Source organism: Equus asinus, chromosome 12 (assembly GCF_041296235.1).
Source record: "Equus asinus isolate D_3611 breed Donkey chromosome 12, EquAss-T2T_v2, whole genome shotgun sequence".
Lineage (NCBI taxonomy): Eukaryota > Metazoa > Chordata > Mammalia > Perissodactyla > Equidae > Equus > Equus asinus.
The window spans coordinates 41,477,002-41,595,400 of record NC_091801.1 but is presented as its reverse complement, the minus strand read 5'-3'; the positions used below and the strand labels follow the sequence as shown (position 1 = coordinate 41,595,400).

The 118,399-nt window shown below is 44.4% G+C and overlaps 1 protein-coding gene and 2 pseudogenes across 1 annotated transcript; 1 reads left to right on the top strand and 2 right to left on the bottom strand.

Annotated features, from left to right (window-relative positions):
- The first annotated feature begins 20,389 nt into the window (after positions 1-20,389).
- Positions 20,390-23,146, top strand: LOC123284094 (ral guanine nucleotide dissociation stimulator-like). Its single transcript, XM_070480931.1, has 6 exons — positions 20,390-20,609; positions 21,028-21,102; positions 21,667-21,699; positions 22,065-22,186; positions 22,393-22,496; positions 22,821-23,146. The coding sequence occupies exons 1-6, from the start codon at positions 20,568-20,570 to the stop codon at positions 22,976-22,978; spliced, it is 534 nt and encodes a 177-aa protein (XP_070337032.1). The 5' UTR covers positions 20,390-20,567; the 3' UTR covers positions 22,979-23,146.
- Positions 23,147-42,796: 19,650 nt separating this feature from the next.
- On the bottom strand, positions 42,797-51,397 carry LOC139039803 (large ribosomal subunit protein uL15m-like; annotated as a pseudogene).
- A 5,831-nt stretch (positions 51,398-57,228) lies between these two features.
- Positions 57,229-107,727, bottom strand: LOC123290022 (ligand-dependent nuclear receptor corepressor-like protein; annotated as a pseudogene).
- Between the last annotated feature and the right edge of the window lie 10,672 nt (positions 107,728-118,399).

Here is a 118,399-nt window from a genome sequence, read left to right as displayed (position 1 = left end):
GATTTCAGTTGCCCTATGTAGAGGCCAAGGGAGGCGAGATCTGAGGGAGCGCCCAGCCAACAGTCACACGGAAACTCAGACTCTCAGTCCCAATGACTCCTGACACCACCCGTGTGAGTGACTTGGGAGCAAATCCTCCCCTAGTCTAGCCTCAGTTGAGACTGAAGGTCCTGCTTCACGGAGACCTGGAGGCAGAGGCTCCCAGCTAAGCCGTGCCCAATGCCTAGACCACGGAAACCGGGAGAAGTTCAATATTCGTACTTCAGAGGTGCAACTTTTGGGAGCAGTGTTGTGAGAGAGAAACCCAAATGCACGCAGACTCCCGGGTTCCCTGATCTGGCCCTATTAACCGCCGCCCCTGCCGCAGCTCCTGTTGCTTCTCAGGCTCCCTCCAGCCGCCTGGGCAGCTTTCTGACCTCCTCTGCTCACGCTCACTTCTGCCCCAGAGTCTCTGCACCAACAGCGCCTTTCCCCCTGACTCCCTGTTCCCGGACCTACGCAGGCGTGGCTCAGTCTTGTCCTTCTGGTCACAGCCTAGGTCACTTCAGTGAGGCCTTTCAGAATCTCCCAGGCACAGTCTCTGCCACCACACATCTCACATCTGGAAGCGTCTTCAATTGTTTCCTCCTTCTTGCTCCCATTTGGATAAAGCGAGCCCAGGACAAGGGGCTGTCTGCTTTGGCTGAAGGAGACGTAATTCCTTCTGGTTACCCCGGGCACACGGCTGTCTCCTCCAGGCTGAGTTTTTCCCACCACCAGTCCATCGGGAAGGCACACTAGCCTTCCCTCTCTCCCGTGGGGCTGGTGTCCCAGGAACACGGTGAGCCGTCCTCTCTCCCTGTCATGCAGCACCAGCCCCTCACCCCACAGCCAGAGAACTAGCACCCAGTCTGAGACTCCACCACATCCTGAATTCAGTTACTGCTGAGACCCTCCCATCCATTTGGGGATTCCCTGGTACCTCCTGAGGGCGTCTTTCCCTGAGACCCCACTCCCAGCCTGCCCTGGCTTATTCCAGTAACAATGGCCTTTCCTCAGAGCCCTCCCAGTCTGGAGAAGAAATGTGTTGAAAGGTTCTCTGTGTTAATTTTCAGGGCCAGGGGAAATTGGTAGAAGTAATTTGGGTGTTTCTGTGCAATAGTTCCCAGGAAGAAGATTCAGCCCTAAAAAGAAATGAACTTCTGACACATGGTACAACATGGATGAACCTCGCAAACCTTACGCTCAGTGAAATAAACGCAACCCAGAAAGACACCTATGATACGGTTCCCCTTACATGACGTGCCGAGCACAGGCAAATTCATCGAGATGGAAGGAAGAATAGAAGTTCACGGGGGCTGGAGCTGAGGGTCATGGGGAGGCAGTGTTTAATGGGGACAGAGTTTCTGTTTGAGATGATGAAAAGAAGTCTTGGAAATGAACACGGTGATGGTTGCACAGTATTGTGAATGCATTTGATGCCACTGAATTGTCCACGGAAAAATGGTTCAAATGGCCAAGTCTAGGTTATGCATACTTTGCCACAATCAAAAGGCACTTAAAACTGCAGCGGGGGCTCAAGATGCAGGTTCTGGGGCCCTCAAGTCAGCATATGGGCCAGGTAGGTGTCCAGGGTCTGAGATCTTGGACCCTGGTGAGGCTCTGGAGTGGTCCTGATTGATGCTAGTTTACAAGTTCAAAGTAACAGGATTGGAGCAATTTCACCGATTGGGGGATAAGAAAGGAAACAACTGCATTCAGTCCCATCCAACGTGGAAGAGACCTTTTTCTTAATGGGAAGCAAATGTCAGTCCTTCAAGGAAGTCACTTCTCAACGTCTCTACCCCTCCCCAACCCCACCCGCTACTCCCAGAAAGACGCCGCAGTGCAGAGCTCGGGTACCGTGGTTGTGGCCTCATCCGTGAGTCATGTTTGGGGTCAGATCCCCTGTTTTCCTTCCCCAGCCATGTGACCCTGGGCATGTCACTCAACATGACTGAGCCTCCATTTCTTCAACCATAAAATGGGGAGAATCATCCTGGTAGGGAAATTATGAAGGTCACAAGACTTTCTCAGAGGAGGTAGCACATGGCAGAGGCATTATGCTGAGAGCCGCGCCCCACAGGTCACACGTTTTCTGATTCTGTTGATACGACCTTCTCAAAACAACAGCGTTATAAAGATGGAGAACAGACGAGTGAAGGCCAGGGGCTGGCCGGGCAGATGTGACTATGAAAGAGCAGCACGAGGGAGGGCCTGTGGGGATGGGACAGTTCTGTGTGTGGATTGCGGTGGTGGTGGCGCAAATCTGCCTGTGTCATAAAATGGCATAGAACCGCGCGCGCACACACGCACACACACACACACCCCAGTGAGCTCATGTCAAACTAGCGACCTCAGAAGTCTGCGGTCTGTGGGTTTAACACTGTCGATTCATGTCCTGGTCGTGACGCTGTACTAGAGTCCCGCAAGATGTTAACCCCCGGCAGAAGCTGGTGGAAGGGTCCAAGGCACTCTGTACTATTTTTGTTGCAACTTCATGTGCTTTCATATTTATTCAAAGGGAAAAGTTAACAGTGAAAGACACAACAGGACACAGCCTGGCATGTAGTAAGTGGCAAACAACACGGTTCTCGGTGACAATTCTTTGCGATTGTAATTGCACGTTCATTTCCAGTCTCTCTCGATACACAGTGACCTTGGTGAGGGACGGACACACCTCACTAACGTCGTCTGCCCTCTGCCCAGCACAGAGCACGCGCCCACTCAATATTTGTCCACTAAATCCCCCGTGGTCCCTGCGCCAGGTGTTCTTACGTCCATGTTCACTGACCCTCCACGACAACCTTAGGCAGTGTTATTCTTGGTGCTTGGCAGGTGAGGAAACTGAGGCACAGACGGGAAAGTAAATTGTTCCAGGTCAACACACTGGACCGACGAGGAGGTGCCATGCCCTGCTCTGGAGGAGAGCAGAGGCTGTCCATGGCAGCTCCAGGGTCCCTCACGGCGGCTCCTCTCTGCGACTGCCAGGTCCTAACTTTGAGGCCAAATAGCTTGACTTCCTAGAGGGAGCTGGAGAGAGAAGTCACCTACCTGTGGCGCTGGGGGGGTCGGTGGCACCAGTGGGTTCTGTGGGAGGAGCATGGAGGTCACAGCAGCTGAGCAGAAATGGTCTGGAGTGAGACCGGGGACTCCGAGGGGGGCATGGAGGCCACCGCGTGCATCTTTCCTATCCAGCCTGAGCCACTGATTGCGGGTCCTCTGGCTTCTTCTCCCGTGGGTGCCCTGGGATGAGGAGATCAGTCGCTCTCCCTAAGGGGCCTGCAGCACACGGTCATCAGAGCCCTGAGGACTCACCGCGGGGAGTGAGGGCTGAGGTCCGATGTGTAACCTGCTGTGAGAAAAGGAGACAGAATTGGCATGCAAGAGGGGCACGAATGTCCAAAATACAGCCCGAGGACCACCAGCCCCACCCACAACTGACACTTCCAGTCTACACGCTTCCACATTATGATTTAGGAGCAACTATCTCTTATTCCTAAAAGGCTGACAAATCAAAGATCCAGTCCCTGTTTTCATGAGTTTGCAATTTATGTGTGAGATCAATGCACTAACCTTGCTCGAACATGGGTTTGCAAATTGTGCTCTTCAGGTTCCAGAGGTATTTAGAGGTGCTGGCAGGGAGAGAGAGGAATAGCCAGACTCTTGAATGCCCATTGGCTTCAGAGGGATACTCTCTTTCATCTGACTGGAGAAAGGCTTCTGTGCCTCAGGCAAGGGGACGAATCACAGCCCCAGAGTGCAGAGCTGCAAAGGGAAGAGAAGGATTCACAAAGTGCAGGGCCTTGGGGTCCCTGAGCCTTGAGGGACGTTGCTCAGCTGGAAGACTAGACACACAGGATGGCTCCTGAGGAACACTGGAGAGTGCACATCCTCCTGGGGCCCATCCTTAGCTTCAGTATGGGGTTACTAAATAGATGCTCCCCAACGACGTAGAGGCTGTCGCTGTCCAGGATGAAGGAGCCCAGCTGAGTGCCCCCACAGGTCTCATGTCTCAGCTTCCGTGACAGCCCCTCTTTTTCCAGCTTAAGGCCCACAGTGTCAGGATGGTGAGTGAGGACAGTATCATCTCCGCCGGCTGTTGCAGTTTTCTCAGGCCTGGAGCTGGAGGGACACAGGCATGGGGAGGTGGGGACTCCAGGCAGGGGCGTTGAAACGCCTCCCTGAGGGAGGGGACAGAGACAGCAGGAAGACTCATGGGCAGCTTGGAACAGCCTTGGTGCTGGGGGAGGGTTGTAAGTGAATGGGACAGCCAAGGTCCCTGAACACAGAGGACGTAGCACCTCCAAATGTTGATGTCGGTGCTCAACTCTGAAAGGACGTTCATGATACGGCAACGCACACCCTAACAACAAAGCATGCGGCAGCGAGCGGAGGCAGGACTCTGGGCACAGGACCAGGTGAAGCAAGGCAACATCAAGTTGCTTAAATTGCAGCTCTGCCACTCACTTTCTGCATGCCTCTGGGTAAGTCTCCCAACCCCTCTGGCTCCTTTTCTTCATCTGTCCAGTGAGGTGAGAGTTCAGACCTCACAGCACTTAGCACTAGTAACTGTTCGATGAAAAGCGGCCATTTTCCTTAGGTATTAATAGGGCCCGCATTCTTGGTGTCAATGGACCTGGCAGGGAGAGAGATTGAGCCTTTTGAAGGCAACACTTAGGGCAAGCAGCCGTCCTGGGATGGAGGCGGCGATTGGGCTGTGTGGGATCTCAGAGCCAGAAACATCTCAGGGCCAGTGGAAAGGGAAGACACGCTGCATCACGGCTGCAGGACAATGGCGAGGACCTTTGGAGCTGGGTCATTTCATCCTCAGACAAACGGGTTCATGACTGGGAGGTTCACACGAGGGCTGAGGCCACCCAAGTGCTCATGCGGGGGTTCCCACGTGCTGGGGTCCTTCTCACAGTTGGGTGTAAGAAAGGGTGCGAGTCCTTTACCGCTTATTGTCTACATGTCGGGACCTTTGCTAAGCACTTTTCATTTCCATCCTCACACAAATTCCTCTCCCCAGTGAGAAGCAGAGTCTACTTCCCCATCTCTTGAATCTGGGCTCGGCCACATGACAGGCCTTGGCTAATGGATGTTAGTGAATGTGACGGAAGCAGAGGCTTGGGAAGCACGTGTACACTAGGGCTTGCCATTTCTTGCTGCTCCTGGAACTCGGAGCAGCTCAATGAGCCCAAGGTGCCCACTGGGGGATGAGAGAATGTGCGGGAGACCCGAGGTCCGCCAGCCAGCGGCCGACCGCAGGCACATCAGTGAGCCTCAGCTGAGATCAGCTGAGCCAGCCCCGGCAGGAGAACTTCCCAGCAGCATTCAGAACAAATCACCATCCAGCAGAATGTGGGCTAAATTTGTTCTGCAGAAAAGCAAACTGAGCCCTTCCGATTGACCGATGAGGTGGCCGAGGCACAGAGATGTTTAGCAACTGGTCAGGGACACACAGTCTTGAAGCAGGGAACTAGGATCGGAACACAGGCCTGTCAGACCCCCCAAAAACCATGTGACCACTGTGCTCTACTGCTCAGGAATCCATCTGGGGGCGCACAGACATAACTTGGTCTGTAGCACATGTCACATATTTAACACTCTGCTGGAACTAGGCATGTTACACAAATGGTTGAGCTGGTCAGGACGGAGCGGTGAGGAAGTGGAGAGTGTGCATCATGTCTACAGCATGTAGAAAATGTGCAGGGTCTTGACTCACGAAACAAAGAATTCCTGAAGGCGGAATTCAAATTTCAGGACTCCAGTTTATATCCCATGACTCCAGACTCACATGGCAGGATTAAGGGATGGGGAGGCCCAGCCTGGGTCAGGACACAAGCATGAAAAAGACTCATAGACTTGACTTTTTTCTTCTTTTTTTTGAGGAAGATTAACCCTGAGCTAACATGCACTGCCAATCCTCCTTGTGTGCTGAGGAAGATTTGCCCTGAGCTAACATCTGTGCTGATCTTCCTCTATTTTATACGTGGGATGCCTGCCAAAGCGTGGCTTGAGAAGTGGTACATAGGTCCACGCCTGGGAGCTGAGTGGGCCAGTTCACCGGAACCACAGACCGCTGAAGCAGAGTGTGCACACTTAACTGCTACGCCACCGGGCCAGCCCCCATGGACTCAATTTTAAAAATGAATCTTCAGAGCTGGGGTACGACAGGTTCCACGGCATCAATCAAGCCTCTATATCAGGTTCCTGGAAACTCAGGGGCTCTCAGATCCACATTGGGGCCAGATGAGGAGACAGGGCTAGAATCAAAGTCATGACTAAGATCCAGAAAGATTTTCTGTCTGTTCAAATAGAACCCACAAATGTGGACACGTACAGACATTGCTACATTCATGCATTCATTCCAGCAAGCAGCATAAAGCGAGTGTCAACTAGGTACTCGGCGCCAAGGTGACAAATGCCTAAAGACTGAATACAGCAAATGATAGTAAATTCCATGAAAGAAATACTCAGGGTGATATGGGAAGAGAAAACCTGAGGGCCAGGTGTGTATTCAGAAGTGCTACTTCATAGAAGGTGGTCTGGCAAGGTCTTTCAGAGCAGCTGATGGTTGAGCTGAGATTTGAACGGCAATGAGGTGCCAGGCATAGCTGCTCTGCAGGAAGAGGTAGGATAAAGGCCTGATAGAGGCTAGGACATTAGTAGAACAGACAAGTGTCTGAAGTGGTTAACGACAGAAAGAAACCGAGAGAAAAGATGAAATGAGACAGCTATGAGGAACAAAGATTGGGAATGTGGAGGTCCTCACACACAGGAGAGACAAGACTGAAATTCTTTTGCTAAACGTTGTTTTCTTTCCTCCTCTTCTTCTTCTCCCCAGTGCCTCCCAGTACATAGCTGTCTATTCTAGTTGCAGATCGTTCTAGTTGCACTATGTGAGACACGGCCTCAGCGTGGCCTGATGAATGGTGCCAGGTCCGCACCCAGGATCCAAACGGGTGAAACCCTGGGCCACTAAAGCAAACCACATAAACTCAGCCACTTGGCCACGGGCCCGGCCCCCTAGACTGAAACTCTAGCCCAACGCTCAGCAGCCCTGCTATCTCTTCCCTCCAGGGCAAGGGCACCTGCTGAAACGACAAGTGTTAAGCAACCCCAAAAGGACTACTAAGGACAGAGGCATCTCATGAGGAAACAGTGCACAGCTACTGAGCCTCTCCCCACTCTTCTCAGGACAAGAGCATGTTCATCAATCTTTTAGAAGCATTATCTATTGTTTCAACGTGGGAACCCCCGCATGAGCACTTGGGTGGCCTCAGCCCTCGTGTGAACCTCCCAGTCATGAACCCGTTTGTCTGAGGATGAAATGACCCAGCTCCAAAGGTCCTCGCCATTGTCCTGCAGCCGTGATGCAGCATGTCTTCCCTTTCCACTGGCCCTGAGATGTTTCTGGCTCTGAGATCCCACACAGCCCAATCGCCGCCTCCATCCCAGGACGGCTGCTTGCCCTAAGTGTTGCCTTCAAAAGGCTCAGTCTCTCTCCCTGCCAGGTCCATTGACACCAAGAATGTGGGCCCTATTAATACCTAAGGAAAATGGCCGCTTTTCATCGAACAGTTACTAGTGCTAAGTGCTGTGAGGTCTGAACTCTCACCTCACTGGACAGATGAAGAAAAGGAGCCAGAGGGGTTGGGAGACTTACCCAGAGGCATGCAGAAAGTGAGTGGCAGAGCTGCAATTTAAGCAACTTGATGTTGCCTTGCTTCACCTGGTCCTGTGCCCAGAGTCCTGCCTCCGCTCGCTGCCGCATGCTTTGTTGTTAGGGTGTGCGTTGCCGTATCATGAACGTCCTTTCAGAGTTGAGCACCGACATCAACATTTGGAGGTGCTACGTCCTCTGTGTTCAGGGACCTTGGCTGTCCTATTCACTTACAACCCTCCCCCAGCACCAAGGCTGTTCCAAGCTGCCCATGAGTCTTCCTGCTGTCTCTGTCCCCTCCCTCAGGGAGGCGTTTCAGCGCCCCTGCCTGGAGTCCCCACCTCCCCATGCCTGTGTCCCTCCAGCTCCAGGCCTGAGAAAACTGCAACAGCCGGCGGAGATGATACTGTCCTCACTCACCATCCTGACACTGTGGGCCTTAAGCTGGAAAAAGAGGGGCTGTCACGGAAGCTGAGACATGAGACCTGTGGGGGCACTCAGCTGGGCTCCTTCATCCTGGACAGCGACAGCCTCTACGTCGATGGGGAGCATCTATTTAGTAACCCCATACTGAAGCTAAGGATGGGCCCCAGGAGGATGTGCACTCTCCAGTGTTCCTCAGGAGCCATCCTGTGTGTCTAGTCTTCCAGCTGAGCAACGTCCCTCAAGGCTCAGGGACCCCAAGGCCCTGCACTTTGTGAATCCTTCTCTTCCCTTTGCAGCTCTGCACTCTGGGGCTGTGATTCGTCCCCTTGCCTGAGGCACAGAAGCCTTTCTCCAGTCAGATGAAAGAGAGTATCCCTCTGAAGCCAATGGGCATTCAAGAGTCTGGCTATTCCTCTCTCTCCCTGCCAGCACCTCTAAATACCTCTGGAACCTGAAGAGCACAATTTGCAAACCCATGTTCGAGCAAGGTTAGTGCATTGATCTCACACATAAATTGCAAACTCATGAAAACAGGGACTGGATCTTTGATTTGTCAGCCTTTTAGGAATAAGAGATAGTTGCTCCTAAATCATAATGTGGAAGCGTGTAGACTGGAAGTGTCAGTTGTGGGTGGGGCTGGTGGTCCTCGGGCTGTATTTTGGACATTCGTGCCCCTCTTGCATGCCAATTCTGTCTCCTTTTCTCACAGCAGGTTACACATCGGACCTCAGCCCTCACTCCCCGCGGTGAGTCCTCAGGGCTCTGATGACCGTGTGCTGCAGGCCCCTTAGGGAGAGCGACTGATCTCCTCATCCCAGGGCACCCACGGGAGAAGAAGCCAGAGGACCCGCAATCAGTGGCTCAGGCTGGATAGGAAAGATGCACGCGGTGGCCTCCATGCCCCCCTCGGAGTCCCCGGTCTCACTCCAGACCATTTCTCCTCAGCTGCTGTGACCTCCATGCTCCTCCCACAGAACCCACTGGTGCCACCGACCCCCCCAGCGCCACAGGTAGGTGACTTCTCTCTCCAGCTCCCTCTAGGAAGTCAAGCTATTTGGCCTCAAAGTTAGGACCTGGCAGTCGCAGAGAGGAGCCGCCGTGAGGGACCCTGGAGCTGCCATGGACAGCCTCTGCTCTCCTCCAGAGCAGGGCATGGCACCTCCTCGTCGGTCCAGTGTGTTGACCTGGAACAATTTACTTTCCCTGTCTGTGCCTCAGTTTCCTCACCTGCCAAGCACGAAGAATAACACTGCCTAAGGTTGTCGTGGAGGGTCAGTGAACACGGACGTAAGAACACCTGGCGCAGGAACCACGGGGGATTTAGTGGACAAATATTGAGTGGGCGCGTGCTCTGTGCTGGGCAGAGGGCAGACGACGTTAGTGAGGTGCGTCCGTCCCTCACCAAGGTCACTGTGTATCGAGAGAGACTGGAAATGAACGTGCAATTACAATCGCAAAGAATTGTCACCGAGAACCGTGTTGTTTGCCACTTACTACATGCCAGGCTGTGTCCTGTTGTGTCTTTCACTGTTAACTTTTCCCTTTGAATAAATATGAAAGCACATGAAGTTGCAACAAAAATAGTACAGAGTGCCTTGGACCCTTCCACCAGCTTCTGCCGGGGGTTAACATCTTGCGGGACTCTAGTACAGCGTCACGACCAGGACATGAATTGACAGTGTTAAACCCACAGACCGCAGACTTCTGAGGTCGCTAGTTTGACATGAGCTCACTGGGGTGTGTGTGTGTGTGCGTGTGTGTGTGCCCGCGCGGTTCTATGCCATTTTATGACACAGGCAGATTTGCGCCACCACCACCGCAATCCACACACAGAACTGTCCCATCCCCACAGGCCCTCCCTCGTGCTGCTCTTTCATAGTCACATCTGCCCGGCCAGCCCCTGGCCTTCACTCGTCTGTTCTCCATCTTTATAATGCTGTTGTTTTGAGAAGGTCGTATCAACAGAATCAGAAAACGTGTGACCTGTGGGGCGCGGCTCTCAGCATAATGCCTCTGCCATGTGCTACCTCCTCTGAGAAAGTCTTGTGACCTTCATAATTTCCCTACCAGGATGATTCTCCCCATTTTATGGTTGAAGAAATGGAGGCTCAGTCATGTTGAGTGACATGCCCAGGGTCACATGGCTGGGGAAGGAAAACAGGGGATCTGACCCCAAACATGACTCACGGATGAGGCCACAACCACGGTACCCGAGCTCTGCACTGCGGCGTCTTTCTGGGAGTAGCGGGTGGGGTTGGGGAGGGGTAGAGACGTTGAGAAGTGACTTCCTTGAAGGACTGACATTTGCTTCCCATTAAGAAAAAGGTCTCTTCCACGTTGGATGGGACTGAATGCAGTTGTTTCCTTTCTTATCCCCCAATCGGTGAAATTGCTCCAATCCTGTTACTTTGAACTTGTAAACTAGCATCAATCAGGACCACTCCAGAGCCTCACCAGGGTCCAAGATCTCAGACCCTGGACACCTACCTGGCCCATATGCTGACTTGAGGGCCCCAGAACCTGCATCTTGACCCCCCGCTGCATTTTTAAGTGCCTTTTGATTGTGGCAAAGTATGCATAACCTAGACTTGGCCATTTGAACCATTTTTCCGTGGACAATTCAGTGGCATCAAATGCATTCACAATACTGTGCAACCATCACCGTGTTCATTTCCAAGACTTCTTTTCATCATCTCAAACAGAAACTCTGTCCCCATTAAACACTGCCTCCCCATGACCCTCAGCTCCAGCCCCCGTGAACTTCTATTCTTCCTTCCATCTCGATGAATTTGCCTGTGCTCGGCACGTCATGTAAGGGGAACCGTATCATAGGTGTCTTTCTGGGTTGCGTTTATTTCACTGAGCGTAAGGTTTGCCAGGTTCATCCATGTTGTACCATGTGTCAGAAGTTCATTTCTTTTTAGGGCTGAATCTTCTTCCTGGGAACTATTGCACAGAAACACCCAAATTACTTCTACCAATTTCCCCTGGCCCTGAAAATTAACACAGAGAACCTTTCAACACATTTCTTTTCCAGACTGGGAGGGCTCTGAGGAAAGGCCACTGTTACTGGAATAAGCAAGGGCAGGCTGGGAGTGGGGTCTCAGGGAAAGACGCCCTCAGGAGGTACCAGGGAATCCCCAAATGGATGGGAGGGTCTCAGCAGTAACTGAATTCAGGATGTGGTGGAGTCTCAGACTGGGTGCTAGTTCTCTGGCTGTGGGGTGAGGGGCTGGTGCTGCATGACAGGGAGAGAGGACGGCTCACCGTGTTCCTGGGACACCAGCCCCACGGGAGAGAGGGAAGGCTAGTGTGCCTTCCCGATGGACTGGTGGTGGGAAAAACTCAGCCTGGAGGAGACAGCCGTGTGCCCGGGGTAACCAGAAGGAATTACGTCTCCTTCAGCCAAAGCAGACAGCCCCTCGTCCTGGGCTCGCTTTATCCAAATGGGAGCAAGAAGGAGGAAACAATTGAAGACGCTTCCAGATGTGAGATGTGTGGTGGCAGAGACTGTGCCTGGGAGATTCTGAAAGGCCTCACTGAAGTGACCTAGGCTGTGACCAGAAGGACAAGACTGAGCCACGCCTGCGTAGGTCCGGGAACAGGGAGTCAGGGGGAAAGGCGCTGTTGGTGCAGAGACTCTGGGGCAGAAGTGAGCGTGAGCAGAGGAGGTCAGAAAGCTGCCCAGGCGGCTGGAGGGAGCCTGAGAAGCAACAGGAGCTGCGGCAGGGGCGGCGGTTAATGGGGCCAGATCAGGGAACCCGGGAGTCTGCGTGCATTTGGGTTTCTCTCTCACAACACTGCTCCCAAAAGTTGCACCTCTGAAGTACGAATATTGAACTTCTCCCGGTTTCCGTGCATTTTCTAGGTTTCTAGGCATTGGGCACGGCTTAGCTGGGAGCCTCTGCCTCCAGGTCTCCGTGAAGCAGGACCTTCAGTCTCAACTGAGGCTAGACTAGGGGAGGATTTGCTCCCAAGTCACTCACACGGGTGGTGTCAGGAGTCATTGGGACTGAGAGTCTGAGTTTCCGTGTGACTGTTGGCTGGGCGCTCCCTCAGATCTCGCCTCCCTTGGCCTCTACATAGGGCAACTGAAATCATCGCCACTTGCTATCTCATTTCCAGAAATGTGACAGAGAGAGAGCGCAAGAGATGGAAACAGAGGGGGAGATAAAGGGAGGGAACTCAGGAAAGCAAGCAAGAGGGAAGTGACAGAGTTTTGGTAATTAAAACTTGGATGTGACATTCCATCAGCTGGGCTGTATTCTATTGCTCAGAAACCAGTTACTCGGGATGTAGTGGTTCCACAAGGATGTGCACAGCAGGAGGGAGGGAGCGCTGGGAGCCTTGGTGGAGGCTGCCCACCACATAGGCCGACAATGAGGCGCTTGGGTCTGGTTCTAAGGCCAACAGGAGACTGGGAAAGGTTGAATGCTAGTGAATGACAATATCTGAATTTCCTCGAACTTCCAACCCTTGAAGGTGCAGACCTGACAATGAGCCCCCAAGGGGCAGTGACTTTTCCCAAATCACACGGCTGGCATCCAGGCCTGTTTGGAGAGGTATTCCCGACTGCATCCACCCCTTCTTGTAATTCTTCCACCTCTAAGTTCGGGGACCAGACCCAGGTGGCACCACCTCCCAGATATGGGAGGCGTTATCACATGTCCACCCGAAGACGTCCCTGGGAATGTGTTTCTAGCGCCATCCCATCGTGCAGGTTGGGAGACTGGGGAGGCCCTGAGAGGCACAGTGGCTTTTCCAGGACACAGAACTGCTAGGAAAAAGGCGATCCGAACTGGGCGCTCTCTCTTCAAAGCTGGGGCGCTGGTTCCCATCCCAAGGAGCTGTGGGGAGGGCTGTGATGGAACTTTCTGTACAGCTCGGGAGATGACACGGGCAAGGAGGGTGAGCGGTCAACAGCCCCGAGGGGGCTTTGGGTGGGTCTGATGGAGGGAAGGGCCCCCCATCCTGGAACCTTGGAGACATGACCTCACTTCCTTGGCGACCGACCCCAACAGAGCTTAGAACTCTGGTCACCAGGCAGCCATTTTGTACACATAGCCCATTTGACCAGAGACACTCGACACAGGAGGATGTGTTCATGTATCCCCTCTTTGCGAGGCTCTGGCGCACAGAAAGCCAACAATGACAGTCTTTTCCATCGCTGTCGACATTGGCTGAGACCGCACCTCCAAGACCTCAGGCCATTCGGAAGAAGGAACCCTCAGGTAACACAAGGCAGCCCAGGGCGGGCCACTCCGGGTCAGGCCACAAGTGTGATCCCACCCTCCCACGCGGGCAGCCCCACACCCCTTGACCCTTATTGTGTGTGTGTGTTGGCGGGCATGGAGTGACGGAAGGCAGGGATGAGCGTGGAGCTACCCTGGACGGGAGCAGACGGTTAGGGCTTGGAAGCCTGGCGGTATGTCGTGTTCATATCCCAGGTGGTGGCTGGCAGGATGGAAGGTGAGTGCTGGGAGTCAAGCTGCCCTACCCGTAGGTGAATCCCAAGCCCGTGAGGTGTCATCTCATTCGCTCCCTGTCTGGAGGTCTATGCGGATGCCCCTCTGTCTGTGCTCGGTGTGCGGGAGAGTTTTCCCCCTGTGGGCAAGTGCAGGCAGGCCCCTGCTACCTGCCGCCGCGGCCACCGGACGCTGTCTTTGCAGAGCTCCACCCAGGAGATGGTCCAGGAGCTGGCGCATGGGTCCTACGGCTCCATCTCCCTGGACAGGGGGCAAGTGCAGCAGACCACCGACCTTGCCCGGGGCTGGACTGAGGGGAGAGTGAGTGACACCCGGGGCCCTGAGATCACCGGGGTGTGTCCACAATCCAGAGTCAAATCTGGAGCCCTCCCCTGGACCCGCCCAGGGCTTTCCCACTGGAGTGTCCCAAGGGCCCAGTCCCAAAGGAATCTGGACTTCCACGCCTCCTCACCAGCTACCTAGGAGGGTGGGAAGTCGCTCTTTCCTAACCCTAGGCGGAGTAGACAAAACACTGATGTTTGCGCTTCACACTCGGCCAGGGGCATCTTTGAAATTTGCCATTTTCTGAATCTGAAACCTCTGTAACGAGGGTCTCAAACCTCCCTTTCGTGTCAAAGAAAGAAAAACCAGCGTCCTTTCTTGTAGTCAGCCAGATCCTCACAGCGTCTCTGTCTCCCGACTGGGGAGGGCTGAGGTTCCCACCAGACATTTCCCTTCATGTCAGGAGCACATGAAGCCTCAGGTGGGGGAGCGGGGGAGTCCTGCAGCCCTGGCTTAGGGCGGTTCTCAGTTCCGACCCACAGGACCCTGAGCAGCCACTTGGCAGCCCGAAGCTTCCATCCTCTCATCTCTAGAATGGGGATGTTTGTGTTGGATTCGCTGGTCAGTGCTCTTAATGCACGCTTTGGTGCGGGGCGGTCTGTCCTTGCCAAGCCAGCCAAGTGTCCTGAGGAACTCATCGTATAATCCTTCCCCCGCGCAAACTCAGATTGGACTTTTCAAGCCTGGAAACCGGTTGGCTGTGGGCAATCCTGTCCCTCCTCTGCACACATCCCTGAGGGGCTCACAGTTCCTGGGGGACCTCCAGACCTTGACTTCCTGGAGGTTCACGCTGGTGCTGGTGACTCTGTGTCCTTCCTCATCTCACCCAGCGCGGAGAGTCACTCGGGCAGCGGAATGAGGCCTGCAGGATGCGGGCCCTCCAGGCAGGCCTGCTGGAGAGGCTGCCACCGTCCATAGGACCAGCCTTGGCGCCTCGAAACGTGGCCAACGTCACCACCATCATGTTCGACTGCGCGGCTGTCCTCACCTCCCACGGGGTCCTGGACCACCTACTTGCTACGTGAGTGCCCAGCCCCTCCTCAGCACAGTGGTGACTCTGCCCACTGCCAGCTGTGTGTCTTGGAAACGGCCCTCCATCTCTCTGAGCTTCGATTGCTCCTCTGCAAAGTGGAGTGGGACAGGATAAACTTCATCGGGTTCTGGTGGGCACGAATGGGATGAGCCACGGCAGGTGCTTCCCTGGGGCCTGGCTCTACAGAAGGGGCTGAGAGACGTGCCGTGGTTGTTCCTGGTTATTCTTTCCCTGTCCCCGATGAAGAGCAGTCTGCTCCCCCATCGCTGGGATGGGGCCTTTCTGAGTTTGCAAAGGCACACGGAAAGCACTCTGGCAGGGAGTGTGGGATTCCATCCAGCTGGTCGTGGGGATGGTCCTTGGAGTAGCCAAGGAGGGGTCTCCGGGGCCGCAGAGGGGCCCCAGGCCCACTCAGCTACCGGGGATGCTTCTGGTTGGAGTTCATTCGAGAACACTGTATATTAAGCACCTGTGACATGCAGGAGCTTTAGAGACACTTGGCACAACGCAGTGAATGAAGCAGACACAGCCCCTGGACCCCCGCAGCAGCCTGAGACTCACATAGTCACACACCATATCATCCACAGATCCTGTCCCCCGCCTGTCCCAGGGGATGCCCTCCTATGCTCCTTTACGACTGGAGGCCTCTTCCCACGTTCTCATGCATGATGGACCCCAGCGCCAACTAAAGACCTGAGTGTTCTTTGAGTGCCAGACGAGGGCCTCCCGTCTCCACAGAACAGGGCTGGGGGAGAACAAGAGGACAGAGGACTGTGGCTGGGGCGGGCCCGGCACAACTCTGATCTCACTCATCTTTTGATTCCTCTGGGAGGGCTGAGGTCTGATGGCTTCTACTGCAAGGGGATAGGAGTGAGAGAGAGCTGTGGGTGGGGTCCCAGAGCCCCTGGGAACCAGAGGGGAGGCTGGCTTGAGCTGTTCCCTAGCGACCCATCCCCACCACAGTCCCGTCTCCCTCCGCTTCCCCTTCTCCATATCCACCCCTTCTGACCACCACCAGCAGGCCCAGAAGAGAAGGGGTGTTAGCGAGCCGCTCACACATCGGCCTCAGTCCTCAGTCCACTTGCACAAGGGCGTGGAGGGCTGGGCTGGACTGTGTCCAGCCTCTTTGCGAGAAGAGTGGCAGTGGGAAGAAGAGACTCACACAAACCCCGTGTTCCACCTGCTGGATGAGCAGGCCTGCCACTGCCAGGATGGCCACACAGGAGTCAGCGCCGGGGTGGGATTCCCCCCTGGTGGAAAGGGGCAGGCACAGGGCCCAGACCCAAAGCAGGGTGCCTTGGGAGGACAGTGTGGAAGTGACGGCCAGGCCTCTGGCTCTGTGGCCCAACTGCTTCCGCCCAGTACCGCGTCTTCTATGGTGGGCACCTGGCTGGACCCAATGCAGGATTTCTGGGAGCCCACGCCCTTTCCCTCTTTCAGGATGCGGCTGGCCTCTCTGCGTGTCATCTGGCCTGGGTCGCACCTGGGAGGCCCTGCCTACCTTCCCCAGGTCCAGCTGCAACATCTGGGGCCCAGGAGGGCAGAGCTGGAAGGTGAGGGGACAGCAGTCTGGGAAGACTGTCTGCGGTGGGGTTCACAGGCGGGGGTTCCCTTCAAGACAGCGGAGTCTCTCCTGTCTTGTAAAGTCGGGTACGTAGGTGAAACTTTCTCTTTCTCCTGCTGCAGCACCAGTTCCAGAGCTCCTGCCGGCTCTAGAGCCAGAGCAAGGGCCAGCCCCGGGGCCAGAGGCAGCTCCAGCTGTAGTTCCACCGTCCGCGCCGGAGCTGGAGGCAGCCTCACCACCAGCAGCCTCACCTCCAGCAGCCTCACCTCCATCGGCCTCTCCAGGGCCGGAGCGAGCGCCATCAGCTTCAGCCCCAGTGCCAGCTTCCGAGCTGGAGCAAGATGCGCCATTGACTTTTGGACGATCTCTGCCTCCAGCTGCCGAAGTCACCGCAGAAGCGAGCGCCGAGCTGAGAGAGGAGAGGCCTAAGCTGCTGGACTTCCCTCCGAAGCTGGTGGCCGAGCAGCTGACCCGGATGGATGCGGTGAGCAGCGGGGCTCTTGGGCTAGGTGGGGCCCGCCTTGCTGGGCCATCAGCTGCCCCAGACCTCCTGTTCCCTCAGCCGCAATCCAACGATGTGGGTGCAAGTCACAGCTCCCCCACTTACCCACCGGGTGACCTGGGCCACCTTCTGGCCCCCAAGTCCTTGCTGTCCCCACATGGACAGTAGAGAGCACACCAAGGGCGGGCACCTGCTGGGCAGAGTGGCTGTGCAGATGGATGAGGTCGAACAGAGAGGAAGCGGGGCAGAGAACAGCCCTCTGGTGGGGGAGGGAAGCTCACTGGAGTGCTGCCAAGTCCTGGGTCACTCACCCATCGGCCCAGGAGGCCTCAACAGCCTCCGTACTTATTAGACACCTAGTGCGTCCTTACCTACATGGAAGACAGGCAAACAAAGCCCATGGTTGTTGCTGCCTCGGGGGAACATGCATCTGAAAGGGGAGTGGGACCAGGGGGTGATGAGAACGGGTGGAAGATGCCCCTTGAGATGGGCAGGTGTGAGCCGTGTTCTGGTGCTTGGGGGAAGCAAGACTGGGCTGCGAGCCAATGGGACTTCTCTTCCCCGCCCCTATTGGGTCCTCGGTCATCCTGCGCTGGGCGGCCTCAGCGGACACAGACAAAACCCAGAGACTCCCAGAAGCTTCAGGCCACCTCCTCAGGTTCCTGAGCTGCAGCTGACCAGTGCCTCCTGCCTGGGGCTGCGGGGGCCTGCAGACTCTGAGCTCGGGTGTGGCAGGGTCAGGTGACAGTCCCCATCCTCCCCAGGAGCTGTTCAAGAAGGTGGAGCCCCGCCACTGCCTGGGTTTTGTGTGGTCCCAGCGGCCCAATGGGAGCCAGGAGTACCTGGCTCCCACCGTTCGGGCGACTATCAACCAGTTTCTTCACGTGTCCGGCTGCGTCATCACGACGTGCCTTGGGGACGTCAGCATGACGGCCCAGGACAGGGCCAGAGTCGTCGAGCTGTGGATTCAGGTGGCCAAGGTCAGTAGTGGCAGGGCCCAGGGAGCCCCTCCCTGGAGTCAGGGGGACTGCCCCTTCTCCTCTCGCAGCTTTCAGCCTTGAAGTCGGTGGTCTGGGCCTCGGCAAAGTCCTAGGCCCCTTGCTGCCAAGGGCCTGCTGACCTTGAGTGCTGGTCCCAGTGGTGGGAAGCTCCCTTCCCGCCCTGGGTTGAGCTAAAATCTTCCTGCCCGCGAGCGTTACTCATCAGCTCCCAGGTGTGCCCTCCCTCGCTTCCCCGGGCATCTGCCTCATCCAGGACAGCAGAAGCCCATGAGGGGACACAAGCCAGAGGAAGCAGGGCTCCAGCCCGCCGTCGCAGCTCATTCCCTTCCCTTCCTCAGGAGTGCCGAGTCCTTGGCAATTATGCGTCCCTGCGTGCCATCGTGTCTGCTCTGCAGAGCCCCTCCATCAGCCGTCTGCAAAAGACATGGGGACGAGTTGCCAGGTGGGTAGGCCGTGCTCCATCCAAGCACCACCAGGGCGGACCAGACATCCCCCGTACGACTGCCATGGACCCCTCATTCAGCTAGGACCATCCGGGAGGCAGCGGACCCTAGGGATGGGGACTGGCCTCCTTTCTCGGGTCTCTGAGACTCTCTGAGACCCTAGGCAGTGGTTCTGCTTCAGGAGTCAGGTTCCCCCCTTGTCACATCCTGGAGTGAGCCACACTGGAGATTTCCAAGGGTGTACTTCGCAGCAACGGAGCCCTCATCGGCAACCAACACTGTTAGAAACAATGTGCTCAGTCGGAGTGGGAATGGAGGCCCCAGGTGACCGCAGGAGAGCCTCCACCCGAGTCCCACGGTGACCTCAGAGCTCCGAAGAACCCAGGGAAAACCCTCGTCCAGGCCCCAGGCCCTTGGAACCTTCCGGGTTCTCAACAAAAGGCATTTCGCCTTCAACCGCCCCGGGTTTTCTTTCCTCCTTTCCTCTCCCCTCAGGAAGAGCTCTCGAAAGTTGAAGAGGTTCATCAAAGACCAGTGGGTGAGCAGGAGGCAGCTGGTGAAGGTAAGACGGAGGCTGCACATCTGGAAGGAGGGGGAGCGAGAGGGGAGGGGACCCGGCAGGATGAGCTTTGGTTCTCCTGTCACGTGAAGTTGGTCAGGAAAAGATGGACAGGAAGAGGGATGTGCTAGCTCCATGGGCAGGTGGGGGCAGCTTGGGACAGGAGGCCAGGGGCATGGGATAGAATGGTGCGGGCTGGACTGTTCCAGGAGGCTGAGGACCTGGCAGAAGGTGCCGGTGTCTGGCTTCCATGCTGCTCCATCAGCTGCCCTGCATCTTCCTCCTGGCCACTGGCTGGAGCGAGTGGGCGGGCTTCCTTTCTTCCGAAGTCAGCCCAGTCTGTGCTCAGGAAGCCAGGGCCCCACTGCTCCTTCTGTCTTCACTGTGCCTCGCAAGAAGGGCACCCTGCCTGCCTGAGGGATGGGCACTGCCGGATCCCACGGGCCGGGGGCACTCAGGGGCTTCCCAGCCTTGGGACGGACACTGGACCTGGGACAGATCTGTGTCCCCTCGGTGACTCCCCACTCTGGCCCCTAAAGTGGGCGCTGCAGACAGTCCCAGTGGGATGCTCACCCAGGTCCTTGTTGGCGATGACATGTGCCCCGGAGGGCAAGGGCAAGTGCCCAGGGAACTGATGGCTTCTTCAGGGATCCTTCCTGCCCAGACGTCAGAAGTTTCCTCGTAAAACAGAAGGGAAATGCCACCCCGCAGTGCCCTGGTCGCCCCCTCCCCTGCTAGTCAGACGTGGCATTCGGGGTCCCCATCCTGAGCGGATGAAGAAAGAATTCTGTGCAGGGGAACTCCCTGAGGGGATCCTAGGGAGCTGAGGGCTTTAGCAAGGCCTTGGCCTCGGCCTGGGATCAGAGACTCCTGGGGGTTGGGGCTGGCAGAAGCCACTTGACCAGGCCTCCTGAGACACCTCATCTCCCTCCATCCATGGCTCGGCCCAGCTGGGGGCCCGAACACAGCCTGAGAGTCCCGAGGACAGCACTGTGGTCAGCGGCTGGGCAGAGGGTGGTGTGAAGGCAGAGGAGACAGGGCCTGTGGCTGGGAGGGGGAGCAGCCTCTCCTCTGGGGCCCCCTGAGCAAGTCCCTGCCCCTGTGTGGGCCTTGGTCTCCTCATCTGGGAGCCAGAGGGAGATGAGCCGTGGTGCAGGCCTCACAGTGGGTGACGAGGCTCAAGGGTGGGGAGGAATGTGGGGAGCTTGGACCTGGCTCCAAAGGCAGGCTTGAGCGGAGAGCAGTGATGACGGTCAGATGACGCTTGGGCCTCAGGAGACTGTGGGAGGCAGACAGAGTTCGTCAAACCTTCCAGATGAGGTAACAGGTTCAGGGAGGCCTGGGCGGGCCCAAGGTCACACAGGAGTGAGTGTTGGAGCTGGGATGGCTCTGGAATCAGAGCACCCTGGAGGTGGGAGCCGCAGGGGCACCAGGTGACTGGGGCCACATGTCCAGGGTCCCCGATCTGGGAGGGGTCTGGGAGGACACTTGGAGGGGAGCATCGGCTCACTGGCCCTGTCAACACCCTGGCAGGAGGCGACCTCTATGTTGACCAGCCTGGAGTCGGGCCCCATAGGTGCCCAGAAGGTAAGGGTGCCTGTGGAGGAGGGGCCCAGGAGTCGCAGGAGAGGGGACTCCCCTTCCTAGCCGGAGGTCTCTACCAGCAGAGAGGGAGCCTTTCTCCTCCAGCCCTGCTCCTGGTGCCACAGACCTGAAATGCCTGCATTGGAAGTGACCAGGAGGAGGCCTGGAACGGATGGGCGCACAACGGATTTGGGACAGGGAGGGGCGGGGACCACGTACCCTGGGTTTTGCCAGAGCCGGCTGCTGGGAGGTGCCTGCAGGAGTTTGGGGTTCCTGGAGGAGAGAAGAGGAGGAAACTGGGGGGAAGCCGCCTAGGTGGGTAGCTTGGGCTGGGCAGGAGGCTGGGGTGAGGAGTGGAGGAGAGGTCTTTGACGGCTCCTGAGAGCGGGATCTCATCACCGTCTCCACCCCGCTGGCACAGGGGCTCATCCCCTTCCTTGGCACATTCCTCAATTACCTGCTGCTGCTGGACACCAACATGGAGGATTACCTGGAGGTGAGTGAGCCTGGAGGTGGGGCTGGGGATCAGGATTCGGAGATTTGGGAGGAGAGACTTGCACTGAGGCCTGAGCTCACAACCCTTGGCAGAGTCCTCTGGTGAGGGCCTCACAGCCACCCCGGGAGCTGGGTGTCATGCCCATCTTAGTGATGAGTGAATATAGGATCCAGCTGAGCCGCCAGTCCAGGCTGCCTGACTGCGGAGCTGCTGGAGGGTGTGTCTGAGCTGGACTCAGCCTCTCCCTCAGGCCCCGCCCCTGCAGGGAGTGAAGCCAGGCCCCTCCAAGGCAGGAAGCACACGAGTGGCTGAGCATCCCTTCCTGCCTGAGGCCTCAGTCTGTCTGTCTGTCAGAGAGGGCTGTCTTAGAATGTCCCTGAGCCATAGCCCCGTGGCCTCCTTGCTCTGGAGCTCAGAGTCTTGCCCGGGACCCATTCCTGTTTCTGGTAGCGCCTGCTCCCTGGTCGACCCTGCTGGTAGTACAACCTGAGAAAGGGTGGAGACGGGGGCTAGCTATGGGCTAAGGGGGCTGTTGCTCATGGACTTTGGCTCTCTGCCTTCCAGGGAAATGAGATCAATTACGAGAAAAGGAGTGAGGTGAGCAGCTGTGGCCTCCCCGTGCGGAGGGTGGGGCTGTGGCAATCAGAGACTCCTCCGGGGAAGACCTTCTCTGGCCCGATGCCTTGGGCCTTGCTTTTCTTGGGAGAGTTCGGCACCCAGAGCTGGGAAAGCCGTCCCACTGGTGCGTGGGGGAAGGGGCTGGCACCAAGGACACCTTCCTGCAGGAGGAGCTATTTCAAGCCAAGTGTGAGAACGAGCAAGTCCTGCACGGAATTGGAGGGAAGGAGGGTTCCCATGTGGGCCAAGACCCCAGACCAGCTCCTTGACCCTCTTCTCACCTGTCTGAGTCCCCAGCACGGTCCCCCACCCAGGCCCCGTCTGCATCATGCCCTTTCTCCCAGGAATTCAAAGTCACCCAGCAGATCTTCCTGCTCCAGGAGGCAGTCCATCTTTACCACATTGAGGCTGAGGAGCGATTTGGGGCCTGGTTCGAGGCCATGGAGCCCCTCAGCGAGGATGAGAGGTGAGGCGGGGCAGGAGTTGGTGAGGGCAAGGCGGACTCTCTCTGATGGCCAGCTCCAGGGAGCCCGTGCCCGTGGCTTCCGGGTCAGTCCCGGGGCTTGTCGCATGGTCACCCGTGGGGCCCTGGGACTCCAACTGCTGGCCGTCTCTGGGAGGGTCACCTGAGGTGTGGCTCCCGGTAGCTGAAAAGTCCACTCTGTCCTTTAGCTACAGCCTGTCCTGCCACCTGGAGCCCCCACAGGAGAGGGCCGGCAAGATGCGCCGGTTTTTCCTGCCCAGGAAGAACCGCGCATCTCTCAGCTCAGGGCTCGGTGAGTGTCCAGACAGGCAGGGACTGAAGCCAGGGGCTCCGGAAAGCTTCGGGCTAAGCACGGGCCTAGGGAGATGGACAGCCGGCACGGGGATCCCAGCTCCACTGCTGCCCAGGCCTGTGAGGGACAATTCCCTTGACCTTTGTGGGACTCAGCTTCCTCTTCTGTGAAATGGGTGAAGCGAAATGCCAGCTCCCATGTCAGGGACAATGGGGTAGTGTTGACTGAACACTCAGGACAAGGTTTGGAGCAGAATGCAGTGGGGCTGAGGTGTTGGGCTGGGATACTGGTGTGACCCCCCAGTCATCAGTGTCTTCTCTTCAGTCACCAGACCCCCGACGCAGAACCCAGCAACAGTGGCAGATCCCGGTCCTTCCAACAGCTCGAGTGCAGCCTGCTCTTCAGCGGCGGGGACACAGCTGGGAAACACGCGGGGCCCCAGGCCGGCTCCTCCCATGCTGATGGGGAGAAGAACATTCTAAGCCTTTTCCTGGGACCCCTGGAGCCCAAGAGGGAGGGGACGACCCCACCCCACAGGCCTGGCATCTCCACCCCAGCGCCTGTTTACCACTTGGGAAGGGGCCGTATTTCTTTCGTGTTAATAGTTAGTGCTAGTTTTGAATTTGATGTTAAAATCCTGTTTCTGTTCCAGCCTGCGAGTCACGGTCTGGTTCTTTCCCCTCCTGTGCTCGTGTCAAGGAGACACAGACTCTCGCGTTCCTCCTGGAATGAAGAAATCTTGCAGGGTCTCGGCTTATTGTATGTGAGAGAAGGGAGAAGGGCCAGGCCCCTCCCTGGATACTGAAGGACACCTCCGCGCCCCCCCTTACTCAGAGGACGGGTTCATTTCAGTGTGGTTCACGTGGGCCAGGAGCAGAGACAGCACCCAGAACTCCTGGCATTTAGAGGGTGGAGGTACTTTCACAGGCAGAGCAACAACCACTGGAATGCGGGTGTCTTTCAAATGGCACAGGCCAGCACCACGACCTGCCCCAGGACAGTGGCTGCTTTTCCACCCCTTTGGAGGAGAGGCCATGTTTTCGGCTTCTCTTGTGGAGGTTCCTCTTCACCAGATGTTAGGAACTTGTCGTTTTCTAATCAGGCTCTGGACAGCAGCAGCTCTAAGTGCAGAGAACGATGTAAAAGCTCAAAACGTGCATGTGGAGGGTCAAGGCCGGAGAAGGTCATGTGCAGATGGACTAAGGGCAGGCAGGACCCTCCCTACCCCGGCCCCTCTGGGGGCTCCATGTTCACCCTTCACCTGGATTGGAATCCTCTGGGATCCCGGTCCACGGCTCTGAATTCCTTTCCCTGCAAGTTTGGTATCCAGGGGGACAGATCTGTGATGCCGCTTTGAAGGCTACATCTGGGCATCCTTCCCGACGCATCACTGCTCCTTGTCCACCAGGATTCCCTGCCTCCGTGCACTTCCTTCTACAATTCTTGGAAGGGCAGAAATTCCCTCGAATGCCTCGGCCTCTCTGTCCCGTACCTCGTGGCCACTCCTCCCTGGCAGGGTCTGACGGATCACGGGTGGAGTCTGCTTTGCAAACATTAGATACCCTAATCCTGGCCAAAGAATGACCTATACTCTCCCTCGCTGCCCAGGGTGACATCTGGGCCCCTGTGGTTCTGAGGTGTGTGGTCTCAGGCAATCACCTGTTCACACACTCAGGCATGTTGTTTCTGACTCATCCTAACGGGGCAGGAGGACCTGAGCCCCTCGGTCCATGCAGCCCCTCGGAGGGCTGTGTTCTCTTGCCCAGCCTTATGCTCCGTTTATGGTGTGGGTGTGAATGTTTCCCGTTGGAAGCTTTCAGAGATGAGTCGTGAGAGGAGGGTGGTTGAGGGGTCCAGCAGGGAACGCAAGCAAACGGATGACGGGTAAACACAGCCTGACAAAATTAAAACACTTAAATGGTTCCAGTCTGGTGGTGAGCAGACACTGCTCCGAGCTCACTCCAAGAACCCACCCGGTGACCAGGAGCTAGAGGGTTACCACCTGGCACTTTGAACGCCCCCCCCCCCCCCGCCCCACCCCGGGAAAGCCCCTGTAAGACTAGGACCACAGGAAGTGCTTGGCCCTTCTGAGTTCTCCCCTCCTTTCTGATGGCTGCAAGTGTCACCCAGACACACAGCAGCGTGAACCCTGCCAGGGAGGCCTCCTCAGTACGGCCAGCAGCTGAGGAGGAATGCTGGTTCCCAGCAGCCCAGGCCCTTCTTGGTATGGCACAGCCATCCAGGAAGGTGACTTTCTAAATGGAAGCCGGAGCCGGCTGTACCTTCCCGCCACAGAGAAAGAGAAGTGCCAAGTCCCAAGGCTAGTCCAGGCCCAGGAGGAAGACACCGTGTCCAAGGGGTTTCCCTCACAGGGCCGTGAGGCTCCTGAGAGCCGACCCTTTGGTTGCAGCGCTTTGTTTGTCATGAGCCTACCAGACGGCAGAGGACAATAACTCGTTGCCTCTTTGGGCTTCCAATGGCCAAAAATGAACTGATCGCCAACAAAAAGAGGCCCACATGTGCAGCACCTGTATCTCATCAGTCTTTATGTTACTTTGATATAAATTTTAGAGAGACAGCTATATATATATGTTCACTCACACACAAATATATCATGCACTCTAACTTATTCCAAACAGAATCAAGAAATAATACTCATACTCCTCAAATGCACGCTTTTGCAGCTGGTTCCCTCTCGGTAGCTGGTATTTATAAGCACCTTCTTCCAGGACCCATTTCATCTTCCCTTCGCCCTCCACAAACCCCGCGGCTGGTCATGGTGCTCTGCCTGGTTAGGGGACCATAACCTGCCTTCCTGAAGGGTCCGGGTCATGGCAGTCCTACCTGGATTGGATTCTGCTCATTCCCTGGGGACTTCAAGCCCAGGACGTGCTAGCCCACAAAACGCCGTCAGGAATCTCCTGAAGTCCACACGTGGGCTTCCTCCTCTCCAGGCTGAGGAGCAGAGGGAAGCCCGAGTCCCAGAGGAACACGAGGGCTCCACACAGTGTCTGCTTTGCATGTCAAGATGGAGAAAACTCAGGGGAAACTCTGAGGGAGAAGCCAGGCAGTCCGTTGTCATCATTCTCTGCACTGAATCCACCCAGACGGTTCCAGCAGAGGCTCCACAACAAGCAGCCCCAAGCATCCAGGCGGGAGGCCGGTTGCGCTGTCCTGCCTGGGCTTGCCCAGTACATGCATGGTCTACATATTTTGCAAATGACCACAGCTGAAGATGCCCAAGGGCTAAGATTCACCCTGAGCTAACATCCATTGCCAATCTTCCTCGGTTTTTTTTCTTTTTTCCCCTTGAGGAAGACTAGCCTTGGGCTAAGATCTGTGCCCATCTTCCTCTATTTAACATGTGGGATGTCTGCCACAGCATGGCCCGATAAGCGGTGTGAATGTCCACAACCGTGACCCGAACGTGCCAGTGCCGGGCCTCCAAAGTGGAGTGGGCCAGTTTAAGCCCTGAGCCACCCTAGGTCATTTTTTAACACATCACTCTCAGAAACTGATAAATCTGTCACGTGAAGGTAAGCAATTCTAAAGAGGATTTCCATAATACTGCAAGCTCCATCCCTCCAATAGACAATCAAGTCCTAACAAGCAGCGGTTTATTGTCACGTTGCTGATACCGGAAAAGGTCTCTGTTGACAGCACGATCCCCCAAAGGCCTTGTCCATTTCTGTGAATCCAATTTCCAGCACATAGAGATCTAAAGATTGAGGCGAATGTGGTATTTCCTCCTTGCAACTCTGAATTAACATGCAATAAAGAGCAGAAAAATGGAGACCTGGAAGCAGACCTCTTATTTGAGAACAGAGATAGACCAGCGCTTTTGAAATGATCTTTGGAATCTACTGGAGTATTACACAGAAGGAATGATCCATTCCGACTAGGTAGGTTTTACTGTGTCGCTGTGAGGGTGACAACGGAATCATCCCGCGAATCGGTAACTCTCTGTGACTTTCAAGCGCAGATACATAATATACTTCGGAAAGGAAAATGCGAGAGCACCGTGAAACGGAAAGCCCTCCTTGCTCTACTCAGCTGAAATCCAGTCTCTCCTCCACAAGAAATCCCTGTCTATGCTTCCTATGTCCCACAGAGGAGTTTAATAAAAGAAAAGGATTGGTATGTCTTGAAGTTGCAAGAGCTCAAGCAAGAAAACGTGGGACCCTTCAAGGAGACGTCAGTGAAGTGCCGGGCTCCATCACAGGGGCACCAGCGTCTCCTCTCTTTCCTGGTGCTGTCAGCACATCCTTCTTGGGCGCTCACTTTCTCTGCCTCGCTGCTGAGCCTGTCCACAATTGCTCTCTCCCGCCCTCTTCCCTGTCCCCTCCTGTTTGCTCAGATCTTCCACAGTCACCAGCAATTGTTGGCTGTGGAGCTGTGGGATGCCCAGACCAGTTCCCAGAATCATCTCTGCCAAATCTGAGGAAGGGCAGGGGTGTGTGTGGGACTGGACGGGGCACCCCATGCGAGCGCACCCCGCAGGAATTCACCTCTGCTGCAAGGTGCAATTTTGCAAGGCTACGGCAAGTTCCAAAGGGCTTGCCACTTCTCTCCTGCCAGCAGACCTGTTGGGGCTGGTGCCACGTGCTCTCCCAGTGACCCCTCACTGCTGGGTGGGATGGCATTCTAGTAAGTGGCCTTCTGAATATGTAACTGCGCATCCTCAAAGAGATGGGAATTCTTAATCCGGGCTTTGGTTTGGGTTGATTCCCACGATCACGCAGCTTCCTCTGCGAAGACTTGACCATCATCACTTCTTTTCCTCTCATCCTGTAAAAGTAATCATGAAACTGGACCCAAATGAGAAATGAAGCATGGCTTCTTAGGACAATTATCTCAGTTTCCCTGCACTTCCACCCTTCCTCTCTCCCTCTGGAGCTCTTCTGACCTGTGTCCCAGGACATCGTCAAGCAGATTTGGGTCAAGGACAGAAAGCTCAAGGTCAAAACTCAGGACTGCTCCAGATCAGTTTTCCTCCCCCATCTCGTAACACCCCCTCCTTGTTTCAGTGTGATTTTATTCTCTTTTATTGCTCTTGCCATTCTCCTCTGTGCAAGTCCTGGCACTCTCTCTGAGGACACGTGATCCCCCAGCTTACTATAGATCCCCATTCCCATCCTTTCTGTGTTTTCTGACTATTCCTTTGGTTAACCCATTGGCCAGTTGTTGCTCTTAGACTCTTTAGGGTTTAAATCAACTGTGACATTATCAACTACCCCACTCTTAGCGACTCACTCCCAGGTCCCGACATTTACATAACCCAAACGATCATGTTCACAACTAAATAAGTTAGAGTCCAGCCCCATGGCTGAGTGGTTAAAGTTGTGTGTGCTCTGCTTCAGGGGCCTGAGGTTTGCGGGTTCAGATCCCAGGTGCAGACCTACTCCACTCATCGGCCACGCTGTGGAGGCATCCCACGGACAAAGGAGAGGAAGACTGGCACAGATGTTAGCTCAGGGTAATCTTCCTCCTAAATAAAGAAATAAACCCTTCAGAAAATGTATTCATCCACCACAAATTCCTGATTTCCAATATGTCTTCAAACATTCATACAGAAGATACCTGTTCCTTCCGATCGGAAGTGATGCCAGATCACCATGTCCTCACTTTAATTTCCTCGTGGACCTGTCAGTCCTACATTCCACGGACTGTGATCTCAATAATTTCCTTGAAATAATCAAAAATTCCTTACCACTCGTCTTATTTGTGTTGTAAAACTGGAAACCCGGGAGATCCTGATTATCTGCTTTGCCATTCTACTGCTAGTCTTATGATAACTGCTGAAGAAAAAGCACACAACACGATATTTTGTCATCACCATAAAGACAAAATCATCTGCATCAACTGGGAAGCATCCATAATGCCTGGACATTTTTTTTCTTTTTTCATCTCTCGGGTCAATAGCAAAAACACCAAGGCACTCAGTTAACAAATGGGCAAAGGAGTAGAATAGCCATTTTTCCAAAGAAGACACACAAATGGCCAACAGCCACATGAAAAGGTGCTCAGCATCACTAATCTTTAGGGAAATGCAAATCAAAACCACAAGGAGATATCACTTGACACCGGTTAGGGCGGCTATTATCAAAAAAAGTAGAGGTGACAAATGTTGGTGAGGTTGTGGAGGCAAGGGAAGCCTTGCAACTGCTGATGGGAATGTAAACTAATACTGTAATGATGGAAAATAGTCTGGAGGTTCCTCTAAAAATTAAACCTAGCGTATAATGTAGCAATCTCACGGTATTGTGTTTTGTCCTTAAAATTTCTAACAGAGTATATATTCTGTTAAGTGTTCTTAAAACAAAATAATGATAATAGTAAAGGGGGTGGGAGAAAACTTTGGTAGATGATGGATATGTTTATGGCCTCGATGGTGGTGATGGTCTCATGGGTGGACACTTATGTTCAAATTCATCAAGTTGTATACGGAAAAGTATGACATCATTACTGATTCTTCTGCACCTTAAAACACAACATGTCCTCACCCAGAAAATGAATATTGACTACGTCTGGGGACAGACGTTAGTTAGACTTATCGTGGTGATTATTTCACGATACATGCAAATCATTATATTGTACAAATGAAACTAATATAAAGTATATGTCAATTATGCCTCAATTAACAAGCGCACACATCATACAAGACTATTTGAACATTGTAAACAAGTTCAGTGAATCCCTGAAACTATCCTATCCCCAAATGTCACAGGAAGCAAGGAGGATGAAGTAAGATGGAAAGATGTTGTGCAAAGCTGCATGCAAATTAAAATCCTTTAAGTTGCGTTCAGCTGCTGTCACTGCCAACCAAGACAAGCATGGACGGTCCTTGGTGAGTCAGCTTCCGGTCAGCTCTTCCCCAAGGCCCGGCAGTCATGCGCCCCTCCCCTAGTGGGTCACTCTGCTCTGTCCTCCAAAGTGGCCAGCAGGAAACCCTGGTAAGATTCTGGATGACAGCCGCTTTCTATCCTAGATACTCACGTTTTAACAGACACTCGAGATGAAATGTCCAGACTTAAAAGCCTAAGTGTCTATTTGTGTAGTGTAGGGTAGAAGGGAAACCATAGGAGGTCTTTGCAGCATCTCTCAACTCATAATGCAAACATAGCCCTGTCTTCAGAAGGACCGTCCTTGGTCTTTGGTGCAGAGTAGGGCATGTCGCAGGTGGCATGAAGGACAGGTTGTAGCAGCACTATCCTCACTCCAACAGAACTATCTCACTGGACATGACCCCGTGGGTCTCCAAAATAAGTTACTGAACATCAAGAAAAAAACTTTCTTGAGAGGGGCAATTTTACCGATCAAGGGAAAACTTCTGAATTTTCGCATCTTATAACAAATAAATGATATGTCCTCTTCTATCCTAATGAGGTAGCATGGGTACTTCCATAATAAATACTTTTCATTTTCAGTTCAAACATGCTCAGCTGCTTTCAAAAACCAAAAAACCAAAACAGAAACCCAGGCATGTAAAATTAAGTGTTTTAACTTGATAAAGTACTAACACAGCAGTGGCTTCTAAGGGAAGAGCTTTCAAACGAAATGATCATTTTTGGTAATGACCGTAGAAGATGGTGCTATCGCTGTGAAAGGATGGAACCAATCCAGAACGAGCCAGCTTTTGATTAATGACAACGGAATTGAATCAGATGCCAGAAATACTCACTTGGAAATCAAAGTCCCATCATCATCCCTGGAAGCATTTCTGGAACTTTCCCTTTGGACACAAATTTTTGTCTTCCAAAGGAGCAGACATAATACAGAGCAAATAGCAGACAGAGGAAGATGAGTCCCAGTTTGCCAGGCACCAAAAGGGAATTAGTGGCCCTGAGTCACATCTCTAGGAGCCCCACTGGGTGAGGGCTTTCACCAGGACCACACATGTCCACTCAGCAAGGGGAGTCCTCAGGGATGTTCACCTTACTCCCCAGCCCATCGAAACTGAAACAAGACAACCCAGAGAGAGAGAGAGAGAGAGAGAGCACATGTTAAATTCAATGAGTTGGGGGGCCAGCCCCACGGCCACGTGGCGGAGTTCCCGTGCCCCGCTTCAGCAGCCCAGGGTTGGGATCCTGGGCAGGGACATGGCACGGCTCATCAGGCCATGCTGAGAGGGCATCCCACATGGCACAACCAGAAGGTCCTACAACTAGGATACACAACTATGAACTGGGGAGGGGAGGTTGGGGAGAAGAAGAAGGGGAAGAAGAAGAAAAAGATTGGCAACAGATGTTGGTTCAGGCGCCAATCTGGAAAAGAAACAAAAAAAATCAAATGAATTGCTCACGTAGGGCACGCAAAGCGTCTAACTGTGAGGTGCAACAATGGAAAAACAAACTTACTGGCCTCCTGGCAGGAACCTTGTTCTTTAATGAGCACAGGCCTCGTGCTTCACTGTCTCATCCCCTGGGAGGATGCTGTTTGGTGCGATAGAGGATGAACTTTCCCTGCAGAGGTAAACATGCATTTGTTCTTATAAAATCAGGATTCTGCTCTCTACTTTCATATCTCAGTTGTCAAATATCCACTGTGATTATAATCATTTTACTATTATTTGAGACAATTTCAAAGGTTACACAATATGCAATGAAAAGAATGTCCTAATTTGTTCCACAGTGGCCTGAAGGGAAAGTCACCAGACAACAGGCGGGGAGGGAAGGCTTACTTCAGCAGCAGTTTGAACAAAGGGATCTCGGAGGACCTGACGTTTTGAACTGAAACGGAGTATAGAGTAGGAATACGTGTGTGGATCCTGGGGCGGAGATGAAGGGTGACTGCTCAGTGTGCTGGCAGCAGCAGTGCTTGTTCTGTCAGGTGGTTCTGAGAGTTTGCGTTAAACATCACTCCCTGGATGTCAACTGTAGTCATCAGACGAGATCGGAGACCGAGAGGTGAAGGGGTGTCTAGTTGGCGAGGGGGAGTTAACAGCTTCCGTTGGAAATATGTTTGCTTAAGGTGCCTATAACATACACCTGTAGCATTATAGCTCAGAAATAAGATCTGGACGGGGTTTTTAGACATCGTCATCATAGAGATAACAGTGGAAGGCATTGAAGCAATAGAAGAAATGCACAAGAGTACTGAGACAACGTAGGGTCAATGGAGAGAATAGCGCTCACATTGAGTCCTGAGCTTTCGCAATAGTGCTGTGTGAGAAGGACCCTGTGAAGGACACCAGGGAGTGTGAGCTGGTTCACAGGCAGTCAGCAGCCTGAGATGTCGAGAAACCGAGGACAGGGAATCATTCCAAAATAAAATCGTGGCCCAGTTCTGCGTTTGTTCCAAGTATTAGAAAGATGCAGAAACACTCTTTGCATTTAATTATGGGGAGATAGCTGTGATATTATCAAGATTGATTAATACACAGACCATTGGTGATTCAGTAAGTCTGAAGTGTGGGGGAGTGAGGAGATGGTAATTCCATGAACACTGATCCTTCAGGTTCATTGTGAAGGGGAAGGAAGACGTGGGGCGAGAACTAGAGAGAAATGGGTTCAGGAGAGGCTGTTGTTTCAATAATGAAGAGATTGAATGAGTGAAAGGAATTCGATGGGGGAGGGGAGGGGAGGTTGCTAGCAGAGAACATGACGTTTGGAATCAATAATAAAACTTCTCTAGAGAAGAGGAAGAAGGGAGACAATTAGGCTAAACCAAGGATCAAGATGTTATTTTCAATGGAATCAGGAGAGGAGTCATTGATGGTTAAGAATGGTGGGATATTTGTAGACTTTGTGGCAGTGAGCTCAAGTATTTCTTGTAATGATCTAACTCATCAACATAGTAGGAGATGATCCCATTGGTGGAAAGTGAGAGGAAAGGCAAGAACTTTTTAGATTCGAAAGGCTCGGTGAAGGTCTGAAATATTTATGAAGCACGGAAGGACGCGTCAATTATCAAGGCACCGTAGGATGTCTCATCATTTTGAAAGCCACTGGGAGATTTGTGACGCCACAATTAGACCTGGTCAGTGCTTTAATCACGTGCTGCGGCAGATGCAGCCACGAGAAGGGCGATCCAGTTTTTGGAGTCAGCTGGGATCATCAGATGCGGTAAAAGGTTGGAGGGCCGTGAGCACGTTTGTTCCTGGTGCATATGTGCTGACATGAGTAAGTGGAGGTGAAACATCCGTAAAACAGAGGAGAGCAGAGGGCTGATATTTGGGAATTTGGGTCAATGCACTGAAAGTTCCCCTGAATTAGGAGCAGCTTAACATGGGGAGTAACTGTGGGAACTTGCTGAAAGGAGAAGAGTCATGGTGAGAGGGAAGAGTGTCTGATCGTTCATCTGAGGGGACACCCAGGTACAACTTGGGTCTGGGACCTACTCCCTCAAGACTAGCACGTTTCGAAGTTTGAGATTCAGAGACAACAGAGGTAGGTTTACACTCTAGCTCTTCATTTTGTAGCATGGAATTTTGGGGTATCACTAAAGCTTTCTGAGCGCAGGTCACCTCACTTGTCAAAGGGGTAACACCTCCGGAAACCTCAGGGAAATATTATATGAGCCAATACGTGTATTTCCCACTCACTGGGTTTCAATTCGTACTACCAGACATGGTTTCTCTATTCAGGAGCTCGGGATCTAAAGGTTGTACCCCACCCCTGTTCCTGACACACTGCATTATTCGTCCATGCCGTATTTAGAATTATTAACGTTGATGCGGGTAGTACTTTGGAGGTGACACATGCTTTAATACACATAAATTGTGAGAAGAAGGTATAATCCTGGTGATGTTAATTACAAAGACAGATCTCCAGACACCATTTCACTAAGATATGTGAATATTACTGAACGCAAACACAGGTTCATTACCTGTTACACTGAAAGGCCCAAAACTGGAAATGCCAGGCTTGTGGCAAGGAAAGAGGTTTATTATCAAAAGGCAAGCAGACTAGGAGATGGGAGATAGAACTCATATCCACCTCCTCAAAGGGAAGAAGATAAGGGTTTTTATCTGGGGTTTTAGACAGAGGAGGCAGCTTGTGCTGGGCTTTTAGGCAGGGGAGGGGGAGCATGTTGCCTTGCTGGTTGGTTCCTTCCCGTCAGCCTGCACTTGGCCTTGAAGGCTGAGATTTTTTTTCCTTTGACTCTCCGGACTTTTCTGGTTAGTTTTCATCTTCAGCCTGCATTTGGCCTTGTGAGGCTGAATCTTGATGTCTGGACCTTTACTTCCTGGGAAAGACAACTCACTCGCTCACATACTAGGGAGGGACAGAAAGATCTGGTTAGTTTTGAACAACAGTTGATTATGCTGAGTATGCACAGTTGCAGTTAGCAAAGATTATCTCAAAGGTTTTTTCTCTACTTCTAGTCCAGGAAAGATTTTTTAACCTCTTCATCCTCAGTTTCAGGAAGAAGTCAACTAAATTACTCCCCAAATTAAATTCCTGCACTCTGCATTTGCTGAGCCTATCTGCCCTGTTGGGATCGTGGCACACACCAGTAGACTTCTGACGTGTGTCCTCCTGCTTCTTTCCTGTGTGAGGGCTCTTTAGTCCCTGATATGCACAATGAGAGTCAGTGAACCTTCTCACACGATGTGAGTCCTTGACATGTTTCACCCACCATTAGGAGATCCCAAAGTGGCCTGGCCACATGTCCAAGGCCATGGAGGGCAAGTCAGGGTCAATGTCCTCATGTTGCCTGAATCCCACCTGGAGGAGAGCCAAGATAGTTGGGGATGGGTGTGTCAGGGAGCAGGGGGCAGGGTACGGCAGGGAGGGTGGGGGCTAGAGAGGGCTGGGGCGGGTGCTGGAGAAGAAACGTGTGTGCACCTAACCAAGAATTAATGCCTCAGAAATTCCAGAGCGGTGTCCTTGTAGAGACAAGAATTCCCAAGTGATAATTGTGAGGGTTTCCTAGGATTTGGTGTTAATCCCAGGCATTAAATATTAATTAAATAATACTTCCAAATGGGAGGTCTAATTCAAGTTTAAAAGGCTCTGAATATCATCTTACCTACAAGTGGGGCTATTACTGTCTTCCTTATGAGCAGCAGTGTCCAAGCCTTCTTACCCCTAGCCCTGGGAGAGGAGAAGGCTGTCCTGTTTGTCTCAGGTCACCTGCAGGTGCATGGGTTGGGCAGGGTCACTGGCAGGTGTATGTCTGGGGGGGGATTCATGACTGCTGGTTCTAGCAATGTTATTAAAGCCTGGATTCTCATGGCATGTTTCTCTTTCTTTGCTTTATCTGCTTGGTTTTCAGACTGTCCCTGGATGAGGACACAGAGGGAGACAGGTGGGGCTGAGCTCCTGACACCGACACACAGGTGAGTAGGTACTTGTTCACACTCCTGAGCTGGTCCGTCTTTGCCAGCTGGGCAGATTTCTCCTCTTGGCCTTGATCTTCTAAATGCACCAGGAAATATTAGTGCCCTGTCCTCACATGGCAGATCAGGGAGTCAAGAAACTAGCCCCTTCCCAACATTTTCACTAATTGATTCATTTATTCCCTTCTCCATTCAGGATGCTCTTGCAGAGAGGAAGTGTGGGAGATGGTGGCTTTGTCCTCCGTCCCTTGGTCTCGGTGTGGGGAGGATTCTCTCTCTAACTGTGCACGGGAGGCAATGGGCTCAGGCCTGCGGTGGACACAGGCCACAGACATGAGTGAGAGCAGAAGCACATGAGGACCCAGATGTTTCACCAGGTGAGTTCAAGCAACCCAGGCTGACAGGCGCTGGGGTGGAAGGTGTGCAGCATGGGGCTGGGAGCACGGAGAGGGCTGGACCAGAGGGAGCAACGAGGAATCGTTTCTTTACTTTCTCCACTTTCAAACACATTAAAGTTTTCATAAAACTTTGAAAGATTCCAAAAAAGGATGAAATTCTCTTAGCAATCCCTTACCACGCTTGTTCACAACCACCCAGTTTCCCTCTGTTGTTAACCCGTGTTCAAGTTTGAACGCTGAGTGCGCTGTCTGCAGAGTATTATTTCCTCCTTTTGACTGTGTGTTGAGGAGAAGGAGCGGAGCAGACGGAATCGAATATCAGGTGCTGGTCAGCAAAACGGCAGCCTAGAGAGCGCCCATGCCGACAGGCAGAAAGGAACTCAGGCTCCCAGTCCAAACTGAATCCCAACCATAGTCATGTGAGCAACATTGGAGCAAATCCCACCACAGCGGAGCCTCAGCTGAGGCCAAAGCCCCAACTCCATAGAGACCTTGAGGCAGACACCCAGCTAAGCCGTGCCTGGAGTCCAGGCCCACAGCAATTGTGAGCTATTAGATATGGTGCTTTCTAAGAGCTAAGTTTTCGAGTAATGTTGCCAGAGAGGAGCAGATAGCCAACACAGTCCACCAGGCCCCAGGCCCTGGCCCTACCATCCATCCCATCTGCTGTTCGCTCTTCCCAGGCTCCCTCCAGCCACACTGGCCACCTTTCTAGCCTCCTCTGATCAAACTCACTTCTGCCTGTGAGTCTCTGCCCAGTGGTGCCTCCTCCCCGCCACGCTACTCCCAGACTTGGGCAGGGTTGGCTCCCTCTTCTCTTCCTGGCCCCAGGAGATGTCACCTCAGTGAGGCCTTTCAGACTCTCCCACCCAGTGACTGCCCAGCCCTCCCTCACACACTCTTCATTTTCGGGTTAGCACTTGTTCTTTTCTTTCACATGTCCCTGCTTTTGTGCATTTGTCCTTCTCTCCTCCAGACTCTGAGCCCCCTCACAAGGGACCACTTGGTCATTTTCAGGCCTGGACTTGGGCCCCCCAGGGCCCCTGCTCAGGTGAGTGTCAGGGCATCGCTGCTGGTGAACAGATGGGAAGGTCTCGAGCCCCTCCTTCCTGACTCTGACCAGCTCATTCCCTAGAGACCATCACAGACAATAAGAGGCTCGTGTGGTTTCTGAGGCAGCGGCGTGGTCAGAATCTAAAATGTTTTGACTACAAATTACTTCTGGGTACCTGCATTAATTTCCTAGGGTCACTGTAACAAGTTGCCACAAACTTGGTGCCTAAAAAAACCATAAACGTCCTCTCCTCCAGCTCTGGAGGCAAGATTCTCAGATCCAGTTGTCGGCAGGGCCGCGTTCCCTGCAGAGACTGCGGGGAGCATCCACTTCACGCCCCTGTGGCTTCTGGTGGCTGAAGCTTCCTCAGCTGGTGGCCACATCCCTCCAATGTGTCTCTGTCCTCACGTCGCCCCCTCTTCTATGTCTGTCTTCTCTTGTGTGTGTCTTATAAGAACAGCTTTCACTGGAGTGAGGGCCCACCTGGATCCTACAGGATGATCTCATCTCAAATCCGTAATTTAACTACAACTGCAAAGGCCCTTTTTCCAAATAAGGTAACAGTCACCAATTTCAGGGGTTAGGATGTGGACATATCTTTTGGGGACCACCGTGCAGCCCACTACAGTATTTGAATAATGTCTATGAAGTTTAGGGCTCATTTTATTACATTTCCCATATTTCCCTAATTCTTAGCTGTTTTTCCTCTTATTGCTTTCATTAATAAAAACAAAAACAAAGAATGCATCCCTCTATGTCAGGCATCTGTTGTCACAATAACGAGCATAATAAACCCACTTCAAAACATAACTTGGGTAGAACAAAAAACCTGTTACTGACCATTTCTGCACAGTCTCGGGGGTAGCTGGCTGCTTGCGCTGGTCTCGGACGGGCTCTGCCGAGCTCTGTTGGGCTCACTCAGGTGTCCGCATTCAGCTGGCTTGTCAGCTGGGTGCTGGCTGGTCTGGAATGTCCTCTAGGGGGAGTGAGGCATCGCTCCTCCACATGGTTCCTGACCCCCCAACAGGCTACACAGACGTGTTCTCATGATCACGACAGAGGGGAAAAAACTCCACAGGCACACACAGCTTCTGAAGGCCTAGGGTCAGAACTGGCACACTGGCACATTTGCCCACTCTGTTGACCAAAGCAGCTCACAAGTCTAGGCCTGTTTCGAAGGGCTGAGTTGGCAGACGCTGCAAGTCACATGGCGAAGGGCACAGAAACCGAGGGATGTGAAATATTGGAGCCTCCGTGCCACCCGTCCACAGCAACTTCCTACACCCAACCAGGAATCTGCCACTTCTAACAGGGTTCATTGAAACTCTTCCAAATGCCGTTTCAGTTAAGATAGAGGATTCAAACTTTATTAGCTTTTTAAATACATATTTTGCATCTCATTTGTGAATGGGTTTCTCCTCTAATTCAGCAAAAATATGTTTTAGTTTTCAAAACCTTGCTGTACTCACCTTACAAGGCTTGAACAGCTGTATAATGAGCATCTTATTACATTTAAATGATAAAGAAAAACTCAAGTTGCTCTGTAGTCAACATATTCCACATAATAGCCAAATTCCCAAAGAAAATGTAAACTATTGTAAAATATTGAAATAGTCAACAGCATGAGGAACTGTGGTAGAAGCCTTTACTCCAATGAAAAAAAGGACATGAGCTGCACCTGACGTATTTTGTGACACTGTTGTGTCACAACGGTGCAGGATGAATCAGCACAGTGGAGAGTGGTCATCTTGCTACATCTGTTCTAAATAACAATACAGATGTGACTGCAAACCTCAAAAATCAGTGCCATTCAGCCAAATTTAGTCATAGCCTAAGTCAGCTTTGTCGTTCTCAAGCCTTCTGATACGAGAGAATGTGGGATGTAGGGAAAGTTGAGAGTTGGAGACAGGAGTCAATTACATTTAAAACTATTTCAACATTACAAAAAAATCTCTGACCAGGTGAACAAACTGCTGGATTTTATCCCAAGGCCCTTAAGGAGTGCAAGCAAGTGTAGGGACCCTGATGGCTGAGCTTCATTAGCTTGATGGAAAATGCTTAAGATCATAGCTTTTATGGATTAATCTAGGATCAGAGTGGCAGCCGCTAAAGGGAATATTTCCAAATTTGCTTGAAGCAGAGGACCATCTCTGGACCTCACTGTCACATAGCTGCAACTGGCTGAAGGATCAATAATACAGATGATGATCCCTGGGAGTAAAGACCACACCCTCCCCCAGGCTTTCATATGATTCCTGAAACAGGGTTTTATCTTCTTTCTCTCTTACTTTCGTGATATTTTAACAATTTTAATAACTGTAATTCATGTCTAAAGCTAGTTATGATTAGTCTCCTCCCAAGATATACAAGATGATGCATATAGTTTATAGGTATTCACTTTGGTTCTTTTCCAAATCTGCCTGGTCCTTACTGAAAGAGTTTTTCTTTTTCTTATTTTCAATTCCTTCTTTTATCTGTTTAATCACTTACACATATTTTATAGTTTATTGATTTGTTTAGTGCTAGCTGTTGCTGCAAAAACGCAATCAGTCTCTGTGCCACATATTCCTTGCAAACAGAAATCAGATCAACAGGTATTTGGGGCTGAGTGGTCTTCCTTGTGCCTATTTGAGTATACATCTTGGATCCTCCTCCTCCAAACCCATACTGTTCTCTCCATTCTGCAAGGTTGAGAATGGAGGATTGTATTTTGGAAGTTTACATCAAGTAGGCCTGAAAGTGACACATTCCGTAGGCCAGAACTTGGTCATACGGCCATAGCCAACCATAAGGGAAACTTGGAAATGTAATGACTCCATCTCTGAATCCGAGAGGAAGATGAAACACACTGAGAGAACAGCTAGCCAGTCTACACCACATAGTCTCCGCCCAATAATTCGATTCTGCTCTTCTTGACAGATTAATGATGCGATTTGTTTCTGTCTGCGGCTGACATCATGATAGCTTGCTTCCTCTTGTATTTTGTTATTTTAGATTGAAAGTTTCCATTTGGTGCGACTTTATCTCAGAAATCCTGTGTCGTCTGAGTTCCCAGACCTCATAAGTAAAGCAATACAAATATTAGCACAAAAATCCATGTGAATGGAAGCATGTGGTCATAAAATGTTAGGGGGAACATTTTTTTTCTACCCTTTCCACAGCCAGAACTGAAGCAGACAATATCTCTTTTCATTTCCTATTGAAGGTGGGCATTTTCTTTTGGTCCACATTTACACGGAGAGCAATCAGCACTGGATGCTCATTGAGCTTGTTCTTTGCAAGTCCAGGCTTCATGCTCAAATCTGTTTCTCAAATTCCCACATCCTATGTGACCATTAGCACTCAAGCCCTTTGATCACCACTATCAACAGTTGCCACAAGCACGGCTGAAGCATCGGTGCTCCCTTTCAGCCCTAGTGTAGAACTTACACGTTGTCTTGTGGACGACTATCAGCCAAGCCTTCGGTCACCACTATACAGACGTGCCTCCTGGCACAGCGGCTGTGTCAGCTCTCACTTTCCACTCCAGCTGTCCATTCACTCTTTGTTTTTGGAGCCGAGGTGTTACACTTTCAATCATGAGCATTTCAGTATACCTTTACAATGATGTTTGCAATATTCTAAGTGCTTTTGTCATGAGAGAATTTTCAAAGTCCCCTCTCTTCTATATTCCTGAAACAGAGTTTTATCTTCTCTCTCTGACTTTTGTGATATTTCAACAATTTTAATAACCGTAATTCATTTAAGAATGTCGAAAGTGAGTTATGATTAGTCTCCTCCCAAGATATACAAGATGCTTATTATCTGTTACTTCCAGTTACTCCACTGCCTCCTGTCTTACACAATTTTCTTTTCCATAATTTTTTATATCTCCAGAACTTGGGTAAACCTTAATTGGACTTACCCATGTATCTAACAGATTCTTCGATCCCCATTGGATCTAGTATCCTATTCCCTCCTAGTGTGGAGACTTCCCTCCTCCTAAATGACACCCTTTGTAAGTTCTTTTATGAATGTCTATAAGTGGTAGACACCTCCTGCCTCGTGGTTTCTCTAGAAAATGTCTATTTCATGCCTACTCTTAATGGTAGTTTACCTGGGGTTGGAATTCTAGAATGATAGTTAATTTTTCTGAGCACCATGAATATATAATATTATCTTTCGACATTTTATTGATGTCAACTTTAACGTCAAGCTTACTGTTTTTTGTAGTTATCCTGTCTTTTTTCCCCGGGCTGCTTGTAAGATCTGACTCTGAAATTTCCTTTAGAATATTTCTAGGTATAGATTTATTGTTATTTATCCTTTTGGGGGGTAATTATACTTCTGGGATCTAACGATTTAAGATAAGTCTGGAATATTTTCAATCATTTTCACATCATATATTGCCTCTTTCCTTTCCTCAAAGACATTCCATTAGATATGTTAGACCATATAGTTTTATCCCACAAGCTCATTAAACCTTACATATTTGTTTTTCACTCTAATCTGCATTCCCTTTAGTCCTTTCTTCTGGTTAACTATCTTCAGTTGTATCTAAACTGTTATTTTACCCGTGTAAGGTGTTTTAAATTTTAATAAAACTTTTGTTTATAAAATTCTACTTTTTTATACCTACCCCTTCGTGGTATCTTATTTTTCAGATTTTAAGATTGTGTCTTAATCATTGAAAATATGCTTTTTGCAATTTATAACACTTTTATAAATTCTTAGCATTCTAAACCTACTTTCAGTTGATATTAATTACATTCAATCATGTTAGGTTTTTTCATAATGGGCCTTATAACTTGGCATCTTTAGCTCATAATTTGTCATGCTTTATCTATGGAAATACTGTGCAGCTTGTCAGAGTACAGAACCAAGAAACCAGAAGTCAAAGCCAAGCACCATGGGGAAAGCAAAACAAAAGCAAGAAAAAAACCCTCCAGAGAGTAGGGCTGAGCCTACATCAGAGAACTGCCAGCATGCAGCTGGGTGTACCTCAGAATTGCTGTAGATACACAGCATATGTATCCGACACTGTATCACTGTTACAGAACAATTTTTTTTTTTTTTGCCATCTTTTTAAGTGGGTATATCAGTAGCAGTTATCCAATGCCTGTATCCCCATAGATGTGTATGTTTGGAAGAGGGGTGTGGCTAGAGGGGGCAGAAAACTTACCTCTTTGCTTCACAGGTCTTCATATCAAGGGTAACTGTATCTGAAGAACTTAATCTGGCCTGGATCTGATTTAGATTATGAGATCCTGGGCCTTGAACCGGACCCAAATGCTGTAATGAAATAAAATTTTTGAGGGGTCTTGGGAGAAGGTAAGTATGTTTTGCAAGTGAGAGGAATTTAAATAATTTGTAGCCCAAATGCAGACTGTGGTGTTTTTAAAATATGTCCATAAATCCTTTAACACTCTTCTCATTGAGGGCAGTTTCCGTGTCCCCTTCCTTCAAATCTCAGCTGATATAAGTAACTCACTTTTAACAAATAGAATATAGCAGATGTGATGCTGCAGGACTCCTGAAGCTATGTCATAAAAGGCAATGTTGATTCTGACTTGTTTGCAAAGACACTTGCTTTTGGAACCTTGGGGCCACCATGCAGTGGAAATCCCAAGTCACGTGGAGAGGCCAAATGCTGGTGCTCCTGTGAACCCTCACTGAGGACCCAGACTACAGCCAAAATCAACTCACAGACATGTGAAGACTCCTCTGATTGATTCCAGCCACCAGCCACGGAGTCACCCTGACCTGTCAAGTCTTCACGAGCCTGTGCCCCAGACACCGTGCAACATGTAGAACCTTCCTCCTATGCTTTTCCTGAATTCTAAACCCACAGAACCCATAAGTATATGGAAAGGTGGTTTTCAGCCAGTAGTTTTGTAAGAATTTGTTAGCTAACAATAGAAACCCCAATATAGGATTTGTAAATTTATATTTATACTAGAAGCTAAAACTTCATAATGCTTTATCTTGAAACTGTTGTGTAGCCTGGGTGTAGAGTTTCTCTTGCTACGGAAATGCAATTAATTTAGAATATACTTTCATATTTATTTTTCGGCTAGACTTTTCCTAGGTACAGTTGTGGTGGAAACTGAAGCCACACCAACTGGATGGCACACATTTAGTGACAAATTCTTAGAGGAATCCCAGCTGGAGTCCAAGAAAAAAACAAAGACTTGTCTGTCAACTCCCTGTGTTTGTGGGTTTATATTTCAGCCAAGTTTTTCATTGAGGGTTAGTTTTACTGTAGGGGTTTCATTGTGAAACACGGATCCTTCAGGGTCCCAGTACAGAGTTCCTCTTCCTGTAGGGATAGTAAAACCCAATCCTCTAGGTTGTAGAGAAGCTCCCCACCCATCCTCACATACCCATCAACTTAGGGAAGCGGTACACCAGCCTCAGCGCTGGATGCTCATTGAGCTTGTTCTGAACTCCTTCTTCTTTGTGGAAAACGAGGCATTGTGCTTTCCTTTATATGACCTCAATTTTGCAGGTACAAGAATGCTTGATATAATTTGTCTTGCATATCCAGGCGTTTACAGTGGAAGGTTTTTCAGATTAGCTACTCATGCACAGTGCCATGCCTTATTTTATTTTTTGTTATGAACAAAAAATGGTGCCTTTAGAAAACATAGATAAGCATGTGGAAAAGATACAAAATTTTCATAAACCAGACGTCTATATATTACATTTTAAAGAGTTTGATCGATAGATTTTCAATCTTTTTTACTATGTATTTGTTCAAATAATGATAAATATTTTTATTTTACCAAAATTAAGTAATATCAGACACAGTGCCTTCTAACTCTTTTTACTTAAAGATACTTCATGGCTATATTGTCCATGTTATTAAACACAACATTTATTAAATACTCATAACTTTTATTGCCTCTATTTTGTACTATTGGATTACTTCAAATATTTTCTGTTAGTCTTCTAATATTGGATGGTTATGTTTCAAATATTTCAAAATTAAAAGCAGATTTGTGATGATTATCTAAATATTTTCTGATGTGTGGTCTATGTTTTGGCTTATGGTACCTGCTTGATTTCTCTCCAAGGGGAGGTGGTTTTGTATTTTAATTAGGCATGCATCTTCGTTATGCACATCAATTTATATAGAACTATTTTAACCCACCACCGAACTTGATTGTCACGGTAGATGTGCTGCTTTAGTCAACTGGAAACAGAGTAGCTAAATCCCAGATACTCTGGAGTTGGACTGTCCAACACAGTAGCCATTAGCCACATTTGGCTATTGAACACTTGAAATGCAGATAGTCTGAATTGAGATATGCTGTAAAAGCCGGATTTTGAAAACTTAGTACAAAAAAAGAAGATCAAATATCTCATTACTAAGTGTACACTACGTACATATTGAAATGACAATACTTGGAAATATTGGCTTAACTAAAACAAATCATTAAAATTAATTTCACCCGTTTAGTCTTACTTTTATTTTTAGTGCTTAGGGGACTGCTGAAGGGCCAGATGGTGAATGGGAAGTTCCTTTTGATGGCGAAAGTACACAACTTTATTCCAAGTGGAGACAAAGGTTGGAGTTACAAGCTGAACAGGTGAAATCCAGTCACATTCGTCTCTCCATCTGACGTTGGGAATGGATCCACAGAATGGAGATGATGGTTTCACCCAAGTATTTTCGCAATTAGGAGCTCCCTTATGAAATAAATGCATATCTAGCCAGGAAAATAGTCCATTTTTATTCTGGTCTCACGGATATGTACAGGAGAAGAAATTAATAGTAAAATGATGTGTTCATACATTGTTGTAGACTTTCAAAATACGTTTTTAAAACAACAATTTAATGAAACACATTTATAGCACTTTTTCCATTCTTGAAACTTCCAAAAGTGACTTTTTTCAGATTGAAAACAAAAATGAATTTGCCTCAACTTTTGTTATATTGTTACTAATGAGATCAGAGTGAAAATTATGTCTTAGAAACATAATATCTTAAACATAATAATGATAATCTTGAACATAATAAAGATAATATTAAACAGTTGTCTTAAATTTACCAAATAAATAGTTGTGCTATTATAAGATAATACTATTCCTATTGTTTCTCTCTTTCAGGATCATATATGTAACTTCAAAATTAAATCATCCCCTTTAATTTTCTCTTTTCCACGGCCCAATATTTTCTCACAGGACACAATGTGTTATCATCATCTACCCTAAGTCTATCCTATTGCATTAGTAAGAAAAACCAACTTAACAGCAGCAGCAACGGATCGACGAGTATCTAAAAGCTACGGTGCCTGGCAGCACATTGTGAAACCCTCTGTCATGTGCATTATGGGTACATCAGCCCTTTATGTTCTCACAGAAACATCTTTATATCTACAAGTTTTTGCTGCAACTATCTACTTTTGTTTTCTAGCGTAGTACCATTCAAACTGCAATACCTGTTTTCATTCCATTTTCCAGAATGCCTAGGTACAGTTTTTGAAAGCACATTTTAAAAAATGTACATTGAAAACTTCTATTATGATCTTTTTTTGGAGTAGTGCACCTTTTCTCAAGTATTTTTAATTATTTTATATTTATAAAAATATATTTTGTAAATATCAAGTACCCTATAAAATATATGTATATTATGTTATTTAAATAGAACCTAGAATACTTGACATTCAACAAATATATACTGAATGAATAACTTTTTTGATGACTTTGGCAGTCCTTAGTGGTTGGCTAATCAATTTCCATCCCCAAGGATGTTCTGCCTCTCCCATCTACCAACTGTAGAGGCAGGCATAGTTAAGTCTCAGTGCGTCAGCCTCACTGCCCTTAGAGGGAATCAAATGACACAGCTATGGATAATAAGATGTATATGAAAGTCTGCAAGGGGTGGGCATGAGAAAACTTTTGCTTCCTATGAACAGGGCAGCTATAGCTTGAACCATTCTCCCCGCTGCTTCCTGCCCTTTAAGGTTATTCTTACTGAAGCCATGGTGATCATCTTAGGGTCTTGGGGAGAGGCCCTGAGAATTGCAGATACAGAAACTGCAAGATTATTGAACTGCTGTGGCTATTACCATCACTACCAATTCTTCTTAGGTGATAAAAAATAAGAAAAAAACTCTAATTTGTTTAAGCCATTGCTAGGCAGAGTTTCCTTGATAATGACTATGATAATAAATAAGACAATGACCAAGATGAAAGTATTATTGAGAGCCAGGTTGTAGACATCACTCAAACACAGTGACCGCACCAATTCTTTGTTTTATCGCATTGCCTCCTTTTCCAGTCCTCTTTTCCAACTCTGCTTTCTTGGAAGGGAATTCACGAGCTGTAATACTTGAGGACATTCTCCTCTGTAGGTTTCAGGATTTTCTTATCTGCCATATTCACCACCCGTCCAGGAGCAAGACCAAAGAAAATCTGCCTTGGGTCCTTTCGAGTAGTAAGCACTTTGAAGAGTTCATCTTTAGTAACGTCAGGTAAAATATAACCATACTTCTGGGCGAGTTCAAGTCTTGCTTCAGGAAATTTGGCCGGATCCGCCAGGTCACCACGATTCTTTGCATCAGTATAATACGGCACCAGTGCTTCAGGTGGAAGCATTCGTTTTGGAATGGGTTGTCCACGCAGAAAGAATGGAACAGGTTTGCAGAGAATTTCTAAAACAATTTTTAATTTAAAAAAAGAGAAATGCAAATGTTGACTATTTTATTTACATGATGATTTTCTTTTAATAATGGTATTTTATAATCATTAATTTTTAAATATGACCAAGATGAGAACTTAATTCCAAGAACTTTTTTAATTAAATAAGCTTGTTTTAAGTAAACAAATGGAAATGCTTAATTTTCAAAAGTTTGTATCTTGAAAGTCAGAGTTACTCCTGGGTTACCAACCATTAGTGAGTTTCTAGACATAGGTAACATTGTATTTAAGCCCTGTGTTCAAAACAAAAACAAAAACAAAACCTTTTTATGACCTACTGGCTGAGGTCTATCAGAGGACAGAGCCCCACCAGCCACAGCACTAATAAGAAATCCTGAAACAGAAAACAGAGGTGTCGAAAGGGCAAGTCAAAGAGCCATGAGGACTTTACAATCCTCACATGCAGCCAGCATGAGACAAAGAGGGAGAGAAGAAAATGACCGCAGAGCAAGCTTACCCAGACTTCTGGGATCACAGAAGGCTGTAGTAACGACACCACCACTCTCTTCGATTGCAGCAATGGCTCGTTCCGAAGCCAACTGTACTTTCGCCTTAAAGGTATCAGCACCCTGTAACACGTCAAAATAGTCTGTGAGTAGCTAGCTTGGCTACAAGTAAATTAACTATGGCAAGCTTCCTTTTTACACTGTGTTTTCTCCTCCAAAATGCCCACAATGTAACAGCAATTCCTACTTCAAAGACTTCTGCTTCGAGGTCCTATCAAATAACATCAAATTCTTTTACATTTTCTAGGCCCCCTTCTTTTACCAATTTTCCTTCCCTGTGAGCAGAGATGACTATATTTTCACTTGATGTATTTCGTAGACACCAATATAAGCACCCATTCCCAGTACTTCGGTAATAGTTGGCTGTTTAACCCTCCTAACAACCCTATGACAGAATTATTGCTAAACCAACTTCACAGATGGGGAAACTGAAGCACAGAAAGGTTAAATAACTTGCCCAAAATCACAAAGCTAGGATTCTAACCCAGACAGTCCAGCCACAGTATGTGTTCTTAACCACAACATTACGCTGTAGGATACAGATCATGACTTATCTTCCTATCCATCAATAAGCAAGAGGCCAAGAGAAGGTTAAAGAGGGGGACGAGTGGGCTAGAATCAGCGAAAGAATAAAATATCTGAGCTTTGGAGGGGTCACCCCCTCTAGGAAAAAAGGGAGCAAAGGACAACAGAAATTCACTTTGCATTCGTTATTGACTTTATTACAGCCTCTAAACTGACAGAAAATAAGTTTACCTTTCCCTACCATGGTCAACACTGAAAAATGTAGTCCTGAACTTTTTTAAGTTCTACTTTTGATCACTTTAGTTAGGATGTGCTATATTTTAATTTCAAAACAGATTCTGACAAAAATAAAAAGATGGCATCATTACCATTCTTTATGTAGTGATAAGAATTTTTTCCTATTTTGGTGTGGTTGAAACAAGCTGGCTCCCAATCAAGTTCCTTTTATTAATTATGAACCTTTAATATATTTAAAAAATATTCCATCAATTCTAAGATACACTTTTTCCATCTATGATACCGACCTGCATTTTAATAATTATGGTACGTTTGACTCAATAAAGTAAGGTCTTGCCATATTATTTGTGATTTTTCTTTTTTCTGCTGAGGAAGATTCACCCTGAGCTAACATCTGTTGCCAGTCTTTCTCTATTTTGTCTGCGGGTTGCTGCCAGAGCATGGCCGTCGACGAGTGGTGTGGGTCTGTACCCAGGAACTGAACCCAGGCCACAGAAGGGGAGGGCGCCAAACTTAACCACTAGGCCACAGGGCCAGCCCCTATAATTTGTGCTTTTTTAATTACTATTCCATAGATTGCTTGACCACTCCCCATCCTTGGACATTGGGGTTAGTTTCAGTATTTTAAGTATTATAAAAGCATTTTTAGGAATGTCTTTCTATCAGTTAGGTTTATTTTGTTTTTCCTTGAAAACATATCTTTCCAAATTGGTAATTTTATGCTGAAGGATCAGAAAGTCTTATTATCCACTATTTACTACAAATCTGAAATCAATTTACAGAGCTGTAAACGATGTGGAACTGTACTTACACAACCACTGCCCTGGTGTCGTTTTCAGGATTAGTTTTGTTAGTTTAATAGACACATACCTGTGAGTTGCTGGGATGCGCAGTTTAACAGCTGAAGAGGTCACGGATTTTTCCATGTCAATTTACATGTGCATTCCCTTATACACCCAGAGTAGGATACTGAGACTTAATCGCATATTTGGTAATCTATCTTCAAATCATCTTATTTGAAAATCCTTTATCCATAAGGTTTACTTTTTCAAAGGAATCTAAAAGGTTTTTCCGTAAACATATGCCTCCCTCTAGTGGACACTAAGTTACTCACACAGTTACATTACTGACAACAAGAAGGAGGAGTAGTTAATTAACAACACGTTTATTTGCTTATGAAATTCCTGGCCAACTTCTATAAATAGAAAAGTCCTTTACTGCGATTAGAATTGGATTTGATCCCTTTCCTCCATAAATACTGAGTTATTATCATGAGCCAATATTTCCAATATTGCAAACATAGGAATGAATCACAGTACCTGCTCTCAAAGAACTTACATCACACTGAGGAAGACAATGAAAAATAAATGCATTACTTAGTAATAAATATCAGGTGTTCATATATTCAAAGAAAAAAATACTTCGGGCAGAGTAATGCAGACAGAGTACGACTATGGGGGAAGCGGGTGGGGGCTGAGTGTTCCTTTATAAAAGAAAATCAAAAAAGACCTTTCTGATATTATCAGATCTGAACAGAGAACCAAAGGGAGGGAGGGAACAAGCTGAACGGACACACGGGAGAAGAGCATTCCCGGACCATGGGAACAGAGGCCCCTCAACGTCATCATGCTGGCTTTCTAAAACCACAACTGAGTATAAACACAATCACCACTATGTAATGGTTATAACAATTCAAAAGGGATAAAAACAAAGGAGGCAGAGTATAGATTATATGAAAATCAGAAATAGCCTCCTATCTAACTCCAAAAATACTAATCCAGACTTACCTCCTCTACCAGCTGGACACCATAATCCCTTTTATATGGCTGGATGGTCACACCTCTCCCATTGACAAGCTGGGTTAAGTCAATAGGCTGAGTAGGATCAACTCGACCCAAATCAATAAGATACTGCAGCCTGTTGAGACTCAAAGGCTGATACTGGCGTCTGAAGCTACAAAACAAGAGAGTAACAGTTGGAAAACTCAACTCTCTTCCTCTAAGTTCTCCAAATCAACTTAAAAGTTTTGTTCTCTATTTTCCTCCAACAATTTAGATGGTAACAAAATAAGACCCTCCTGACTACAACAGAAACGTTATACTGCTTGATTTTTGGTAATGAAACAAAACCAGTATTTCCTTTATTTTGCTAAAAATAATTTGCCTCTTAAGCATTTTACTTCACTCATTTACACAAATCAACAAACAAATTTGGGGAAAATTTAACCCACTATCTGAATTATGCATTAATGGAACTCAAAGTAACCATGGTAGTTGTCATTTATTGGGTAATCACAATGAGCCAGGTTTTTATATATATTATTGCTAAGCCTCTAAACAACCAGGAGAGCAGGCATCATTATCTCCATTTTGCAGGCTCAATGTCTGGGCTTTTTTCCCTACTATTCCAAACTAATGGCACGACTAAAGATACTTCAGAGGAACAGGGGCAAAAGTTTGCTTCAAAGTGACTATCAATTTCTACCAAGCTATTTTTTAGGTGATTCTCAGCGAAAAACAGGGCTTTCTACTTTAAAAAGCAGAACAACCTACCTATGTCCTTCATTAAACCCGTATTTTGGGATTCGTATGTAAAATGGAGTCTGGCCTCCCTCAAAGCCCAGTCAGGGCCGGGTTCCTCTCTGTCGTTCTCCTTTATCTGTCGCCTCTGCCACATCTTCTACCTCTTCTCCGCCCCCTCGGTCGTCTTTCCTAAAGGAAAGAACAAAGTTTTATGATCTACAGATGCCTTTTTATAAACTGTATCTCATCTTTTCGCTGTATATTTTTTGTTACACTATTTATTCATCCAACCAACCAGTACTAGCTAACACTACCTTGTGCCAAGCACTGTCCTAGCTGCTCTAGCGTCCAAACACTCTAAATCAGCATCTTTGCCTCTGAAGATGTACCTAATTCTTGCAACCAAAGTGCAAGCTGTGTTTCAAAGGCAAACTTCCAAGGATGGGATGGGGATAAGGATTCTACAACAGGCTGGAACGGAAAAAAACCTAGAGTTAAACATCCACAACAAACAAAGCTTACATGATAGTTCAGAAATTTTATTTTGGAATTGTAAATATGTCATTGCTACCCATATATTATTTTATTTAAAGATTAATTTTTAATAAAGAAAACATTTTTCTTAATTTACTTCCTGTCACTTCACGAAGGCAACGGACTGATTTTCAAAATTACAGTACGTCACCTAACAGCTTTTCTGGCTGTATTTAGTGATTTGAAGAGACATCTAACGGAATAAATCAATTCAACTCTTTCCCATGAAGCTATACTGGAAAAGTCCTTCATTTTAATTCCAATTTTGAACGGGACAATCATTTTGCAGTGCGACTTCGCTCCTACGCCCTAGCATAATTATGCTTTTAAGTATAAACCGTATTACGAGTTGAGACCACGCGAGAAGATTTTCCTCTGCAGTTAAGGAGAACTGGGACTCAGAAACCCTACCTCCATCCCAACACCCTCTGGAATAAGCAGTCCCCGGAAAGCGCGGGCAGTGCAGGGCCGCTTCCATCGCCCCGTGCGCCAGCGCTTGCCCGCAACGCTACCAGCCACTTACCAGTTTCCTGAAGCCCGGATTCGGCTTTAAGTTGGCCAGGCTAACCCGGGGCAGGGTCCGGAGCAGGTCCCGAGCCCTGGACCCACGTGGTCTGGGACGCTGCTTTACGGCTGCGGCCCCGCCCCTGTCGCAATGCCGCGAGCGCGCCAGCGCCCTGGACTCCGGCAGCGGCTTCGGAAGCTTTAGAAGATTGACATGTCGGTGTTGCTCTGCCTTTTTTTTTTTTTGGTAAATTCGCTGCGGATGTCTTCATGGTTTGAGAGATCGTGGCTTGAGCCCGGGCTTGAACGTCCGGTGTTCTCTTCCGCCACAGCAAACGCGCACTGCAAACGCTGCAGTCTGCGATCCTCAAGAGGCAGTGTCTTCTCTGACCGCGCTGTGGAGAATGAGATAACCTGAGCGCAGAATTACTAATTTTGAATTTGGCTAATTAAACACAGTGAGATTAAACAATACTCAGAGTCCAGCTAGTAAAATGCCTGGCTAATACTAACCTGTGTAATGAAATTCAACCTACGCACTCCCATCAGTGTGCTTCTACGTGTACTGCATTGACCCACCGAGTCGCTGAGATAACGAACTTCACTGAGCTGCTCGTGATGACAGGTGCCATAGGAGCGCTTGGCATGTGTCATCGCTGTGTTGTCAGCCTTATTCGATCAATCGCTTGTGGAGGTAGATGCTACTACCTTTTACGGACCGGGACGGTAAGGGTTGGCAAGGTCGGGTAGCTTAACCAAGGTCTCACAACAAGCGGCAGAGCCAGGACTCACACTTACACTGCCTCCTAGTAGAACAGTAGTGTTTCCTAGGATATAAAATTGAATATCTGTAGCATAGAATACATAACATTATTTTCAAGCTAAAAAATAGCTTCCCTATTTTTGTCTTAAGTGAATGTGGTATAGAAGACAAGGTTCCTTTCTTTTTCTTTCTCTTACTCTTTTTATATTTCACTTGTCTCGCTGGGGAGTTGTTCTTTCTGGTTCCTCTTAGTGATCACAAATAGTGAAGGAGAGAAATTTTTGGAGGGGAGCTACTTCTATGTTTAATTAAACCCTTTTCAACTTATTTTAAAACAAGTATAAAATACTACAGAAAGAAAAATTTGCATTCATGCTTTATTTAAGCAATATTTATGAGCAAGACACTGAAACTTGTTACTGAAAAATATACGTGGATGAAGTCAAACAAGATCTTGCTCCCACGTTGTTTGAAATCTAGTAGGACAGACTTTCCCAAATGGAGTATTTTATAAAAGTTAAAAAAAAGAAGTACGTGTCTTGTGGACCTAATAATGCAAATTCAAGAAAAATACAGATATATGAGTTCTATAAAACAATGTGAAGATAAAGTCCAGACTCTATTTAGAAGTACAAAATACTGAAAAAAAAAAAGCTAGTTCCTGCCTTTAAGAGGTTTTACTTCAATATATTTCATAATCTTTTCTTTAGAATTTTCATACTTCTGAGAGGAAAATTACAAAATATGTTGCAAAACGTGCCCTAATCTACAGAAATATATACAATTTTTTTCTCTACCTAGAAAATCGTTTGCATTACGTAATGAACTTTCGGATGAGTGTTAACACCAATAATGTTTCTCATGGAAAAAATGTGTATTGAATAGATGAGATACAGGAAATAAAAAACAATGTGCTGCATTTCTTGCAAGTAGATGCTCTTTGTTGTGTAGGTTATATAATGTTATTGGTGAACATCCGTTAATAATAGTGGAAATAATTGTTTGTAGTTAATTGTAGGCCGTTTGTTTATCCCATATCCAACATGTTGATGAAGCATATAAAACTGTCAAAATAATTTAATGAGTTTCATCTGTGTTTTAAGAATGTAGGTTAAGGTGTGTGGTGAATAAGTCATCAACCCTTACCTGAAGCCTATAGTTTTACAGCATCATTATCATTGCATGATAATACTTATTAAGCACCCACCTGCTGGGGGTGTTGTGCTACACTCTGTTTAAATGATGTTAATGAGACCTTGCCATAAGAAAACATCTCAACGAGAGATTTAAAGTCCATCCTAATTCCAGTCCCAGTTGATAGTGACTACTGAATCATTATGTAAAAAGAATAAAACAAGCCCTGTAAAGATGGTGTAATTTGAAGTTCCTTGGGAAGGCCTCTTTCTCACACACTCCCAAATAATTTTCCCCTACCTATCCCAGTGCCTTAACAGTCTGCCAACAGAGATGAATTCTTTTGAGCTCATTATTTAGAGTTAAAATTCTCAAGGTGGGTAGAGAATGAGAGAGGGGGATGAAAATAAAAGGGGATAAATTTATCACATGAGGTACTTGGTATGAACCATAATACTAATACACCGTGAAGTGAAGCATCTGATCAATTTAACCCTCTGTTTCTGAGATTAAAAAACAAAAACATGCATATAAAACTCTCCCATCTAATCTCCCTAAATGAGATCACACATTAAATAATATTTGGCAGGGATGGGAACAGGAGGAGGAAGGGAATTTCAGTTATTAGATTATTACTGATCTTTACCATGAGCCAAAACCAAATCATTTTTATTTTTTATTTATTTATTTATTTTTTAAATTTAAGTGCAAAAGCATTGAAGAGCTTTACTACAAATTACAACCTAGAAACACGTTAACTGAACAATTAAAATTCATACAATCAGATTTAGATATATAACAACACAAAGTAGGAAGAGAATTACAGTACATTTACAACACAAGACAGATACATGAATTCATTAGAAAATACTGTAATAAATAATTCATGAATTATAGAGCAATTGATTTATGCATAAATATAACTAATTGCCTAACAATCAGTTTATATTAACAAAATCTGTCAAAATCAAGGCAGCCAGAGTTTTACTAAATTACTGCGACAATGGAAATACTGCCATTAAAAAACAAATACAAGTATTTGTACTGTAAACAACTAAAAAAATCAGTCTCACTAAAGTTAGTATACAATATAAAATTATCATTAGCTACCAGAAATGGTTTAAACAACTTTACTGAGCAGGAGTTTTCTAAAAACAGAGGCACTGTTTTTTCTTTGCCTTCTTTTTTTTTCTTTTTTTAAAATATAAAATACTTGAGGAACATTCAAATAAGTACAAAGCACATAATGGTTGCTTTCACCTTCATTAAAAGTCTGCTGAAACTGGATTTTTCAGAAAATTGTCAGTTAATAAGTAATAACTGGTAACTAAATTTACAAAGTACTTTGAAAGTTTAACATAGAGAATATCTTAATGGAATCACTGGGGGGGAAGAGGAACCCATAAATTTCCCTGCCTTTCCAAGTTTGTATAATCAAAAGGGAACTCAATAACTAGAAACATTTTGTTTCTTTTAAAAGTTAGGAGTTGATCATTACCTACAAACTATCAAAAAATATTTAATTTACTATTTCTGACCAAAAATAAATAACACAAGTACTAAAACGCGGCAAATTAACTATAATATTACCTATAAAACTACTGAGCACTGTGAAGTCAATAGCAAAATGATCCCTGATTTTATGAATCCTGTCAAGTTTTTGGTCAGGTCATCTTTTAAATGATATAAAAGTGTTCTGTAAGTATCCCTTTACTATAAACTTCTCAATCAATTTATTAATGTAAATATAGTGTGAGGAATAAAAAAGCTCAATACAATATAAATATTATGTAATGCCTTCAAGCCCCCAAATTTTTGCAAGTAAAATTCTGTATAAAGAGGTCAATAAAATTGTGTTGAAACATTAACTTTGCTTTTCACTGGGGGCGCGGGGGGCGGGGAGGGGAAATACATTAAATCATCCAAGTTCTGGCCCTCACAAAATATGGCTTAATTCTTTAAAAAGAAAGATGACCCTGACATCTGCTGTTTTGCAATCTATTATGTATACTTTCTTGGGGGGAAAAAAAAAGAGCGAGAGGATTCATACCCTAGCATGCAGGTAACATTAATTGCTGAAGAGGGTTCAGTATGGATCGAAGAGACCAAATATCTACTTGGTTGTGTATTTTCCTCTCTTCAGTTTCCTTATACATATGTAAGCAGTTTTTCAATGTAATAGCTGAAAATCTCTTTAGTATTACATGTATATGTGATTATTAGATACACACAAACACAAGTGTAAAAACACAAGTATTTGACAAGGTGCACTTATTTTTTAAATTCAGCTTTAAGTATTCCTTTTGGACTTAGGAAAACTGGCTTAGAAAAATGATCAGAACCTGACTTTTAACAGAGCAAAGGGGCACTCGGAGAAGTGTGAACATATGAAGCAAATCCCCAATCTTTATATGGAGGCACATGCTTTATAACATTTTACCACTAAAACGGCATACTCCATAAATCCAACATGGATACTCTGAACCACATTTTAAAACTGCTATATAAAAATTACTGGTCTCTTTTATGAGGCTAGTAAAAGTTAAAATGCACTGCCCAGCTTCTAACTGCCCAATTAGTAGAGTTTACATTACTGAAAGTTCAAAACAGCTTCAGTGTTAAATATTTGTAAATCCATTTAAGACCCTGAACAAACTGCAAATTTGGTTATTAGCAAAATGATAATGTATCGCCCACCAAAATGAAATCTGTAATTCATTTTGATAAACTGAAAATGTTTTGAAATGTCACAGCAGCAAATATACTATAGTTACACTGAGGTTTTTCAATAGTAGGAGTCTATCACAATCCTTAAAATTTAAAGTAGTCATAACATCAACTAACCAGCACATTTAAACCAAAATGATCATTCTCAAGCTTTGTCTGTGCACATTATAAACATGCTCTAAGTTGCATTGCAACTTTCTTTTCTAATCTTACGCATGAGCTTATTTTTCAAATGAAAAACAAAATTAAATTATTTTAATAATTAAATTTAAATTACTTTTTGTTCTTAGTATTCCATCTTATGTTAAAGGATTTTATAGCTCCTGGGGTTAACAATGTGTCAGTTTTTTTCAAAAAGTGTATACCTTATAAACCCCAACTTCCTGCTAAAACAACTATTAAATGATAAATATTAAATTTCATTATACATATCATTTAAGGTTTTCTTGTCTATTCCTGGTGGATGCACTTGAGTGCATTTCATATTCATATTCTATATTCATAGAATGCACTGTAGTGTCCTAATACTGTATATATTAATTTTTCTTAGTATGGAGATAGCTGCGTATTTAAACTCTGATTGGTTGTTTGACGTACTTACAGTAACGGTAAGTATGTTAGGTAAAAATGTTTAAAAACTATTAATAGCATATTTCCATTATAAGATGGTTTAACTGAATGGCTGGGGTGGTCTTTCACCTATAAAAATGTTTCACTTGACAATTACTTGTTTTCCCACAACGCTTTATGCTATTGACTACTAAAGAAAACCTGAATCTTTTTCACCTATTTATACAAGGATTAAATACAAACTATCAGAATTAAGTAAGCAACTATATAATTCTGTCCACAGTGAAAACCCTGAATAAAACTTTTTTTCAAAAGGCAGGTAAGTGGTTTTTGAACTGCAAACTTTCATGTCTCCTGTCAGAGTGAGCATCTGTAATTCCCACGTGTGTGTATACAGACACACAAACACACACCTGTGCACACACACACACACAAACACACGCACATACACACGTACAAACACTTTCCTAACAAGTAATCTACACAGGCTTGCTGCTGTTTTTGCAGCTGCCAGTCCCTGAATCTGTCATACTATATAACCCAGTGTCTGGTACTCGGAGTTTCTTCGGAGGAGGAGTCTTCAGTGTTCCAGATCTTTCTTCTACCTTGTATTCTAAAGTGCCCTGAGGTACCCCATAAATTCCTTGTGCTTTGGAAGCACTCATTTTTCCACTCATTACCATTGCAATAGCCTCTTCCATTATTTCATGATCATACTGCCGATAACGGCCACGGTTTTTCCTGGGCTGCTTATTATCTTTTCGATCCAATCCATCTTCAGTATTTTCAGAGGTTCCATCAACTGTTCCATTTTTAGAATTAAGACACAAAGGAGAGAGGTCCCCGGGTAGAAAGTAAGAGTCAACACTTGAGTGAGTTACGGGCCCAGAACATTCTATTTTCTTCTGTTTAGGGAGTATATTTTTCAGTTTTTGGAGAGCTGATCCTTCTAGGACTGGAGAGGTTTTGGAAACTTGATACATAACATCCAGCAGACCAGGACCATCAGGTTGTGGTTTTGAAACAGAACTTACTCGTAGTTGAGGAATTTTTAACTGTACAGTAGGATGTGAAGTTTCATATTGTAGGCTTTCATTTTTTTCTTTAAATTGAGCAACCATCTTCTGTAGAGTTAACTGATGGAGGTAACTGGAAGCTGTTGGGAATCTTAATCCTGAGGTTTCAAGTAGATTGAGTTTACTTTTTTCTGTGCGCTCTGCTTGAGCTCTTGCCCACAGGGCTACTTTTTGCAGCACTGCACAAGTTTCTTCACTGTCTTTATATGAGTAACTATCATTGAAATCTCGAGTTTTGTTTTTAAAAGATGCAGGCTTCCCTGCTGGTAAGGCTTCTAAGTGGAGAAGTAAAGTTTTTTGAGGTATGCCTGCTTTATTTCTGTCCAGTGCTCCAGACTGAATGTCTTTCAAAGCTTTTGAGAGCAAACCATCTGCAAACTCAGCACTTCTTTCCACATAGTCCTCTCTGTTTCTCTGTAGTCTCCCAGCCATTGAATTTTCAGAAGGATCGCATATGGACGACTCTTCAGATTTTATGCTGGTTTTCTTTGTAGAGAGATCTAACACTCCATCCCCTTGCTGAGTATTTTGTTCTTGCATTCGATTCACAGTGAGGTCTAAGGGGCCTTCCTGTTCTTCCTGAAGGGAGTTTTCTGCTTGATTCATTTGAATACTTTTACATATTAGACTTGGTCCAATTGAACCATTTCTATTCTCTTGAATTTTACCACTTTTTGAAATATACTCAATTGCAAACTCACGTATCATCTTTTTCATTAATTCCTGAGCAACTAGGGGAATGTTAGGATCACAGTTCTGAGGAAGGTCTTTCTTTCGAAAGAGTGCATTTAGGTAATTTTCTGCTTGGCATTCAGTCTTTTCAGTGTTGGACTGGCCCTGAGATGATAGTTCCTCTGTTGGCGTTGACTGTGAAGAATCAAGAGATGGTAGACAATCCTTCAAATAAACTCAGGTCTCTTCGTAGCCGTGGTCCATAAAGCCCTTCTAAAATACTCTCAAAACCTACACAGTGCATGAGACGGTGGCGCCAAGACTCGAGTTCCCGCCGGCATCCTCTCCTCTCCGCCGCGCACCGAGGGCTCCGGCACCGGGCGGCGAGGGCAGCGGCCACTCTCTCTCTTCCCTTGTCCATCCGCGTCCCGCGTCCCGTGTCCCGCGCCCTCATTTACATACGAGCGGCGCAGGCACGAGGCAGGGGCGCGAGCCCCGGAGCGCCAAAAACAAATCATTTTAAGAATGAGACCAAGAATAGACTCATTTTGTAATGATCAAAGTTGAGGAGCAGAAAACAACCAGACATGTGCTTTTCCTCAGTGAAGGCGGGAGGAAGCCAGGGGCAGGAGGGCAGTGAATCCCTTTGATACTGGGAGAAAACCAATTCCGAGAGAGCCAATCAGAGGGCACGGGAAGGGGCTGGAAATAAATGTCACCTCGACAAAACCTACCCAGTTGTATCAAAGCTTGGCCCTGACTTCAAGGCCTTCATTCACAGCTAAATAGTTTCTGTTTTAATTTTATTAAAGTATACTAACGCATACATTTGTTATGAAAAAAATCAAGTCATACAAAATAATAATGAGGAACAAAAGTTCTCCACAGGTAATTACTTTTCACTTTTTTTTTTTATTTCTTCCGGGGACTGCCTCCATATTTATAAATTAAAGGATCTCAATCACTAATTGCTTTATCAACTTTTGACATTGTGGATTCACTTATCTTATGACAGGTGAGGATTTAGATTAAATTTAAACTATTTCCTCTTAGTATTTTAGTTATTTTATGATAAACCGTATAATTTAAATAAGGTAAGTACTTCAAACATCTGTTTTTTGGATTTTCAACTGTCAAAATTATACATTAGCTCCTCACTCTGTGCGAGATGAAGATACTCACACACCTAACCTCTCACACTTCTTTGCTCCTTCTACTTGCCAACTTCTGTTAGCTATATATTTTCTTTAACATTGTTATAGATTATAATGTACTTATACACTTTAAGTGATCATTTAGGGTAAATAAGAAGCTACAACAATTACTGTATTTGCTCTCTCTAGAACACTTTTCATTATTGCCCTCTTTCCTGGCCACAAAGAACTGGCTTTCAGGCTGACAAGCTTTCTTTAAATTCATGATCACAAACCTTAAGCCGGTCATCCTTTTCCAGGGTTTTAGAAAACTTACTTTTTCGCTCTCCGCGATGACTATTTTGTATGTTCTCTCTTGGCCAATGATTTTCCTTTATACTTCAGAAAAAAGTCACGAGATAGGGAATTTCTCCCACATCCCACCACGAAATGTACAATCCTTCCTACAACTGCATTTATCTTCTGCATCATAGTAAAGAGAAGGAAGTGGCTTTTCCTCTGTTAATGTTCAGTCTTTCCAGCTGCGATCTGGACTCCTACGTCTGCCACCTAGTTAGGGGTTTAGTTGTTTTCCGTATCCCCTCTCTTTACTGCATCATCAATCTCTCCTCAGGCTGGATGGTCTCTTCATCATAAAAAATGTTGTAATATCGCTCATCTTAAAAAAACAAAGACAAAACACCACTTTTCTTTACCCCGTAATCCCTCTAGCTGAGCCTATTTCTCTGCTTGCTTTCATAGCAAAACTTCTTGAGAGTTCTACGTGGACTCTCTTTTCCTCCTCTTTGATTCATATGTTTTCCTATGAATAACCTCCATATTGCCAAATCTGATAAGAAATGCAAATCAAAATCACAATTGAGATATCACCCACAAATGTTAGGATGACTATTACCAAAAAACAGAAAATGGCAAGTGTTGGCAAGGATGTGGAGAAACTGGAACCCTCGTACACTGTTGGTGGGAATGCAAAATGGTGCAGCCACTATGGAAAACAGTATGGAGGTTCCTCAAAAAATTAAAAGTAGGGGCTGGCCCGGTGGTGTAGTGGTTAAGTTCAGCTCTCTCCGCTTCTGCAGCCCAGGTTTGCAGGTTCAGATCCTGGGTGCAGACATTCACCGCTTGTCAAGCCATGCTGTGGTAGCAACCCACATATAAAATAGAGGGAGATTGGCACAGATGTTAGTTCAAGGCCACTCTTCCTCAAGCACAAAGGGGAAGATTGGCAGCAGATGTTAGCTTAGGGCCAGTCTTCCTCAAAAAAAAGAAAAATTAAAAATAGAGGCTGGCCTGGTGGTACAGTGGTGAAGTTATTCGCTCCGCTTTGGCGGCTGGGGTTTCATGGGTTCAGATCCCAGGTGTGGGCCGACACACCATTCATCAAGCCACTCTGTGGTGGCATCCCACGTACAAAAAATAGAGGAAGATTGGGGCCAACCCGATGGCATAGTGGTTAAGTTCGTGTGCTCCACTTTGGCGACCTGGGGTTCGGAGGTTCAGATCCTGGACATGGACCTAGTGCCATTCGTCTAGCCACACTGTGAAAGCATCCCACATACAGTAGAGGAAGATTAGCACAGATGTTAGCTCAGCGACAATCTTCCTCAAGCAAAAAGAGGAAGATTGGCAACAGGTGTGTTAGCTCAGGGTCCATCTTCCTCACCAAAAACAACCACATTAAAATAGGCTACCACATGATCCTGCAATTCTACTCCTGGGTATATATGCAAAGACTTGAAATTAGGATTGTGAAGAGATATCTACACTCCCACATTTATTGCAGCATTATTCACAATAGTCAAGATAGAGAAACAACTCAAATGTCCATCAATAGGCAAGTGGATAAAGAAAATGAGGAAAGTGTGGGATATACACACAATTAAACATTATTCAAACTTAAAAATTAAGGAAATACTACCATTTGTAAAAGCATAGATGGACCCGGAAGATATTATGCTAACTGAATACCATTCACAATCGCAACAAAAAGAATAAAATACCTCGGGGTAAATTTAACCAAGGAAGTGAAGGACCTATATAATGAAAATTGCAAGGCCTTTCTGAGAGAATTGGATGACGACATAAGGAGATGGAAAGACATTCCATGTACATGGATGGGAAGAATAAACATAGTTAAAATGTCCGTTCTACCTAAAGCAATCTACAGATTCAACGCTATCTCATCAGAATCCCAATGACATTCTTTACAGAATTAGAACAAAGAATCCTAAAATTTATATGGGGCCACAAAAGACCCCGAATTGCTAAAGCAATCCTGAGAGAAAAGAACAAAACGGGAGGCATCACAATCCCTGACTTCAAAATTTACTACAAAGCTACAGTAATCAAAACAGCATGGTACTGGTACAAAAACAGGTGAACAGATCAATGGAATAGAATTGAAAGCCCAGAAATAAAACCACACATCTATGGACAGCTTACCTTCGACAAAGGAGCTGAGTGCATACAACGGAGAAAAGAAAGTCTTTTCCAAAAATGGTGCTGGGAAAACTGGAAAGCCACATGTAAAAGAATGAAAACTGACCATTCTTTTTCACCATTCACTAAAATAAACTCAAAATGGATCAAAGACCTAAAGGTGAGACCTGAAACCATAAGGCTTCTAGAAGAAAACGTAGGCAAGTACACTCTCTGACATCAGTATTAAAAGGATCTTTTCGGACACCATGTCTTCTCAGAGAAGGGAAACAATAGAAAGAGTAAACAAATGGGACTTCAGACTAAAGAGCTTCTTCAAGGCACATAAAACAGGATTGAAACAAAAAAACAACCCACTAACTGGGAAAAAATATTTGCAAGTCATATATCTGACAAAGGCTTGATATCCATAACATATAAGGAACTCTCACAACTCAACAACAAAAAATCAAACCACCCGATCAAAAAATGGGCTGCAGACATGAACAGACATTTCTCCAAAGAAGATATACAGATGGCTAATAGGCACATGAAAAGACGCTCATCATCGCTGATCATCAGGAAAATGCAAATGAAAACTACACTGAGATATCAACTTACACCCATTAGAATGACAAAAATATCTAAAGCTAATAGTAACAAATGTTGGAGAGGTTGTGGAGAGAAAGGAACCCTCATACACTGCTGGTGGGAATGCAAACTACTGCAGCCACTATGGAAAACAGTATGGAGATTCCTCAAAAAACTAAAAATAGAACTACCATACGATCCAGCCATTCCACTACTGGGTATCTATCCAAAGAGCTTGAAGTCAGCAATCCCAAAAGTCCTATGCACCCCAATGTTCACTGCAGCATTATTTACAATAGCCAAGACATGGAAGCAACCTAAGTGTCCATCCACAGATGAATGGATAAAGAAGTTGTGGTATATATATACAATGGAATACTACTCAGCTGCAAAACAGAACAAAATCATCCCATTTGCAACAACATGGATGGACCTTGAGGGAATTACGTTAAGTGAAATAAGCCAGTTAGAGAAGGATAATCTCTGTATGACTCCACTCATAGGAGGAATTTAAAAATGTGGACAAAGAGAACAGATTAGTGGCTACCAGGGGAAAGGTGGGGTGGGGGGCGGGCACAAAGGGTGAGATGGTGCACCTACAACACGAATGACAAACATTAATGTACAACTGAAATCACACAAGATTGTAACCTATCATTAACTCAATAAAAAAAAAGATATTATGCTAACTGAAACAAGTCAGTCACAGAATGACAAATATAGCATGATTTCTCCTATAGGAGGTATCTAAAATAGTCAAACTTAGACAAGCAGAAAATAGATTGGTGGTTGCCAGGGGACGGGAGTGGGGAAAATGGAGAGTTGTTGTTCAGCATAAAGTTTTAGTTATGCAGGATACATAAGTTCTAGAGACCTACAACATTATAAACTTAAGAGGATAAGTCTTATGTTAAATGTTCTTCCCACACACACACACAAAAGCAAAGGGACGTAAGAAATCTTTTGGAGGTGATGGATATATTTATTACCAGGATTGTGGTGATGGTATCATGGGTGTAAGCATATTGTCCAACTTCATCACAATGTATACATTAAATATGTACAATTTTTTAATGTTAATTATACCTCAATAAAGCTGAAAAAAATATAAATTCTCTGTTCTCTTAAATGAGTTCTTAGCAGCATTCAAAGCAGTTGAGCACTTGCTCCTTGAAATACTTTTCTTGTTGGGTTTCTGGATAGCCCATGCTTCTCTCACTTTTAGTGGCTCCTCTTATACTATCTAACCCCTAAATGTTGAAATCTATTTTTCCTATGCAGGTGATGGGGTTCAGGGCATGCCCCCCCCCACCCCTGCAAGATGCACCACTCTGGTATGTGGATTATTTCAAGCTGAAGAAAATAAAGGCTCAGAAGACTCAGGAAGAACATTCCACCTTCTCCCCAACTGCCTAAAAGAAATTTAAAATAAAGGCCAGTCCCCAGGACAAGCCATCACCTTAGATAACTCTGGGTATCTGGTAGACTGGGAGGATCCTTGCTAAGCCCATTCTTATCAAAGTTCTATTTACCAAACATTTGCTTTTCCATTTCCAGGAGTTGCCTTCCTCCCCTTTGAAGCTCCAAATCACTACCCCCAACATCCTCCTTGTCTGTAGCTGAAGAAATTTAAACAGGCAGCCTCAGCCAGATGACTGAGTTACTGTTTCTCCTGAGTTTCTCCCATGTATACATGCTATTAAACTTTGTTTGATTTTTCTCCTGCTAACCTGCCTTTTAAATTATTTGACCAGCCATAAGAACCTTAAAAAAAAAGGGGGGGGGGGAATTCTCCCACTTCCCCAACACAGGTGATCTTAAATGGTTTATAAATTCTCAGGTTTATATCTGCATCCCAAATCTGAGTTCAACTTGTTTGTATTGACAAATAAAAATGGCAAGCAATAGGATATATTGGAGAATATGAGGAAGCCATTTGGTGTAAACCTAATTCGGCCTGACCTTGTCTTTCCAAAAGGGCCTGACCGTGGCTGTTGAGCATGCATTGTATATCTGCTTTAGATATTCCCTATGGCAAGAACAAAGGCCCTTGAGATAAAGGTGCAACTTCCCTCCCTCTCCCAAAGTTGGCATCTCCTTAAGGCTTAAGTGTCTTTCCTTAGGCTAGAAACTGATTGCTGTGCTCACCTGTGACTGCCCAGCTCAAGACAACAGACTTGCCTCCTGCTACGCCCTCTGAGATAGCAGACCTACTACCTGCTGTGTCCATCAAGTGCTGTGCTGACAGGGCAATCTTGTGACTATTGTGGGAGGGACATTTCAATCATATGTGAAACGTCCTGCTTGTGGATATATAACCACTCTGTACACCTCACTTCTTTGGTGCCTTTTCTTCCTGTGGGAAGAAAGGCCCCGGGCCATGGTCCTCAGATTTCAGCTCAGAACAAATTCACCCAAATTTTCGTTTATAGATTGGTTATGGATTATTTTCATGGACAGTACCTAGCTGTTTAATTGATATCTTGACTAGGATGTCTTCATAACATAGTCAAAAGGAAATTCTAGATATCCAACTCTCTGCCACAGTCCCCCCAAAGTGCTCTTCCCTTATATTCCCCATCTCATTAAATGGCACCTCCATTTATCTAGTTACTAAAGCCAGCAACCTAAGAGTCTTCTTGATGCTTCTCTTCCCTAATTCCCACATAAACAAGACCTATCTTTTTGATCTACAAACACCATACTTGTTCAACCCCCCTTTATCTTGCCTAGAACAATGCTAGAGTTTACTGACTGATCTACTTTCACTTCCACTGTTGCCCGCTTCCAGTCCATTCTCCAAAAGTAGTCAGAGTCTCATTACCCTTCAGTGACTTCACACTGCACTTACCATGGCCTATAAGAATTAGGCTAATCTGATTCTTTCATGTCTCTCTATCCTCAAAGTGCTGGGAATACTGCAGTGAATCAAACAGGCAAGTCTTCTATTCTCATGGAGTATTCTGGGGGCTTTTTTGGGCAGGGGGTGGGGAATAGAATAAAGAAGTGCAGATAGATAAAACCATTTCTGAAAGTAAAGAGTACTATGAAGACAATTAAACAGGGGATTGTGTTAGACAGCAACTGATATTTGTGGTGGGTTTTAGACTGCGTGGTCAAGGACTGCCTCTCTGAAGGGACATTTGAACTGAATGATACAAAGGAATTTTTAGCACTTTCTCAGCAAAGGTTTATTTCTTGATTATATCATAATCTCATCAAGGATCATCTGGGAACTCTAGTTTTTATCTAATTCCAGGACCCAGGCTGAGAGAGCAGCCACCAAACTGAAACTTGCAGGTTGCTGTGACAAAAGGAAGTAAGATTCTGAAGGGCCTCACACCAGCAATGAAAAGCTCTAGTCTGTAAGTGACACAGATTTCTTCCACCTATACTTTATTAACCAGAACTATTCACATGACCCCACCCAAACCAAGACTCTGGGAATTGCAGTCCTACCATGTCCTGGAAGGCAGAGAATCAGAAATATTCGGAAAACATAATTAACTACTACTATAGTCCTTCATGTTCACAGGGGAAAATATAAAGGAGGGAAAGTCATAGATACATGCGTGGTAGTGGCAGGAGTTCTCCTACAACTGTGCAAGGCCATTAGAATTGCTAGTTCTGGTTCCTCTGGGAGGCATATGGTAGAAATAGAAGACAGTTTGGTGAGTCTTGCCGCTATCTGATCCCTCTAATACTGAGGAAATGGTTTCTTACTGTTTTGCAGACCTGGAAGAATGAATCCACAGAATGTGACCTCATTCTCCCTACTCAGGATTCTAGTTGGCTCACTTCAGTCAAGTTGCCTTAAACTTTTCTAAAAGTCAAGAACAGTCTGGAAATACATATATTCTCCATATCAACTTCTCAGAGCAAAAATCAAAGAAATGGGCACAAGACCGGCTCAATGTTTTTTATGAATGATTGATAATATTAATTTGAAGACTATTTCTTACATATTATACATCCATTTGTAGAGGGAGTAAAAGGTTCAATCAAGGTTATAGACACCACTAAGACATACCTGCTTTTTCTTCTAGTATTTCCAGTTTGTCTTTTTAAAAAACTTAATCCTTTGTTCTGTTTGAAATCTTTCAATTGCGAAATATTTCAGGACTGATATTAAATGTGACTAACACTAAGCCAAATACCTATGTGCCCAATACCCTGCTTATGAAATAAAATATTATAAAAATAGTCATAGGTCTTGTTTTTGCACGCTTTTTGGTGAGGAAGATTGGCCCTGAGCTAACATCTGTTGCCAACCTTCCTCTTTTTTTTCTCCCCAAAGCCCCAGTGCATAGTTCTATATCCTAGTTATAAGTCATTCTAGTTCTTCTATGTGGGAGGCTGCCACAGCATGGCTTGATGAGCGGTGTGTAGGTCTATGCCCCGGATCCGAACCAGCGAACCCCAGGCCGTGGAAGTGGAGAGCATGACCTTAACCACTCGGCCATGGGGCTGGCCCCCTATAGGTCTCTTTTTATACCTAATCACATTCCTCTTTCTCCCAGCTTCCCCAGAAGTAACCACTATTCTGAATTGAGAATTTATCCTTCTTGTGCTTTTCTTTGTAGTTTTACTACATCTGTATGTATCTGCTATCAAGATGCAGTATTTTTGAGATTTGGGGTTCTAGCAATGACGGGGGAAAACAACTGGATTAAAAAGAAAACAACAAGACTTATCCTCCCACCACACACAACTAAGAAACCGGACAAAACATACAGTGGTGTCCAGATATTAGACAACAGTCAGTGAAAGATAATGATCTCTGAGAGAAATGAAACAAAAGATGTGAGCCATATTATTGCCCCAGCTTACAGCCTGGAGAGAATTTTTAGGCTGTGTGCAGGCAGGAAGTACCCAAACGGAGCCTGCTGGTTCCAGGAGCTAAAGATACAGAGTTCATACAAGGAAATCTTATGAGCATTTATGGGATGAAGTATGAGAGAAGACAGATCTGCACAGGAAGAGCTCCAAATGAGTACTGATCAATGCAGGTGTGTGAGGAAACTACTCAAGGCCAGTGAAAGACCATGAGAAAGATTCAAGCTAGCCATCCCAGAACTCACACAGGGCTGGTAATACTCTATATTCCCACTAGCCAAATAAAAAGAACCTCCTAATACAAGGACATTCTCAAAAGGGTATCACATCAGTGTTGGGACCAAATTAGTCCTATACTAAAAGTTGTACTGGACCCACCTAAGAAAGCAAGACAGCAAGCCTCAAAATGGCAGAGTTGATTACAAATGGCTTAACTGAATCTCAAAACAAAGCCTGAAAATATTTTAGAAAAAAAATACAGAAACTCCAACAACTAAGAAAATAAAATTCACAATATGTGGCACTTGACAAAAAAAAATTACCAGATATGCAAGACAGGAAAATAAGACCTAAAATAAAAAGAAAAATCAATCAATATGAACAGACCCAGAGATGACAGAAATAGTTGGCAAGAACGTTTAAACACTTAGTATAAATATAGTTCATATGTTCAAAAAGGATGAAAGATGAGCATTTTAAGGAGATATGGAAGATGTAAAAGAAATCTATTCCTCAGCAATATGAATTTACTTAACACTACTGAATTGTGCTACACTTATAAATGGTTAAGATGGTATATTTTATATTTTTAGCATGGTAAAAGAACCTTTGTTAATCTAAAAGGAAACAAACAAAACAAACCACAAATAAACATCTACAAGTGAAAATACAATGTCTGAGAAGAAAAATAGTATGGTTAAAATTATCAACAGGTTAGACACTGTAGAAGAAGATTAATGAACTTAAAGACAACAGAAATCATCTAAAATGAGAGAGAGGAAAGATTGGAAAAAAACAAATATCAGTGAGCTATAGAAAAACATCATGTGCCCTAATATAGATATAACTGCACTCCCAAAAAGGAGGAGAGGGATAGGACAAAAAATTTTGAAGGACTTACAGATGAAATTTTTCCAAATTTAATGAAAACCATAAACTCATATTTCCAAGAAGCTCAATGAACCCCAAGCAGAAGAAACAAAGAAAACTACACCAATGCACATCATAATCGTACTGCTTAAAATCAGTGATAAGGAAAAAACTTAAAAGCAGCCCAAAAAAAGACACGTGTACAGAAGAAAAATGAGAATTACAGCAGACTTCTCACTGGATTGAATGAAAGCCAGAAGACAACGGAGCAACACCTTTAAAGAGCTGAAAGAAAAATAATGGTTGCCCAGAATTCTATATACAGTAAACATACATTTCAGAAATGAAAATGAAATAAATACTATTTCAGACATATCAAAGCTAAAATTCATCACCAGCAGCCCAGCATTATAATAAATATTAAAGAAAATCCTCCAGACAGAAGAAAAATGATACCAACTATAAATCTGGATATACACAAGGAAATAAAGAGCACTAGAAACGGAAAGTTTGTGAGTAAATACAAAATACACTTTTCCCTAATTTTTAAATATCTTTAAAACATTACTGACTGGTTAAAACAAAAATGTAACAATGCATGTGGGGTTACTAATATATGTAGAAATAAAATGTATATCCACAATAACCTAAAATCTAGGAAAGGTGAAATCAAAGTAAACTATTGTAATGAGCTTATACTATACATGAAGGATAATAATATGATCAGAAGGTAGAGCGTAATAAGTGAAAGATGTCTAATATAAACCCTAAAACAACTTATAAAATAAAGAAAACAAAGAGTACAGATAATATGAAAAGAATATTGACTTATTCCTAACAAGTGAATAAAGGAGATTAAATGGAATTAGAAAATGTAAAATTTTCTGCCTTCTAAAAGAAGGTAGAAAAAAAATACAAAGAGATCACAAATAAGAAAGAGAATGAATAAATAGCACAATGGTGCATTTGACCACTTTAATCACAACAACCAGTAATCATTTTAACTGTGAATGCTGTAAAAAAAAAATCAAAAGGTAGAGATTTTTGAAACATGAAAAGATAGAGACTGTCACGAAAAGGTAGAGACTGTCAAATTGTATGGAAAAGAAGAACAACACTAAATACATATTCACCTAATGACAGAACTTCAAGATACATAAAACAGAAAATGATAAAATTAAAAGAACTGCACCAATCCACAATTATAGCCACTATTAGAGATGTCAATACCCTTCTCTCAATAAATGACAAATGAAGTAGACAGAAAAATCAGTAAAGGAAGACTTGAATAACTCTATCAACCAACATTCTACCTAACATTTTCCCAAATACAACTGGATCACTGACCAAGATAGACGGTAAGATTGGCCGTAAAGAAAGTCTCAATAAATGTAAAAGAATTCAAATAATAAAAACTATGCTTTCTGGCCACAATGGTATTACATTAGAAACTAATAACAAGCCAAAGCAATCTCGAGAAAAACCAACAAAGCTGGAGGTATCACAATCTCTGAATTCAAAACATACTACAAAACTACAGTAATCACAACAGCATGGTACTGGTACAAAACACACACACAGCTCGATGGAACAGAACTGAGAGTCCAGAAATAAAACCACACATTTACGGACAGCTAATTTTCGACAAAGGAGCTAGGTACAGACAATAGAGAAAGGAAAGTCTCTTCAATAAATGGTGTTGGGAAAACTGGACAGCCACAGGCAAAAGAATGAAAGTAGACTATTATCTTACACCATACACAAAAATCAACTCAAAATGGATTAAAGAGATGATTGTAAGACATGAAACCATAATACTCCTAGCTGAAAACATAGGCAGTATGCTCTTCAACATTAGTCTTAGCAGTATCTTTTTGAATACCATGTCTCCTCAGGCACTGGAAACAAAGAAAAAAATTAACAAACAGGACTACATCAAACTAAAAGTCTTCCCCATCAACAAAATGAAAAGACAACCCACCAACTAGGACAAAGTATTTGCAAGTCATATATCCAATAAGGGGTTAATTTCCAAAATATATAAAGAACTCACACAACTCAACAACAACAAAACAAACAATCCAATCAAAAAATGGGCAGAGGATATGAACATTTTTCCAAAGAAGATTTACAGATGGCCAACAGGCACATGAAAAGATGTTCAGGGGACGGCCCGTTGGCACAGCGGTTAAGTTCACACCTTCCACTTTGGCAACCTGGGGTCTCCAGTTCAGATCCCGGGGGCAGACCTACACAATGCTTCTCAAGCCAGGCTGTGGCAGGCATCCCACATAAAATAGAGGAAGATGGGCACGGATGTTAGCTCAGGGCCAGTCTTCCTCAGCAAAAAAAGGAGGATTGGCAGCAGAAGTTAGCTCAGGGCTAATCTTCTCCAAAACGGAAAGAAAAGAAAAGATGTTCAACATCACTGATAATTAGAGAAATGCAAACCAAAGCTACAATGAGATATCACCTGACATCCATCGGAATGGCTATTACTAAAATGACACGAAATAACAAGAGTTGCAGAGGATGTGGAGAAAAGGGGAGCCTCATATACTGCTCGTGGGAATGCAAACTGCTACAGCCGCTACGGAAAACAGTATGGGGATTTCTCAAAATATTAAGAATAGAACTACCATACAATCCAGCTATTCCACTTCGGGGTAGACATCCAAAGAAGACGAAAACACTAATTTGAAAAGATACATGTACCCCTATGTTCATTGCAGCATTATTCACAATAGCCACAACCGGGAAGCAACCTAAGTGCCCATCAACAGATGATGGATAAAGATGTGGTATATGTACACAATGGAATCCTACCCAGCCATAAAAAAGACGGAATTGTGCCATTTGCGACAACATGGATGGACCTTGAGGGTATTATGCTAAGTGAAATGTTAGACAGAGAAGGACAAATACTGTATGATTTCACTCATGTGGAATATAAACAAACAAACACACACACAGAAACAGAGAACAGATTGGTGGTTACCAAAGGAGAAGAGGGTGGGGGAAGGCCAAAAGGGGTAAAGGGGCACATATATATGGTGACAGATGGAAACTAGACTTTTGGTGGTGGACATGATGTAACTTATACAGAAGCTGAAATATAATGATGTACACCTGAAATTTACACAATATTAAAAACCAATGTGACCTCAATTACAAAAATTTTCAAACTCAGAGAAAACAGTATTTGAAAGAGAACTGAGGGGCTGGCCCCGTGGCCAAGTGGTTAACATCGCGCGCTCCGCTGCAGGCGGCCCAGTGTTTCGTTGGTTTGAATCCTGGGCGCGGACATGGCACTGCTCATCAAACCACGCTGAGGCAGCGTCCCACACGCCACAACTAGAAGGACCCACAACGAAGAATATACAACTATGTACCAGGGGGCTTTGGGGAGAAAAAGGAAAAAAATAAAATCTTAAAAAAAAAAAAAGATAACTGAAAAATCCGCATATATATGGAATCTAAACGTATTTCTAAATACCTCATGCATCAAAGAACAAATCCCAGAAGAAATTTTAAAATATTTTGAATAGAATGGAAATGAAAGCATGACATATCAAAATTTGTGGGGTATAGCCAGGCAGTTCTTAGAGGAAAATTTATAGCATTAAAAACTCATATTAGAAGAGAAGAAAATTCTCAAAACTATGGTTAAAGCTTAAGAAGCCAGAAAAAGAAGACCAAAATAAACCCAAATAAGTAGGAAAAAAGTAAATAAAAGAAATCAATAAAAATAAAAAACAACCAAAAAGGAGAGAAAACCAATTAAACCAAAAACGATTTGTCTGAGATCAATAAATTGACAAATCTCAAGCAAGTCCTATAAGGATAAAAAAGAGAAAACACACAAATAAATAATATCAGGAAAGAGAGAGAAGACATCACTACAGAACCTTCAAACATTAAAAGTGATACGGGAATAGAGTAGACAATTTTACGCCAACAAACTAATGACTTAGATTGAATAGACAAATTCCTTGAAAGACACAAACTAGCCAAGTTGACTCAAGAAGTAATAGAGACAGGACTTCCAGAATGGTGGTATAAGGAGCTCGGCAGAACATTTCCCCATGAAACGATCATTTAAATGATCAAAATTGGAGCCAGCCTGTGGCACAGTGGTTAAGTTCGCACATTGCACTTTGGCGGCCCGGGGTTCGCCGCTTCGGATCCTGGGTGTGGACATGGCACCACTTGGCAAGCCATGCTGTGGTAGGCATCCCACATATAAAGTAGAGCAAGATGGGCACAGATGTTAGCTCAGGGCCAGTCTTCCTCAGCAAAAAAAGAGGAGGACTGGCAGCAGATGTTAGCTCAGGGATAATCTTCCTCAAAAAAAGAAAAATGGTAAAAATCATTATTATTTTTAAATTTAAATTTTCTGGAAATTGTCCTAATGGCATACAGCAAATTAAAAAACATTTATTCAGGAAAATCTAGTAAATCTGGGTAAAAACAGCAAGTCTGTGCCATTTGAGCCATGTCCCACTCCTACCTCCACCCCTCCTACAAGTCGGAGTGATCTAGCTTTACAAGAAAATGAGACCCTCTCTCTCCTCTTAGCTCGCAGTCTAGGGTGAGAGTTTCTCCCTGGGAGAGCAGGCTGCTGCAGTCTCTAACGTTCTCAGCTTCATGTTGCAGAAGTTCTATTCCAGGCAAATGTAGCCAAGAGGACTGGGGCTCTGTTCCCCCAAGTAGCCCCTACTTGGAAGGTGGAACTCTACCACAGGTAGGAGCAGGTTGAAAACACCGGGCCCTGAGCACCCACACCCCAGCTTGCTGACAGGATGCAGGTTCCATACCAGGAAGTATGTCACGGGCTGAAGAGTGTTCCTGAAAAATTCGTATGTTGAAGTCCTAACTCCCAGTACCTCATAATGTGATTCTATTTGGAGAAAAGGTCTTTAATGAGGTAATTAAGCTAAAATGAGGTCATTAGGATGGGCTCTAATCCAAGATGACTGGCGTCCAAACAAGAAAAAGAAATTTGGACAAAGACTCGTCTAAAGGGAAGACCTCGTGAAGACACAGGGAGAAGACAGTAACCTACAAACCACGGAGAGAGGCCTCAGAAGAAACAGCTCTGCCCACAACTTGATCTTGGACTCCTCACCTCCAGAACTGTGAAAAAATTAATTTCTGTAGTTTAAGCCCCCCAGTCTGTGGTAATTTGTTAAGGCAGCCCTAGCAAACCAATACAGACTTTGGTACCAGGATGTAGGGTGCTGCTGTAACAGATACTTAAAATTGTGGAAGTGGCTTTAGAACTGGGGAATGGGTGGAGGCTGGAAGAGTTTTGAGGTGCAAGTTAGAAAAAGAAACCAAAATTGAAGATTTGAAAGTTCTCAACCTATCTACATTACAAAAAAATGAGAAAATCTGTTCTGGAGAGAACATCAAGGGTGTGGCTGGACAATCACTCACTAAAGGAGCCCAACAATAAATCTGAACCGAAAGATGGACAAACCAGAAAACTTAAACACAGACTGATGGAGATTATGCAATCTGAGGAGCAGAGAGTTAAAAGAACGAGGAAAAATGAACAGAGCCTTAGAGAATTGTGGAACACCATTAGGCACACCAACCTATGTGTAATGGAAGTAACAGAAGGAGAGGAGAGAGAGAAAAGAGCAGAAAAATATTGACTATGTAGTGATCGAAAACTTCCCAAATATGATAAAAACAATATATATCCCTGAAGCTCAACAAACTCGAAGTCGGATAAATGAAAGGAGGGCTACACCAAGACGCATCATGGTCAGATGTTGAAAGCTGAAAGTATATATCCAAAGGAGTTCAAAGCAGGGACTCAAACAGATATTTTTATGTCAATGTTCACTGAAGCATTATTCACTAAAACCAAAAGGTGAAAACAATCCAAGTGTCCATCCACAGATGAAAGGATAAGCAAAATGTAGTGCATATGTACAAAGGTATATTATTCAATGATAAAAAGGAATAAAGATCTGATACATGACACAACATGGATGAACACTGAAAACATTATGCTAAATGAAATAAGCCATGCAAATGGACAAATACTGTATGAATCCACTTATATGAAGTATCTAGAATAGGCAAATTCATAGAAATAGAAAGTAGAGTAGACATAACCAGGGGTTAGAGAGAGGGTAGGGTGGAGACTTATTGCTTAACAATTACAGACTTTCTGTTGGCGGTGATGAAAAAGTTTTGAAAACAGTGGTGAAGGCTGCACAACATTTTGAATGGAATTAGTGCTACTGAATTGTACACTTAAAAATGGTTAAAATGACCAATTTTATGTTGAATATATTTTACCACAATTTTAAAAAATCAATAATGTAATATATCAAAACCCACTGAATTGTACACTTGTAATGGGTGAGTGGTATGGTATGTAAATTATATCTCAATAAAGCTGTTTTTTTTACCCTTAATAAAAAGATATAAAGAACATAACTAGCTTTATGCCTACTAAGGAAATTGATTTCCACTTCAGGCCTAGATGACTTTATGGGTGAATTCTACTAAACATTTTTTTTCAAACTTTACAGAAGTATAATTGACAATAAAAATTGCATGTACTTAAGGTGTACAATGCAAACAGTTGATATACATATACATTGTGAAATGATTATTACAGTCAAGTTAACTAACACATCCATCATAGTTACTTTTTTGTTGTGTGTGGTGAGAACACTTCAGATCTGCTGTCTTGGGGCTGGCCCAGTGGCATAGCAGTTAAGTTTGCGTGATCTGCTTTAGCGGCCCAGGGTTCACCGGTTCGGATCCTGGGCACGGACATGGGAACCACTTATCAAGCCATGCTGTGGCAGGCGTCCCACATGTAAGGTAGAGGAAGATGGGCACATATGTTAGCTAAGGGCCAATCTTCCTCAGCAAAAAGAGGAAGATTGGTGGCAGATGCTAGCTCAGAGCTAATCTTCCTCAAACAAAACTACTCTCTTAAAAAACTTCAAGTATACAATACAGTATTATTAACTATAATCACTATGCTGTACAATAGGACCCAAAGGTTATTTGTCTTATAACTACAAGTTTGTACCCTTTGACAAGCACTTCCCTATTCCCCCCCACCTTCTTCCAAACATCCCAGGAGGGAGTATACCAGTTCTACGCAAAATCTTCCAGACTTTTAAAGAGGAAGGAATACCGTCCAACTCACTTTATGAAGCCAACATTATCCTGATACCAAAACCAGATAAAGACATTACAAGAAAAAAGAACTATAAACCAATATCCCTCATGAAAATAGATGGAAAAATTCTTCACAATTTTTGAACAAACAACTTATCATGAATTGAGTGAAAAAACAAAATATATCATGACCAAGTGGGGTTTAACCCAGGAATGCAAAGTTGACTTAATGTTAAAGTCAATTAATATAGTTTACCATATTAACAAACTAAAGAAAAAATAATCATTTTAATATATATATAAAAACATTCGATGCACAAAGATTCATTCAGTACAATAACTCTCAGCAAACAAGGAATAAAAGGGAATTCTTTCCACCTGATAAAGAGTATCTACAAAAGCCCTACAGTTGACATTATATTTCAGGATGCACGACTGAATGCTTTTACCCTAAGATCTGGAATGAAGCAACAATGTTTACCTACCACTTCTATTGGAGGTCCTAGACAGTACCGTAAGGCAAAAGAAAAAAATCAAACATGCAGATTGGAAAAGAAGTAAAACTGTCTTTATTTTCAAGTGCATAATTGTCTAAGAAAACCCTGAGGAATCTACAAATAAAAGCTACTAGAACTTTTACGTGAGTATAGCAAGACTGCAGATATGAGGTCAATATGCAAAAATTAGTTACATTTCTATGTCTAGCAATAAATGGTCAAGCTGAAATTTAAAGTACCATTTTCAATAACGTAAACATGGATTTTCTAGGAATAAATTTGATAAAAGATATTCAGGACTATACACTGAGAAGTGTGAAACATTGCTGACAGAAATCCAAGATTACCTTAATACATGGAGAGAGATACTGGTTCATGGATCGGAAGACTCAGTTGTCATTTTTCCTCAAATTGACCTGTAGATTTGAGAGAATCTCAATGAAAATCTCAATAGGTTCTTTTGAAGAAATAAATTAGTCAACCCTAAAATGAATATGGAACTACAAAGGATATAGAATAGCCAAAACAACTTGGAAATAGAAGAGCAAAGTAGAAGGACTAAAACTACTTGATTCCAAGCTTATCATAAAGAGACAGTAATCCAGACAACGTGGTACTGGAATAGTCACAGGCCAGTGGAACACCATAGAGAGTTCAGAAGTAGACTCACAAATTTATGGACAATAGATTTTTAAAATAACAGTTTTATTAAGATATAATTCACATACAATACAATTCACGCATTTTAAATGTACGATTAAATGGTTTTTCGTATATTCAGAGAGTTGCGCACCCATCATTACTATTTAATTTTAGAAAATTTAGGTCACCCACAAAAGAAACCCTGTATCAATTAGCAGTCACTCCCCATTTCCTCCTGAATCCTCCTTCCCTGGCCCTAGGCAGCCACCAATCTACTTTCTGTTTCAATGGACTCGCCTATTCTAGACATTTCACATAAATGGTATCATACAATATGTTGTCTTTTGTGACTGGATTCTTCACTTAGTTGAATGCTTTCAATGTTGTAGCATGTATCATTTCTTTTCCTTGCTTAGTAATATTTCATTGTATGGATATACCACCTTTTGGTTATTTATTCATGAGTTGATGGACATTTGCTTCCCCTTTGGGGCTTTTACAAATCATTCTGCTACGAGCATTTGTTTACAAGTTTTTGCGAGGACATACGTTTTCAGTTATCTTGGTTATATACTTGGGAGTGAAATTGCTGGGTAACTTTATGTTTAACCTTTTGAAGAACTGCCAGACTTTGGAAAATATCCCAAGCAGCTGCACTATTTTACATTCCCAACAGCATGAATGTTCCAATTTCTCTACACCCTAGCCAACACTTACCTGTCTTTTGTGATTATGGCCATCCAAGCAGATGTGAAGTGGTATCTCATTTGGTTTTAATTTGCATTTCCCTATTAGTTAATTATGTTGAGTATTTTTTCATGTGTTTATTGGCCATTTGTATATCTTCTTTGGAGAAATGTCTATTCAAATCTGAGAAACCATTGCCTAATCCAAGGTCACAAAGATTTAAATCTACGTAGTCTTGTAAGAGTTTATAGGTTTAGCTCTTACGTTTAGCTCTTTGATCCATTTGAGTAAATTTTTGTATATGGTATGAGATAGCTGTACAACTTCATTCTTTTTATGTGGCTATCCTGTGGACAAATGATTTTTGACAAAGAAGCCAAGAGAATTCAAAGAGGAAATGATCATCTTTTCAATAAATGGTGATAGGAAATGGGAGAGCCATACGCAAAAAAAGGTCTTAATCGTTGTTTCACACCATATGGAAATATTAGTTCAAAATGGATCATAATAAGTGTCTAAATATAAGAGCCAAAATTATAAATTTTCTAGAAGAAAATATAGGAGAAAATCTTAGTGATGCTGGGTTAAGCAAAAATTTCTTAAATAAAGCATAAACTAAAATAAAAGGCATAAACTATAAAAGAAAAGTCAATAAATTTGACTTCATGAAAATTAAAAATTTTTGTTCCTTAAAAGACACGTAAGAAAATAGACGATCCAGCCACAGATTGAGAGAAAGTGTTTTCAAAACATGTATCTGACAAAGTAACTGTATCTAGAATAGACATAAAATTCTTACAACTCAATAATAATAAGACAATCCAGTTTATCACATGGGCAAAAGATTTGATCAGATGTTTAAACTAACCATTTTGGAAAACATTTTGGCAGGTTCTTAAACAGTCAAGACTTCACCTTCCAGTTGATTCAGTAGTCCCACTCCTAGAGAAATGTGAACATACATGCACATGAAAACTTGTACAAGATTGTTTATAGCAGCTTTATCTGTAATAGCCCCAAACCGGAAACAACTCAAAAGCCCATCAGCGGGGGAACAGATAAACAAATTGTGTTATATCTATATAATGGGTGCTACTTAGCAATAAAAGAAATGACAACTGATACAACAACATGGATGAATCTCTAAACAGTGATGCTGAGAGAAAGAAGTGTTAGAAAATGCAAACAAATCTATTGTGACAAAATAATCAGAGGTTTCCTGGGGATGGGGCACAGAGGGAAGAGACAGGGATAGACTACAAAGGAGCAAGAGAAGTTTTGTGTGTGATGGATATGTTCCTTATTTTGATTGTGGTTATAGTTTGAGTAGTATATAATAAAACAAAACTTATCAAATTGTACACTTTAGGTATGTGCAGTTCATTGTACATCACATATCTTAATAAAACATCGGAAAGAAACAATATATGGTACTTTAACGTGTTTTCACATATAAATGAATTTATCTGTTTTCTTGTTGATGAGTGTCTAGGTTGTTCTCAGTTTTCAATTCAGAAAGAGCGCTGCAGTTAATATTCTTATATGTCTCTCTGTGTACGTACATGTGAGGGTTTCCAAAGTAGGCCCCCAGAGTAGAGTTGCTGGGTCATAGCTATGCACATCTGCCACTTTACTGGATCTTCCCAAATTGTTCTTCAGGGTCATTCCCTTTTATACCACACACCATTAGCAGTGTACGCAATTTAAGCTTGTTCCACTCTTTCCAATATCATGGATCTAAAGTAATAAATTGTTTTAATTTGTACTTCTTTAATTATTAGAAAAGTTGGGCACTTCCTTGTAAATGCTAGTCATTTGAATTTCTGGATACTGACTAAAATTTGGTGGGAGGAATAATGGAGGAACCACCTGAATTTTCTCCCAAATGTAGCCAATTACTTTAATATCATTTGCTGAAAAATTATCATTTTCCACTGATTTGAAATGCCACCTCTAATATGTACTTATTTCTCCCGTGTGCTTTTTTTTTTTCCCTGGAGTTTTAATTCTGTTCTAGAAATAAATCTGAGTAACTAAGGGCATTCAGTAAATGACCTGATCTGCTTATCCTTTCCTACATTGGTAATTTACTCTTGTAATTTTTGTAATTCTAGATGATGTTGATGAGGAGGGAAAAAATTTTTTCCTTTACTTTCTCAGGTTCAATAACTGGGGTCTTGCAAATTGAACTGACAAAAGACAGATTAACAGGAGAAAAAGGTTTATTTCATATGCATATGGTGGAGGGGCCTCAGAAATGACATGAAAATCCTAAAGAGGCAGTCAGACTGTTACCATTTTAACAAAGGGTAATAAATTTGTGAAGAAACGACAAGACAAAGGAAAAGAGGTTTGAGCTTCTAAGGGTGGTAAATTGTGAGGAGGTAAATATAGGGGGAAACTAAGGAAAGATAAAGGTTATTTATTAAAATTTGTTTGTGCAGGCTCATGTTGGTGCCGATTTTCTGTCTTCTTCATAGCCATAAAACTCCCTTAGGAGAAGAGATTTATGGCAGCCCTCAGTTTTTAGAAGTTTCTGCTCTTAGTCAGAGAAAGAATCTCCAAGAAGGCTTCTTTCTGTATCTGTTGATTCTCAATGGCCTTACCTCAAAATAATCCATATGGCATATTTTGGGTGGTGCATTCTAATCCCCTTCAATAAACTGCCAATTACTCTATTTCTTTTTTAACATTCCTGGATACTCCTACATGTTTATGAAGTTTAGAATTAGTTTTTAAGATTAAAAGAATTTCCAGAACGAAAAGAAACAACTGGGTTCAAGCAGAACAAGAATTAATAACCTGGGACTGAATAAGCTGAGAAGGATAGTTATAATTTTTACGACTTCTTGTTTGAAACATTTCTGGTTCTTTAGTGTTTTGTTTTTCCAGATTTAAGGAAACTTTTTCTCTTAAGCTACCTATGATTTACAATTGGTAAAGTATACCTTTGTAAACAAAGAGGAAACATTTACTTTTTCTCCCTGTATGATCCCTCCAGAATTTAGAAACTCAAGTGTTCTTTTCATGGCAATACAGTAAGTTACTTGCATAATTTCAAGAAGAATCTGTTCTCCTTCTAACAGGGTACAATTGAAAACATTGGCTATGTTACCAAGGCTTTGACTGGAATGTCATAGTTGAGAGAGATATGCATAGATTCAGACATGACCAGACAGCTGTAAGGAACTGCTTGAAACTTGGCTTGGCTTCCTGGCCTCAGAGGCTTTGAAAGAGTCAAATCTGAGATTCCTTATAAAAAGTTCCAGCAAAGCAGTCTTAAAAGAGCTTATGTGGTCAATCACCATTCTTGCTACACTCATGTAAATAATCAGGCCAAGTTTAATACAAACAAATTAGTTTTACTCTGATTATCTTTGGTAAAAATTGGGGTAATTGTAGAGAGAAAAATTATGTTTGCACCTTTGTAGATATTTAGATTCTAACCCTGTTAATCGTCTTTGAGGTTTTGTTATATACCTGTAAACTGAACTGGATCCTAAATTCTTCCACTTTTCTCAAATATCTGGCTACCACTCTCCAACCTAATGTTTCCTATTTCCTCCCATCCTTCTGATCTGGAATCACTGAGACCAAAGACTGTCCTTGAATCTCCTTGGGAAGGTCTTCCTCCCGACCCAGATGGCAGCCAAACCTCCAGGACTTAAACCTTGGCTACACATCTCACAGTGGAAGAAAGCTCCTCCTGACCTCTGGTCCTTTACAAACACTGAAGACCTCTGAATCAAACTGATGAGCAGGAGAAGCAGCTGACATTGACGTAGACTGCTTCCACCCAAGACACCAGATCAAGATTTCCCATTGTAACTGAACATGAAACACTGTCTTCCTCTCTTTCTTTCCTTTACTCTGGCATTGGCCTGGCAAGATAATGCCACCATCATATCTCCCAAGCCATTACTAAGGGAGAGCAACCTTTCAGACAGCTGGATTCATCATCAAAAACTCCAATCTGTTCATGATGCTGGAACCCATGAACAATGCCACCTGAGCAGTAATGGTTTATGCCCCAACAGGATTTAATTTCATCGGTGGTGGTGATCATTCTCCTTGGACCTATAAATGCTTAGATGGCTAACACATAACTGGGCAATGCCCCTTAGGTTATCTAACTGTGCCACTCAACTGTTCTCAAATAGGCTAAGACACTTCATTGGTCAACTCCCCTAATCATCCAATTCGAAAAGACCTGCCAGGAGGCCTTCATGATTCAGGATGTGCTTCTTTTGGCAGGTCCCTACTTCCTTTGTTAGGAGTGAGTACAAATGAGGCTGTGATCAGAAATCCCTCCTAACTCTTGAAAGTATTGCAGAATTCGCTGCTAAAGCAATAGCTGCCCAATGAAAATCTCTAGACTCTCAGCTCAAAGTAGTTCTTGATAATATGACAGCCCTTGATCATTTGTTAGCTGAGCAAGGATGTGTCTGTGCTGTGGCCACCACCCGCTGCACCTGGATTAACACTTCTGGGGAAGCTGAAATTTAGTTACATAAAATCACTGAGTACGCACTTGGCTTAAAAAGGTGACTCCTTCAACAGAGTATTTCTTTCACTTATTGGATTTTGATTGGTTTGGGTCTTGGGGACCATGGCTCTGAAGTGCACTCCAGACATGGGAATGATCCTACCAGTAACACTCATAGTAATCTCCCTGATGCACTGCATTCTCTCAAAAGCTTTAAATGCGTGTTTGCAGCTGCTAACCATCAAGCAAATGAATGTGAAGTCGTGACCTGTGAATACCACAGGATTCAGCAGAAAACCTCATCATGACCTGTGACTATAACACGGAGAAACAGTAAAAGCTGCGAGACCAACAGAGCGGTAGCTGAGAGTGGCACTAATGCCTTAAATTTTGATCACATCTTTCAAGTTATGCTAAGAGTCTCATGCAAAGGGGGAGAACTGTTAAAAAAAGAAAAAACAGGAACAAAATGGTGTCACTTGTGCTAAGTCCCACATCAATAAATCAAGACTTAATTGCACTTTCAGTCTCTCACAGGAATGTGACCTTTAACTAGTCAATCTGGAATTACCTGGTCGGCATGAGTGAGTAATCTGCCTCATAGATCCCCACACTACTCTTCCCCGAAGGAAGGTGATCTTGCCCGAATCTGCTCTTTGCTAGAAACTTCCTTTATTCTGTCCCTTCTGCCCATAACAGCCTTCCACTCTGCATAGCTCCTTGGACCTCCCTTCTATTTGCTAGCTGGGATGCTGCTCAATTCATGAATTGTTGAATAGAGCCAATTCGATCTTCAAATTTACTCAGTTGGCTTTTGCTTTAAACACCTTAGCATAATCATCCTCTGAAAATAATGCTAATTTTGTCTTTTCTCTATTACTATATTTCTTTCTTTCTCTTATCTGGGGGACAAAGAGATTAATTAGAACACTAAGGTTCCTTAGAGGATGTAAGACATCGGTGAATCTTGCAGGAATAGCAGCATTTGGACTGGCGAAGAGGGGAGGATGACAGAAATATAGCCACGCATTGCTCAATGATGGGGATACATTCTGAGAAATGTGTTAGGCAGTTTCATCATTGAGCGTACTTACACAATTCATCATAGAGTGTACTCACACAAACCTAGATGGTATAGACTACTACACACCTAGGCTATATGGTACTAATCTTACGGGACCACCCTCCTATATGCCCTCCGTCCTTGACCCAAACGCTGTTATGCTGTGCATGTCTCTAGATAAAATTGAGCTGTCCTGCTCCCAACTAACGGAAGTCAGTTGATAGAACCGCTTGGTGGCGCCTGGAACTCTACATATTACATCACAGAAAAACTCAGACTAGTAGTGTCTTGGAACATGTTTTGTTCATAGTAAGTGTGAAAATAAAGGAAAACCTCTTTTAAAATGGAGTCATGAAACCCTGAAGGGGGACCTCTCACGTACATACCACTCACTGCTGCCTGCTTAACTGGCAGGAAGATGGACGATAAGAATTATTTTAACGAGGCCTATTTGTATAAAATTCTCTCAGTCCCAACTTCTTATCCGTGATGATAAGAATGTAACTTTTCTGCTGGTGCAACGGAGGACATCTTCACCTAGGAATTTCATCTCCTGCTTTTAAGAAAAGGAAGGAAGATCCGTCCCTGCCGCAGCGACAACGCATTGTCACAACCTTACACTCTTGTTCTTCTCCCATGAACTTTTATTCTAAATAACCCTCCTTAATTTCCTCCTAACACCTAATAAAAACTAACTTTCCCCTTGTCTCTTCCAACTTGCCTATGGTTCACCATAGTTTGCACGTCCAGAATTGCAATTCCTCGGCTATTCCCAAATAAACTCATTTTTTGAGCTTGCCCCCCAGACAGCTTCATATAGGTTGACATAAGAGCTAAAGATAGTTTTAGTCTCTATTAACATCACAACCAAATACTTAAATCACAACCAAGTACTTAAAAGCCTGACATAATTGTAGACTCATAAGTGAAATGTCACATTATCATTTTCAATAAATCAGCATCAATTTAACATTTTTGAGAGCCCCCCAAATTCTCAGCACTCAAATCCAAGACAAGAAAGATAAAAAACAGTACGACTGCATTCTGGTTATCATATGAATTAAAGTGGAGTGTGTGTGTGTGTGTGTGTGTGTTTTAAAGCCTTTTGTTCACCAGCTTCTTTCCCTATCTTACACTGTACTCCCTAAGGACTGTGTATATCATTTAACTTTCTCCATTGAACGATAAACTTCAGAAGGTCTGGCCATTTTGGTTCTACGGGGTTTCTATCTCTTGCGCTTTCCCAGATCATACCATGTATTTAATATGCATTGACCCACCTGTGCAGAAAAGGGACCGTCTAGTCTCATGCTTAAATCAGTACTATGTCACTATCCATCGATCAATAAGTTGTGCATTCTCGGTGACAACTGAATGTTTTCTCTTTCAGCTGAAGTTTAAAGGAGGAGGGGAGTCGACTCCAAAACTGCACACTGGTGTAGCCCCAACGGAAATACAGCGAAAGCTCGACCGACCTCTCCCAGCGCAAACGAGTCCACCCCGGCTTCAGGAAACAAAGGAGTATGTGGGGTTGCGGATGACTGGCTTTGGGGCTCATTCTTTTCACTACCGCGCCCCAGGAGCGGAAGGCAAGCCCAGGCTCCAGGGACCACGCAGTCCCGCTGGGGCTGAGAGCGTCTCCCCCAGGGTGTCCCGGACGCCCGGCAGGAAAGAGCGCCGCCGGGCCGCCGACACCTGTGCGCGCGCCCGGTGGGGCGGGCCGGGAGCCCTGTCTCCCTTCTGCCTGCGACGCGCGTTGTAGGTCGAGCCGGTGTATGTGCGGTAATAACATGTCTGCCCCGCTTCCCGCCATCATCCCCGCCGCCCGGAAGGCCACTGCTGCGGTGAGTGGCGGCAGCCGGGGCTCGGAGGGGACCCTCGGCCCGCTGCTCACCACTGCCCCTTCGCGCAGGGTCGGCGTCGCTGACCGCCTGGCGGCCGGTGGGTGGGTTCCCTCCGCCGGGTCCGGGGTGGGCTGGGTGGGGTGGGGTGGTCGGTGTCAGGAGGGCGCCGGGGCTGCGGCCGGGCCGGAGGATCAGCGCGCCCGCCCCCGTCAGCCCCGAGCCCTCTGCATTGCGGAGCGAGTGCGGCCCGGGTCCCCCGGGACCCCGCCGCCGGCCCCAGCTTGTAGGGACCGGCGTTAGCGGCCAGGCACCCTAACTCGAGGTGGCTCCGCTGCTCGTTTCTCTCTTGTTTGTGGGTGAGGGAAGTCTGAAGTCCTCAAGAAAATGACTTTATTTTCTTACCTTGCACTCGTGTCCTGAATTAAAGAAGTTTGAAGATTGGCAACTTATGACATCACAGGGTGCTGTTCTTTAGAAAACCGTGTACGAGGAGCTCAAATGTCTTTTTAACCCCGGAAGCTCCTTTTTGTGATGGAAAAAGTCTACAGTTTACATGAGACTTGCATGGTTTGACTTGAAACAAACTATTTTTCCTAGAATGTTATTTGCACTTAAGAATGTCTAACTGGGACCTCTTTAAGTGCTAAAGCCGCACATTAATTATCTTCGGAACTACAGTGAGAGAAAGTAAGTATTTTTCCCACTGAAGAGAGCTCTATGGAGTCTGATTTGCTGAAGGTAGTGTTCTGAAATTCTGGCATCCAGAATTGACCAACGCTAGCGTGTATCGATTCTGTGTGGGTTTATTTGGGCATTGTTTATTAATTTTTTCTCTTGTAGGTGATTTTCCTTCATGGATTGGGAGATACAGGGTAGGTACCATTATTTTTAATAACAGTAATGAAATGGGGTCATGCAACTCTACTTACATGATCAAAGGTTTAATGTTAATGAACTCTAGGATTGTATGAAAAAAGATTGCTAGTGATATTTCTTACAGTCCAGTAATATGATAGAATCTTTTCTTTTTTAAAAACCTCCAGAATTTCCTCTCATCATCGTGAATTCGTCATTTTTCAACTCCTGTTTCTGGAACGTATTAAAATTGCAAACTCCTCCTTGAGTTGCTGTGGGCATTGGATACCAGAGATGGGTGGAATGTTTGTAGAGAGTGTGCAACTGAGAGCTTTCCGGAGGAGTTAAAATTTCAGGGCAAGTTGAGGAGAACAACTGGTTGATTTTGATAAGAGCAATAATCGCAATGTGAGGTACACGGCATTCTGAATGAAAGCTTAATTATGCCCTTAAGAGAAAAAATCAGTTCAAGGGTAGGGGAGGCAACTCAAAGATTTACTTGGCAGTTTATCAAACAGATTTTGTTGTGCTAACTTGAGATGTACAATTTATCTTTCAGTCAGGCTTTTCCTATATTGTGAAGTGTTTGTTTTTAATTTAAATTGTGATTATCTGTTTGAAACTTAGGTAAAACTGTAACAAAATTGCAGAATTAGAGGAAAACTGAAGAGAAACAAATTTTGAGTAGGTGGTCAAATAAACTATTAAATAAACTATTAAATCTTCTTTATAAGGGTGTGTTGGGCTAGATTAATTCTTCAAAGTGATTCCTGATATTCTTTTATGCCCTTTAAGTAGAGGTACATGACAACACGGAAAAGATTGTAGGACTCTTTCTGGCAATGAGGTAGTCCTATGAAAATGACAGACTTATATTTTACTATTTATTTTCCTGAACAGATTTAGAGAAGCTCTCTTTTATAATCAAACCCTTCTTGATACTGAGAGCCGGGGAGGAACTTGCTACCCTGTCACTTGCCCAATAAAGAGAGCTTCTAGGCCTGAAGAATCAGTCCAAGAAAAAAAACTTCAGTGTAGAAAGGTTCTCTGTGGGCCCCCATTTTGACATATTCTGTAGACTGAAGTTAAGAGTGAAAATGAACAATGTGAGATTAAAAATACCAAGAGCATCCAGGACATCTTGACTGAGAATTAAGTTTACATAAAAGATTAGCTGGCCAGCCCCATGGCCGATTGGTTAAGTTCATGTGCTCCGCTCCGGTGACTCAGGGTTCACCGGTTCCGATCCTGGGCGCAGACCTGCACGCTGCTCATCAAGCCATTCTGTGGCAGCATCCCACGTGGAAGAACTAGAATGACTTACAACAATTCAGGCGTGAGGAGGGGAGAAGTCCTAAGGCTCTGACATTCATACCGTGTCCCTGGTTCCATTCTAAGCTAGGAAATGCTAACTTTTATGAGGTTCATGTAGAAGAGTGAGCTTCGGGATTTTTCTCTCAAAATTCTATGACGAGACTAACCAAAGGTGGGAATTCTAATGAGGGAACTTGGCTGAACTTTAGGCTTTGAACACTGAATCTAGGATATCGCTGAGAGTGTAAGTACATGAAGTGGATTAAGTGACGGAGTGATGGCCATAGTGAAGATTTACTGGGCTCCGAAATAGGAGAGAAATCACTGAACATGAGGCTCAACTTCTGTCCTATCTACGGAAAGCCCATTAAGGGAAGATCAATTTTAGAAAATGTTAAAGAACAACCAGGTTTAAATTTAGTACCAATACTGAATACTCATTGATTTTAAAGAAAAATATATATGCATATGCTATAATGCTAGTACCCCATTTTAAATAGAAAAATTACCATACATGACTCACCTTCTCTTCACTGAAAGAGAAATTACTAATCTTAAAAATGAAATTGTCTAATTGCTATTATATTTACATTTCTCTACATTTTATCGGTGCCAAAACATTTAAAATATATCCTTCTAGAAAATAAATATACTACAGAAGATAAAACTAGTTGAAAACACAACCATGTAATGTTTTAAGGCACTGCATTCCATTAGACAGAACCCAAAGTGAACTGAGTACAAAGACACAATGTGAAGTTTATACGTGAGACTCTTCCCTTCTCTCCGATTTTGGACTCCAGTGTTAATCTACATGAAGTCAGCTCCCTAGCTACACAAAACATAACTTCTCAGGATTTATTTGAATTGTTATAAGCAGGTAATTAAGTAAACTAAAAGAAGTCTAACTGAAAATTCAATGTGCAAGTAAGCCGAGATACACTTGATAAGGATTCCATATGCTAATGGCCTTGGTGCCACGCCAGCTCTTTCCTCTGAAGTTCTCAGATTTCATCAATCTTTGTGGACTGGCAGCTCAGCAGCTCCCTCACCTTCACTGAGCCACAAACACGTCTGGGCCATCTGTGTCCTGAAGACAGGGGAGGACATATCAGCATTTCCCCTTCCCCAGGAATTCAGTTGACATTCTTTAGTAAAATACACAAAAGAACAGATTGCGCTTCATCTATAGGGCAATTTCACATTTCGCAAAGCTGTATGGTGCACAAATCTCATCCATACACATCTGAGGTCGTCAATTCATCATCTCATTATATCAAGAAAGAACAAACATTCAACAAATATATATTGAGTGCCTAGCATATGAAAGGAAGTACACTGATATGGACCCATTCTTTGCCCTCACTAGGCTCATATTCTATTAGGAGCCATGTGACATATACGCAAAGGAATTCACACAAGGCCAAACAGGATCACGTGTGTGATACACACCAAGATCTACAGCAGTATAACGAGCAAGAGATCCTACTCCCAAGTAGAATAGCTGGCTAAAATAGTAGAAATGTTATTTCAGCTAAACCTTGAAGAAACTAAAACCGTTTTTGTCTTTTGTTGAGGAAGCAGACAGGAAGAGTTAAACATCTCAAGTAGAAGGAAGGGATTAAGCAAAGCCAAAAACACACACAGTGAGTGTGCAAGGCTGTGAGCAGTCCAGACAGCGACAGCACTGGCTGTCTACTGCACAGCAACTTAAAACAAAGGCAAATGACCAGCCCGGACCAGATCACAGAAGGCTCTGACTTCAAAGCTGGGATTTATCCAGTAGCGTCAGTGGGGAGTCACCAAAACACAGCACCGCTTTAGGAAGGTTAATTTTTCAGTACACAGGACATAGTATAGGTCGAGAAAGCCTCGAGACAGAAAAAGTACATTCTAATAGTTTAACTGATAAAGCCCAGAACTAGAATGATGTCAGTAAGCGGGAGTGCAAGGTGATGTAAAAAGTATCTTAAAGTGATCTAGAAAAGTATCTTATAGTGATCTACAGGAGATGAAACAGAAATGAGGAAATTTATGCAAATATAAATTAAAAAGAAAAATCTTCATCAGAAAGCTTATTCGAACAAGTACCTTGTAACCAACGGAGACAGGGGATGGGGTCTTTCTTAAAGAAGAATTCAAAAATCACCCAATTGGGACAGTTTAAGGGCTCATTTTTCTGGAGACAGATTTCGTTTACTCATTCAACAAACACTTATTGCAAGCCTACTGTGTACCAGAAAGCATCGTTAATTCCCTCAAGAACAAAGCAAACAACAGAACAAGCAGGGGATTCACTGTTGGCCCTTAAGAAAGGCATCATCTCTGTCCTCTCTGAAAGAACTGGGACTTGTTCCACTGGAGAAAGAAAATGAGCCTCGAATTTCTTCCCATAGTCAGGTTTCAAGACTCACAAGACATAGCAGGTGTTCAGACTACAATAATGAGATATGTTATTCCCAAATCTTAAAGCACATGCTGCCTATGCAAATTCAACAACATCCAACTCCACAAAGATTTTCAAATATGCAATTCCACTTAGACTATCAACTCTTATCCAGATTCTCAACTAGCTGTTCCTTGACTAAAAAGTTACATGTAACTTGATCTTCAGTGTTACCCATAAAAAATTATTAGCCCAGCAAGAAACTCCCAAAAGAAAGTCCCCGCTCTGACTGAAACAGTCTCTGCTACGGTTTAAAAAGAAGGAAAAAAAAACACACTTGCAAGAAAGAAATCGAAACACTCCAATACTCTTTAAGAACAAGAACAAAACAAATCACTAGCAGCCCTCTGACGACACCTGGTGGCCGCTTCTCACAGGAAGTTTCTTTCAGCATTTTAAAGAAATTATTCCAGGAAACGTTAACTTCTCAACCACTTCACATGCTATCTTGACTATGGGCAGCACACGTGAAGTCTCTCCCCTCATTTCCCTCCTTTTTGTTCCAGTTTTCACTTATTTTGTTCCAGTCTTCACTTCTCTTTTCATCTCTTCTCTCTTTTCTAACCAGTAGACATTAAGGCAGCTTGAGCTTGCTTTCTGTCTCTTTCTCACACCCTCTCTCACTCACACACACACACTCACACACACACCCTCACACACACACGCACACTCACAGACATCCTCTCTCACTGGTACAAGGCCACCCACACAGGAAACCACCTTCTCCCTGCCTCCATCCCACGCCATCTCACCCTTCACCCCTCCTAGACTTACCCAAATTAGTGGTGCAAGCAGTGTGCAGTTAGCACGTGTTGGCACCAGGCCCATGGTAAAGTCACAACAGGGGATAGTGTGCAGCATGGCTGGCGTGCACACACGTGCATTTATAAAAGCTCCCAATGCTCTTTTGCCCTTTCCCTTTGAGGAGCTCAACAAAGGACGAACTCCAGAAGTTGTGGAGATCCTACAGCACAGGCTCCTCCTGGAAGGGCAAGGTAGGACAGGTAAGACTTCCTACAGGCCTACTGCGAGCTGAGCAAGACAGGAATAAACGGAAATTAGCGGACTGCTCAGATCTCTTTCTTAATCTACCATTTTCAATTGGACTTTTTATTGAAAATATATGTCTTATACGATTACCTGATTTAATAAAGTACCACCAAGTCCATACATAGTCTGTTCATGAGAAAACTGTAGTATTCGTTGTCGTTACAAAACACCATGTGCATAACCTAAGGGTAACCAAAGGGAGCTGTGCTTTATGTAATCCTCCTCTCACCACACTCTCCCATCAGAAACATCACTTTGTAACAGAGACCACAAAATAAAGTATCTGATCCTACAAAGAAAAAAATCACTCTTCTATGAAAATGCTAACGGTCACAAGTTGAATAACTTCTCCCGTGACAAAAGAGTAAAATTTAACACCCTAAAAACCACTTATTGGTAACATCAGAAGCAATTTTACCACAAGTGGATGTGTAACATAGTTGTTTATTCACAATGGGATCAGCTCCTGAACACTCGGGTCCAGCCAAACCCACCTCCTCAAGGTGTCAGGGACAGGCTGCATTGCATTCCTGAGGGTAAGTCTGTTAACTCTACCTTCCCCCACTAGGAAAATGCCTGTGGCGATTCAGAATGAGTCCACAAATTCTCTGACACTCCCTTCAAAAGGTGGAGCCTAATTCCCTCCCCTTGGTGTGGGCTGGCCTTGGTGACCAAGTGCTTGCAAGGGACAGAAAACAGTAGCAGTGAGGGTTTTCGGCTCTGGAGACACAGTCACAGAGGTGCCGGTATCCTGCTTGCCCCCTCTCTTGATCACTCCGCCCAGGGAAGTGGGGGACCTGTCGCAAGAACACTTCTGCAGCCTGTGCACATGGAGGCCCAGGGGGCAAGGAACCGAAGCCTCCTACCAAGAGCCAAACAGGAACTGGGGCCTCCTGCCAACAGCCATGGGAGTGAGCTGCCTGCAGAGCAGCTCCTCCAGCCCCAGGCAAGCCTTCAGATGATTGCAGCCCCTACAAAATCCTGACTGCAGCCACAACCAACTGGGTAATGAGCCTACTCCACACCCTGACCCACAGAAACTGGGGGATAATAAATGCTTATTTGCTTTAAGCCACTAAGTTCTGACATAATTTGTTACACATCGGTAGATAACTAATATAATGCCCTCTCTCTCCTTTGCACCTTGGCAAGAGTAGACAGGGCTCAAGTTCACCCCTCGTTTGTATATATTTTACATAGATTTCCTTTCCTATACCCTCCAACCTTTAACAAGAATGTTCTATACTATCACAATAGTATTAAGGGACACGGGAGGAGGTCCATGAAGTATACTGGTTGAAGAGAAGAATTCCCATCAAACTTCTGAAAGATTTCAAAACTTACTAAACTGACATTTACATTTATGCCTCTCCCACTACCAAAACCAGACTTGACACGGCTTACAATGAAAAACTGGGATACTAAAATCAAGAATTATTAAAGAGCTAACTAACAAAGACACGAGGTAGAGAGTTTCAAATTTAGATTTGTATGGAATAAAAGAAATGTCTTCATGTTTCCTGAAAAACCTCATTTTGGATGAAGGCATTCATTCTTATTGGCCCCTAGAATCATTTATAGCAAACAACTTGCCTCAAAGATAACAGTAGCCATGAGTTCCTGTCCAGCTAAGCTCAGAAATGTTAGCAACCTCTATTTCTACTCTTCCCCAAACCTGAGGGGGCAGCCCATGCAGTAAACACCTATACAGCCACATGCCACTGGGGCTGAATGAGTCACAATCCTTTTGGCCACACAGAATACAAAACTTCCTCACCCTCACCTAGCAGGAGGCATTCAAACTTCGGAGATGTAGGGGCCTCTGGTCACAGGACTCACATCTGATTAAGTTCCACCTCCAAAGCATCTCACATGCCATGTCTAGCCTACTTCTAAAAATAACCTTCCCCAGCCAGAGTCCAAGGACAAACCGAAGACAAGCTAGAACTATGTGCTCTTAAGCCCAAATGGTCAGAGTAAATAAAACTATCGACGGAGAGAAAAAAATTCACACTCAAGTCAGAATAGAATACTGTTCCTATTCCAGGGGATACCCATGTTCTGTTTCAAATACCTAATTTGATTTTGCCTGCAAGTTAAAAATTAGAATATTTGTTTAGTGCTCAAGTTACAGCTAAAACAATCATTAAAAAGCCATACTAATAGGGATCAAGCCATGGTGACTGTAACAGAATAAACAGACCTCACCCCTTTCATTATCAAAGAGTCTCCCCTTCCCAACACTACTCGTGAGGATGTAGTTAACAGCAACATAACGTGACAAGTCATGGGACAAAAATAAACTGTAACATTAGCCCAGTTTTCTTACTAGGCCGTTTCTTTTATTAAAATGGTCCTACACTTCAAGTACTATTTTCCAAATACATTAAATTGATCCAGTAATAAAGTCAATTTTATGGCGATCTTAACCACCTCTGACAAAGCTATCTTGTGTAGTAGGAAAGATTTTACACAAAAAGTTAAAATTCAATATATCTCCTTTCAAAATGTATTTTTAAAATTAATGCTTTGTTAATATTTCCATCTAATTGTTTTGATTTTTTTTAAAAGGAAGAAAATTCTTATTGGAACAGGAAAACAGCATAAAAAAAGGAAAATTCTATGAGTAAAACAGAAAATGAAAAGTTTCAATGCCATTAAAAGCAGACACACACGATCATTCGTGTCGTATGCCATTTGAAAAGGTCGTTTTATTATCAATGGAACTAATCACAATGAAACCATCTCTTACAACTAAAGACATTATAACGAATTTTCTTCACAGCTACAGAGAGACGAGATTTGCTGTTTCACATCAAATAGAACAGGCTACATAAATTCTTCTTCCTATTTATTGTAAAATATAATTTCATCTATAAAATCAGTCCTGAAATATTAAAACAAACAACAGACTTTATATCCTTTTCTTAATTTAGTTTAAACGGTCTATTCGCTAAAAAAGGGGGGAGGTTTGCAATCACACACATCTCTAGATTCTTTCACCATCTCAGCAGGTTCTCTCTATAAACGTTATGCCATTCATTCGAGAATGCTATCATTTTTCTGTAACTTTCCTGATCCCCTTTTCCTTAGTTTTCACCTAGCAAAACTGCATTTCCATTTTCAAGTTTTCCCTCTAAATTCTCCTTCTGAATTCCATTTTGCTGCTTTTCACTAAAGCTCTGTCAGTGTCTCTCACATCTCACTCTCAATTAATTGTTATAAGTGAGAAAAGGGCAAAAAATCTCCAAAGTTTAAATGATTGTTCTTTGACTATTTTAACATACTCCTGTTTTAACTGATCTAACACAAATTACAAAATTAACTCATCTGAAGTTCTATCACTTTTCCTTTATTTACCTTGCCTGCTTTTACTATCCTGCCTGCTGGTATAGGGTGTTACTGATTCAAATCCTAAAAAATGGGTAAAGGAAGTCAGGAGCAAAAACAGGACTACATATGAAGTTAGACTCTTCAAAAGGAAAACCAAAAAGACTAAGTTTCAATGTGCTCAATGTCTATAGTGTATAAGACTCATCTACAAAGTTCTGGAACACCTGAAATAAGCAACTTGCTTTTCAACTTTAAACACAGATGTTTTAGAACAAATTTAAAGTATTAATTTATACACCAAGGGACAAACTTACCAAAATGACGGAAGAAGTTAACATTTAAATTATATATAAATCCAATGGTTTAGGCAAATTCTAGAACTTTAAAACCATTTGAGAGGGGAGAGAAGAAGCACGTGGGTACTTCCTCAGCTACCAAGGATCGCCAGGGCACCCCTCCAACAAAGTACTCTTTCCTGCTGACACTGATAGGAAATGTCCCCAGGACAACATCTTACATACTCTCAAGTGAACAAAAAGATATGGGCAAATAAAAGGAGAAGAGGAGGAAAATGCGAAAAACTTCCCTACTGGAATTCTTTCCTCAATACCTGAAATTTAAGTCAGTAATCTAACAACGCTTCCCCGGGCCGTTCAAGCCTCATTATCTTCTTCACCCTCGGATCACGGGATTATCAAATTCTTTCTCTACCACAAGTATCAGTATTTTCCAAGATTTTTTTACCTTAATTTCACGTTCATTAGCACTTCCTTAGGCCCATTCCTCACTAACTTTAGAAGCACATCCTGCTTAACACTGTTCAAAAATTATTTAAATACACTGTTTTCGTCGTCCCTCAGTCACAAACAAATGTAGATATTAATCAAACAGAATACTAATCTGTGATAGGAAAAAGCTGTAACCAAAGCCCTGTTAGACACAGTACGTCCGCTAGTTTCCTGTGACTGCATCTATTTCTATTAGAATTTTATGGATTAAGCACTGAAGATCCTAAAAAATAATATTCATTATGTGAACAGTATTTCCCAAGTATGACAGAAATATCACTAGTGGCGTTTAAAATAAAGTTATCTACCACATGTTGGGATTTTTAAATAAGTATGTATTATTCAAATAGATATTAGGAAAAAATAACACACCAACCTATGACTGCACATGTATTACTTCTTATGACAATGCTAAGTTTTAAAAAAAAAAAGTGAGAAAGGGGCCGGCCCTGTGGTGTAGTGGTTAAGTTCGGCACACTCCACTTCAGTGGCCCAGGTTCGTGGGTTCGGGTCCGAGGTGCAGACCTACACCACTCATCGGCCATGCTGTGGCAGCATCCCACATGCAAAATAGAGGAAGACCGGCACAGATGTTAGCTCAGGGAGAATCTTCCTCAAGCAAAAAAAGGAAGCTTGGCAACAGACGTTACCAAACAAACAGAACAACAAACAAAAAACAAGAGTGAGATAAAATGCTGTGGTATAAAACACAGCAGAAACGATGAAGGAGTAGGGAAATGACTTAAGTTTGGAAAATGCCACATCATACACACCTTATACATTTGCTAACTTTTCAATTATGTAAATTCTAGGAAATCAATAAAAACTAATAATTCTTAGCCCTAAGATCATTATTAAACAAGAGTGCTCTGAAGATCAGTCTCTCCTCCACTGCTGGCAACCTTCACAGTTGGCATCACAAATCCTCATTCACCAGTTTTCACATGAGTAGTAGCCTCCTTCAGATTACACCTCTAAGAAAGTACTGCAGCCTAATAAAATGTCCCAACTCTGTCACATCACACGTCTACATTCTGAGGAATAGATAACAGAATTATACACGTGGAGAAGGAAAACTGCAGAATACTAATTTTCTACATACTCAGAACCTGCCTTTCCTTTGAGATTTGGATACAGTGGCTAGAATCCATCTAACAAGAAGATAATGCCCTAATACCATACTGGTATAAAAAGTGCACTGACAACTGGCCAAAGCACAACAGAAGTCTCTCTCTCGCTCTGGTAAACTTCCACGGCAGGTGTTCCTGGTCAGCAGGCGGTCTGTTCCAGGCCGACTCAGGGATCCTGGCTCCTTCCATCTTGCAGCTCTGCCCTGGAGCTTCCTCGTTCCCTGCATTCAGCTGACTGAAGAAAGCAAGCCTGGAAGCAGCAGACTCTTGGTAAAATATCATCGAGACGTGCTCTGAGACAATTCTTCTCCATGTCCCAACCAGCTCTGCTTCCATCTGCTGACCTTTGACTTTCAGCATCTGGTCAGACATAACTAACAGTAGTCTTGCAATCTTGACTCAAAAGCAGTGCTGGGACCCAGGGCAGACCGCCCCCAAAGTATGCTACAATGGCACACTGATTATTTTGACTTAGTTATTTGAGAAGCAGCTGATGCAAAAATTGCATTTTGACCCTTTCCATTTCCCCCTGAAAGCAGCAAACGAATCTCCCATGTGAAAAACAGCTTCCTCACGAGGCTGACCCAATGGCATAAGGGTTAAGTTGGCGTGCTCTGCTTCGGCGGCCCAGGGTTTGCAGGTCCGGATCCCGGGGCGGACCTAGCACCGCTCATCAAGCCACACTGCAGCGTCATGCCACATAAAACAGAGGAAGGTTGGCACAGATGATAGCTCAGGAACAATCTTCCTCAAGCAAAAAGGGTGGGGCTGGGAGGGGGTGGAATTCAGGGCGGAGAGGCCTGTATAAACACACCTTGTTACTTTTTTACTAATTTACCACCACAAGTCCAAACTCTGCTTAGATTGCTTACTAATGAAGCACCCAAACCTAAGTTTCTTTGTCCTGTCAAATCCTCACAAATTTAGTGTTTCTGTGTGTAAAAAGTATAAAAGCTGCCTGCTTTGGTCACTTCTGAGCGTTAATTTTATGATCTCCCACGTGTACGCATTACATTCGAGTTTTCTCTTTAATCTGTCTTGTGTTAATTTTACTATGAGGCCAGCCACAAGAACTCAAGAGGAATAAGGGGGAAATTTCCCCCTCCCGGACAGGGGCATCTACCACTTCCACTCATACCTGCTTCGCTGCAAGGGAATCTGAAAAGTGAAACCTGGAGCTGTAGAACTGTATCTTATGGAAGGACAGAACTGATTTAGATGGACAGCTAGCCATCTCTGCCACATACCAATGCCCAAAAATTATCATATCGCTTGTCACTCTACCATTAATGAAGGCTTTTCGAGACCTTCGACAACCTTTTCTGAGAAATGCAACTGTCCCTGGAAGAGCATGCCTGGACTTACTACCTCCACATCTGTAACACAAGGGAACCACAGCCAATACCAATCATTTATCAATTTAGCTAATCAGCCAAACATGAATCCCTTGGTCCCACCCATGGAGAGATCCTGATTAAGAGAGTCTGGGGTAAGGACAAGGATCTGTAGTTTCAGAGAGCTCCCTGAGTGATTCTGATGAGCCAGATTTGGGACCCCCTGGAGTAAAGTCCCTTCTAACTTCAAAAAAAAATAATATAAACCTAACATATATTTACTAGACAGAGAGCTGAAGTGTGGAGAAGAGGGGAAAAAAGGAGAAGAAAGGTGAATCAGGAAGGAGAGTAAACAAACTGCACTCAATAGGGATGTCACACAGGGATTCCAAAACAATCTCTCATGCAAAATGACTCTGAGGAATGTCACTTTTAGCAAACACTGCCTCCACCTCCCACCCTGAAATCCTAGGGTGTTAAACACCACCCATATGGAAAACCAGATTACAGACCCTCAAGATTCTTAATGAAAACCATTTGGTCTCATTTTTTGAAAGACTATAATTCCTACTACCTCTCCTCGAATGATCTAAATTGTCTAAGCTATTTTTAAAAGTAGATTACCACCTTAGTTTAAATTCTAATGGTTTTATAGTTATATGAACTTCTATAACTGTGATTTCTCATTCTAGAATAACTGATCCAATAATACGCATCAAATTCTGGTCCGGAATCCACGATCAGCAGAAATCACACGTGAATTACACACTTTGAAAGAAGTGGTTTGTTGCTTGCTCTGGGTTTAAAACACAAAGTTTCCACTATCCTTAGTAACTGACAAGCATGCTGGGCTTTGGCTACATTTGATGATTACACTGCTATTATTCCAAATGCATCAAACAATAAATATCTTTTTCCTATTAGGCTTCCTATTACCTTACTTGTTTTTATTTAAAACTTTTTGTGTTTTTGTTTAAAGGGGGGAAAAGCATATAAGAGAAAATAAAAGAGAAATAGGAACATGCAACACATTGAAAAGCACTGGCAATTAAGACTGAGATTATCCAGCTTCAGCAAAATGCATCTGAAACCAGAAGAGCTGAAGTACTTAAAATTTGTTTCAAGAAGCCTATGTTCGGATCTCCAACAAGCACTACATGTGTCTCAAATGCAGACATCCCTGCTATGGAAGGACTCTCCTGGCTGTCAGCTTAGTAAGGGGCTGACTCTGCGGCAAAGTATGACATTACACAATTACAAATGCTTGACAGTTCATGTGGTTTAGACAATTTGAGCACTCTGAATTGAATACCAAACAAAAACAGCAGTGCTATTTGGTTTCATATAATTTGACTTATGGCTTCTGGTACATCTTTTAATTTTTTCTGTATTTGTTAATTTTAAGGAGTGACTGTCATACTACGATGGCTTAAAATAAAGTTTACAATATAACCAATGTTTATCTAAGAAATAGTCCTCAGGGGCTGGCCCCGGGGCCGAGTGGTTAAGTTCGCGCGCTCCGCTGCAGGCGGCCCAGTGTTTTGACGGTTCGAATCCTGGGCTCGGACATGGCACTGCTCGTCAGACCACACTGAGGCAGCGTCCCACATGCCACAACTAGAGGAACCCACAACGAAGAATACACAACTATGTACCGGGGGGCTTTGGGGAGAAAAAGGAAAAAATAAAATCTTTAAAAAAAAAAAAAAGAAAAGAAATAGTCCTCATAATATGAGATAATTATGATACAAAAAAAATTATCAAAGGCTAGAAAACAATAGGCAAAGGGAGAGTCCCCAAAAGTGCCCTTTTTAGCAACCAAACTGCCTAAGCAAAGAAGTAAGATTTCCCAAATCCTATGGTGTGATCTTACCAATTTCTAATGAACTGGAAGATGCAATCCTTAAAACTAAAAACAAAATGCAATTACTTTTCTGCTTTAGGGACTCAGCATCTGCTAGAATGACAGTCATATACGCTGGTTTAGAAACAAACCTACTAAGATAAAGAAAGCAACTTCAAAAATGCGGGTATATACAGCCTTCCCTCTCCACAGTCTTCCACACTCCCATTCCTATTTTGACTTTCCCTTTTTGTCTCGAAACTCCAACGCTCTCAGGCATAACACTCTTGTCTGGCTGTCTCTCCCTCTGACCAGGTCTGACAGAGTGTTTAGGAGTCAGACAGCCTCTACCGTTTTCACCTCTGTATCCACACACCTTTCCTCCCCTAGGAAACAGGAGGAGTCGTGGTACCAACCCCCATATGCTCACTGTGAGGCTCAATCCTCAGTTAACTGAGGATAAACTCAGTACGTAATGTCCTTAGACCAGTGTTTGGCACCTGGCAAGTGCTCAGCAAGTATTAACCACCATCATCATCAAAAACAATCTTCTGTTTGATATCCCTACTGCTGAAAGGACTTTCAGACCATAATGCTGCAAGAACATATCTTCCCCACCATCACCCCCACCAGATCTTTTTCATACAAACTGAATAGTCCCTGTGTAGACAGACTTCGCAAAAAGACAAGACATAAGTGTATGTTTTTTAAAAATTTGGCAGGTACAAAAAATAATTTGAATATGTGCGAGGCACTAAGCATAACATAACAAAACCCTGAGTACAGACCACAGTTTAAGAAAATTAAATTCAGGGGGCCAGCCCCATGACCAAGCAGTTAAAATTCTGCACGCTCAGCTTCAGGAGCCTGGGTTCACAGGTTCGCATCCCAGATACAAACCTACTCCACTCATCAGCCATGCTGTGGAGGCATCCCACACACAAAACAGAGGGAGACAGGCAACAGATGTTAGCTCGAGACGAGTCTTCCCCACCAAAAAAAAAAAAAAAAAAAAAATTAAATTCCTAATCTTTCAGTTCCGTTTCGGGATCCCTATCACCTTCTCTCTTCTAATAGAGCTACCCACTAATTTGAATGTGTTTGTAATTAATCTGTTTCATTACTTTGCCATATCTGTATTCCTAACAGTATGGACTTTTGCTTTACATGTTTCAAAACTTTAAAAAAGGAAAAACACTATGTGCATTCTTCTGGAAATAGCTTTTTTTCCTCAATATGATATTCCTGACAATAATCCTCAGTGGTGCAGGTGGCTAAAATCCATTCAGTTGCACTCCTATAGGAATACAATTTATCCATTCTCCTCTGATGGACACTGCTTCCAGTTTTTGCCTTTTACAAACAGTGCAACTGTGAGCATTCTTGTCATGTCCTCAGGCACTCACATACATGCGTTTCTCTGGGGCAGCAGTTTGCCAATTTTAGCATGCATTAAACCACCTGAATGGCTTGTTAAGACTGAAAGCTGGCTCATCCCCAAAGCTTCTGATTCAATAGGTCTAGGGTGGAGCCCCCAATTCTGCATTTATAGTAAGTTCCTGTGAGATGCTGAAAACACAATTTAGAAGCACTGCTCCAGGATAAAGACCCAGGAGTAGAATCACTGGGTCAAAGTGTACATCCATCTTTAACTTTACTAGGTAATCCCAAAGTTATGGTACCAATTTGCAATCCCACCAGTTGTGTGTAAGCATTCCAGTTATTTCCGACCTTCCTAAACAGCAGACATTGTCAGATTTTTACACTGTTGCCAACCCAATGTTATGAAACTATACACCACGTTGGTCCTAAACTGCCTTTCCCTCATTACTAATGAAGTCGAGAATCTCTGCATGCAGGTTTCCTCTTCTGTGAGATGCCTACTTGGGTCATAGGCCCATTTTTCTATTGTTCTTACTGATTTGTCACTGTTTACCTTTCTAGATACAATCCTTTCTCAATAATACGTCCTGAAAATATCTATTCTCACTTGTGACTTGTCTGTTCACTTTCTTGATGGTTTCTTTTCATAACCACAAGCTGTCAAATTAATGCTGTCAAAGCGGTCAATCTTTGCCTTTATGGTCTACACCTTCTGTGATCTGTTTAAGCAGCTCTTCCTTGTATTAGAGTCACACAATTACTGTCCTACATTGTCTTCCAAAAATTTCATAGTTTTGCCTTCTGTATTTAAGCCTTTAATTCACCTGTAGTTGATTTTTCTGAATGATATGAATTAGAAATGTATCCCACTCTCAAGAAGTTTCCTATTGGCTAAGGCCCACAGATATGACCAACTATAACTTCAGAGAGGATAATGATTCCTGTTAACCCCTACCTTATTGAGGTTTATTCTGCTCTCTCATCGAGGCAAACCAAAAACTGGATAATTTCAATACGGAAAACTTGGAGGGTTATTAGCAAATTAGTCAGACTATGATCCCCACCCCACCATACTCCAGGAAGAATCCTTAAAAATACCACAAAAAAAAAAAAAGAGGCCAGCCCTGTGGCCAAGTGGTTAAGTTTACACACTCGGCTTCAGCAGCCCCAGCTTTTGCCAGTTCGGATCCTGGCTGCAGGCAGGGCCATGGCACCACTCATCAGGCCATGCTGAGGCAGCGTCCCACAGAGCACAACCAGGAAGGCCTACAAGTACAATACACAGCTATGCACTGGGGAGCTTTGGGGAGAAGAAGAAGAAAAACAAAGGTGCAAATCGTTAACACACAAAAAAATTGTTTTAACTCTAAATTTAGTCTTATTCTAAAAAACTGAAAGTTGAGCATTGGGGAAAGTGTGGCAAAATGAGCATTCTCAACAGTACTGGCTGGAATATAAATCTATACAAACTTTCTAGAGGGTTATTTGCAATATATCAAAAGCCTTAAAATACATATCTTCTTTGAGCTATCAGTGACTCTTTACAGAACTTATCTTAAGGAAACAACTGAACAAAATACATATTTAGGAATATTCACCATGGAACTCTTTATAATAGAAAAAATTGGAAACAACCTAATCTCCAACAACGCAGGATGGGTTACAGACGAAGCCGCTGCAGCACATCCATATACGGTCATGCGCCATCTAAGGACGTTTCAGTCAACAGTAGATCACGTAGATGATGGCGATCCCATGAGATTAGTACCACAGAGCCTACATGTGTAGGAGGCTATGATAGAAGAAAATTTTATATATTGAGGTGTATGGGGAAGCCGTTCTGGTTTAAATGCGATTTGGACTAAATTTTATTTAAACCAAAGAAGCCTGACTTACAGCCTGTCAAATGTTCGTTGTATATTGTCCCAAAATAAAGAATGTACTCTTTTTTTTTCAATATTTCTTTTTCTGCGCTATCTCCCCAACCCCCCCCGTACACAGTTGTATATCTTAGTTCCAGTCCCTTCTAGTTGTGGGATGTGGGACGCCGCCTCAACGTGGCCTGATGAGCGGTGCCATGTCCGCGCCCAGGATCCGAACCCTGGGCCGCCGCAGCGGAGTGCGCGAACTTAGCCACTCAGCCACAGAGCCGGCCCCAGAATGTACTCTTTGAAGGTAAGAACCAATGCCTCTCTTCTTATGACACCAGTACTTTTTGAAGGTAAGTGTCCTTTCCCATGACACTGGGGTCATGCTGACCCACTGTGTATGTACTAATCTATAACAAAGTATCTCCTTGAACCCTTGAAAGAATGTACCCCTGTCACACTTGATGTATGTCTGTTTGGAAATGGTATACAATGGTGCTGAAAAATCACTCTTCTTCACAGCACTTACGAAGGCTGCACTCCCTCCCAGGCTGCAGTCCTCAGCTTGGCTCGAATAAAACTCCCCGCTGTAGAATGATTATTGATTATTCGTGTCAACAGCTCGACCATCTAGGTTTGTGAAAGTACACTTTATGATGTTTGCACAATGATAAAATCACTTACTGACACATTTCTCAGAACGTATCCCCATTGTTAAGCAAGGCATGACTATAGTGGAATACTATGATGATTACATAGCTGTGTTAATGTGGAAAGATGTTTCGAATAGTCTGGTAATTTCTAAAACCAGTTAACAAGATGCACATATGATATTCTTTTATTCTCAAATATTTATGGAGTGCCTTGTGTATGCCAAGCACCAAGCAAGTGACTGGTAAACAAAAAGAGATCTGTTCCCTGCTTCTAAGGAGCTTACGAGCTTTGGAGGGGGATGACGGGGAGGGAGACAGGCCACATACATATCTTCCAACTGACTCCTGTTGGGATATTAAAGGGATATACAGTTTGAAAATAGAGACAATTTATATGTGTCTATGTATCTATGTAATCTCCAGCACTTCATCAGCATAGTCTACAAAGAGAACACACACACTCAGCTGTATGGACTAGGAAGTGGGTCAACAAGAGGATACTTGGAGCAACTGCCTTGTGATGAACTGAAGCACACAAATCTTCTACAAAAATGCTCTAGGGAGAATCTGAAGAAACGCAATGTAGTTATGGAAAGTCATCCACTGGAAGACAGATGCGAGACAGATCGCAGAACCACAGAAAAAGAATTGGAACAAAGAGCTTCTGCTGTTGACAATTCAAGACTAAGACTGACCAAGATCAGGTACAAGTTCTTGAACAAATAACTGTTCTTCTAGAAGTCTACAGCTTTACCCTTCCCTACTATGTTGGGATCTAACAAATAATAATGAAGCCTCCAAGATAAGAAAGATCTCATAATTAGGGTCAGGCTCAAAGGATTCTGACATTCTATATTCATTTCATTTAAACATCTGCACTACAATCAGTAAACTTACGAGAGTCATTAATTACAAAGGGAAAATTTTTTTCTTTAGAGCACAGAAACATGTCAGACACCTCAACCAAGAGATCAAAAGTTAACATTCACCAGCGATAAGACCTATCTACATCACACATGTGCCAATATGATGCACTGAGAAGGGAACAACCTCACCACTGCGGTATTCTTGTCAAAAATGCTTAACCCTCAATTTAATCATGAAAGAACACCAGATAAATCCAAACTGAGGGACATTCTGCAAAATACCTGACCGGTACTCTGGAAAAGTACCAAGGTCACGAAAGATAAAAAACTGTCATAAATTGGAAGAGACCAAGGAGACACCAGAACTAAATGCAGTGTGGGCTACTGGACTGGATCCTCGACCAGAAAAAAGATATCAGGGGTGAAACCCGAATAAAGACTTTAGATTAACTGTATCAACTGCCTGGTTTCAATAACCGCACTATGGTTACATAAGATGCTAACAAAGGGACGCTGGGTCTAAGGTATATAGGAATTCTCTGCGCTATTTTTGCCATTTTTTTCTACTTCTATAATCATTTCAAAGTAAAAAGTTTGTAAAAATAATTTCAGATGAATGATAAAGAGATATGGGGGATCACTCAATAACTCTTACATAAAATATGCTACCTCCTCGGGGCTGGCCCTGTGGCTGAGCGGTTAAGTTCCTGCGCTCCACTGCAGGTGGCCCAGTGTTTCGTTGCTTCGAATCCTGGGCGTGGACATGGCACTGCTCACCAAACCACGCTGAGGTGGTGTCCCACAAGCCACAACTAGAAGGACCTACAATGAAGAATCTACAACTATGTCCTGGGGGGCTTTGGGGAGAAAAAGGAAAAAAAAAATATGCTACCTCCTCCAATAATTGTGCTAAAAAAAACCCAAGAATTGCAAATAAGGCATAAACAAGAATAATCTGTAAGTATTCACTAAAAACCTGTGATTGGGATAATCTAGAGAGCCGACTAACTTTCCTAGGGCACTGAAGTCTCTCCAGATAAATAATCTACCTCATTTTCCCTATTAATCTTTTTTAATTCAATTCAACTTATATTTATTTAACATCTACTATGGGCATGGAACTGTGCTGGGGCCTGATAAGATTTTGATACATTAAGAACATTTCAGTACACAAAATGAGAAAGAAAAACATAGAGTAACAAAACTGGAAGGAACTTTTCACTCCCATACAATCTAGCAATCAATACCGGCACCCTTTTTAGTGTGATTGCTGCTAGGAGCTCAAGTGTATCCCCTTTGCATAAGCGGTTCTGACCTCTACAATTATCTCCAAAAATTATCCCTGAAGATGCCAAAATGACTCTAAAACATACTCCATTTCTAGTACATTTTTCCATCTAATCATTATGTTGTTGGTGCATTACAGTACACAACACAAAATTAAAGAACTTGATTCTCTGAACGTCAAGGAAGGGTCAAGCTGGTATAAACCCACAGACGTTTACTTACTATCCTCTTAGAAGAGGTCAAAGGCAACATCACATAAGGCCGGGGTTCTCAAAGTGTGCCCTCAGAGTCAGCAGCTTTAACATCACCCAGGAACTTGTCAGAAATGCAAATTCTCAGTCCCAGTCCAGACCCGCTGATTCAGAGACCCAGCCCAGCATCTGCGTTTTCACAAGCCCCCCTAGCTGACTCTGATGCACCATCAGTTTGAGAACCACTGATGGAACAGCAGAAAGACTGGCCCCGTGAATCTGGAGGCCTGATTCCAATCCTTGCTCTGCCACTCACCTCTACAATGCATTAGCCGCTCAGCTTCTGTGGGGCTCAGCCTCCTGATCAGTGAGGGAACTGCAATAGCTCACTACCACAGTCCTTACACCCTAATTTGATAACCATGAAAGCATTCATTTGTATAAGGCCTAAAAGTGAAAACACCACTGCAGTATTTCACCACGTATTTCTCTCTTTCATCCAAATGAAACAATTAAAATTTCTTCTTGGCATCCACCAGCCTCTGAATCAGACTTAACGTATCTACAATAATTTCTTCTGATTTTAAATAAAATTGTGTTTACTACTTTGCTGTAGCAAAAGCCATATAAATGCTAATTTTACAGTTTCCTATTTAGTTCTCTATCAAGCCTATTTTGGAGCAATTCCTCATAATAACAAAAATTCCAAGAAACCCACCTACTACAGACTGAATTGTGCACCCCGCCCCCCCTACACACACACACACACAATTTTGATGCCGAAGCCCTAATCACCAATGTGATGGTAGTTGGAAATGAGGTCTTTGAGAGGTGCTTAGGTTTAGATGAGGTCAGAACGGTAGGGTCTCCAAGACGGGATCAGCGTCTTTAGAAGAAGAGGAAGAGAGACCAGAGTTCTCTCTCCATCGCTGCCATGTGAAGACACAGCAAGAAGGTGGCTGGCTGTAAGCAAGGAAGAGCCCTCACCAGGAATCAGCACCTTGATCTTGGACTTAACCTCCAGAACTGGGAGAAGTAAATGACTGTTGTTTCAGCCACCTGGGGTTATGGTGTTTTCCTAGAGCAGCCCACAACGACCAACACACTCACTCAAAATACCCCTCTGCGGTGGGCACAGTTCAGAAGAACTGTGCTCCAACCTCGCATAAAGAATGTGTGTGATCAGACCACTGAAGTACTCAGCAGCTATGAAAGAGAAAGAATTTTAAAACGTACAGATCTAGATACTTCCATTACTAAGAAACACAGCTTAATTTCATCTCCTAGTCATGGATTTATAAACCGCGATTCTTCTCACAGCCTGTGGAAACTATGACAAAAACCTCTCAGAGGAGATGTGAGAAAGACGAACAGAGGAGAATCAAATAAGAAGAGTCCGTTTTATAAAGGTTAGAGAGTTCTCTTCGAACACAAACCTAGGTAGCATGAATGTGGGCAGAAATGTCCCATCAATCAAGTGAATACCCACTAATCCTTGAGACCTAACTCAAATGCTGTATCCTGCAAGCTCGCGCCACTCCTTCCCAGGCAGTCAGACATAAATCACTCTGTGCTCCCCTCTCTCCATTTCAGCACTGAGCAAAAGGCACTATACTTGTTTATGGATCTGTCTCTTCCACCAGACCTTGAAATCATCTAGGGCAGCGTGTTACTCTCTCCAGCACCTAGAATGGTGACTGGCATGAAGCAGTTTGCTCAAGTGGAGCCACTCTGCTTTGCTGAATACAAGTGGAACTCTCTGTGCTATCTCACAGCTTTTCTGTAAATCTGAGATTATTCCAAAATAAACAGGTTTTTTAAAAAAGGCACCAGGAGCCACTGTATTATCAGTAATAATCACACCTGCCTTGCATGTCACGCAAGAAGACACCAGCTACTAGAGAGCCTTGCCTCAGTGTTTTTCACACGTGCCAGCAGGAGTCAGTAACCTTACAAAACTTGAAAAACAATGAGTCACAAACACTTGAGACGCTAATCCTGACCTTAACTTTGGTCAAACTGTTTAACTTTAGTCTCAGTTTGTGGAAAGGGAATAGTAATTCCGACCCTACAAGGCTGCCGTGCTACATGAAGTCTACAGAGTATACATCAAATGAGCTCTCCTAACGATGTTCTAATCAATACGTGTTAGTGACCTTCCCCAGGCAGCGCTGCATCTGGACTAACGCTTCACCGCAAACCAGGTGCATACTGTAACTAGTTCCACCGGCACGGACTGTAAAGTCCCGACACAATCACCATTCGGGCTATGATTACCTAGAAAATAATCCTACATAAGCGTCCACAGATGCCAACCCTGCCAAGATGTCCTAGTCCAGAACCCCCCAACCCAATAAACAGGCTATTCAAAACTCAACGCAACCGCAGGGGTCAGCAGCTCCTGGCACCCACCTCCCCCCGACTAAGCTCCAGAAAGCGGGCACGCACCCTCAGGCCGTGCTCGCCGACTAGGAAGAGGTGGGTATCTCCAGGGACGATCCCGCTGCTGCCAACAGCGACGTGCGGCAGCCTGGGGTCTCCCGCTAGTTGCTGAGAGCAGCGGGACCCTGAGTGGCCAGGACCGTCCACTTCCAGGCGTGGTGCTCTCGGGCACCAGCATCCTCAACCGAAGGAGGCGCGGGTGGCAGCAGCGCATCGGGGCGCTGGGGAAAACAGGGAGTGGGCGGGCAGCCACGGACACCACCGCCCGGACTAGAAACCGACACCGGGCAGCTCCCAGCCTGGGCGCCCGCGTTCCAGTCGGAGAAGCCAGGCGGTCGGAAGCGCCCCGACTGCGTGCAGGGGTGCGTGGGGCGCCCGGGGCGCCGCTCCCGCGCCGAGAGCCCGGGCCCGCGGGGAAACGGAGGCCCGCCGGGTCCCCGGGAGCACGGCTCGCGGAGCGAGCAGGTGACGGCGGGGGCAGGGCGGCTGCGACGCCGCGCGGGCGGCGGGCGGGCGTCGGGCGAGTCTGGGCGGCGTCCGGAGGGACCGGCGAGCGGGGAGGGGCGGAGGCGGGGGGAGGAGGGAGGAGGAAGAGCGAAGGGCCCTGGCGGGACTCCCGGCGCCCAACTGCCCGGGCCTGAGCCCTCAAGCCACCGCCCCCAGGCCCCGCGCAGACGCTGCACGGTCCCCGCCTCCAAGCCTCCCCCCCGGCCCGACCAGAGAATAACTTACCCGTTTGCCGACGGAATCGCTCCTGCTGGCCCCTCGGACTGACTCCTCCGGCTCGTCGTCTTCCGGAGATGAAACCGGAAGTCCCACCCCTCCCCAAGAGGAAAACGGAAAGCCGAAGGAGTCAATCTAAGGAAGGGGAGACGCGCGTCAGGCTGAGAGGCTGGCGGCGTCTGACCGGGAAGGCCACCTGGCGCTTCCAGCGGCTCCCCGAGCGGGTAACCCCCGGGCGATCCCGCCTCCTCCCTCTCCATCCCTGGAGTCATCACTGGGTGGTCATCTTTATCCATGTGCATATGCTTCTTTGGTAAAATTTTTTAAAGCAAATACTTAAATTTCTCTATCCCCAACCTCTTTGTCTTCTTATTACTAGTTAATTGGTCTTGTGGCTAATAACTGGGCGGATTTCTGTCACCCCTCTGAATGTAATCTGTCTGGAAAATACTTCCTATGTGGCTCCCAAACCACAGCAAGACCCAGGTAGCCACATGGCTTGGGTTTGGGTAGAAAACGTGGACCCATCAATGAGAGCTGGGGAGACCCATCGTGACCCGGGGAGGCAGAAAACCACGGCTCTGGACTCAGGCATCCCAGGGTTGGAATCTCCTAGATTCAATGACCTCATTCGTCCTCCTCCTCGCCTCACCTGGTGGCAGCTGAATAATTGACCAAGACACTGCAGGTCTCAGAGATTCAGCAGGAATGAAGATCAGCAAATACATCTTCTTATTTGGTGACTTGGTAAAACTGATGTTCCCTTGCTCAGAAATGGTTCTATTTTACAACCAACTTTTGTTAATTGACTACTATGAACACCCTTGTTAAAATATAAATTGGCGTCAGAAACCTCGTGTACAGTTAGTCCTTGGGACCTCTGCCAAATACATCAGGTAGGTCCACGGAATCTGAAAACCTCACAAGATTCAACCAAATCTGGCGAGCATGGACTGTGCTTAAATAGTAAAGAGTACCAAACACCTGCGAATATTTAACCAAGAGGACTTGATGTTGTCCAGCACCAGAGAAGAAGTGGCTCCTTATGGATGCCTCAGCGAGGCTGAGGCCACAGGTGGGTCCCGTTTCTGTGACAAGAGGCAGGGTAAGCTGGCCCCATGATCCAGCCGTTTTAGACATGACGCAGCAAGCTTTAAAACTGACATTTCAAGCACCCACAAAGAGATGGAATGTGTGGCACTTTGTTTTTATTTGGAATCATAAGAGAAACATTTTTAATAAACCCTTAACTTCTTCTCCATTAATGCTATTTAAATAGTGAATTCCTAAAGACTGAAGTGATTTGTTTACTTATACTTAGCTGTAGAAAAATTACATGCTTTTGTTTATTTGTTTACACCATCCAATCCAATCGAGCCAAACAAGCTGGTCGACTGAAATGACTGATGAATGCAACCTGAGCTGACAGCTTCAAATTTGGGATGTGTTACTGATGTCAGGTTGATCAGTTCTCTGTCTAAAATTGATGCTATTTAAAGCTTTGAACAATTTAGATGTAGTCACTGAGTAAAATTCCAACGGGGTGAGAGAAATTCCATCAGGGCTGATTCTGCTGTGGTGAATTTCCATGTGCGCAGGTGTCAGAGGGAGAGTGGCCTCTACCGATGGGGTAGTGAGACAGAACAGGATGCAGGAGGGGCGGTGGGCTGGCGTCACTCACAGCAAAGGTAAAGAGGCTTAGAATAAAGATAGACGCATCTTCTCACAAGGAATCCCAAATGGCATAAGAGTGTGAATATTGGTCATTTCTGTTTCAAAACTTTTCAAGAAAGGAAAAAGTGAAGGGGAGGCAAGAAGTTAATATGTATCACGCTTCAATAACTCATCTGAAAATGAACCCCCAGGGAAATCATGGTAGTCGGTGGGGTAGACCAATGTTTTTATTAACAATATAAAAGGAATGTGTGGTGAAAGCAACGGTGACATAAGTACTGACAGTCCGTGGATGAATGATTATGTGTCCTGAGCACCTCAGGACACAGCAAACTAGAGCAATTCCACCAATCAAATGGCAAGAGAAGTCTAATCGAAGAACCATCCTTGTGCTGGAAGGGCAGAATGAGTCCAGTCCGGGGACTACTGCGGCCAGACTTGGGGAAATCAAGTTGTTGAAGGTAGCTGTGACTTTAGAGAGGTGTGCAACAGAGACATTAAGCCATTTCCGGTGTCTCTACCTTTAAAATAGTTTATTACTGGTCCAAATGTCCAAAGACGTATTAAAGAGGGAAAATATTATTTACTGGACAGAAATTCTCTGGATATTTAGATTCTATTGCTGTCCAGGGATGTGAGAGAGGGGATATGTCAGCAGCTCAGATGTAAGCTGGAAGGTTCCCGTCATTGTTAATGCAGCTTAGCCATCTCTAGGAAAAAGGCAGCAAATAATTGGGATCCCTCTATGTAGTTCCACCTAACAAAAGAAGAAATAAAGAGAAACTGTTATTTCCATTCAAATAATGGAGGAAAAGTAGTCTACAATTTAAACAGGAAGATTTGATGACATAAATTCAGTCTACAATACGCAGCATGTCGGAAGGTTACTGATGTGGACACCCTGTGGTTTGCACACTGAGAGATCAGCCCCCTCAAGAACCTGCTCACTGTTGATTTTCTCCTTCTGCGCGTGCTCTCCATCGTCCACAGTGCCCAGCGGGAGCATCAGCACACTCTTTTGGATGACATCCTGGAATATATTGGCAATTGGTATGGTTGATCCATCCCGGATCATATCTGGTTCTGTTCCAAACACTGAAACACAGGAAAAGAAGGCATTGAATAAATTAATGAGAAGACTACCCCCAGTGATCTCCGCAAATGTCGTGTTCACTTTATCTTTCTTTCTTTTTTTTTTTTCCCCCACCATGAAATTTGGTGGCTGGGATAAGTAAGCGTCTTGATATCATGCAATTTATATTCTAAAATAGTCAATAGAGTCAAGAAGAAAACTGTGGTTGCCTTACTTACTATTATCTACTTTTAAAAAATATTTTTAAATAATATTTTAAACTAACGTTAGCCTTACAGAAAAGTTGCAAAAGTAGTACAGAGAGAGTTCTCATATATTCCTTACTCTGCTTTCCCTAATGTTAACATCTTACATAACTATTGTACAATTATCAAGAATAGGAAATTAACATTGGATAATATTATTAACTAGACTCAGACTTTATTTGAATTTCACTCTTTCCCTTCTGCTGTACCAGGATCCAATGCAGAATCCCACACTGCATTTTGTCATTGCTCCTTAGTCTCCTCTTGTCTGTGACTGTTTCTCAGTCTTCCCTTGTCTTTCATGACCTTGACCCTGCTGAAGAGTACTGATCAGTTGTTTTGTAAAATGTCCCTCAGTTTGGGTTTATCTGACGTTTTTTCACGATTGGAAGAGGTCACGTATTTTTGGCCAGAGTACCACAAGAAGATGTACCTACCTACTTTTATGGTTGCTTCACGAATTAAGTATTAGAAACACTACTATTAAATATTAGGAACACATGTCTTTGGTGTTTTGTAACCAACATATGAATAAATCGCTGTACTCAACTTTCACCTGAATGTTGCAGTGTTTGTACTCAACTTTCAAGGTATCCCAGGAAACAGTTTTAATGGATATCCTGGGGTTTAGAAAGAGATGAGTTGAAACCTTCTAGGCTATAGGGAAAGTTGCCAGAGATGGAGTGGGAATGAAAAATAAATGAAGACACAAAAGAGAACATGCCGTGTCTTCTGGATCCACAGAGCAAGGTGTGAATGTGAATAAAGATGATGTACGCTCGTGCATTGCTTAATGACAGGATACATTCTGAGAAATGCATCGTTAGGTGATTTAATTGTTAGATGGTTTAATTGTTGTGTACTCACACAAACCTAGGTGGTATAGCCTACCACACGCCTAGGTGATATGGTGCTAATCTTATGGGACCACTGTCATACATGCAGCCCGTGGTTGACGAAAAACTCATTATGTGGCAGACGACTGTCCTTTGTTGGCAGGACTGGTTTAGCACACAGACAGACAAAAAGGTGCCTTATGCATTCCTGCATTTTCCTGTACTTCGTGTCTTTACTGTTGAATTTCACATTTCAATGACACATCTCTCTTCAGCTGGCATTCCATTTAACTTCCTAACTCTTCTTCCTCATTTCTTCACCCCCAAAGTTTACTGGTAAAATACTGCTACAATTGAGGGCAGTGGGGATGATTGTGTAGAGAAGTAGGGCTCTCGGTGTTGGACTTGTCCTCTAATTTTTGATGTCTGTGTCCCTTGTACTCATAGACGCAGAGAGTTAGTGCTCCAAGGAGGTCTGGAGGCCATTAAACCCAGAGCTCTGTGACCGGGAAGAGCAAGTCCCCACAGGGCAGCGCGGTGCCAGCTTGCTCGCTCCACCACAGTTTAGCTTCTTCATTTTTAACCCCAGAGGACTTCCTTTACTTTCGTGCAAGTTCGGCTGTGCTTTTAAAAGTTTTTATGTATCGGCCAATATTTCCATGAGTTTTGCAGAAGGAGGGTTGGGAGGTTTCCAAGTCCATCATTTTCCCCCAAATTCAGGTCTCCAGAACGTGAGTTTGAACCCCGGCTTTGCTACTTCTAGCTGAGTGCCCTCCAGCAAATTATTTAATCTCCTCGCGCCTTAATCTGCACCCCGGGGAAGGCTGTTGGGAGGATTCATGAGACGGTGTGTGTAAAGAGCCCTGAACCACACCGTTTACCATCAGTAATGCGGCCCATATAAAAGGAGAGTCCACAGTGAAGTTTTAAAAGTGTCTGCTTTATCTACAGCCCTACGGGGTACCACCCCTTGTTCCCAGTGTAGACCAGCAATCAAAATAGCATAAGTCTAACCTGTTTTGATGGCTCTTTTTGCTGCAAGATACTGATTATCTTTAAAGATAATTTGCGATCCGAGGGTGTAGTCCTAGTGCCATAGAAACAACCATCTGGTTGGAACGATTTCTTTTGGAAAATATATATTCAAGATGCTGCTTTACCTAAAGGTAACATTTTCAGTTGTAAGAGAAAATTTTGAGTAGCTCTCATAGCCTTGTATCAAGAAACTGATTGGAATCCCAAGCTGACGCATTCAAGCGTTCTGATTTTCCCTCAGCTCTTCCACAGGGAGGACGCGGAGTGAGCCGGGTCTCCAGGACGGAGAGCTGCGCCCAGTGTGAGGAATGCTTGCTCTCACTCCCACCCCTCCCGAGACCCTCCAATCCCCCCTCCTGTCCCCACCCCTCCCCGACCACAGTGTCTCACTGTTAATGTCGGCTTATTATGAATTTGGGTAATTATGAAACCTTGAATGATATTGTGGGTCATACAAATATGATGAATGTTTGAGGTAATTATGAAACACAATACAAGTAGAACTTCTCAGTTTGAATATCCCTCTTTTTGGACTCATCAGTATCTTAAGGAATATTTTGGGAACATTACACACTTGGAAATTTCCAAAAAGTGGGAGCAATTTCACGCTAAGCTGTGAAGGAGGCTCATTGACAGCATCTTTCTCTCTCCCCTGGGCTCCATTCCGGTTGCCATTATGGAGATCCACCAGAGAAAAACTCCATACTCTGAAATATTCATCCCTTCGACAAACATTTAAGGCACACCTGTCACGTGGCAGGAACTGTTCTAGGTGCTGGGACATAGCCGTGAGCAAGACGAAGACCATCCTGCGCTCATGTAAAGTGTGTGCTGTGAGGAGGAGGAACAGTCCATCCAGAAAGGGAAGGAGGAAGGAAGATGGAAACAAAAAAACGGAGGGACGCAGAGGGGAAGGAGGATCTTTGAGAATGTAATTAGCGCTAAGACGACGATAAAAGCGGACAGTGGATGGAGAGAGGGCGCCGAGGTATTCCTTGAGCTCCCTTCCTCAGAGTCTACCTTCTGTGCAACTTGAGGTGCACTGATGATAGGTCGATACTTCAGACACACACCTCCTTCCAGACACAAACATTTTCATTAAGGTGGCTGCTTTCAGGGGGTTGATTTCAGACATCATGGACAAACTAACGCTGGGGGTAAAGATTTTCCGGCTCAGTCCAGCCGTAGACAAGTAGCTTCTCCGTCTGTGTGTAAAACCCATCTTGCCTTTTTATGCACCATTTAGTTTTCAAAAATTTCCCATCACTCCAACTCCAAATGGTTATTTGTCTGATGACTGTAATTGCATATAATTGAGGAAAGAGATTTTTACTGAACAAAAATCCTATTGGTTTCTTGACATTTGTTCCAGTCCCTTCTGTATTGGAAAAAAGTGATACTTCAATGCTAACAACTGAGTTGCTCACTACTGTGTGGCATGTGGCTCTCAGGAACGGCGCTGCTGGACAGAAGAACAATGCACGTTTGTTACCTGTGTTTCCACCACGGACATATTCATGTGAGGGACTAGACGGATTGAAAATTTTCCTACAACTCGGCCAGCTATGACTGTTTTAGCTCCAGGCTCCTCAAAGGCGCCCTCAATCCCGTGAATAGAAAGAGATGGGTACCTCCATAGGTGCATTAGAATTTCCTCCTAAATTGAAATAAAAGTATTTTATTGTATGAAAGAATGTTTAATTAAAACTCAGTTGAATTGTATTGCTTGCATCACCAATTTCTGTACATCTGTGACACGGTTAATGGCAAGTTAATTATCGCCTCACTTAGATATGTCTGGACAAACAGTACAAGTGGACTTTCCCCTCAGGACACGAGATCTCTGCTGCCTTCGCCTGCCCAAGCCACTCCCATTGGCGAGGGCCCCTCGTCGCTGAAGTTTGCAGTTTCTAGATGGCAAAGGGGCCCTTTCAGAAACTTGGGTTCAGTTATAAATTTCTATCCCAGTCATTGCAATGATAATTTGTGTGCTAAATGTATTTTATTTTTCAGAAGGCTTCAAAGAACTCTGCAGATGTTTGAGCCAGTTTTCAATCTTGCTATGGCCGCTGTAGAGCTAGTCTGAGGAAGAGCTACGCTTCATGATAATAAACTCTATCACTCTCTTCTGCATGCTTCTCCCTCTCTTGGCTGTTCCCCCAGGAACCAGCCATAGCTAGCAAACACCCTAGCAGGCAAGCGTTTTAAAAAGGAGGAGGAGGAGGAGGAGAAGGGAAAAGGAAAAAATCTAAATTTGCCAGTAACGCTTTCGGCTTTGGGTCTGCTTATTACACCAAGGCAGCAGTGACGTAGCAGTCTACAGATTAGCCCCTAAGTCTCTTGGTTTTGTCTAGAAAAATGAACAATTAGGGTCATGGAGCTGGAATAACCTCAGACTATTCTCAATCTTTAAACAATTAGGGAGCCCAGCTCACCGGCTGCAGGCCGGCTTGGGATTGAGTCCAGAAAACTGATTTGGAAAAACGCATCTGTGAAATGAGCAATTGCTCCACGGTTAGGTGCCTGAGTCCGGTGCCAGTGGGACCCCAGATAAAGGTCTGCTTGATCTAGACCACAGGGAAGTGGCCTTGAAAGTGAAAGTCCCCCCTGGAATTAACATCTGCTTTCAGTTCTAAGATGTGCAGATAAACAGGACACGGTAAATTAAGCCTTGGGAAAATATTTGTTACCATCATTCTTTGTTCAGATTATCCATCAGCTTGTGATCATACCTTGGTGTCAAACAGAAATTTCTTAACCTGGCTGCTATTCCGGTATTCTTCTAGGTCCAGGTCAATGGCTTCGTACATTTTTTTTTTTTCCTCTTCAGTAAGAGGAGCCACGTGGTCATAGATTCCAGGGACCAGAATATGACCCGATGAGTCTACAAGGCTACCTACAAGATACACCCAGGAAACAAAGCCACATGGAGTCACCAGTATGCTGATGTTCTGGCCCTGGAGCAGGATCATGGGGGACTCTCCTGGGCTTGCAGCAGACCTTGTGACCGGCCCTGGTGCCCACAGCAGAGCCACTGACAACAACTCACATCCCAGAGGTGATGGTCAGAAGAAAGAGCTGGTCACCAGGCAAACTCAGCCTGAGTTGGACCCGCGTGAATGTCCACCTTGTCAATGGAGGGATGAAAACACACGGCTCTGCAGTAAATTCCATTGGGTATGACTTACCTGCATTATATGCCAGTTCTCAACTCCACCTTTATATCATAAACAAGCTTCTTTTTTTAAATTTTATCTTATCCTGAGTTAAAAAGTAACACGTTCATTATTAAGAAACTTTTTTTTTGAGGAAGATTAGCCCTGAGCTAACTACTGCCAATCCTCCTCTTTTTGCTGAGGAAGACTGGCTCTGAGCTAACATCCGTGCCTATCGTCCTCTACTTTATACGTGGGATGCCTACCACAGCATGGCTTTTGCCAAGCGGTGCCATGTCCGCACCTGGGATCCAAACCAGCAAACCCCAGGCTGCCGAGAAGCAGAACGTGCAAACTTAACCACTGCGCCACTGGGCCGGCCCCCAAAATTTTCAATATATATGTTTTTATATATATATATATATATATATATATATATACATACCTGAGAAACTGAAAACCATCATTCCTTCTCAATGTTTCTCCTCCTACATACACCATAATAATATAATAAATACTCATCTTTAATCAAAAGCATAATATCCCTGAGGTCTAGTCTATGAGATATACATCATGACCACAAAAGCCTCCACAGTGAATAAGAAGATACTCAAATCTGTTCTTTATGAAAGAGTTTTGGACCAAGAGGAATGGGGGAAAATCATCAGTGACTATCTATAAAAGAAACAGAAGTCAAGATTTAGCAAACACTGCTCAATATCTTGAGAAAGTACTTATCAAAGATACAATGCAACTAGCAAGTAGACGAACAGAAATGACAGGAAAATGTCTCCAGGGCAGCCAACTTAATCCCCATTCAAGTAAAGACACTTCATAAAGATACGCTTCATATTCTTGATGGGACAGTCTTTCTTGACAATATCAGAAAATTACTGCGAAGCACTGTACTTTCAAATCTTTCTGTTAAAGTCGACAATTACAAAGCACAGAGTTGAAGGCTCTGTGAGGATGGATGCCTTCCACCTAGTGATTGGACACCTGCTGTGTTCTAGGCCCCAGAGGAATGAATACACAGGACAGCGCTGTCTCTGACCACAAAAGGCTAAATATCAAGTGTGACCCGACATGAGCAGACCACCAGGTGGCTGGCTCTGTAGAGACACAATTAAAGCCAAGGTAAACACTCTACCAAAATCTACAGTAGTGGGGACGGCAGTAGTGCGATACCTAACGGGCTTCCCAGCACTCTGAGAATGATCATAGACAGCAAAGCCCTGAGGTCTGAGGGTGTCAAGGCAGCAAAATGTGAAGCAATGTCATCACTGTTCTGGTTTTCAACCACATCCTCCTTGGGCCCCCTCTCCTGGTCCTCCGAGGACTTTGCCCAGACTTGTGTAATCCCACTTTGGGGACAGTACTGCAGATTGTTGTGCATGCATCAGCCTCCCTGCAGGTCCTGAGTTATGGAATTCTCCTCATTTAGCCCAATCAAGCATGTTGTACATTGAGTAAATGACACAAACTCATTAGTAAAATTCAAGTCAAAATAATAAGCTGAGCACTGAGTGATTGGGACTTGCACTGATTGGCAGTCCACCCTCTAGCACCCTCACCAAAATCAAAACAAAACATCAAAGTACCGCCAATAATACAATCACTAAGTCTTCCCTTTAGGGTATGTCCCTCAGCTTCTGCTGGCATTCTTGTGTGGAAGAACAGAGCTGCAAAGATGAATAAGAGACAGACCCTGCTCACAAACCAGCCAGAAAGATGCAGGGTAAAGAAATAACTCTGGGTCCACGTGCAAAGAGCTCTAAAGAGGGGCAAACCGTCAGGAGCACAGAGAGCACACAGTGAACCAGCCAAGGAGGAAGCGTCAGGGAAGACGACTGCATCACAGTGGGGCCTCAGAGGTTGAGTAGGAGGCGACAGGCACAGTCTCAGTGGTGAGAAGAGAGATGCATGTCTGAAACATCCAGATTGACAACAACGAAGACCCGAAATACTCTAGCAGCCAGGATGCTCAGTGTCCACTTATGACACTGAGCTGTGACATTTTTCCTGTCAATTTAGCTGGTGTTACCAGACATTACCACAGTGTGTGTTTGTGTATTGGGGGATTCAGATGTCATTAGCAAATTAGGCTGTGATTTGAGCAGCGCGGGCTCTCCACATGTCACTGCACATCTCCCGAAGAACTGCCCGGCCCGCTCCACGGTGTAGGTTTCCACCTCAGACCCTGTTTTCTCAGGACACGGAGCAGCCGTCCCAGCTGCTGGCTCAGGCTGTGCCAGCAGACACACATCCTGACAGGAGAGAAGCGTAATGTCCTCCTTTTCCTTCCCTTTACATCCTACGGTGCCTTGATAATTGATGCATCCTTCCGTGCTTCATAAATATTTCAGACCTTCACCGAGCCTTTCGAATCTAAAAACTTCTGACCTTTCCTCTCACTTTCCACCAAGGGGGTCATCTCCTACTATGTTGATGAGTTAGATCATTACAAGAAATACTTGAGCTCACTGCCACAAAGTCTACAAATATCCCACCATTCTTAACCATCAATGACTCCTCTACTGATTCCATTGAAAATTCATCTTGATCCTTGGTTTAGCCTAATTGTCTCCCTTCTTCCTCCTCTCTAGAGAAGTTTTATTATTGAGTCCAAATGTCATATTCTCTACTAGCAACCTCCCCTCCCCTCCCCCATCGAATTCCTTTCACTCATTCAATCTCTTCATTATTGA

Bases quoted from the DNA above. Each gene is read 5' to 3' on its own strand.
- LOC123284094 (XM_070480931.1), top strand. From the start codon at position 20,568: ATGTTGACCAGCCTGGAGTCGGGCCCCATAGGTGCCCAGAAG. The intron at 21,700-22,064 runs GTGAGCAGCTGT...CCTTTCTCCCAG, and splicing joins ATTACGAGAAAAGGAGTGAG to GAATTCAAAGTCACCCAGCA. The intron at 22,187-22,392 runs GTGAGGCGGGGC...TCTGTCCTTTAG, and splicing joins CCCCTCAGCGAGGATGAGAG to CTACAGCCTGTCCTGCCACC.